A 129,582-nucleotide genomic window follows, 5' to 3' on the forward strand; every position below is an offset into this window, starting at 1 on the left:
TTTCAAGATTCGTTTGGTTGTTCCATCCTCATCAATTATCTCTTCCGTGCTGATTTCACGGGCCTCTTCTTTAAAGTCAAACACAGACATGTCAGTCGTAATAGGTTTACCACTTGCATCTTTTTCTCCATCTGGCTGTGAAACTATCAGCACGTAGCTCACCTCACCATCCTTCCCAACTTCAGAAGGAACAATAGTAACAGTCTGGAATGAGTTACCAGCATTGAAGACAACAGAATTGTCAGTAGCACCTTCAGCTGCACCGATAACTTGTAGAGTCTCATCCACTCCATCACCAGCCTGCACAGCCACAAGCTGCGGCTGAGAGCTGTCAGCAGAGTTCTGGAGGGCCACAAGCTGAGCATTATGCATCTCACTTTGACTTACTGGAACTGCCTGAAGATGATTCACAGCATTGGAGGTATTAGCTGCAATTGAGGCCAACACTGCAACTGGATCTGTTCCATCAATAACATCAGGTTGTTCAATGCCTTCTACACTTTGAGTAGATAGTTCTTTGGGTACCTCCGTGAGTTCAGTACCATGTGGAATCTCTTCACTGACGAACTGCATCTGACCATCAGCTCCCATGGATACAATCCTTATAATATTCCCTGCTGTTGCAGGATTCATCAAATTCTGGACCATGGAAGAACTGATTTCCTGGGTAGAAACTGAGGCATCCAACCCACCAATAATTTGTGTTCCATCTCCTGCTAAATCAGCAATGTATGTCTGGTACTGGGAATTGATGGCATCTGCTTCAGACTTTTCCACACCAACAAGAGCAGAAGTATCATCTGGCACCTGTTCAGCCCCTGTCAATGGGGCAGAAACTATACCCTGAATGAGCTGAACTGCAGCTCCCTCTAGGTTCCCATCAATGATACCCTGTTCCTTGTAGAATCCACCTACAGCCTGTGCTTGAGAAGTTGTTGGGTCACCTCCTGCAAGAGCAACAGCAGCATCTTGTATGACCTCTTGACCCTTGTTATGTTCAGTGGAGATCTGCACAGGACGTATTTGTTGAGACCCTGGTGTCTGTTCTCCTTCGATTTCCTTGTTAAAGGTTACCAAGTAGTTTTGAAGGTCATTTAAATTCTGTCCAGAGGCTGGTGATACCCCAGCCACCTGGTCCATGGCTCCGCTCTCTTATCTGAAAATACAGGATTCATCTCATAAATAGAATCAGATAATTGATAAACAATGAAATGACAACATCAAAGCATATGTAACCTCAAGAAGTACTAATTAAACATTCATTTTTAGATCAAAGTGGGCTGATAAATAATGACACAAGTGTCAATATGGACTGGGCCTTGATTTCATGCTCACAAGACAAATATAATAACAAACTGTGGTGGTGAAATTAACTCCAAAACAAAACTGTTTGGGTGAATGAGTTCAGTATACATATCACTAAAGAATACTGGAAAGGAACACTTGAAGACAGGTTGTCTTAAGATCTAGGAGTCCAAGTACTTTCTTGTTGTAATCTCATGACAAGTGAGACAAGTACAGTGGTAACCTGATAAGTAAAATTTCAATGGACTTGCCAAAATTGTTTACATACTAGGTATTTTACTTACACAAATTTATCAAAACCTGGAAATGACAACCATCTGCATGTACAGGAATACAGCAGAAAAACAGAAAACCGGACTAGTGGCATTTCTTACTTTTATCCAAATTTCAGATCCATTATACAAAGTTTCAGTGGGTATACTGAAATGTCTGTGCAACATCTGACTTTGTCAAACCATCATCAATTTCTATATGTGCAGTGAATTTGTCCTCAACTGACCACAAATTCGTGTTTACCTTTGATTTCAGCCTTTATTACTTCTCATGTGAACTTGATGGCAGCCTGCTTCATGTTATTCATCATGTAAATTGGATAAACTCACTGGCATTCCTAACTGGTCTACAGATTGATATTTGCAAGATACATCAAACAATGACCAACTGATCAGGACTGGCCTCCAGTTGTTGTGTATTGTCACATGGAGACTGGCACGTGCCCCTCATGTTGGATTATGTGGTGACTGCTTGTTTAGTGATCTGGTGTCTTTACTTAAGTAATACACTTCCAGGGACCATCAAAGGACGTTTTCTTAAACAGTATTTTTACTTATCCAAATTTAGTGAACCAGACTCTATTGGTGATAATTAATGATGGGACCAAAGAATACTCAGGGATGAGAAAAGGCAGCTGCCATGGGACTGTTTGCACATTAGAATGAAAAATGGCCCTTTAATATTTTGAGGTTAATTATAAGGGCAGTGGCCCATTCTGAATTCAGGAAATGGCTACTAATCCTGAAAATGGCCCATTGTCAAAGTTCTCTTTCCAAGTCCCTGAATACTGTTTACTTATCTGGCCTGTTTAGCTAAGCAGCTGTAACTGTGTTTTTCACTGTATGGGGATAATCTGTGAGTGAAGTTTCGAAATATGTGTGAATGATATTCAAGAGCCACTAATTAAGAACAAAACAGCAAAGTTCCTTGGATTTAAAAGCAGAAAGCAACAACCACCCGACTTGAGACAACACGCTACTTTACTGTCTGATGAAGAAGTGAATGGCTGTACGCTGCAATAAACAAGCTGGGGATCAAGAAGAATGTGACTTGTCTGTACATCACTTGGCCATGGACAATGTTTAATGTATCATTTCAAACCAGTTGTTTCCATGTACCTGTGAAAATGAAGCTCTTGATTTCATGACCAATACTTAGCACCATGACACAGTTTTGTCACTGAATCTTTGGACATATTTAATAAATGGTCTCCAAAACCCCACACTTTTTGTCTTGCTCCTTACTTCAGACTTTATACGATCAGCTGTCTCTCTGGAAATAGTTGTAGATATTTTTCTCCAATAGTATTGTAGCGCAGCGAATGGGTATTATTACAAGTGAAACTAATTTCCACATCTATTGATTACCTCCCTATCCACTACTCCTTTGGTAAATACAGAAAGAGTAGAATGGTTTATAATACCCAACAAATAAATAACAATGAAAAGTTTCTGTGTATTTGGTTTGGGTTTTTTTCTGGTCAGGCTTGCACATGAATTTGTGATGAACATTTTTCAGAGACACTTATGATGTGATCACATTATTACACAAATATGACTTTGTGAAACAATATACCGGAAATTCCACAAGATCCAATCGTGTTCCACCTGATTATCAATAAATTGTAAGCAGTTCGTCTACATGTTTTATTCAATATTTGATCTCTTCATTCGGTCCATGTTTATAGTCTGTGGTTTGTATGTGTTCTTAGGAATGGTGTCGTTGTCCTGAACATGTTCATGATGTTGGGGAATTTTTCATCATTTTTTAAAACCTTGCATCAATGGAGTGTGTCTCCCTTCCTTCTATCAAGAGTTTAGGGTAGTGAAGTAAGATTTGGCCGCTAGGAGGATACAAGGGTGACACTCAGCGCCCCCACCGCCATGCCAGCGCCCTCTGCGAAAACACCGACCCGGGAGCAGACAGCAGGTCGTGCGCGAATAATAATGGAGTCTAGGGAAACATCGGGGATTTAATCCTCACCACACTGATCATACATTGTTCATAGATGGAATCCGTATCCTTATTTTAAGAATTCTGATCATTCGTCAGAACTTTGGAGCACTAATATTGCCTTGAAAGTGTTTCTCGCCCTTTTCATACAAAATGGCGGACGCATTTACATCCGCAGTGAGATAACTACACCTTTCCACTTCTCCTAAACGTAACCGTTCAGTATGACTACATTTCTTATTTTTGTACATTTATTGCCTACAGTCCGATAACAAATTCACTAGATTTGGTTGTATTTGTGGGTAACCACGTCTGTATGGGCTTACCTTTGGTAACAAAATTTGACACTGGAGGGCGTTGTAAGCTTGTCGACATGAAGCGATATAGCTCCACGCATGCGCAGTCAACACAACATGGCTAGTGCGTGGCTTTTGCCGCTGGCTCTATGGTATGAAATGTATTACTCAAGAGGAAATACTCTTGATTTTTTTTGCTGAGAACCGGGAAGTGTATTCATCGTTAAGCAGATGACAGATTTTCTGAAGCTTTTGTTACATCATCATGATAACTTGTTTAGGAACTTAAAGTGGTAACATAATTAATTACTTTAATGCGAATGAACTCAATGAATATACCGTATAGTGGCGTTTATTACCTACGACAGCGAAAGTATCGGGGTTCATAATTTTCATATGATACCCTAGGGCAAAACATCACTTCGTCATGGTGACGTGACGTCATGCACAATGCTATGACGTGACGCTTCGTCTGTGACGTTGTACATGCTTGCGACGGCGGGTAGTCAGCCCATCTTTGAAAGTTGAATTGGGTATATGTTCATGAATTTGACCACTTCTGTAATAAGCAGAATATTATGTTTGTGCCTATCTCATACCATGTTTACGACGCTCGTGCCTAAATATCAATATATACTTCGCTCTCGCTCGGGAGAAACCCACATCAGGCACTTAGTGTGGCATGGACACTCACATAATATCCCCGATATTTTTTACCGAACTGACAATTTGTATACCAAATCTTACCAAATGTAGCATAATGCCTTTTTCACAAAAACACCAACATTAAATACGTACGTTGTCATGATACCTTTATTTGAGATTACTTCCTGCAAATGCATATTCCCGGATTGCATTTACTGTATTAGTTAACTGCATATAGACACACGTACGTAATGGATCTAGTGATCTAGGCATTCAGCATCCGGCGATACTCGGCTTGGCGTCCAGATGATCAATTTATGAGTCCAATCAGTGTACCAGCTGGCAAAAGTACGTAAGTGTAGGGATGTTCACACAGAATGCATGACGATATTCGTTCGTTCGTTCGTTCGTTCATTCATTCATTCATTCATTCATTCAACACCTTGGTGTTGCATCTGAACGTACTGGTAAGGTTCAACCACGCTCAAGTTCCACAACATGCGTTAAACACCACGTGAATTTATGAGGTAAGGTGTAATGGAAGTCTCACTCATAAATGAACTACACTGAAGTACTTTAAGTGCATGCCTGAAAATGTCCACAAGACTGTGTATCAATGAACAGAGATCATACGTTGATGGATCGTTTCAACAGTATGCAGGATTTCAGGTAAACGCCCGTTCTCACTAAAACCATTTAACCTGGAAAGTGTGGCATATGGTCTTACATATGACCTTTTCAGCAGCACCATTTTACAAATGTGCTTTATTTCAATGTGGCACCGCGAATAATAAAATATTGTATTGCTTTCTGGCTAGATAATAAAATGACAATGTGATGAATTATTTGAGTAACCTAGCAAATATTTGGCAAGGCTCTGGCGATTTAGTAACATACACGTCTGCTCAAATCTTTAACAATGCGTATGCCAACAGACGTCTAATCATTTTTACTTAGATTTGGTTATAAAAATACCAACATATTGCAAAAACAGTCTCAAACCACCCTATAAGAAGACTTGACGACAATCCATGGGCGCAGTAGACCAAAATAGAGTAGCAAAATTATTGATCGGTAGCCAATTGCAAGAACATAACTCATGAAAATGACCAGTCACTTCATGCAGTACAAACAGTAACGTATGTAACCCAACGTTCAATTGTTTCAATTAAGATTTTAATCATGAAGAATGATACGTTTTTCTGACCTAAAACATCAATTAAAACACACCAGTATCCTTTTCTTCGGGATTACAAGATTCTATCTTTTCTTCCTGTACTGTTTTTTGTCTTACATAAAGACAATATCGGGGTAATCAATATTTATCATCATAAATTTGGCAAAAGGAACATAACTGGACTGTCTGTCTCCTCGATCGTTCTTTCTCATGAGGGCAGATCCTTTAGCTCCCTGCCTTTACTGATTTTCTGCCTGAATTTCTGTTCTACTTTACCCACCCAGAATAAGAAACAAATGAGTAACGTATGTATAATACATTTCGATACACGCGTTACCATATAGTTATGCTCTTTCATATAACGAAGACCCATCACTACTCCAAATGTTGTTGCAAATATATTAACTCTGTCTGATAAGCAACTAAAGTACCTTTCATTTGTACATCAATTCTTCCATCCCATTAAACAGTCAGCCATTCATTTCAATATTCATATCATTCAGAGAGGAGGCCACCTCTTTACCAACACATAGCTCATTATGTGAAAATAAAACATCATTAAATAAGATTGATAGCCAGTTTTAAGTGCTTATGCTATAAAAATACCAACTTTTGGCTTCAAGTGATGTGACAATTGCGCTTGAAACCTCCAACAAATGTGGTTACCTTCTCTACCATCCATAATGTACGTATCAGTTACTTTAGCATGCATGATCGAAAAATTGGACACCAATGCCCCAACATGGCTTTCCTGTTTGTTAAGCACGATGGTAGTTAAAACATACAACAATTTGAAAGAATTACACTTTGTAACATGTTTATGACGTTTTAATCATACATACTATCACCCGAATTTTAAACAACGTTAGCTCATAAAATTGATGTAGCATCTCTTTCAGAATTTGTCTGCTGTCTGATGACTGTCGCCATAGTAGGTATAGCCTAAAACCAAGTATATTGTTTGGAACACTTAATTCCGTACTCTCTAGTAACGAATGTATAGGTTACGTATGTACATTTTCAATGGTTTTTATTTTCACTTTTGCAAATCTATCCACGCTACTGATCGTGATATGAGCGTTTTACAATACTGGAAATACGTGTTGCTGGTATGTTTTGCATGAAGTGGTATTAAATGAAGAAATTATTGGTATGGTGTGGGCACAATATTTGGTGGATTTTGAACAAATGGTTGATGACACCACTTGCACCTCATTAGTGAGAACGTGCGAAAACGGACAGTCTACCAACCATGAGGACAAATGTGGGTACAACAGTTGTTTGGCGAATCAAGAGGATAATTCTTTCGTCTGTGGCCCAAGTACCGTCATTAACAGCCATGAGGCCTCGGCGTCTCCTGACAATTATTGCACGGTACAGCCGTAGATTATAATCTACTCCTTTTGTGAATAGAGAATTCCGTAAAGTAACAAGACGGTGAGCTGCAGTGAAGAATATGATCCTGACTGCTTAGCTTTGCTTAAAACTGTATTACCTTAGCATACCATGTCCACACATCAGAGCTGATGTATTGCAACCTTTATAAATACATACCCTGAAGACCCACTTTAACAAGAAACCCTCGCCGTATGAAGAATATACCTTTCTTATTCATGAGATAAATGTTCGACTATCACTGTTAGTGTGTGAAGCCCATTTCTGGCATTCACCATCTTGATATTGCTGGAATATTGCTAAAAGCGTTGTAAACTAAACACCCTCACTCACTTATGCACTCGCTCGCTATCTTTGTATTCAAGGGTCGCGTTTACCGTGTTCCCAGTTGAATTTGATGTTTAGTTTTACAAAGAGGACATCCTCTTGCATCACTTTTCAGGATAAATATACAAAATTCACTTTGAGAAAGACGTGCGTGCACAAGAAACACCCAGTTGAGTTCATGCAATTCTGCAATGTTCCTTTGTAGAAATCGTACTATGTTTCTGCAAAACAGTGATGTATCCAAGTGGTTTAAGCCGAAGACCTGATATTTGTTCCCAAGTGCATATTCAATGCGTTTTGGCCGGATAATTGTTATCGCATTTGTCGTGTAAGATTCCATGGTTAAAAGACAATATAACGTATAAAATAAAGGTAGGGCAAGATAATGTTTACTAACGTATAGTTTGTTCTTCTAAATACGTTCAACCGAAGAGTTTCTTTGAGTAGTGATTACAACACACTGACATGCATGACATACATACTAATATTTGTATAGCGCCAGTATCCAGGTCAGCTGCTCAACGGTGCTTTGTTTTCCTTCATCATTCGATGTCAGTTTTAACGAAGCATCATATTTTTCAATCTCAACTCCAAGGTGACCGTACCACTCCTTCTGCCATTGGTGGCACCAAGTTAAAGTGGCTTTCCCATCCTTCCGAATACCTTGCTATGTAACGGGACTATGATATTCCACGTCCTACAGCCTTGGAGCGATACAGTGTCAATGCACTTGGTCTGTAGTTATAGTTCAACCGGTGTACGGCCTACATTACCGACCGTTTTCTCGCATTAAGAAGGCATTATTTACGAATCGCCGACATATATCGTCTCAACCGAATGAGTAACTTGAAACCCACAATACATGTAGTGTGTGCAGTTTTATGAGCATGCATGTGTATCCTACAGCTATCATCAAGGTAATACTACACAGAGTGAATTTACAGTACGGCATCATCGTATCTGTATGTATGTTATTCATGACAATGCCATAGCGTTATTGTGTCTGTCACAGACCTTGTTGATTGGGTTGTTGTTTAAAGTCGAATAACGCACTATTCCAGGTACATGACGGTGGTCTGTAAATAGCTGAGTCTGGACCAGACACTCCCGTGATCAACAGCATGAACATCAACCTACGCACCTGGGATGCGATGACACGTCAACAAAGCCAATTTGCCTGACCATCCGATGGCCTCTCTTACAACGAGCAGGGACACTTAAGACTGGATCCTCTCGAGCAATAGGACCTTGAATAGTATTCCGAGAAATTATTGAGAATCATGTTGCGTCATGTAACTCATTACGTTTATTAACTTCTGGCGTTTTACTTGCATAAACATGTTAAAACATCATCCTTTTACAGTCCCAGTCTTGTTTTAGTACTTTGTTAGACCTCCTCGCTCAGCAATGCATGCCTGAATACGCCTGGGCACACTACCCATCAAAGTTTGTAGGTAATCGTGTGACATTCTCAATTGGGTTTAGGTCTTGGCTGTAACTGGGCCAGTCTAAAACTTGAACATTTTCGCCCGACAACCACTGTTTTGTGTAGCGCGCAGTGTGTTTTGGGTCATTATCATGCTGGGAAATCCAATCATCTTCATACAATGTTTGTGCTGTCGGAAGAAGGTCACCATTTAGAATGTCAACGTATCTTTCTTTTGTCAAGTTTCCCGTGAAAACACACAATGGCGTCACTCCGCGAGCCGATATGCCACCCCACATGTGAAACTTCGGGCTATGTTTTGGTCGCTGGTAGATAGGTTTGACAGTATCTTTGGTCCAAATTTTCATACAATTAGGGAAAAGCCAAACAGAACTTTCATCCGAAAAGAAAACATTATCCCAATCTTGATTTTCATGAGCCCGACACCAGTTTAACGTTTTTCCTTTTGTGCATCTTTCATCAACGGCGAGGGAATTCCACGTTTTTTCACCCAATTAAGTCTCTGTAATTCCTGCCTAACTGTTTCATTGCATACCTGAGGACTTCCTCTGCTAATCATTTCATTTCTGATGTTCTCAACACTTTTCAAGTTGCCCCTACTCACAATCTGCCCAAGTCTTCGGCGATCCACAACACTGAATTTCCTAGGCCGACCTGCCCCTGCTTTGTGCTCTATCCCGGTTCCTGTTTGAATATTCTTCAAAGTTCTGTATACTGTAGACAGAGGAATACCATGTCTACAAGCTAACACTTTAGCATCAGCCTCACCCCTTTCAAAATCATCTAGAATGAGCTTTCTTTTCTCTCTTGCTGTAAATTCTGCCATGTCAACACAGGAAGCCGTCTGCTCAGACAAGGGAGATAACTCTTGAGGCAATGAGCTGCCTTCTAAGCCTTCAAGAGTTGTCTCCCTTATTTAGTATGCTTAGTGCATAGTGAAAGCCCTTTTTCCAATCTTAGCATCATTAGAAAAAAAACAAAGATTTTCTCAATAATTTCTGGGAACACTGTATATACATTGGGTGAAACTGGTATGGTAGTAATATTTCCTTGGGCGACAATCAGTCGTTTTTTCACAAAATACTTTATCAAAAAATCACGCTACCAGTTCCAAATCGGTCAACCTCACGAACACAACACTGTGCCCGAAATTTCCACTTCCAAAGTCACTTCTGTACCTTACTATCGGCAAACACGCAGTGTGAAGCATAACTCGTCACTCAAAACGACCCCGGTCCAGTGCATGTGGTCATCTGCCTAGTCCACGGGGACATCGACATCGTGCTCGTTGAACACGACAGGGACATACCTACCATTATTAAGAAACAGCCCTCAACTCTACTGAAATACCAAGTTTTGCAGCCTGTCGGGCTTACACAAAACATGGCTTGCTACGGGCTTGCACCACTAAATTGCGCCAGGATAGGTCATGTCTGCGCCAGAAGTCGTGTCTACGGTCGTCTAGATCGGACGCCTACTGCGTGCAGTCGATTCCTCATTGTCTGCGATGGCATCATGTCACTAAACCTTTGAATGGCTCTGGAGGGAGGCTACAGTCTAAAATGTGGTGCGAGGATGACGTGGTCTCATTAGTTTGTCATCTTGTTGTGACATCACGTGCGGCGGGCCAACACTTGGGCGATCTGGCAGAGGTCCTCAGATTGTCGGTAGGACGACTGCAAAGGACTGTGCAGCATTAAACCTACACACGGGTGAGTCGCGGCATACTCGCTTTTTGTTTAAACTTGCAACTGCGATTGCATTCGAATAAACGTGAGATTGCAAAGATACCACGCATTTGATCATATAGTATGAGAAGGGCAAATGATACTATCCTTTCACCATGGAGAAAGAAAGAGGGTGAAGAAAAGGAGTTACGAAGGAAACTCGGCACAAAGAACACATAACTGACAATATTCATTTAGTTTTTAACACTTTTTATTAAGAATAATATCTTAACACATAAGGATATGAATACTTCAACTGGGTCCAGTAGTCATGGCAATTTCTACTGTTACAGTTCACTTCTCGTAATGTGTCACAGGGTCCGACAAAGTCTCTTAAATCAAATATTTCCTTAGGTAAACAAAGATTACATTATTTCAACTGAATTCATCATACACCTGTGAAGAGTCTCTAAAACGATTTTTTGTAAGTAATCCAATGTCAAAAACAGACTACTGGGGACAGAATAGATCAGTAGGACCAAAGTCCCAATAATGACCCAATTTCGTGTGATGCTAAAAATGCACTTGTCTCAGCAGTAGGTCCTTGCGTGAGTGAATGAATGTTGTTTAAAGTCACTATCCACACTTTCCAGCTTGCAATCAAAGCTGAATATGATAAAAAGGATGAGACCCCAACCATCTTGTCAAATATTCACCTCTTACACATAGGTTAATGGGGACAATGGAGTACTGGCTTAGAGAGTGAGATAGGGTTTAAACAATTTAAGCATTATTAGTACCATATCACAGCATAAATGTGACACTATAAATATACTTGACACATTGTACCCATGCGGAGAATAGAACCACAGGGCTATCCCACAAGCTCCATGACACATGGAGGCACAGACCCATGTAATCTACAACAATCATCTGTAATTAACTCTTTTTCAGTGCATGTACCCTAAAATCGAACCCCACTTTCACAAATATAACTGTATAAAAGTCTGCTTTCTTTAAGGCTGGTCATTTGTTATAGTGGAGGGTCTGGGGAGGTGAGTGAGTCAGTGAAACTGATCTATGGATCACATCACATGCTTCAGTGTGTTAATGGAACAATGACACTCAACTCTTGTTAAAATCTGACAAAACAGAATGAGTCAATCACAAGATTATGTAATGAAGACGAATGTATTCTGATAGACATTGTTAACTAAAATGTATGGATGGTATACTGCATTTTGAAAAAGCACAAGACACTGTGTCCTTATGGAATAAGAACATATGCTCAACTTCATTTCTCATTCACCAGCCACAGTCAAACCCCTGAATATAGATGACAGGTTACTCAATACACAATTATTGGCAAAACGTGGTTCACTTTGTGTGATATTAAGGACATAGTAAGACTTGGAATGCAGTAACAGTAATACCATACACAAACCACATGATAGAATGTACATAGAAACACATTGTAATGAAGAGACAACTGATCTGGTGTGACCACACCAGCACCACCACTTCTCCCGTACTTGACAAACCTTATCCCACACTTGACAACCCTACCAAATACTAAACAAGCCTTCTCACATTCTTGACAAGCCTAATCAAATACCTGACAAGCCTTCTCCTATTCTTGGCAAGGTCTCCAGTATTCTGGTGTGTAGCAAATCAGTGAAATGTATAACCAGTATTCAGCTGACATGAAGCTTGTCCCAGCCCAGTAAGTCTCAGTGAGCGAGTCTGATGCATGCTAGCTTGATGAGGGAACAACAGTGACACACAGTGTGAAACACATTGGTAAGAGTTTGGTGTCACGAGGATTCCAACCCATAGCCATCAAATACCAGGGAGGTCACTGGAAGCAACTCTGCACGCTGACATTAAAGACAAACAGACCTACTGGAACACGTTTCATAAAGTAGCCTTAGTGCTTACTTATGACAGTCATAGTGCTAAAATCGCTTTGTGAAACAGGCCCAGGTCTCCATCTTATATCTGATACACTGTGAACATCTTTCACGCTCACTTGGGAATGTTCACATTAATCTGTAACTTTTCAGTAAAACATGATTCAACATGTATGCAGAATCATATCACCTGAAATGTCTTTGTACAAAAGATAAAATATGCAGTAATAACCTTTCAAACACACGGGAAAAAAAAACTACAACTAGTTTTTGAGAAACATGAAACAATGGTAGTGACAAAACTCACACAATTCTTTCTTAGCAAAACCCTCTTACTTTGACGCAAATACTAATCATAATGGTCAAAACTAACATACATTAACCATCAAGCTCCATGATCCCAAAATATGCAGCTGATCCAAGAAATGGTAATAATCTCAACCATTACAGCAATTCCCAGACATTACAAACAGTTCAGGTTGTAAATGAGTTATTCACATTTGCATCAGTTTTAGACAACACTAGGCAGAGCCTGATACATGGAACATTTCAACTGTCACAGAAGTTGTAACACCCATGCCAAAGTGATGGAAACGCTACATTGTCACCTCCACCTTGCACTGCAGAAACATTTACGGACCCCTAGCACAGACAAAACAAATTTAGCTTTCTGTCTCATAACAGAAATATAATATTACAAAACATAGGTATCACCTCCATTGAAAGATAATGTACACAGATGATTTGAAGAGTTTGTTTCAAAAACATAATGGAAGTCCAAACAAAATGGCAGGTGCGCCACATTTAAAAAATAAAGTATAATTTCTAACTAGGTCCTCATGGGTTCAGTAATATATTAACTAAGCAATGTGAAAGTGCATAACCTCCATGGCAATATCAAATAACATACAACTGACATTACCTGGAGTTACAACCACATCTAGACTTTACAAACCTGTAACAGATGTACCAATTAAGCCTTTAACTATAGGAAGTCATGTGGGAAGAAAATGACTCCAAAATACTATCATCTGTAGATATGTCGCATGTTCTCAAGCCAACAGTAGTTAAAATGACTAGTACTACCTGATTGGAGCTTTGGAAAACATATCAGCCTTATGTTTATGATATGTAAGTGGAAATCACTCCTAATATCATTCCATTCTTTTGAAACATTTCTAATAAGGAGCAAAGTTGGTGGACAGAGAGGGTGATTACACCCATTTGATATGAACCACATATTTACAAACTATATCACATGATCTCCTGTCAGACTACAGAAGAATCAGTAAACTGAAGTGGCTGTGAAGTTCCTTTCACAGAATAAGGTGTTATGTGTGTATCACTTCACAGATGAACACAAAGTTTGACAGCACCCATGTTAGGCTTTGACCCAGGTCGTTAGAGCCTCAGGCAACCCAGCCCAGTAGGGCACACTGATCATGTATTACATTGTTAAAAAAAAAACCAGGGATGGAAACAGGAAAATGGCTTTTCGGCTGAAAAACTGATATTGTGTGATCAAATAAGGATTCAGATTCACAAAACTGATCAGTCTGAAATAAAATCAGCGGAAATCCTCGGATCCACAAAAAATCGTCATTCCTGAAAACCAGACACCTAATACAACTGTCCTGGGCTTCCTTTCACAGACCACACTGAAGTGATTGTAATTCACTTACGTAACCTTAGTGCAGTGTTAAAGATTGGGAGTTAAGGTTAACCTTAGTACAGGTTACTTGGTGAAAGGCGCTCCAGGACATTTGATTCTGAAGGTAAAAACATGACTGTTCAGGAGCGGCAGTATATCACATCTGCCTGTCTCCTGCTGTGCTACCCGGTTGAAAACACCTGTACAGTGAGTTGAATTCGTCACTTTTAGATATTTTCCCCACATAGTCATAAGTGCTGGGGATGACAGAAATAGGCTACAAACATTATACCCATGTGTGGAACTAAATCCAGACCCTTGTCCAGACAAGCCTTACCCACTAGCCTACCCTACCACTAGCCCTATTCAGGGGCAACTTCATTTAAAAATAAAAAAAAGCTTTAATACTATCTAAAACACAAAACAATACAGGACTTCAAGCAAGAGTTAATTTAATTCTCTTAATTGGATCTTACAGTTCCCATTCATGAGTCACAGAGTTCTAAAAACAAATGTTATTTAATTACCCATGCAGTATGTGCAACTCAGGTGTGAATGTTTCACTACCACCCCCTGACATTGACGACTACCTGGAAATCCAAACATCATTTGAACATGTTCCCATCCCTACAACTTGTGAGATGACAATCAACATATTTACACAAGACTATGACAAAATGTACACTATGATATGAAAGGAAATGATAACAGCACTAACTACATTCTTTGATTGGTAACAATGCTTAATATCATTATTTGGGCCATACAGAAATAGCCAGTCCTGTTTACTGTGAAACCCCTGAATACTGGACACTGAAAACAATGAAATACAAAGGTTAGATAAGGAAGAAGTTTGAATGTATTGCCTCACTCACTTGAGCTGCTTTAACTATGACCTAATGTGGGCAACCAGTTGGACGTTTTCCTGAATTTGTTTCAGTGACCATCGAAAGTCTGTTTGTTTGACATTAGGATAATTAATTCCTGTACATAACATATTATTTTTGTGGGAGTGTTTGGATGAGATCCAAGCATACTCCTGAAATGTCTTACATCTAAGTCACAACCATCCCCATCTGCCATACATCTTTTGAGGATAAAAATGTGGATCCAGAAATATAATTAATCTGGTCCAGAATTTGGGGAAGAAATACTGGTATTGGTGAGGATGTCCTGCAGGGCACTGCTACATTAACATAACATGAACACACCTGACTTGTGGAAACGTTTGTCATGTAAACTATTGCTCAAATTATAATACTTGTGTTTCAGGTAACTACGGTAACACGCTTAAGTGCTTTGTGCAAGTAAGTAGATAAAGAAAATAAATCATTAAAAAATAAGTTCTTATATGAATGTTGACGATTAATTACATATGTGATAAAAACACCAGGAATGGGAGGAAAATGACAGGTTATCCAAAACACAAGTACCGTTTCTACCAGACATTGAGCAATGTTATAAACATATACACCCTATTTGCCCCATTCTAAATGGGTTTGAAGCAGGTGTGAATGTTATTCAAGTACCAGATCATTCAGTCATGTGCACGATGTGACAACATGGCATGGTCAGCAGCTTAACTCCCCTTGTTCCTCCAAAATGAAGCTGCCATTACGAGTCTTGAATACACACACCTCTGCCAACACACAAGTGTTGACCATCCTCTCAGTGTAGTGTTCTTCAGTAGGTTCCCCTACACAAGGATGACACAGAACTCACGTCTACAAACATGACCAGTGTCAATACCATATGCACATATTACATTCAAGTTCATAAATCAGGTTAAAATCACAAATGACAATCTAGTAACATGACAAGCACAAGATAAAATCATAATTTGGCATTAACTTCTATAGTGAAATAGCCCACTGCTGAAGTTCAGTGTATGTATAGAATAACAAGACTGCTCCATGTGCCTGTATGAGACTACATTCCCCAACACTCCGTCAATACATACAGCTCTGTTCCATGATGTAGTGCACTCTCCTACTTCAGTAAGCTAATGATAAAGTCTTTTACAGCTCATGGATGCAAATTGGACCCTCATTTGTGTCTTGTGAAGACAATGCTTCTGCATGACACTAACGTCAGTAAAGAGCAGAACCATACAAGATATGACACACTGCTATGACAGCACTTAAGAGTTGTCTACGTTGTGGAGTACTGATAAATTCTTTGGTTTATGTAAATATACTGCGCAGGGATTATCAGTATTGAGAGTGATGGAGAGAAGCAGAACATACAAGTCTGAAGTACAGAATCTTATGAGATGTTGGAGACAGAACATGTTCTTCATAGCAAACGGAATCTGTAATGATGTCATATTCAAGACAGGATGAGAGTTGGTGTTTCAGTCCGGGTGACTGCACAAGGGAATGGAACCAAACAGGCATGACCAGAGAACCATCTGTTGTTGACAGGATGGCATCAGTGACAAGGTTGAAATACATGGCATGGCGTTTGAAATTTACATCAAATGATGAATGAAAACAAAACAACAGGATCATTTTTTTGTTGCCCCAGTCTTGTTTTGAAGTGTGCTGTCATCACCATTTTCCTCATTCTTCGCTGACACTTGTTTGGAGTCATCATCCTGGAACACACAGCAAACCAACCTGGTGAAGCCATCACAGCACAATCAGTGATAACACGTGCATTTCTATAGGGCATCTAGTCACACAATAGTATGCTTTGTGCACTGCTCAGAAAGGTGATTGTTGGAAACATATGGTTTGAAAGAGAGGATTCTTTAGATAATATTTGGTTTCCGCATGGTTTCCGCCATCTTGAGGGAAGCAGGCAGCTCATTCCATACTAATGTATGAACAAACGTTATGGGTGTCAACTTCTTTGTTGTTTTCATGTTTCTGGGCTATACTTTGCCCGTTTGTGAAAACAATAAAGAAGTTGACATCCATAACATTTTGTCGTATAATAGAATACCGACTTCTAAATGAATCTCAAGAGCCTCATCACTTCATACTGTTGGGGCAACATTGGTGAAAATTCTTTTACTGTTTTATACTTTGGAACTGTAAAGTGTGCATGTTTTCAGTTGCACACTGATGTTAGCAATACTCCAGCAATATCGAGGCCAGGGACACCACAAACAGGCCTCAGGAAGAGTAAAGCCATACTTGTGCTGATGCTGATATCAAGATGAAGAGTATGTGTGCACCAGTTCTTGCAAGTAAGATGGAGTCAGATAATTGTAGCACTTGTAAGAAGTCAGAAGAATACTGACATCCGTGTGAGGTGCTAGAGGGAGTCAATGGAAGCCTTTCAGTCAAACAATAGGGAACACTGTACAACTCTAAAAATACTGCCTCACATCATAAGATTAAATGTGTCTGTCACACATGATCTAAATGGTACAGATGTTTGAAAGCTACAACAATGTAGCATTAACTTTGGTTTCAATGGTGGTTCCAGGAGCTGACCATACAAACAGATTTTCAGGATGACAAGTGAACATCCAAACAGCTAAGATACCTGATTGGGGCAAGTTTCTTGATTAAATACCATACTCAGCAATACTCCACCCGTGTAATGGTGGCCCATAAAGTGTCAACTAGATGATCCAGTGATTGATAATGTGTGTCATCATCCACACAGTCTCGATGAGATGACATGCAGTGGACCATTCACAAGGCCAGACTGGCCAATCAAACAAACTTGTGAACTGCCCTACTGATGCAGCAAAGTTGACAGCTTACCGCCTTGAAGATCTTGACAGCATGTTCAGTCTGGCAATGTTGTACAAGGGACCAGGCAGTGTTAAACTGGGCGTCACAGGATGCACACAACAACTGAGAGGGCTCGTCTAGAATGAAGATCTTAGGTGTCAGACACAACCATGAATCCTTTATATACAAACAATTACTTTAATGGTCACCTGTTTTCTCTATCAGTATACTTGTAAAGGCTAATTTTCTTGAACTCATATCTATGTTTGAAGATGGACAATCATAATGCAGAAAAACAATTTGGACATTTATTGGAATGGATTCATCCATTAATATGATAGCGATAAATCTAACACTAAATTTACACATGTGCTTGGTTGAAATATTGTTTCTATTTTGGTTATTGCTTGTGTTGAAACATTTCGAGGTATGATGATTGCAATAGTACAGTTGTAAAACATGAATTCACTATTGACTTAAAGTAATCCTGCTGTGATGGCATCATCATGATGCATGAGTGATGAGCAAGGGAGTTTAGTTTTACGCCGCTGTAGCAAAATTCCAGTATTAGCATTATGCCCATGTTGGGAATGAAACCCAGGTCTACAGCGAGATAAGCGAACGTGTCAACCACTAGGCTACCACACCTACAAAAGGATGACATCCCCACCTGACACTGGTGGTGGAGGGTTCTTCTGACACTGACAGCTGAAGCGTAATCTGCAGGGAATCTTCTTGTGTTGTGCCAGACTGTGTAGACTGTTGAACTGGAGCTTGCACCTGCCGCATATCAGAACATCCGTACCTGCTGCAAAACAACACAAACTTTGCTTTCAGCAGAGCAAACAATGATAACCTGTGATGTTCAGATAAACATTTGGAGTGAGTATAGATTAATCACCCTTACAAGGTGGTTATTTACATATATGCTATGAGGGCTTTGCTTTGCCTTGCTTTTAGATAACTACCACAGTGAGGGTGATTAAACGCCTTACACCATGACAGCATACTTGCTTCATATGCATCTAATGTATTAGGCATGAGGATGGTTGTGAAAATTAGCAAAATTTGACAATTTTTTAAACAGAAATAATTGCCCTTCGTCAGTTAATCAGTTGATCTAATAAAACACTCCCAAGAATATAGAACATAACTATCTCTAGTGTGTAATCTAGTGTTTAATGACAGATGTACAGAAGAAGAGTGCTTACAGCTGCCTGTATCTGACTCTGTGGGATCATCTATCACTGTCAGTATTTCTGTGTTATTGTACCATATTCATGGACATTCATTTAGACAAATGTGTTAAGGATTCCCGTCCCTCCAATGTCACTTAATTTGTTGGATCTTCATGCACATATGAATCTCATTTGAGTATGGGCTGTCAGATCTTCAAGCAAAGGGAAATTTTTTGTAAAATGCCAGAGTCCAGTGAGATTGGACACATTCCTTGAATGTTTTACCCACCTGTGTTAATGGAGGAGATTTTCGACTTGGTGGCGCTACTGGACGTGGTGGGGGATGGGGTGGGCTTCTTGGCAGGGGGTTCTGATGTGTCGCCAGATAGTGTCACCAGAGTGCGCTTCATGCTGGAGTTCACTGATGGAGTTGTGGGGGTTGTTGGCTTGGAGTTCAAACTTGGACGCCTGGAAATATGATACATGCTGCATGAAGCATGCTACATACCCCAAGTAGGAAGAGACACTGTAGATACTGACAGTACCATTCAATCTTTCACTGATTTCCTTTACTGTAAAATGTCTTTGACATAATATGTGTGGAGTAATGTAAACACAGTGAACCTTCTATGCAGATTCATCTACACTGATTTACTGAATATATCAGAAACAAAATTTAAAACAGATCTTTCATTATCTAAACATTGTCAGTCCAAATCATAACAACATTAACTGATATTTAAGATTTGCAAAGAGAAACACAAACAACAGGAACACGAACAACAGGAACAATGCTGTTACACGTTTTACAGACTTCGCACAGGACATTACTTGCCAGAATCACAAACTCATCATAATTCTAAAGACTTACAAAAAGGTCTACTGCTGACATGTTGGAATGGTAAAAATGGTAGCACACAAGGACATATTACTTGTCCCAGTTAATTTCACCAGTCCCTGACCATGGCAGGAAGCATGTCCAGGTTGATATTGAAGTGTGTAATACTTGTTCTATGAAATTAGACGAACAAACTGTCCACATTATTAGGCAGGGGTGCTACTCACCTTTCATTGGGAGGTGTTTTCTTGATACCACGACCCCTTGGTTCAGAGGCTATATTTGTTGCTGAAGATGTAACATTATGTTTATTCTGTTAATGTCAACCGGAAGTATACAGATTCACTTGATACAGATTAGTGGACATCTGTTAATGTCAACCAGAAGTATACAGATTCACTTGATACAGATTAGTGGACATCTATTAATGTCAACCAGAAGTATACAGATTCACTTGATACAGTGGACATCTATTAATGTCAACCAGAAGTATACAGATTCACTTGATACAGATTAGTGGACATCTATTAATGTCAACCAGAAGTATACAGATTCACTTGATACAGTGGACATCTGTTAATGTCAACCAGAAGTATACAGATTCACCTGATACAGATAAGTGGACATCTGTTAATGTCAACCAGAAGTATACAGATTCACCTGATACAGATTAGTGGACATCTGTTAATGTCAACCAGAAGTATACAGATTCACCTGATACAGATTAGTGGACATCTGTTAATGTCAACCAGAAGTATACAGATTCACTTGATACAGTGGACATCTGTTAATGCCAACCAGAAGTATACAGATTCACTTGATACAGTGGACATCTGTTAATGTCAACCAGAAGTATACAGATTCACCTGATACAGATTAGTGGACATCTGTTAATGTCAACCAGAAGTATACAGATTCACCTGATACAGATTAGTGGACATCTGTTAATGTCAACCAGAAGTATACAGATTCACCTGATACAGATTAGTGGACATCATGATGGATTATGCATATTAGGTTTAATGACGTTTAGTCATTATGTGAAGGATTCTAAAAACAATGTAGACTCTGTTACACAAGAAACCAATATTGTTACAAACTCTTTACTTTTACATGTTTCACATCATAGAAATGTATCAGTATATTACCTATTCAATAAGTTAGATCATCAGTGAGCATATTCTTATCTGTGTACATAATGATTCTCCCATCAGCTGTTGTCATCTGAAAACATCTATACCTAATGGACGTCATACAAGCCATATTCAATGAAACAAATTTTGTGTGCAGGCTTCTACTGCCTTTGACTGGAGCACTGTGCAGAGTATACCATGCACATGAAACATTGCACACAAAGTCAAGTGAGAAAAGCTATTTGTGCACTGTGGCCCCTGCCAACACCGGCTGACTTGTTGACTTCTCTCTATCTTGGAACAGACTGTTACTTGATAGAGCAGAATCGTAGAAAACCGTATTGTTTTGTTTAATGCCATAATGGGCAATATTCCAGCAATATGATGGCGGGCAACACATAATCATGTCTGGACTGATACTGATAAACATCAAGGGCAACAATATACACAAATTGGGCAAGTAAGGTTTTTATGTCATTTTCAACAATATTCCACGAATGTACTACCCACAGGCAAGTGTTTACTTCCTACACTGACAATCATGATACAGTGTTTGAAATTAAGTTTGTTATGCAGTAGCAAGTACTTGCATACCTGGTATAAAAATATGTCCCTTAACTGGTCGCAGATTTTTTTCCAATTGCATAACATCCATCATATAACCAGTTCATAGTGTGTTAAGTACCTCTACAGAGTGGTATTTAATATCAAGCTGGGCAAAATTAATACCTTTACTTGTGTTAGTAGACAATGTTTTATTGCCCTTGCACTTCAGGAAATGATGACTGTCCATTATCAAACATATGGGGCAGTAATGTTATACTTCTGCACAGGTGCACTGAGCAGACTGGTTCTCTGTTGCAGTTATGCAAGCACTGCGATGTGGAAGTGACCAAGAAAAGCTACGATGAGCATTTTTAAAAAATTAAAACACCAGTATTGGTAACTTTTCGAACGAAAGTGTACAAGTGGTGTTCTTTCCGTTGAAAAGTGATGAACATAAGCAGTTTCACTAAAAAATACCAGGTAGCAAGTTATTGCTACTGTGTGTTTTTTCAGATAGCAAAATAGGATCTTGAATAGCAAATCTGCTACCTCAAAGCCTTCATTTCAAACCTTGTGATATCAAATGTAGAAGTCTACATTAGTCTGCAAACACAACATAAACTAGAAAAACATCCAAATGGAAACTGTAGCTAGTCTGTATAGCTGGATACCCACCAATGACCTGGCCAGCATATGTCTTCCCATCTTCAGCCCCTGCTGCTATTCGGGCCTCCATTTCTCTCCCATACTGTACAAATGCATAACCCTTGTGCATGGATATCCCAGTGACTAAGCCAAACTTCATAAATATTTGCTCTACATCTTCTTTGTTTAGAGCAAAAGTGTTCAAATTTCCAACAAACACTCGAGACTTGGCAGATGCTGGATCATTTGTGTTACTGCTGACAGGTCCAGGGCCTGGAGGGCCTCCTGGGCCGGGTGGTCGAAGTGGACCCTGTGGCCCTGGTGGTCCTGGCCTGAGTGGTCCACGTGGACCAGGAGGTCCCATGGGTCGAGGTGGTCCTTGGGGACCAGGCCCTGGAGGCCTCATTCTGGGTGGTCCCATTCCAGGAGGTCGCATGCCTGGTGGTCTCATCATCATGCAGTTTCAATAATTTGGAGCTCTTATCTGAAAAAATGAAATTAAGACATATTCAAATCCAAAATATAAACAATATTTCCATCTTTAGTACAAATATCCCATGACACAACATAATTCCCAATGGACAGGAACGAATTCAAAATATGACCTTTCTCAATTTCAAGGAATGTGAAAACTCAAAAACAGATACAGAATTGTCCATGTTCTGGCATCCTCTCATTTGACTCAGTTTGTGTGACACATTATTTGGTTCATATATACCATCGGATCTGTAGAAATTAAGGAACATATTAAAAACACAAAAAACATGACAAGATCTGCATTTTTCATTAGTGCTTAAACATTTCAAAATTCTTCTTATATGATAATTGATGCATACACTTGAATCAATCAATACAAAATAATGACACTATTACCCCATAAAAATCAGGCAAGTATGACTGAAACAATCAGTTGACTTTCATTGTGCCCTATACAAACAGCATATGCCATTGTTATCAAGCTGCTATAGTTTGTATCAAACTCAATGCAGTTTTGCTGTAATCTAACAGAACATCACTTTCAAGTTTTACAACAAGGTTAATCACATGAACAGTTAATGACTGATCCTTAGCAAATTTCTTAATATGTGAATCAATAGAGAGAGTGGCTATCAACAAGACACTCCATTTCTCACATGAACATAATTTCCACAATTTATAAACGAAAGTCAAGTGCACCTAAAAACAATGTAACTTCCTCAATCACAAATAAAAATAAACACAATCACAGTCAGACCAGGCTGAAAAAACATCCAAGATTCAGATTTGTTCACAAACATTGAAACAATTCATTTAGCAATCAACAACGAAGGAACTCAGTCCAAATACGACTCGGAATGATTGCAGCCGATCCATGCACCTCCAATAACAACTACCTTTGAAAACCCAATAATGAAATGCTTCAGTTCCACAAAAGATAACCACGTAACAAATAATGTCTGCTAATCTAATAGGTGTGCTTTCCACATGTTTGTAAAAAGTACACTTACTTGGCGCTTCTAGGTGGCGCTGTACTTCCGCTTGGTATGTACAAAAATACGAATTCCTTCTTGAATTCGGGAAAGAAAACGGATTTGATCATTATTAATATTTACATATATACCAATTACCGTTGTGGTACTATACTCAGGTAACCTTTTTGATAATAAATGGGACAGAAATACGTTTTATTACTTCAAAAAGCGCCACTGAAATAGTATATGTGTTATTCGTTTTAGACTTACTAATAGCATTTTGTACCGTACACTGGACATGCTTTCATAAGGATCGCCAGAAAGATCGACCTTGAGGGAGAGAGGCCGGTGTGTCGGCAAGATGGGTGGATGTACGAACTCAGACGGGTGAAGTTTGTTGTAACATCACCACGAGTGCAAGGTATGATCATATTAACAACGCCTATTGCAGCGACGGTTTGCCACTAAACCTGATCGTCTCTAGCAAGTTTCCCCAAAGCGATTTTAACGTTACGCAACTTAAGGTTGTCGTAAGTCTACGTAACTGTGAGTATATACCATGAGTAACGCAACAATCGTTTTGAGGAACGGGACCTAGGGCATTGAGACTTTCAAACCAGTAGTCTAGATAGAGAGTGACATCTTGTGTCTGAAATTAGAGACCACATAATAGACTTATTGAAGTTATTCATGAATTTGATTGTTAGTTTAAAAACCAAAACATCCACTTTCATATCCACAATGTCATTTGTATCGCAAAAATTACTAGTAAATTATTTTAATCATAATCTGTGTTGTGCTGAGAAGGAGATACGGTTCCTGCAGGTATGTACAAGTTAAAAACTGCAAATATGTACAAGCCCAAAACCCAAAAAGTTTTGAACTTCCCTATTCCTTTAACAATTCCAAGGGCCCATTCATCACGAATTGGTCAAAGTGACCTCCTAATCAAGAGTTTCTGGCCTGCAATGGCAAATTGCAGTTATGAAGTAATGAAGTGAAGGTCTTCATTATGTAATTTATATAGTTTTTGTTGTTGTCATTCTGTAGTGATTTTGAAAATATTTTATTCAAAGCGCTAAAGGTCACATGCAACCACAAAATCAAGTATAATTAAAACACAGTTATCACTTATACATAAAAAGCAAAGAAAAAACAAATAAAGAAAATTTTAAGGTTATAATTGCAAAGCAAACATGCAATGTTTTGTACTTGGGTTTACCTCCCTCCAAATGAAGCAGCAGCGATACCGAACCCAGTCAGGGCCAGTGGGTGTGCACTCAAGTGTAGCGACACCTTTCCACTGGTTCATTTCCCAATATGCTTAACGGGCTCTTGTCTATGGTTTATGAACCCAATAGATGTTAATTTCAAATTGCATGTGGTCAGTGATTGAAGTTGTGCATTGCATATTGTCTTTAGCAGACAGGCAGACATAAAAGTGTCAGTAAACCAGACATTGAGTTTTCTATCACAATCAACATGTTTTTTGTTTTGTTTCTATGTAACGAGTAGATGATTTACTTTTTTGTGTATAAAACAAGATTGGGTTACTGCTCGCAACCTCATACTGCGGGCCAACCTCAATATCTCCAGGGTATATGTTTTGATGAATCTCCACTATACCCTGGATGCATCTACAGCTAAGTCTGGTAAATTTATTACCTCCTTTGGCTGGCTTTTCCTCTTATCAAGTGTATAGACTGGAAAGTTGAGCGAACCAAGCACAACTCACTTTCGCTTTTTAAATTATCTCCCCGATTAAACTTAGCAACTCAGATCATGCATAGGTTCTCTGATAGAGGCAGAAGGAGTTCTTGAATGTATTTTTAAAAATGTTCGAACCTATCATTGTCTCTGTCACTGCAAACAAACCTTCACAGCTGCGACCGCTACTAATGTTGACACTGGCAAGTTCAGTTGTAAAGGTGGCATAGCTGGCATAGCTGATTGGCTACTGTGAGGATGTGGATCCAGCAAAGAGAAGATGAAGATGCATCCAAGGTATTGTGGAGACTTATTGGAACGTATATACCCGGGAGATATTGAGGATGACTCCGGGCAGGTGTACTCTTTCACTGAGCTCCGCAAACCTATTCCCTGCGCATGCATTATGAACACAGCACAGCATAGCTGTTGTAACAACTTTTCTCCCCTAGCGCTGTGTGAAAATTAGTGAAGATTTGAACTCTGATTTGGGGGCTTTTTCTCATTGAGCTTTTTTCTTTCAGCTTTATGTGTTGAATTGGCATTCTTTTATGATTTCTTTCAGTACGTGCGTACTGAAAGGTATCAAATCTGCAGAAGTTGTGTATTACATTGCATGTGACCTGTAACATTATCATTAATTACATGTATGTTCAGTGACTGTTTTGTCATGTAATGCGGAAAATCAATGGGAGAACAATTCTGTAGTCATTATCCTTACTTTAGAAGATGACAGGGCTTATAATGCATTATTTTGACAAGGTTAACTAGAACAAAATGTCCGATGATGATGTTAATTGTCGTTCTTGGAATGGAAGGGTGGTATTTCTAACCTTTATTTGTTCATCTACAATACATGCACTTACTTTGTAATTTTTGCTTTGTATTTATAGAGGGAGTAAGGGGCTATTGCTTAAAGAAATTTCAATCAGGTGTGGCGAGCGTTTAATTTACTACATTCTTGAGAAAATTGTATTGTTTCAAAGTCAGCATGTCAGCATTTTCAATTTCATCATGAATCTCATCCTCCAGCAAATGACACATAAATTAGAAAGGTTGGATGTGTTTATGAAACAGTTGTTGTGGGCATGGAGACTCAGTCAGTGAACAAAAGAAAACAGATGTTTCCATTTTTAGCTTGGGTCTGCGCACCTGAATACATTGCTATGCATATATGTACATGGGTTTTAAAATATTATGCATTTCGTGGACACAGCTGACGACAGCAGTTCTACATTGTGAGTTTGCTAGCCATATTTCTGAGGGACAAATACGTCCATATAGAGCTCCACCCAGGACTCACAACTTACACTTATAGTAGTGCTTCCATTATGCTATAGGGAAGACATTTACATCATTCAAGCTTATTTATCAGTCACATTTTCGGTGAATGTGCAGAGGGGGCAGTTTTTCATTGTTTTACTGTTTTGTTTTGGTTCTGGAATATTGAATGTCAAGCATAACTATTTTGCCTTTTCATTTATTTTATGAATGGTGAATAGAAACTGCCTCATTCCCAGTTAGATTGAAAACAGACAGACAGATGGTCAGATTTATTTCTGTAATACAGGACCAAAGGCCCTTAATAATGCAGGCACATTGGTACATGATGCTGTACATACTAAAGTGAATTAGATACTGTATACATTATAGATGAAACATTGTGATATCAGGTTTTGCTTCTTACTTTCTTGACAAAGGGGACGTCCGAGACAGATTAATGTGTTGATGTTGTTGCAAGATACTACAGCTAACAGGTGTGAATTAAGGGAGGCTTTCCTATCTAATACTGTATTGACATATCTCTCACATATTGACATATTGACACAAGAAATGCAGGCACAATGTTAACATCATATTGTAGATGTTTAGTATTAATTTATTACCATGAATGAAATGAATTACACATTTTAATATCAGTTTCATTTCTTACTTTCTCTATATTGCAGTACAAGACACCTAATGTGCATATGCAGGTTATCAAGACTGCGGTTAACAAGTGTACAAGGAGGAAGGCATTCTTGTCATAAAGGCAGGTGAACAACGTGAACTGTCACATATCGTTAGTTTGCAAACCACAGCTCACTGAATATATTATTGCTCAGACTGAAAATTATCATCAGATAATGTTTGATTAAAATGTGTGGTAGTGAAGAAATATGTGCACCCATATAATTCATAGCCCACTTTTCTTGGCTCAGTTGTCACAAAACTAATTGCATTGTTTCATCTCAACAATAACCTGCTTCAAATGGTGGTGTGTTTCTTGGTGACTTAATCCGAGAGTGTGATCACAAATTCTGAGATAAGGAAGTCTGTATAGACTCACCTACAATGTGTACATGAGTTTTGAAAACAGGATAGATGGGTGCGTTATGGTGGGTAAAACATTCATCAATGTTTGTTAACAAAACCCTTAAAATTATCTGCCTCCTGTCTGCTGATCGAGGTCCAGCATGTTTTCTTAGGTCCTGTAAACTGGATATTTTTACAGCTTTTGAGATCAGCAACAGTTAGGCTTTATGCAAAACCAGCCTCTGACACATCTGTGCATGCTAGAGTGGTTATGAAGGCTTGTTTCTGTATTACATTCATTTGTTTTTGTGATTTGTCAATGTATTACACTCTCGATTGTAAAGGTGAAAAGTTCACCTTCTGCAAAGAAATAAATCCTTTGTAGTTAACGTGCATTAACTTTTACGAATCTCTTCACTTGGTAAGCATTGAGCTTGTAGAAGTAGAATGAGGTGACAGTCCTGAGACTGGGTGGTAGATACAAAGAGGACCAGTAACCTTGCCCAAGTTTTGGTCTTTTGGACCACACACATGACATGCTGTTGGTAAATATAGAAAATTACATGTGATTTCTTTTCTGTCAGGTCTTGTCAGGCGTTGATCTTGTAACTGGACGGCCATCAAAGAAGCATGAACAAACTAGGACATAGCATCCTTCAGTTGGCATGGAAACCTGTAGTGAAGTCTGTTCGGACTGGAAGTGAGAAACTATTTTCTAAGAAATACCTGCTGTACACTAACACTGCACTGACGGTCGGCCTCTCCCTCACTGGGGATGTTGTCCAGCAGAACCTCCAGATCTGCCAGAACAAGAACAGGATATGGGACAGGACTCGAACATTTCATGTATCCTGCACAGGGTTTTTCATTGGACCAGTCTGTCACTACTGGTACATATTCCTCGACCGGTGGCTGCCAGGGAGGACTCTTCGAATTGTGTTCAAGAAAATTCTTGTGGATCAGTTGGTTTGTTCACCCATGTTTATCGGAATGTTTCTTCTGAGTTTAAATTACATGGAAAATGACTCCTGGGACAAGGCCAAGCTGGACTTAGCTGAAAAGGGCAAAACATTATATATTGCTGATTGGATAGTTTGGCCCCCAGCACAGCTTATCAACTTCCTGTTTCTGCCTACACGATTTCGTGTTTTATATGACAATACGATTGCATTTGGATTTGACTGTTATTTTTCGTATGTGCGTTATGATAAAATATATCCAGACAATGACCACTCGTGTGAAGCAGAAGGTGAGGACACTAGGGGTGTAGCCACAGTGGATGAGAAGGAAGACTCTCTGCTGCAAGGTGTCAATAATAAAATGCAATTAGAAAACTGTGATCAAGGGGAGACTGTGTCAGGTGATTTATGTGAACTACATATATTTTCATGAGTGGAGTTCTGGTCTTGTCATGTTCAGGGGCTGTTCTCCTTGAATTCAGGATCAAGGGCATCAGTTACATTTCAAATGTTTATTTCTTTTACTTATGTTGTTTATTGAATTTATTTCTTGAAATACTGAGCATGTTAAGTTTCACCGAAGTCAGTTTGATGCACTTTTAGCATATGTTTCTCAGACAAGCTAATCTGCCTCTGCCATATGGTAACAACAACTATCACAGTAACGAGAAATGGATCCCATGAACTGTCAAGTGCCTTGAGATTTTGTATTACACCATCATCATGGAATACATACATGATGTTTCTGTTGACAACAGTTTTCTTCTGGTAGTATTTATCATTAAGCTTTTATTTGTTGCATACAGATTTTTTATTGAAGAAAGTAAATGAAATATATGAGAAATTTGTGTTCTGTGTTGTTTAATCAGCGTTTATGTGTTCCTGATTTCCTTCCTCAACACTGCTGGCCAGGGTTTGCAATACTTTCATTTGCCAGATGGCCATCAGGGCCTGCTGCCGCATGTGTCTACAGGCCCTGAATGAAATCTGCAGCCCAATTTTGTGAAAGTCAAACTGTACACAGTTTCACACAGTATCTACAATATCAGTTGGTGAAGCAAGCCTGTGACACAGAGAGAAATGTTATTTGTTAGGACAGGTGCTGACATTCCTATGGACAAAGCGCTGAAATACCAGTGGAACTGTAAGTTATTTTATGATGACAGAGGATTCCTGAATGATAATAAAACAATTCTGCTAAAGGTTCCAGTTGACAAAAATGGAACTGACAGATAATTTACTGATGGCCACTAGGGCCTGCAAATATTTGAAACTTAAATTCAATATCAGTCAGCGCTGGGCTTTCAGGCCATTGATTATTTTGACACTGGTGCTGACATGGGTGACATTAGAAATCCCAGCCTGACAAGCTATGTGCTGTCCATGCTGTAGTCTTACATCTTACCCCAGCTAGTTCAATAGCTCACTCACAGATTCCCAACGTTCATGTTTGTTTAGGATAAGTCTGAAAAAGGCTGTTACACCTTAGTTAGTAACCATTGATTATCTTGAAGTTTCCAGATGAATATCTCCCATTGCGGAGAGAGACTCAATCTTTGGAAGTTAGGAATGAAATCAAATTTGACCTGATACTGATGGATTCAGATACAGCTTTTGTTTATTTGTAGTTAAACTCTGCTCATGCATTCTAGCTATATGGTGTGTATCAATAAATAATTTATGTTGGACAAGACAATCCAGTGATCAACATCATGCGCATTAACCTACACAACAGGGATGACATGTGTCTACCAAGTCAGTGAGCCTGCCCCCTAATCTTAGTTGTTTCTAACAACAAGCATGGGTTGCTGAAGACCATTGCTAAGTGGGATCTTCAGGGGTCCAGAACAAAACAGGAAAGGTTGTGGAGGCAAGACACTTCAGTTAACATACAAGCCATAGTAACAACCCTTGGGAATGTGTTTGAACCTGTGGAGCCTATTCAGCTGCTGGCCTGTTGTGGTCAGTATCAAAAGTCTACTTCCAAGCCAGCCGCACAGATGTCCCTCAGTGGATGCGCCAGTGGAGAGCCTACAGACCTGGAAGTCTGTCTGTGGCAGAACCTTGCAGTGAGTGAGTGGGGAGTGTGTGTCTGTCTCTCTGTCTCTCTCTCTCTCTCTCTCTCTCTATGTGTGTGTGTGTGTGTGTGCGTGCGTGCGTGCGTGAGTGTACAATTTTAAGAACAGTAGACTAGATCGTTTTCATATCTGGTACCAAGGTTCGTCACAGTGTAAAACACATCCCAGTCAGGTTTGGTGACCTTGACATTCATTTTAAGGTCACAAGGAGACTTCACCACTTTTACGCTTGTCAGCAAGGTATGTCAAGAACCGTTCACTGGATTTTTGTTCATATTTCATAATCAGGCTTTATCCGGGAAGGCACAGGGCCCAATCGATTTTAGTGACCTTCACAACTACAGAGCAATATATGAAGAGGTTGACTGGTCATGTTTTTGTTGACATGTACCTTCATCTTAAACTACGACCCTCGTTGTCATTCCTGTTTAAGTTTGATTTGATAATTTACTGCGGGGGATTATGTCAATGCTAGTGACAATGCTTGTTTTGTTCATATATGGGTACGTAGCGTGTTCCATGAGACGTATTGATGTCCGCTAGTCATTGGTATGAAGGTGTAAACTTAGAGTGACGCTGAGAGATGGTGGAGACAGTGATAACACATATGTGGTACCTCCAGTTATAGAGGTTTTCGTTACTGACATAAATATGAAAACAGATAAAGTTCTTAAACTGTTTCCACAGCTCTGCCTGACGTGATCAACACGAGAGACTGGCCCTGAACTATGTCCGAATTGCATTATCAGTTTAACCCTCAGCATGTTTATGACAAGGAAATGTGCTGGTTCGTAATATAGTGCAGGTTCACTATACACTTTTATTTATTATTTTCTATATACCCACTGTGACAGCCAGCCAGATTTTACTGGTATTGATGTCCCGAGGATCAACAATGCAGTATTTAACTGGCATTATCACTAAGGTGACATAATCCGCCACAAGTTATCAAATTAAACTTTGAAAGTAATGAAAATGAAGGTAGTAGTTTATGATGAAGTTAAATGCGCCTTCCGAAGAGGAAGCTTTGTGAAAAATAAGAAAATCCAGCTACCAGTCCTTGAGATATCGTGTTGACAAGCTTAACATGGTGAAATCATCATGCTGAAATCATCAAAGTGTCTTTGATAGAGTGACCGTGAATATTGAGTGAAGGTCACCAAAATCTACTGCGCCCTGCACCTTCCCTAGATGAAGCTTGATGTCCAATGTGAAGAAAATCCAGAGAACTGTTCCTGAGGTATTTCGCTGACAAGCTTAACATGCTAAAGTGTGGCCATGACCTAAAAAGTTAAATAAAGGTCACAAAAAATCGACTGGGCTCTGCACCTTCCCTAGAATAAGCTTGGTGTTAAATATGAAGAAAATTCTGGAAATGGTTCTTGAGATATGCCGCTGACAAAAGTAAAAGGTTTAAATCCCCTTGTCGCCAAACCTGACTGAGACCTGTCTTTTACTATGATGAACCTAGAAACCAAATATAAAAAGAATCTTAGGAATGGTTCTAAAGATATTCCAATTCGTAATTACGTATGTACGTACGTACGGGCGAAGAAGCCTAATCATAATACTATATCCCAAGCTTCGCGGTAGACTCGGTGGGGGATAATACTTTACACTACAACATCACTGCCATCTAAACAACAATGTTGGGGAACTATACATTTTTTGTCCATTTGATCTCTCATGATTAATGTTTTATAGTAATAAGGATGACTCTGCACGTCATTCGATGTTAAAACAGCGCTGGACCTTTCCTTTGATGGTTGTCTACATAAATAGAAGGGTAATTATTTGTTTCGTAAACATGAATATTGAGGACCTTCTAAGAGTACTTAAATATTCATCTTCTGTGACGTTAGAATGGTCCCGTGTTGTTATTTCTTCATAGGGCGTTGAGAATATCTTGCAGTTTTTATGCTGAAAGCCATTTCATTAAACATGTACATATTGATACAATTCAGCGTAGATGGAAGACGTTACAGACGATAATTACAAGGTCTGATGAAGGATTTAAGCTAAGCATAATAACTGATGCTACAATGTACTTGAAGAAGGAACATCGTGGAACCTTTCCTGTCGGTATATCTTTACAATGTTGTTTGAACAGCTCTAAACACGAATTCTTGTCGCCAGTATCATACATGGCCAATCCACAATGAAACAATAATTCTCGAACAGATGAGACACAGGCAATATCTCCCGTATCATCTGATGTTTAAGGGTTCAAAACTGTTTCTGGATATTCTGCGAAGGAGCTCTCTGATCAGTCTTATTGAGATGACAAGTTACATCGTGCAAGGCAAACAGCAGATGATCGATGTTTGCTTTGTGTAGCCAGAGTGAGTGAGTGAATGGGTTTGGTTTTACGCCGCATTTAGCACTATTCCAGCAACATCACGGCTGGGGACGTTGTATCTGATATTGACAGTAATATTAGTTTCTTTGCTGGCCGTATGTCACTGCATGTCACATCAGCAGATCCAGTGTTAGCTGTCTCCTGCCACAATGGTGATCCTACTAAAATAATGCAACCATTGGTCTCATGAGTCGCAGGTTACAGTTAACCCTAATCCTACCAAATGACCCAAATCTATACAGTTTCCAAGTAATATTTACATAAAGTCCTGTACACTCTTTGAAATTAAAAAGTAGATAAGATCAGAAGAAAAGATGCATTGTGACCTAGATTTTGGATCTCGATTTTATCAATCCAAACACTGCCTTCTTAGTCTCGGTTACAGAGTCCTTAACGCAGACATGTTTAACAGGCATAATATCAACTAGCCGAACTGTTCCTGCCGAACTGCGGTATGTGAATGGAAAATGGATTTCTGTGTACTCTAGAAATATGAACATTTTGGAAACAATCCAGAACTGCATGAAACAAATACAACACTTTCAAATTAACGTGAATTTCTGCAATGAAGGGTTTCACCAATTGATCCACACATCATGCTCCTTTCCATGAAAGCTTCAGAAACTCCTTCCTGTAGCTATAGCTGACCAGATACTGACCTCTGATCACTTAATTGATTAATAAGATCTTACAAATACACACCACGCTTATTCTGTTTGTCTTCATATACGAGGGCTGGTAAAAAAATACTAGGCCTACATAATTTCTTGACTGGTGACACCAACTAATCTTAGGGGTGTTGTTGGACAGTGTTCTTCATCCGAATTTCCAGTTACTTTACTCAAATAGATCAACTAGTTCGAAAGCAACCGGTCCTTGATGTATACTAGGGTATACATACATTCATGATTTCACATTGTAAAATAAATTTTGTTCCTGAGAGCAAATGGCATTGAAATCCTGACAGGACCAAAGCTCCTGTAAACTGACGTTAATATTGGCGTGCTTCAGTGGAGCTTACACTTCAAGCACTGCTTCGCCTTTTCGTCGCTGTACGGAGTCAGTGGAAAGTTATGTGTCCCGGAAGTGATCATGTAAACAAATCAGCTGGAGTATGACGCTCAGTATCTTACAACTGCCGCCTGAGCTAGTGGCTCATGTACTTAGATTCCTGTCATCGTCAGATCTCGCCACTTTCGCTCTTGTCAGTAAACAATGTAGAGATCTGGTTAATTTAGAGTCGTTATGGCAACATCGATGTGTGCAAGGTGAGTGTGACTGTCAGCAGGTTGTATAACTTATAAGTATAACCCTCACCGCGACAACTCTAGCTGTCTGTCATTACTACCTTGAGGCTTGACTGTGTTAGTAGGATAATACAGTTCCCCAGCACTTGTAGTTGTGTGTGTTTTTATATGTGACAGTGTTGCCGAGAATCGCGATGCGGTCCTATACAGTCGGGTTATAGCTAAAACGGCACCACAGCAGAACGGCACCAAAATCGTTTGGTGAAAACGGCACCAAATTGGCGAAAACGGCTACTGATTAACGGGCTAAAACGTCACCATATATCAAACATCGTTATATTGACTTTATTATTATTTTGACTTTATTGTTTAATTGTTTGTAATGTTTAGATGTTTATTTATCAAGTCATCAAGCATCCTTTTGGGTTGTTTGGTGGTCCTGAAAAGGACCGTTGAGATAAGAGTTATTTAAACTCAATGGATGGGCCCATGAATGGCCGCACATCTCGTCAGGAGTTGGGACAAGGAAAGATCGCCATCCTTGAAATGGTTCCACAGGGAGAAAATCTCATCTTGCCTTGCTGATGACGTCTTTCTTACATAGGCCTTCAGACGTCCCTCCTGGATGAGCCTGGTCTGGAGGGGAAGGAGTTTAGCCTCCTGATACAGTTCTGGGACCAGGCGGTAAATTCCTGCTCCCTTACCTTGTTGTTCATCCGCCTGTGCCAGCCTAAACAGAAAAATACATTACTATTAATGTATTATTATTTTATTCAAGAATATCGGTAACTTTTATTATTATGATAATGTCTACATGTATGTATTATGAAATGTATACCTTCAACAAAGTTGTTAGTCCTGACCGTAATGTTGAAGACGGACCAGGTGCGTGGGGTGAACATAGGGTGGGTGATCCATTGACTTTCAAAATAGTCAGTGAGTTGACGCAACATCCCATTTGCTTGAACCCTATCCGATATTCTGTGGAATAGTCTTGTCACGTCAGCCGCAGGAAGAAATGTGAGCGCCATTAGCTTCCTCACAAACTTGTGAATGTTGTCATCCTCCATGTAAGCTACCTGAAATAGTACATAAACATATGTATATGATTATTCATGAAAAATGTGAATATGAAACACATAAAGATTATCAAATGTCAAATGCAACGAATATATTATATATATGAACGTACCTGTAGACCCAGTTCTTGACATTTCCGCCAAACTGCTTGGGTCATGTGGAACAAACACCCACAGATACGGATGTCGGGCAGAGACTTCCGTACAGCTTTCCATGCAGCCAACTCAAAATCCAAGATTATTGTTTTCACTATAGGTTTCTTAGGAAGAGCCTCTAGGATGGTCTTGAAAATCGTGACATAATCAGATGTCCTCCGCCTTGACATGATAACAAACACAAGAGGCACCAGCTTAAAGTCCTTGCCAGCCCGCACAAAAGCATGAATAGTCAGTAGCTGATGGAACGGCCTTTTGACAATCTTAAAAGTACCGTCCATGAACCACTGCCTACTCACACTCAAGTGCTGTAATTGCCGGTCAGTGGCAAACACCAAATGCCTCTCGCCTTTGTTTCTTACGTCACCACGCAAGAAGTAATCAGGTAAGAAGTTGTCGTCCAACTGAAAGTAGAAGAACAGTAATATTACACAAGAGCAGCAAAGTTTTTAAAAAAATATTTATGTTTATGTATTACTATAGTTTTTACACAGCCATATAACAAACATGTACCTGAAAGTCCAAAGACCGAGGTTCTTTAGGACGAAGAAGCTCCCTCGTTCTGTTGGCCATCCTCACTAAAGTGGCTTGGTTCTGACGACCACCAGGCTTGTCCGGATCGACGTGGTTTTGCTGGGCCTCCTCAACAATGCTGGCTCCCAACATATAGATATTGTTGACGGCTTTTTCCTTCACCTGCAGAATATAGCAATTGCACAGTTACACAGCGGTTAATACACTAATCTCAGTTTCACAGTTTCCGATTACACAGGTAACAAGCTCGTACAATCATTAAACAAACACGATAATTACCTCCACTCTCACTCTGATCGCTGTCAACTGACCAGGTTGGGGTGGGTGACAATGACGGTGTTTTCCCTCTTCAAACGAATTGCCGAACTGGATTACCGAGGCAGGACACGTTGTTGTTTTGTTTCTCACACTGCAACGCCAGTACGTTCGGTTGCTCGTTGATTTCTGAATAAAAAAATATCATATTATTTCAAACATATTTTAAATATTAATAATCAACTATTACATTTGCATTTGCATACACATGTATTTAGGAAGATGTGTCTGTACTTACCCGAATGACATATGTGAATCCATACGAATCCACAAGCTTCTTTTTTCCTTTCTGGGAGCCAGTGTCCACGATTGTAAAGACGTTCTCTGGAATATCAGCTGTAGGGGGATCGAGGATGGTGGTTTCAGTCATAGTTTGTTCACGGTCATCATGGTCGTCTGGAGGTGGCAGTGACGCTGATGATATATTAATGTCAGATATATCAGGAGCCCTTACATCAGCGTCCAGATCCATATCTTCTTCTTCTGGGGGATTTGACTCAGCAGTGGATTCCAGACTTAGATGGAAGTTGACGGTGTCCAGCATGTTGTCAAAGGAATTCCCTTCACACCGAACACATACAAAGGGGAAATCTTCTTCATTTGCGCATATCTCACGGTTTATTTATATCAATCCAAAGTTCACAATCCAATAACGTCTACTTACCTAATATATCTGTTTTTATTTCACAAAGTCTATTTACGAAACACTAAATGTTTATCCAAAGTTCACAATACAATAAAGTCATCATATCAATGTTCATCCTTTTTAAAATTGTATATGGTGACGTTTTCGCCATAACATTTGTAGCCGTTTTCGCCAAGGGAAGGTTCCGTTCTGTCCAAACGGTGACGTTTTCGCCAGGTGCCGTTTTGCTGTGGTGACGTTTTAGCCTGCACCCATACAGTCACGGCTCAAGCATGACCCTGCATCGCGGCTCTCGGCTAGTGACAGTGTGACATGCATGTAGGGGTCGGGGCCTTGTCAGTTTAATCATTACTAATGTCACACAACAAAATATAGAACTATGGAATCCTAGAGCTCATTCCATGGTGTAATAAATTCATAATTTATGGCAAGGTTGGGATATCATGTACAAAATCAATGTCCCTCTTCTCCTCCTTGTCATGTCTTTTAAGCATCATTTTCGGATCTTACAACCCCCAAGGCTGCAGGCCCCGGCCGGATCCAAGGGCGGAGACATGGTTGGCGAAGCCCCCATGAAGCTGAAGAAAAGTAGTGTTTTTAAGACCCTAAAAGTGGAATTGATATGTGAAAATGAGTGAAAAAGTGGCTTTGATTAATTTACAGCATAGCTTCTTTGTTTGTGTCCATACTTTAACTAACCAATGTGTTGGTTAAAGAACGGATGGAACTATTTTTTGAAACTACACCAATGAATTTTCACACTCTTTATTCAGAGAATTGAACAGCTGACTGCATTGCTCCTGTGGCCGGTCGTCTTTGCAATTAGCTGCTTGTCAAGTACATACTAAGTACATACATACAACGTAGAATATGTATCCCGTCTTTCACTTTAAACTACACAAACCCAAATATATAATGGCTATGTTCATACTGCGTGGCATTTAGAATCACACAATCCAACTCGCAATCTGTTAACAAACATCAATGGGATTTTTCTCATTTGTACTTAAGGTGTACACTTGGTAAATCATAGCACAACTTACCTTGAAATCCTGCACGTCTGCACATCCTACCAGAGGTCTGCTTGAGTGTACTCTTCCCCGTTGGCTGAATGCTGAACCACTGATCATCTCTTGGTTTCACAAGGGGATGCAAATACAAATCATCCAGAGCGTTCTTTGATCGGAGGGACATGTATTTTTGGAATATTCTCACAACGCACTTGTCTAGCTCAGTCAGATTAGCACATGCTATTACAGATTTAGGCTCAACACTAAAGTCCTTCAATCCTGTCTGAAAGCATTTGCTAACTTTTTCAGAATATCTCAGGTATTCCCCTTGCCCATTCTCACCAATCTCAAGCTGATTAATACTTAACTGATGATGTTCGTCTCCACTCCTTAGTGCAAAATTCAAACCAAGAAGGTACACCATGGTATCAACCAAAGTTGAAGGATCCAATGAACCCAGAATACCTTTGTCCCACAGAATATGTTCTTGCTCGAAAGTGATGACGTTTGCATGTTTTGTATGCAGTGCCCTTACAAGATTCCATTACGTAGTTCAAGGAATATCTTGTCCGATAACAGTTTCACAGGTCTACCTGAATTGCCTAAATGCATCTGGATTAGTAGGACAAGTTGCCTCAGTGTTTTTATCTACTTTGCGAACTTCGGAAACAAATCTACACAAACAGTAGTTTAGCTCATCGTCATTGAGCTCTTCCAGTTTATGGTCAATAACACTTAATTTTTGCCCGTGTGTATTTCCTTGTAGAATATTTCGATTTCTGCTCACCCTCCAATTTTCAAACAAACTACAAACTACGAGCTCTTTGTCCGTTCTGGAATGTTTCCTTCAGACAAATCAAACTATCTCGTCATCTGTCTTCAGAGGCAAAAATTGTTCCCTTGAACTCGGCACACAAATATTCGACGTGCTTGAAGAATCATTCATACAGTCAGTCGCTAATATGACTGTAATGGGGTAGTTCATTTACCATGCCATGTGACAGTCCCGTAGCGTCATAGCTACTAAGCAATTCATCGTCACTAGAATTAAAGTCACTTAAACACTTTGGGAGGAGGGAATCAGTTCGTCTGAGTCCGTCATGACTTCACCGGGGCACATGTGACTGTCTTATGGCGGCGGGAAAGAGTTCATGCACATCATGCTTTATGTCTAAATTGTTCTCATTAAGGGCCCGGCTAGTTGGTCTTCATGCCAATGAATGCGTATAAAGTTTGATAGAGTCTGCATGAAATGCATGGGCTTTTCTTGCTGCTAATATTTATACTTCTCGTCCAGGGCTCTGTTCAGCGGTTAACAAGCCCCAAAATGCCTCTATTTATTGTACACTTTCAGCTGTCATATGATTCAACCAAATAGTCCCTCATGTTTTATCATAATTAATCCATAAATATATGATTATATTGATAAATTGACTATTCATTTGTATATGCTATGCTTTAAATATGTTAGAGCACTTGGACTTTGGTCGCTCATGGTTGAAATTGTTAGTTAGAGCACTTTTGGCTTCGCTCATCGTGCTCTAACTAACAATTTCAACCATTAGAGACCAAGTCCTCATACTCTAACATATACTTATGTTAATTTTTTTTAAAAAGCCTGAGATTATCAATGTCTGCCATGAGAGCATGACAAATGCTTAAAAACCATGAGTCTCAAGCCAAAGGCATGAGAGTAGGCAGGTCTGCATTTTTGAATATGTTTATGTACAAAATTGCTGTACTCCCAGTACTAGTGTGAAAATCATCATCACACACACCCCACCCATCCTTCATCCCCAGCCCATAAATTATGAATGGTCCCTAAGCCATGGGCTTCTTTATGTAATAAAAATTTGGACATGCCCATTAGCCTGAGCACGGCTGTTCCGGTAGTAAACGTTCCCAGAAAACGTGTGCTAAAACTTGTGTAGCACGGAAATTTCTATTGTAAGCCTTACTTAAGCCCCAAGTATTGGGAAACTTGTCAGTCGGAAGGAAATCAGCAGTTGGATATTTTGGCGCACGCAGCCCCTGGTAAAACTACTCTATTTGTTCATGTCAGTCACAGCAATATATTTTGATTAGGATGGGTTGTTTTGTGAATATATGAAATAGTTTGTATTAGCCTAGGTTTTCATTATGGTCAGGTTTGTTGATTAGTGCTTTTTCGCACACTGGTCAGGATATGGGTGTGTCAGTTGGCATGTTATGAATATGAGAAAATTATTTTCTCATAGACTCATGACGGCTCTTGAATAAAATCATGTCTCACGTGACAGAAGTTTGGCAATGTTCATGTGAGCAGATTTACTAATCTATAGTGACTACACCCTGTCATAAAGTGCGAGTGTAAAAACAACACCCTCCCTTCAAAGAACTATCCACCATTGCATTGATTGATTGATTGCTCATTATTGGTTAACACAATAAGTTACCAGGTGTGCTATCTTGGGTGACCAATGAGAGGTTTATCACGTTTTCACCTGTGAAAGACCTGAAACGATGTGTCACTTTTTCACAAATTAGACTGTAGTAAGACCCACGACATAGAGCAGGATTATTTACCAACTGCAGATGAATGGGATATCAGTCTTTTATGTTGATATTGATAGATACATTCCTGAGCAAGGAAGTAGCCTGACATTGTTGCTATAACATTAGTCTATTTTAAATTCATTATTTGCATTTTGTTTTAATTTATTTGTAATAGCATTCAGCAGAATCTGTATGACAGAAAACACACACTAGATCACGCATACGGCATGTGTGAAATAGGATCCATATGGGCAGTCTATAAGATGTTTAAATGTTACAGCCATGTTAGAAATTTACCATAAGTATAAGCAGACTGTGTGTTCTTTTATTAACTTTCAAAATCAAACAAATATGACAATAAACTAATTAGGGGTATGAGAATATATATAAAGATGTAGATTGGGTTCGTTATTCTTCCTTTCTAATAGTTTTTTACCATTTCTACCACTGGCAGATGATTACCCTTCAACATGTTTCATTTGTTTTCATAATACATTTGTAATGAAGTAAAAATGACTTCACCTTTGTTGATCTGTTTATAATTAAACTCTCAGTTGCGCATACGGGATGTGCAGCAGAGGTCACGAACCAATCTTGAATTCTGGGATATCATCCGGGTACTCATGGGAGAAAAACAATAACAAAAGTTTACACCAGTCCACGGAAATTGTTCCGCATCATTGCCCTATTATCTATGGTATTTGACAAGAATAAAAGATAGCAAGAGAAAATTATATTTGGTAAGTAGCGTAAGAGAAAAATTAAAGATAAAGTTTTGAACCCTATAAAAAAATAACTTTGTTGGGGGTGGGGGGGTGGAGAGAGATGGCTTGAATCAATTTAATGACCAATCTGGTCTTGACTGTCCAATCCTTAAATAGCAGCAATCAGCTGTGTTCTGACCACACTGAGAGAGTGAAGTGAGCTGCCTTTGCAATGTTAGTGGAATTAGAAAGGAAGGCTGCTGTGACAATACTGAATAATACACATCCTGAGGACCTGACACAACAAGAATTATGTTGTCTAATATATGCGGTCAGAAAAAAAGCTATATATCCCCGCTACTTAGTGGCGCATAATAAACGTATGGTGTACTATTGATATCACACTGTGTTTTTAATTGGTTTGTTAGCTGCAAGCACACTTGGCGTGAAGTCACTCATGTAAAGCTTAATCCCTTTCCCGGGACTGTCGACAAGTAATTTGGATGGATTGTTCATTGTTGTTGTTGACAGTCCGGGTATATGCCGCTGGCTAACTGGTGTTGAAAAAGTTAATTGAACACAAAATGAAATTATGTCCTCAACTAGAAATAGTATTGTATGAGAATTGTTACTCTCACTTAGCCAGGGCCAAACCATAAAGGTCTTACTAAAACAACATTGCACTATTATGGCTAGGTGAGAGATGTGAGCCAGGTAATTAGGATTAGCCACCAAAGCGTGAGCCTTTGTTCTAGAGCTATAGTCTTTATCTACAATGTGACACATGGATGAAGATTTTCTATGTGCCATGGTGGCATGGCTAAAATCATAAAATTAATGCACAACATGATCCATTTAGTGGAAAATGCAATATATTCAACCCATTCAAATGATTCAGAACCTGCACTCCATTAAACTGTTTTATCTCTGGCACTCTCTGTCCCCAGCTTAAAATGGGCTGGGCCATTTTGAATACCAGAGCGCATGACAAGAATTACCATTTTTGATTAATATGTAACAGTTTCTGTGTCAGTGGCAGGTTCCAGTACTAATGAAACTGTTCTTTCAGTTTCAGTAGGTTCAGAGAATTCAGCTCTTACGTTTACAGGCTTACATGATGTTTGCTAAATTATTGAACAATAAATTGATTGTTGTAATTGAATCATCAAAAGGAAACACTTCCAAGTGCTCTGTCTGGTTTTCTGTACAACCTTAAGTAAAAGTTGCATTTCAGTCTTGAAACTAGTTGCATTGAACAGAACTGAAAACATCAGAATACATAGTCCTAGACTTTTTCATTCTTCTTCAGATTACAAGAATGATCGAGTTGAAGGATGGAATCTCTCATTTAAGGAGTTTTACACAAAGGGTAAGTTGGATAAAAGAATAAGAGTGAGTAATATTGTCAAGTTTTGAGGTAATTAATTTTCCGTTGTGTATATATCGCCTATTCTCTCCCTGTATCATTTACACTTGAAAACGATACAAGAACCTGTAACGAAACGTCGTGTTCCAGTATTAAAGAAGTTGTCATCCATATACACTTATTCTATTTGACTTCCAACTTCTAAAAGTATGCCACTCAAACAACTTTTGAGGTAATGCATAAAACAGTTAAAGATATCTAAGGATTAGTTCACTTCTATCATGGTCACATTCCAGTCTCTATGTGCTGTGTAGCTACTGCTTGCATTTTAGCAAACACCCACAGATATGCTGGTCCTTGTAACTCTTCAGGCCAGACCAATTTTATTTCTTGTTTTACAGATCTGCCAGTTGTATTTCTTCAAAAATAAGACAAAAAAAATATTTTCACCACTCAAAATATAACATCCTTATGTAAAAACAAGAAATAAAATTGGTGTAGTCTAACAAAAATTCAAATATAATTTTCTTAATGATTGAGGGTGCATGTCCTTAGACATGTACGAAACACGTTTTCGCACCCCCTAAATGTTATTAAATGGTTTGTTTCAGTAATGTAATCTTTACAATATATGTATACCATAGTGTAACTTGTTTTCTGGGTAATAGCGCTAAAGATTATCATGAACATTGTTACATATCAGTAGATTATCAAAACTGTAATTCCATAAATATCACATCAACTTCTATAAATTTATTGTTAGAATGTTCTGTCGTCCGCTGTTTTCCAATGAAGCAAACATTTCGTGCCTTGTCCGCAAGCACGAACGCTAGAAGTGACGTACCATGTTTTCGGGTTACTCATTATTGCGCAGGGTCACACCCTTGTATGGAAGCACATGTGATGCATTCTTCTCCACAAAAATCAACAAATACAACATATTATTTTAATTATATAATAAATAAAATTTAATTAAAAGCCAAGCAAAGTGGTAATTTTTTTCTTGATGGTTTGTTTTTTGTGAAACGTGTTAAAAATAAACATATTTACAGGCAAGCTATTCAATCATTTGCACATTCATTCTTGTCTGCATGGCCCACCATGGCAGAGACGATAAAACATGTCATCATCGCAGTAGTATTTTAGATGAACCCAGAGGTCACATGCCTGGTATGAATTCTGCTGCATGAAAAAAATATATGTAAGAGATGACCAATTCGGTGTTCAGTGGATTTTTTTATTACATCAGCAACATTCCATTCGAGTCACGTGATATATATATTTGGCTTTTCACTCGAGCAGACGATGGTCCGCTTGACAACTTGCGAGCATTATTTCAAAAGGTATGCCTTACGTTCCATGGTAGAATTTTAGTACTTTGACAAAAAATTATCCACAACTTCTGTGACAGCTGAACATTTTTAACATTTTGTGTTACGATTGTGACGGAAACTTTTGCACACGAGACGGTGATTACAGATGGCACTGTCATCTCGCTGTATGCAAGAAATTACGGGGAAAAGAAATACCCCGAAAACATGGTATGGCATGGTAATTTTACGTATGCCTTATATCTAAGGACATTAAAAAGGACAATGGGCAAATATATCTAGGTTTGTTATAATTAGGTTCATGTGTTCACATGCCTGTTAGTAGTGATGCATATTTGTTCAGGTTCATAAACCTTAAGCTGTCACACAGTTTGCACAAATTCAGTCCGTGTTTAAGATGTCTCTGGAGGCCAGCAGAGTGCCTGGTTAATGCAGGTATCTATCTACACCTATAGACACCAGTATACACCTGCAGATTAGTCAATGCTGGACCTAAAGTCTGTCAGTTATAATTTCCTAGTCCTAGTTAGTAAAGGTGTTTTCCATTTGTAATCCAGACCATCAAAGAGGGAGATAAATAGTATTATCTAGCCTCATGTAAGAATGTCGAGTTTTGATTGGTCCATGTGACTCTGATAAAATACCATGTACATCCATCTCGGTCCGCCAGCGGGAGTATACGACTTTTATGCTCCCGCTGCGAAAGTCATATCCTCCCGCTACGCCTCGGTGACGACACGAGAAGTGAGAAAACGTGCATCGACAAGCCTTTAGTAACGTACGGTGCATTGAGGTCAAACGATCAGCCAGTGTCAACATGGCAGCAAGTCGATTCGATGCGTGTTATTTTGTTTTGATTTAGTGAAAACATTCAGCTAGATAAATGTATTATCACATCGTGTCGAGGGAAATACAGCGTTTTATCAGTCCCGAGTAAGGTTGTATTCCCCGACTCGGGACTGATAAAACCCTGTATTTCCCTCGACACGATGTGATAACTTATAGTACCATGGAAGTAGTCCGTTTGACACTTTAAGTCACAGATATTCCCTCGTACCACTGTCTGCCCGGCTGGTACATTATGAATACATGACACATTTTATAGACAACAACTTCTTTCTTTTGTTTTTTTACATTGTTTCAGGGCTAATACTTGCTCCTTGATCAGATGAGTGATGAAGGAGCATGAATTAGCCCAGAAAAGTCATGATAAAGAATGAAAAGAAGTTTTCGTCCTTAAAATGTGTCATGTATTTATGTTCATCCAACTTATAAATGTCTGCCATGCACAAGCAGATTATGTTGCAAAACACTCATGTGCCCATTTATTGCTCCATGTTACATTGCTCCCTTGAATGAAAGTTTAAAATACTTCTAAATTAAAGAAAAGTTTTTAACTAAAGAACAGTTGTTTCCCAGTTTCTTGGGCATGTGCAGTGGAAGCCCTCTGAACTGGCATGTGTTGGACCTGCAAAAATGTGCCGGTATAGCGAACTTTTCCCTTTTTAACCCAAGAATGATATTCCGTAAATCACTGTGTAGTCAATACATTTCCGCCAATCTCCAAAACCATGTTGACACAGGAGGTGACTGACAAATTGGGAAATGTCAGTTACTTTAATTTGCCAAATGACAGGTACCATGCACCTAATTTGCCATCGTATATAACTGTAATCCAGTCCAGCCAATCAACAGGAGAGCCAAGATAGCAGATGCTGGTTTTGTAAGCGTTAACTACAGTACAAACCGTCAGTTCGGTGGTCTTTATTGTGCTGAAGTACGGTGTATGCTGAAACTGGATTAGAGGGCGTGCAAATGATCATAAATTAACTAGCTTCCGCCGGGACCAAATTCTAGTGCTGATATTGACAGCATGCCGGATTTGAGGATCCCAGTTTTAAGGGCTTCTACTGTAGTTTGAATTCTTGCCAAGTCTCTATGATGCTAATATCAATGGATGACTTCAGAGAAAATAATGAGCCAAATATCAGCATGATAGATAGGAACCAGTCTTGCTCAGAAATACACGATCTCATTTGCTAAGGGTCAACAACTAGGGCAAATCCTTGCCCAGTAGTCTGTACCTCACTCCTCTGTGTGTACAGGATACACCAGTTACCTCGGAGACATAATGGATGAATGGCATGGTGTCATACACCAATGGAGCAGTGCTCGTCATCTGTAATCTGGTCCAGACTTGAATATCTACAGGCAGCCTTCATGTTGCTGAAGCAGTGCTGAGTGAAGCGCTGAAATAAAACATTAACAAAAGCTTCATTAGCTTCTGGCATACACTGCATCATATTGTTGCTATGGTAACTGTCTTTGTTTCAGTGCTGTGTAAGTTTGGTAACTGCATCGGAAGGTGGCAGCCAGAAATTGGACATTATGGAGGTTTGATTGACATTAAGGTAGGTTGATTAAAATACAGGTAGAGTTGACTAATTGGCATGAAAGATCACATATATTAGGGGGTGCAAATGCATAAGTCACTCACTGACATTGTTATAAATGAAACCTGTCATTAAAAATGCTCATTTCGATCTTTAATTAACTCAAATCGACCTTTTTGACAACAGTGCACAATTCTCAACCACAAACGAAATTTCAACCAATCAGAGGGCACGTCTCCGTAATGTAATAGTAGGTATAGATATGAGGGTCCATGCAGAATTCATCTGCATTTCAGGGGGTAAAGTATTTCATTTGCAGGTTTGTACAAACATGAAATCGCAATAGCTGTTGTGAAAAGTGGAAGCTATATGTTCTCACAATCTACTATCATTTAGTTTTGTCTCCTGTTTTGCCTAGTTTCCGAGTTACATCCCTTGTTTTCATAGATGATTCTGTCAAAATCACATAATTCGTGTTAGGTGGTATATTCTTACACATGATTTGTCATCATTCATTTGATGCTCGGCTAATTAATTTATAACAGGTACAGGTAACGCCACTTAGATTACCCGACAAAGGTCCCTATTTGTCATTTCTTGTGTCTGGATCGATCAAAGGATTAACCGATAACATGCTGATTGATTAATTACTTTTATGCAGATTTAAATGGGGGATTTGTCCAAAGGTAGTGTTTGTGTATGTACATTTACTAACCTATACTGAATAATTTTTGTGGATATTTATAGATACATTCCTTAAACAAGGTAATAGCCTGACATTGCTCCTATAACTTTAATTTTAATATTTGCATTTTGTTTTTATCAAGTTGTCATACTTTCAGCAGAATCATTGTTTTCGTCCTGAAGTGTAATGATGCAGATGACATACACTAGGGCGTGCGTGCGAAGTATGATTCTTATAGGAAAACTATAAAATGTCTACATGTTACATTTCTGTTAAGATCGCCTCTTTTTATTATGTTTCAAAATGCATACAATTATGATTATAAAGTAATTAGGATTATGAGACCAAATATAAAGATATATATTGACATGTGACTACATACTGGTGAGTGAACGTTTACAAACCAAGTAAATTTAGCAAGTGATGAAATTTACAGTGTTCCCAGAAATTATTGAGAAAATCTTTGTTTTTTTTCTAATAATGCTAAGATTGGAAAAAGGGCTTTCACTATGCACTAAGCATACTAAATAAGGGAGACAACTCTTGAAGGCTTAGAAGGCAGCTCATTACGTCAAGAGTTATCTCCCTTGTCTGAGCAGATGGCTTCCTGTGTTGACATGGCAGAATTTACAGCAAGAGAGAAAAGAAAGCTCATTCTAGATGATTTTGAAAGGGGTGAGGCTGATGCTAAAGTGTTAGCTTGTAGACATGGTATTCCTCTGTCTACAGTACACAGAACTTTGAAGAATATTCAAACAGGAACCGGGATAGAGCACAAAGCAGGGGCAGGTCGGCCTAGGAAATTCAGTGTTGTGGATCGCCGAAGACCTGGGCAGATTGTGAGTAGGGGCAAATTGAAAAGTGTTGAGAACATCAGAAATGAAATGATTAGCAGAGGAAGTCCTCAGGTATGCAATGAAACAGTTAGGCAGGAATTACAGAGACTTAATTGGGTGAAAAAACGTGGAATTCCCTCGCCGTTGATGAAAGATGCACAAAAGGAAAAACGTTTAAACTGGTGTCGGGCTCATGAAAATCAAGATTGGGATAATGTTTTCTTTTCGGATGCATCTGCATTTCAGGGGGGAAAGTATTTCGTTTACAGATTTGTACAAACATGAAATCGCAATAGCTGTTGTGAAAAGTGGAAGCTATATGTTCTCACAATCTACTATCATTTAGTTTTGTCTCCTGTTTTGCCTAGTTTCCGAGTTACATCCCTTGTTTTCATAGATGATTCTGTCAAAATCACATAATTCGTGTTAGGTGGTATATTCTTACACGTGATTTGTCATCATTCATTTGATGCTCGGTTAATTAATTTATAACAGGTACAGGTAACGCCACTTAGATTACCCGACAAAGGTCCCTATTTGTCATTTCTTGTGTCTGGATCGATCAAAGGATTAACCGATAACATGCTGATTGATTAATTACTTTTATGCAGATTTAAATGGGGGATTTGTCCAAAGGTAGTGTTTGTGTATGTACATTTACTAACCTATACTGAATAATTTTTGTGGATATTTATAGATACATTCCTTAAACAAGGTAATAGCCTGACATTGCTCCTATAACTTTAATTTTAATGTTTGCATTTTGTTTTTATCAAGTTGTCATACTTTCAGCAGAATCATTGTTTTCGTCCTGAAGTGTAATGATGCAGATGACATACACAAGTATTGTGTCTGAAATGGGTTTCCACAGTTATTTTTCCCCCAGACAACACCCCAACTTCTGAGGTCATGACCTTTTAACATTACCATTAACCAATGCAGACAACTGGCTGATCGGTGATGTCATAAATGAGAACTATTTTTTAGGGTTCATTTCTGTTTTGATGTTTTTGCATTAGTGCAGAGGCATAAAAATATGTTTGCTGGAAAACTTTGGATAAAAAACTCTACTTTCAAGTTTGTGACTTCCGAAAGGTGACAGAAGGAAACCGAAGCTGACTTCTTGTCAGTCTAAGTAAACTTATCCTCAGTACTTTTCTTTACACTCCACTACTGAGTCTAACAAAACCTTATGGGAGGTCGCGTCAGGTAACCTTTGAGATTGACCAATCAGAATACACCTTACCAGATCGCGAAAGTGCACATTCGCACATACCTTTTGAACTATTTATCTCGAAAAGGTGCGTACCCAAACGATTCCGAATGCTATATAGTGTGCGCTCACTTCTGGGTGATGCACACAGCGTACGTACAACCATGACAACAGTGAGTAAACAGTCACTGAAAATGGTGTTTTTGACAATATTCAAGGATGTCATCTCGCGGAAATATTAGCTAATGGTAACCATGTCAACAGAAACCCCAAAGCGTATATACTACAGGTCAAATAACTGTGTTATATGCAGATTTTTGTTTGTGTGGAGATCTGTGTCACTGACCTGAATATTTTGAAAGTCCCTCTGATCCCTAAATAGTAGCCATTGTCTGATTGATGAAATCTATTTAACCATCTCATCTTTGATTGGATGGTCATTGGTCGCACAAAGGTTACCTGACGCGACCTTCTACTAGGTTTTGTTAGACTCAGTGGTGGAGTATAACAAAATACACTGAGACTAAGTTTACTTAGACTGACTTCTTGTTTACAAACACAAAATCTTACATCACTACTTCATCTGTAGTGACTGCGTAAATCCAGATGTAATTTACATTATGCTGGGATAATATTGGTAGAACTAAGAACTGGTAGATTAAGTAACATCATGGTAGGTTGATTTAGGAGATAAACATACTGTGTTGGAAGATCAGAGGTATATAACGAAACTATAATAGCTCTAAATTTGATTTAAAACCGAACGCGTCATCTTTGACATCTATTAAAACAATAAACAGATACATGTTTACCAGTTCATTGACATGTAGGCCAGCTTCAAAATTGCTATACTGTAGATTATTAGTATGAGTGATTATTATGTGAATCTTTGGGTGTAGCAATAGCTAATTTCAGTCATTGTACTGTAAAAATATTGGTTATCACTTTGGTGTGAAGTGTAAAGAAATTAAAGATTGAATTAGAAAATAAACCAACCGGTACTGTGTTTGGAAATTGTAGGTAGTGTTACGGAAATATGATAGAATTTAATTTAGAAACAATTTCTCCGTTAACGGATAAGGATCAGTGGCCATATCGTCAACGAAATCTAAAATAATAAAATGAATAAGTTATGCACTTTATATGGAAATAATGAAATAGACCATAACTCCATCTGTTTTGGCATTACACTGAATTTACGTAATCGTTTTTGCTTGTGAAATGTTTCGTTGGAAAGCAGACGATCTGTTGGCATTGTTCAACTCAATTTGTATAGTAATCTCAATCTGTATAATGTGATTATGTACCTCTGAATGACTTTGATTAACCAATCACAGTCCAGTATTTACCGAAGTCATGGTAGAATGTACAGTGTTTGGGACTTCTTATTAGTTTATTATCAAAGCTGTAGGAGTCATTATATATTCATATTTGAATTCACAATATGCACAATAAATTGTCCCAATAGGCATGATCAGCTGTGTTACATCTTGAATGGAACTGGCAAGAACTATACTTTTGATTTTCTACTTTCAGTTTGACAGGGGCTGTATCAAAGGCAGAGAATGCTTCCCACCGGTGGATCCTCATGTTGACCAGCCCCTGAGGATACGACCCCTGTTCTCCATACACTTGGCCGAGGATCCATCCATCCTGGAGGTGTTCTGCCTCAAGGGTTTTAATGGCCCTCACAAAGGACAGCTGTCTTGGGTAAGAGGTGAACCTGCATCTTTGAAGAGTTACTCTAAATGCTACTGGAAATTGGCAATACTGATGAAAGGTCAGCAGAGATCTGTCAGTTACTAGACGTGAATGTGTACAAAGCAGTTTTTGGCTGTAAGTCATGGTGTCTGGATTAGTATTGAAGAACTTTATTGGTAACAACCTCTTTTATTTGTGAGTGCCCAAGCATCATTCTCCTCTCTACTAATCTTTCCAATTCAACAATAGACTGATCCAGTCCAAGCCGATAAGCCCTGCCCACTTTGTTTTTGACTTTGGTGGAGACAACCTCAGACTAGTAACAATGGCGTCACCACCAGCAAAATTTATGTGATTTGGAATGATTTGGATGAATTCTGCTTGTGGTACTTTGGTATCCATTGTTTTGTGAATGATATTTAAAGAAGAAAGTTGTATGTATTTTATTTTTAATATCTTAGTTGACATACTGTAAATAGTGACTGAAAATGAGTAACATGCCCGATGAAAAATCGTTGTGGCCAGTGCCTGCGTGTTAGGAAGCGAGTTTTCTTTTGAAATAATTAATCGTTCTGTGAATTCACGTCCTTTCAAGATACTAGCAGGGAAGTGAAAATGAAGTATGTTGTTTCTTTTTTTCCCTCTAAATTCCCATTGTAATTTCATAAAAAACACATGAACGCAACCACATTTTTGTAGTTGTAGATCATTTCGGTATCTGTAAATAGATTGTCAACACTGCGTGAGGCACTTTCAGTTCAGTCTTTTGTCTGATGTTCAAATTTAGTTAAGTCATTTATGTGAAATCATAGGTTTCTACCTTTGATGAACAAAGCAGAAAAATATTTCCCGTCAACAGTGAGTACTTCATGCACCTTATTTTTCTGTATCTGTATATGTAACAAGTTTTGCTATTATGGTCGTCCCTAACCAACGTAATTTGGCGTAATTTGATGCACATCGCTTTGACCCCAGAAATCAGTCTGACAAATCCACAATGAGCGCCTGGCCTGCAGATTGCAGATCAATGAATGCGCCAATTTTGATTGACAGACTGGATCGGTCTATTAGCAAACAGTCTGTAAACTATACATAATCCATTGACCATCTTCTCCACTATGAAAACAACGTTTACATGTTGTGGTATATGCAATGTTAGGTTTGTTGTAGGGAGAAGATGGGCAGCTTCTGGTGTTTGAATGTTCTGAAAACAACAACCACCAGCACCCGGAGGGGAAGCAGAAGGTAAAGTGTCTTAATTCCATCCTGAAAGTCTTCAGTTACATATACTACTCAAAATTTGATAAGGATCACTAGGTTATGCGTGTGTAATTTACCACTAAGATAACAAAAGACCTAAATTTGACTCAGAAACGTGTTTACTCAGGTTATGAATGAAAATTCATGAACAGCATGAACTTTTATCAATACGGAATGCTTGAAATCTGATAACAACACCATAAGGTGTTCATTACAAAATGTTAGCAGCAAACCAGAGAAAGAATTACACAGTTTAGGGGGATAGTCCATCATTACTCTTAGTCGATGAAGTGTCAGTACCGGGTATGGCCTCCCCTTGTATCAATGACGCCTGGACAACGTCGAGCCATGCTGTCAATGAGCACCCGGATGTTTCCAATGGAAAGGTTGTTCCACTCTTCCACGATGGTGTTTCCGAGCTCTGCCAAAGTCGTGGGTTGTGCTCTATGGCGTGAAAGGGCAACCTGCAGCATGTTTCAGACATGCCTAATCGGGTTCAAGTCCGGCGAGCACGCTGGCCAGTACATGCGGAAAATTGTCTCCTGCTAAAGGTACTGCTCCACCACCCTGGCGTGATGAGGATAGGCGTTATTATCCATCAAGATGAATTCAGTGCCAACAGCACCAGCGTAGGGTGTGACGTAAACATCGAGGATCTCATCCCGGTACCACACCCCCGTCATTGATCCTCTCTCCAGGATATGAAGATCTGTTCTTCCATCCCTGCTGATTCCACCCCAGACCATGATGGAAGCACCACAATAACGGTCGTGTTCACTGAAGTTGGCATCATGGAAACGTTCACATTGTCGTCACCACACTCGGTGCCTCCTGTCTGTACAGTCCAAACAATACCTGGACTTATCAGTCAACAGAACTGGAACCCAATCATTTTGTGCCCAAGTGACATGATCTTCAGCCCAGTCCAATCCGGTGTCGAACAGTCAGAGGGATTCGTACTCATGCCCTTTTCGAGTTGAGACCTGCATTGTGAAGACGATTCCGTATCATCTGAGTGGACACATTCACCCATGAGTAGGTTCAGGAGGTCGTTACATATTCTGGTTGCTGTCCAGAAGTGATGGCATCGTGCCTGAAGAGCCACAAAATGGTTTTGGCTTTGGGTTGTCGACCTCTGATGACCACCCCCATGTCTGTGTGCTGCTGTAGCAAAAGTTTGCTGTTGGATCCAGGCCCTATTTACAACGCTCTGACTGACGTTTAGTGCATAGTCAGCGTCAAGCGTTCCAATACATCTGGCCAGTTGTTCTGTCGTCAGGAGACGCCTTACACATTGAGGGGGCATTGTGTTGATAAACATTGTGTAAACACTCAAGTGAGTTCGAAATTTTAGAAAGAATAAGACACCAATGCCTGAGTGAAAATCGTCCAATGGTAGCAAAAGCATAAACTGTGATGAAAAACATGGCATGAAATGCACGTGCAAGTTTGTTGAAGATGTTTTGGATTTCACTTGAACACAATATTATAAATAAATATAAATATGTATAAATTATGCATTTATATAGGCCATCTTATCCAGAAAGTACTCCTGCTCAAGAGTGCTCAGTTGTAAGCTCTTTTGAGGAGGATGGTCTTCAGTGTGGACCGGAAGCTGCTGAAATTTTCAGATCGCCTGACATCCAACGGTAGCCCATTCCACAGAGCAGAGCCTGCTCTGCTGAAGGGTCTCCAACCATATGTGTTGATCCGAAATGGTGGAACTGTCAGCATTTTCTGGTCTGCAGATGTCAGTGTACGTCCAGGTTGGTGTGTGGTTGTCAGTTCTTGCAGGTACATCGGAGCATTGTACACAAGTGTTAGAAGTTTAAAGATAATTCTTTGTCTCACAGGGAGCCAGTGTAGCTCTTTCAGGACTGGTGTTGTGTGCTCATGCATACGAGTATGGGTAATAAGTCTGGCAGCCATGTTTTGCACACACTGTAGCTTGTCAAGATGCTGCTGTTGGGAGCCATACAGGAGACTGTTGCAGTAGTCTAAACGTGATGTTACAAATGCATGTACAAGACTTTGTAGCGCATCCTCGTCTACATATTTTCTGATCTGTCCAATGTTTCTGAGTTGGTGGTATGCATTTTTGCAGATGTTGCTGACATGCTTGTCCATGCAGAGGGTTGAATCAAAGATTACCCCCAAGTTTCGAGCGTGTTTCTTTGGCTCAACAGTGGTGCCACCAATTTGTAAATTCGGAACTTCAAGCTTGGACTTGATAATCAGGAGCTCAGTCTTTTCATCATTATGTTTAAGAAAGTTTGTTGACATCCAGCATCTGATGTCAGCAATGCACTTTTCCACCCTTTCAAAGGTATTAGCGACTGACGTTGGTATCAGTGGCCTAAATCCGAGATAGAGTTGTGTGTCATCTGCATAAAGATGAAAACTGAGATTATTATTCCTCGCTATGTCTCCAGTAGGGAGTGTATATATAGTGAAAAGTATTGGGGCACTCCGAACTTAAGTTCACTATATTCAGAGGTAACTCCGTTGATGATGACAGCCTGTTGACATCCCGAAAGGTATGATCTGAACCATCGCAACTCATCTCCTTCTACGCCGATGCGTGATTGCAGTAAGTTCAACAGAATTGCATGGTCAATTGTGTCAAACGCCGCTGAGAGGTCTAGTAGGACAAGAACTGCTGCTCCTTCACTGTCAACTGCCTGTAGAAAGTCATTCTGGACACGCAGCAGACCTGTTTCCGTGCTGTGACCAGCCTTGTAGGCTGACTGTAGGACTTCCCCAAGATTGCTTTCTTGCATATGTTTTTGAAGCCGTAGTGCTACGACTCGTTCAATCAGTTTGGAAATGAAAGGCAGATTCGAAACTGGTCTGTAATTTTTTAGAAGTTCTTGATCGAGCGTTGGCTTCTTCAGCAGTGGCATTATTAAAGCTTCCTTCAACACAAGTGGTACCTCATGCTCTGTAAGCGAAAGATTTACAATAGAGGTGATGACTGGAGAAAGAACATCTTGGCATTGCTTGAGTAGCCATGTTGGACAGGGATCCAGAGAACAGGACTTTGTAGGACTCTTCATGATAATTCTTCGAACTTCATCTTCACATGTGGGTACAAACTGTGTCAGACACGCTACAGCTGGTATAGAGTGTGTTTCATGTTGCAAACATGCTATAACTGGTTCAGCTTGTTTGTCAAAGTCTGAAATTGCAGCCTCGTTTTCCTTAGATGTATCAAGGATGTTACGAATGTTCTGAAACTTTTCCATAAAGAATGTTATGAAGTTGTTTGCCAGTTTCTTGGATGATGTGTGTGAGGGAGGATTACTCTGTGTTTTCATGAAAAGCAGTGTACTGGCCACTTGGAAGACCTCCCTCTGACAATATTGCCAGTTATGCAGTTATTAACTTTTTAAAAAGAAAAACATCTATGATCCTTATCAAATTTTGAGTAGTATATTAGAGAGAGTCAAATGAGCTAATGTGATGACCTGCTTGTTCAGAGTTCAATCCAGCAGTATTATATAGTCATTGCCTTGTTCCCAGACATCCGAATTACTTGCCACCAACAAAAGTTGGATTCATTACAAAGCAAGTTATAAATGGTCTTCAGCATTCACCCTTCTTGTAGCTAACTGTCGTAAGAGGTAACTAACGTGATTTAGCTGATGTATGTCATTGGATCCCATCAGGTCCAGATAAGTGTGCTTCCACTGTATTACAAAATATTTAGCCAATTTGCTAAGAGCATGTTATTGCTTTAACATGACTACTCTACCTGTCTTTGTTATTATTTATGAAGTGAGATGTGGAATGAGGGGCAGTAGTTTAGCCTAGTGGTTAAAGTTCGTTGCACTAAAGTCCTGGGTTTGATTCCCACATGGGTACAATATGTGAAGGCCATTTGTGGTGTCCCCTGCCGTGATATTAATGGAATATTGCTAACAGCAGCACAAAACTATGCTCACACACTATGTGGGAAGGCCTTGTAACCATTTTATTCTCATAAAAATATATGACAGGAAGAAAAAGCAGAATTCTAAATTAAGTGTTCATGTCTTCCTGCCAGCATGTTTTGTTACTAAGTGAGTAGAACCAATAGAAATCATATATACACCGGACACTGGAATATTTAACAATTTGCCTGCAGGATATTCCCTCAGTCATACACCCCTTTGCTCATGTTGGATGTTCTGAATCATGTATTTGTTTGGCATTCCTGGTTTCTCCTTCACTGAATGTTAACTGGCAGCCGATCCATGTCAATGCAGGAGTTTGAAGAATGGTTGACTCAGGAGACGGGTCGACCTCCAAGTGAGTTCTTTGTCCATGGCCAGGAGTTGCTGCTGATGAAGTTTCTCGTCACAACACAGCTTGGGTGAGTCAACACTCTTGTCTTCTTGTCTGTATTGCCCCACAGTGATCAGGCTAGTGGGCTATGATGTAACCTATTGCTTTAAGTGTTGACTGGTCACGCTCTAGACCCAGGTTCGATTCCTCACACGGGTACAATGTGTGAAGCCCATTTCTCGTGTCTCCTGTCGTCATATTGCTGGAATATTGCTGGAATATTGCTAAAAGTGGAAAAAACTCAACTCACTTAGTAGCGGTGCACCAATTGATCAAATAATGAATTTTTTTATCATTTGACAATGAAAATTTGATAACTGATTGAAAAAAATTCCATTCGGAATCATTGTGTACTATCTTCAAAAATAACATAAACCAGTGGTGTTCATGCAAATATGTAAATACCTACAGGTAGGCTCAGGATCACAACCATAATACAGGAAGTCTATCTATACAACATATGTCATCCGCCTAACCCACTGAGCCACCACGACTTCCACAAGCAGGCTAGGCAGCTGACTTTGTGTGCTAATGATTAGGTGCCTGACTCTGAGGGTGAGGGTTTGAATCCTGGATGGGACTCAACCTCCAAAAGTACTAGACTTTGTGCTTTATCAAGAAATTGAAATCCCAAATATGACATGTTGCAATTGACCACTTTCTAAATGGCATTGTGTAAACAAGTCAATCTATACCTTGCCGAGGGAGCAGGTGTTTTCTTCTTGTGCACGTAATAAAAATGTATTTATAGTGCACCTAGTGTCCACCATAGAGATGCTTAGTGGCGCAGTGACAGTATTGGAGAAGGAAATAGTTCATAGTTAAGCTTTTACATAAAGGCAGTAGTGAACAGGTGAGTCTGTAGCAGAGATGTAAAAGTATCTTTTGGAAGAGAGTTTCTCAGTTCAGGGCTGGCAAAACGGAAAGCTCGATCAGACAGTTGGTTTGGAGATTGGCATTGGGTGGGTGGTCATGTTGAGGAGTGTGGGTGATACATCTGGCAGCAGAATCTTGGATTCTTTGTAGTTTCTGGATTGATTTAGTGCGGAGGCTCTCATATGGTGCATTGCAGTAGTCGAGTTTAGAAGTGACAAGACAATGCATCAGAAGTATACAGGTGTCAGTATCGAGATAGTGGCGGACTTTGCTGGTGTTGTAGATGTTGTAGCAGGCTCTACTGATGGAGGTGGTGTGTGCATCCATGGACATGTTGGAATCAAGGATAACACCAAGATTCCTGGCACTCTCTGTTGGTGGGACATCTGTGTCGCCAATACGAAGTGAAAGTGATGGAGAAGAAGTCTTCAACTTTATAAGATGATGTTTGGATCCAGTCAGTAGGATATCCAATAGCTGGATATCCACGATTCCATTTTCTCTGAACGCAGAGATTATGTTTGTTGATATTGATTTAGACATCAATTGATTCAAAAGCAGTGTAGAGCTGCGCATCATCCACATTTATGTGGAAACTGATGAAATGCCTCCTGATAATGTCACCAATGGGGAGAATATAGACTGTGAACAGAAGGGTTCCGAGAACTGATCCCTGCCGAACACCATGTAATAATGGTGACTTTGATGAGGTAGTGGCTTGCTGCGTAATAACACTTTTAGAGTGGATGCATACATCATTGGACCATGCTAAATAAAACATTTATCATCAGCTCAACAATCCGTCACATTGTCTGAACCAGATTATATATTCAGTCCCAGTGTGTGCTGGTTTAGACAGATTCCACTGTATGTTATGAAAATGTGGTTCTATAAATAATGAATACTCCTGTGAATATAATATATATGATCGAAACAAGCAATTTGATTGGCTATTCAGACTGTCCATAAAATGCCCGCTTTCCTGCACTTGTGTTTGCTTTGAGAAAACATTCTTTGTTTGTGAAAGGCTCAGTTCTCGTAGAATTCACAAGGTTGGAAATAGATACCTTCATTGATATTTGTCTACACTTAGATGCATGGCCATTCTATTCTGATTTCTGCATTGAAGTTGACACGTAGATCTTGAGTTCAGTGTTTCTCTATTTTGGCATACATATCATTTAGCTGCAATAATAGTGCCAAACATTGATATTTTTGTCAAATACTCTGTGATTTCCTATATCCTTTTGTCAAAGTGTTTTTTAATCTATTTCTAAGATGTATGGGTAAAGATCTTGTGTCGTATGACATATTTTTATTAAAAGTGATGGTGTAGCAGTCATCTCATCAGCTGTAATTGATCATTTATCAATAACTGATTGGCAGAGGACATCGATAATAGATCATGGTTTTAGATGTTGATTCCCCTAAGTGTCACTTAGGAGTAATATCTGACCTTGACCATCATTTGCTCCAGTCATTCTTCATTTTGCTTAAACTACAATTTAGGCTGTCAGTATCTCTAAGCCTAAAAGTTGCTATTTGATGAGAATTTTAACATTGTAATATGCCTTAAATGTTTTTGGATTGGACATGGAAATTGGTAGAATGAGATTTAAATAAACACCACAAAAATTTGTTTTTATGAACCCTGGGTTCTGCACAGATTTGCATCGGTACGTTCATATAGTTTGTCTCCCCTTGAGCCATTGTACCTTAGTTACTCACAACCAGATTCAGTGTTGATTGTCGCCCCTTCTACAGATGCTCCTACCCTATGACACGGGTGATGGAGCAGCCGGCACGACCTGGGGCTTTAATACAGCCGGGATTGTTCAAGGGCAACTATGGTGGTCATGGCATCGAGATAATACAGCTGTCCTACAGTGATACAGAGAACAAGGCAGAAGGAAGGAAAATAACTGTGAGTATTAGGACTAATCAGCTACTACAAAACCATGACATTCTGCACCTCTCTCACACCAGTTCTACATGATTTTTACACACTCAAAAATACCTGGGTTCATATCTGTTGTACCCACCAATGACACCTTCAGCTTAAATAAGTCTGGAAACAGGGGCAGCATAAGGAGAATCATACGTTTGCAGCATGGACAGGCAGTGAAAACTGGCAGCTGGAACCATCTTGGCAAGTGTCCCATGATTCATTTTAACACAATCTTAAACAACTGAAGTGATCTTTCACTAACCAAGGCCTGATTCTTTCAAAAATATTTCACTGAGGTCAAATTTAACTGATAGGTTGTTATCTAAATCTCCAGGGTGACCCAAATGTGCCAGCCAACAAGATCAGTTTGTACATCGATCTGGACCACCCCATGGTCCTCACCTTGGACCAGCAGAGGACTGTAGAGTTAATGGAAGAGATTGACATCCCAGAACTGCCTCCAGACATTGACCTACAACATCTGCCACCACAGCCATTCCAGGTTCCTGACGACTGCTTTGAGAGATTTAGTCACCCTCCCTCTATGTGTAGAGCAAGGTGAGAATATTGTGCTGTGTGTAGAACAAGGTGAGGATATCTCTAGTGTACAGAACAAAGTCAAATATCTCTGTAATGTGTAAGATAAAGACATCCAGTGACGTAGCTACCTTTTTGAAAAAAAAGTCCCAGCTGACACATGATTATTGCCAGAAAGGTTGGGCAAGCCCTCAACACTAAGTGTGAATCTTTGTAACCTATCAAGTTTACACAAAAAATTGTCTTTCTAGGTGTTTGACAATATAGGGATGTTCCTGTGTGTGTAGAACAATGTAAGGAGTTCCCTGTGTGTGAACAACAATGTAGGGATGTCCCTGTGTGTGTAGAACAATGTAAGGATTTCCCTGATGTCCTGTGTGTGAAGAACAACGTAGGGATGTCCCTGTGTGTGTAGAACAATGTAAGAATTTCCCTATGTGTCTAGAACAATGTAGGGATGTCCCTGATGTCCCTATGTGTGTAGAACAATGTAGGGATGTCCCTGATGTCCCTGTGTGTAGAACAATGTATTCATGCCCCTGATGTCCCTGTGTGTAGAACAATGTAGGGATGTCCCTGATGTCCCTGTGTGTAGAACAATGTAGGGATGTCCCTGATGTCCCTGTGTATGTAGAACAATGTATTGATGCCCCTGATGTCCCTGTGTGTAGAACAATGTAGGGATGTCCCTGATGTCCCTGTGTGTAGAACAATGTAGGGATGTCCCTGATGTCCCTGTGTGTAGAACAATGTATTGATGCCCCTGATGTCCCTGTGTGTAGAACAATGTAGGGATGTCCCTGATGTCCCTGTGTGTAGAACAATGTATTGATGCCCCTGATGTCCCTGTGTGTAGAACAATGTATTGATGCCCCTGATGTCCCTGTGTGTAGAACAATGTAGGGATGTCCCTGATGTCCCTGTGTATGTAGAACAATGTAGGGATGTCCCTGATGTCCCTGTGTGTAGAACAATGTAGGGATGTCCCTGATGTCCCTGTGTGTAGAACAATGTAGGGATGTCCCTGATGTCCCTGTGTATGTAGAACAATGTAGGGATGCCCCTGATGTCCCTGTGTATGTAGAACAATGCATTGATGCCCCTGATGTCCCTGTGTATGAAGAACAATGTAGGGATGTCCCTGATGTCCCTGTGTGTAGAACAATGTATTGATGCCCCTGATGTCCCTGTGTGTAGAACAATGTAGGGATGTCCCTGATGTCCCTATGTGTGTAGAACAATGTAGGGATGCCCCTGATGTCCCTGTGTATGTAGAACAATGTAGGGATGCCCCTGATGTCCCTGTGTATGTAGAACAATGTAGGGATGTCCCTGATGTCCCTGTGTGTAGAACAATGTATTGATGCCCCTGATGTCCCTGTGTGTAGAACAATGTAGGGATGTCCCTGATGTCCCTGTGTATGTAGAACAATGTAGGGATGTCCCTGATGTCCCTGTGTGTAGAACAATGTAGGGATGTCCCTGATGTCCCTATGTGTGTAGAACAATGTAGGGATGTCCCTGATGTCCCTATGTGTGTAGAACAATGTAGGGATGTCCCTGATGTCCCTATGTGTGTAGAACAATGCATTGATGCCCCTGATGTCCCTGTGTGTAGAACAATGTATTGATGTCCCTGATGTCCCTGTGTGTAGAACAATGTAGGGATGCCCCTGATGTCCCTGTGTGTAGAACAATGTAGGGATGTCCCTGATGTCCCTGTGTGTAGAACAATGTAGGGATGTCCCTGATGTCCCTGTGTATGTAGAACAATGTAGGGATGTCCCTGATGTCCCTGTGTATGTAGAACAATGTAGGGATGTCCCTGATGTCCCTGTGTGTGTAGAACAATGTTTTGATGTCCCTGATGTCCCTGTGTATGTAGAACAATGTAGGGATGTCCCTGATGTCCCTGTGTATGTAGAGCAATGTAGGGATGCCCCTGATGTCCCTGTGTGTGTAGAACAATGTATTGATGCCCCTGATGTCCCTGTGTATGTAGAACAATGTAGGGATGTCCCTGATGTCCCTGTGTATGTAGAACAATGTATTGATGTCCCTGATGTCCCTGTGTGTAGAACAATGTAGGGATGTCCCTGATGTCCCTGTGTATGTAGAACAATGTAGGGATGTCCCTAATGTCCCTATGTGTGTAGAACAATGTAGGGATGCCCCTGATGTCCCTGTGTGTAGAACAATGTAGGGATGTCCCTGATGTCCCTGTGTATGTAGAACAATGTAGGGATGTCCCTGATGTCCCTGTGTATGTAGAACAATGTAGGGATGTCCCTGATGTCCCTGTGTATGTAGAACAATGTAGGGATGTCCCTGATGTCCCTATGTGTGTAGAACAATGTAGGGATGTCCCTGATGTCCCTATGTGTGTAGAACAATGTAGGGATGCCCCTGATGTCCCTGTGTGTAGAACAATGTAGGGATGCCCCTGATGTCCCTGTGTATGTAGAACAATGTAGGGATGTCCCTGATGTCCCTGTGTGTAGAACAATGTAGGGATGTCCCTGATGTCCCTGTGTATGTAGAACAATGTATTGATGCCCCTGATGTCCCTGTGTGTAGAACAATGTAGGGATGTCCCTGATGTCCCTGTGTGTAGAACAATGTATTGATGCCCCTGATGTCCCTGTATGTAGAACAATGTAGGGATGTCCCTGATGTCCCTGTGTGTAGAACAATGTAGGGATGTCCCTGATGTCCCTGTGTGTAGAACAATGTATTGATGCCCCTGATGTCCCTGTGTGTAGAACAATGTAGGGATGTCCCTGATGTCCCTGTGTATGTAGAACAATGTATTTGATGCCCCTGATGTCCCTGTGTATGTAGAACAATGTATTGATGTCCCTGATGTCCCTGTGTATGTAGAACAATGTAGGGATGCCCCTGATGTCCCTGTGTATGTAGAACAATATAGGGATGTCCCTGATGTCCCTGTGTATGTAGAACAATGTAGGGATGTCCCTGATGTCCCTGTGTGTAGAACAATGTAGGGATGTCCCTGATGTCCCTATGTGTGTAGAACAATGTAGGGATGTCCCTGATGTCCCTGTGTATGTAGAACAATGTAGGGATGTCCCTGATGTCCCTGTGTGTAGAACAATGTATTGATGCCCCTGATGTCCCTGTGTGTAGAATAATGTAGGGATGTCCCTGATGTCCCTGTGTATGTAGAACAATGTAGGGATATCCCTGATGTCCCTGTGTGTAGAACAATGTAGGGATGTCCCTGATGTCCCTGTGTATGTAGAACAATGTAGGGATGTCCCTGATGTCCCTATGTGTCTAGAACAATGTAGGGATGTCCCTGATGTCCCTATGTGTGTAGAACAATGTAGGGATGCCCCTGATGTCCCTGTGTCTAGAACAATGTAGGGATGCCCCTGATGTCCCTGTGTATGTAGAACAATGTATTGATGTCCCTGATGTCCCTGTGTGTAGAACAATGTAGGGATGTCCCTGATGTCCCTGTGTATGTAGAACAATGTATTGATGCCCCTGATGTCCCTGTGTGTAGAACAATGTAGGGATGTCCCTGATGTCCCTGTGTGTAGAACAATGTATTGGTGCCCCTGATGTCCCTGTATGTAGAAGAATGTAGGGATGTCCCTGATGTCCCTGTGTGTAGAACAATGTAGGGATGTCCCTGATGTCCCTATGTGTAGAACAATGTGTTGAAGCCCCTGATGTCCCTGTGTATGTAGAACAATGTAGGGATGTCCCTGATGTCCCTGTGTATGTAGAACAATGTGGGGATGTCCCTGATGTCCCTGTGTATGTAGAACAATGTAGGGATGTCCCTGATGTCCCTGTGTATGTAGAACAATGTAGGGATGCCCCTGATGTCCCTGTGTATGTAGAACAATGTAGGGATGTCCCTGATGTCCCTGTGTATGTAGAACAATGTATTGATGTCCCTGATGTCCCTGTGTATGTAGAACAATGTAGGGATGTCCCTGATGTCCCTGTGTATGTAGAACAATGTATTGATGCCCCTGATGTCCCTGTGTGTAGAACAATGTATGGATGCCCCTGATGTCCCTGTGTGTAGAACAATGTAGGGATGTCCCTGATGTCCCTGTGTGTAGAACAATGTAGGGATGTCCCTGATGTCCCTATGGGTGTAGAACAATGTAGGGATGCCCCTGATGTCCCTGTGTATGTAGAACAATGTAGGGATGCCCCTGATGTCCCTGTGTGTAGAACAATGTATTGATGCCCCTGATGTCCCTGTGTGTAGAACAATGTATTGATGCCCCTGATGTCCCTGTGTGTAGAACAATGTAGGGATGTCCCTGATGTCCCTGTGTATGTAGAACAATGTAGGGATGCCCCTGTGTGTGTAGAACAATGTATTGATGCCCCTGATGTCCCTGTGTATGTAGAACAATGTAGGGATGTCCCTGATGTCCCTGTGTGTAGAACAATGTAGGGATGTCCCTGATGTCCCTGTGTATGTAGAACAATGTAGGGATGTCCCTGATGTCCCTGTGTGTAGAACAATGTAGGGATGTCCCTGATGTCCCTGTGTATGTAGAACAATGTAGGGATGTCCCTGATGTCCCTATGTGTGTAGAACAATGTAGGGATGCCCCTGATGTCCCTGTGTGTAGAACAATGTAGGGATGCCCCTGATGTCCCTGTGTATGTAGAACAATGTAGGGATGTCCCTGATGTCCCTGTGTGTAGAACAATGTAGGGATGTCCCTGATGTCCCTATGTGTGTAGAACAATGTAGGGATGTCCCTGATGTCCCTATGTGTGTAGAACAATGTAGGGATGCCCCTGATGTCCCTGTGTGTAGAACAATGTAGGGATGCCCCTGATGTCCCTGTGTATGTAGAACAATATAGGGATGTCCCTGATGTCCCTGTGTATGTAGAACAATGTAGGGATGTCCCTGATGTCCCTGTGTGTAGAACAATGTAGGGATGTCCCTGATGTCCCTATGTGTGTAGAACAATGTAGGGATGTCCCTGATGTCCCTGTGTATGTAGAACAATGTAGGGATGTCCCTGATGTCCCTGTGTGTAGAACAATGTATTGATGCCCCTGATGTCCCTGTGTGTAGAATAATGTAGGGATGTCCCTGATGTCCCTGTGTATGTAGAACAATGTAGGGATATCCCTGATGTCCCTGTGTGTAGAACAATGTAGGGATGTCCCTGATGTCCCTGTGTATGTAGAACAATGTAGGGGATGTCCCTGATGTCCCTATGTGTCTAGAACAATGTAGGGATGTCCCTGATGTCCCTATGTGTGTAGAACAATGTAGGGATGCCCCTGATGTCCCTGTGTCTAGAACAATGTAGGGATGCCCCTGATGTCCCTGTGTATGTAGAACAATGTATTGATGTCCCTGATGTCCCTGTGTGTAGAACAATGTAGGGATGTCCCTGATGTCCCTGTGTATGTAGAACAATGTATTGATGCCCCTGATGTCCCTGTGTGTAGAACAATGTAGGGATGTCCCTGATGTCCCTGTGTGTAGAACAATGTATTGGTGCCCCTGATGTCCCTGTATGTAGAAGAATGTAGGGATGTCCCTGATGTCCCTGTGTGTAGAACAATGTAGGGATGTCCCTGATGTCCCTATGTGTAGAACAATGTGTTGAAGCCCCTGATGTCCCTGTGTATGTAGAACAATGTAGGGATGTCCCTGATGTCCCTGTGTATGTAGAACAATGTGGGGATGTCCCTGATGTCCCTGTGTATGTAGAACAATGTAGGGATGTCCCTGATGTCCCTGTGTATGTAGAACAATGTAGGGATGCCCCTGATGTCCCTGTGTATGTAGAACAATGTAGGGATGTCCCTGATGTCCCTGTGTATGTAGAACAATGTATTGATGTCCCTGATGTCCCTGTGTATGTAGAACAATGTAGGGATGTCCCTGATGTCCCTGTGTATGTAGAACAATGTATTGATGCCCCTGATGTCCCTGTGTGTAGAACAATGTATGGATGCCCCTGATGTCCCTGTGTGTAGAACAATGTAGGGATGTCCCTGATGTCCCTGTGTGTAGAACAATGTAGGGATGTCCCTGATGTCCCTATGGGTGTAGAACAATGTAGGGATGCCCCTGATGTCCCTGTGTATGTAGAACAATGTAGGGATGCCCCTGATGTCCCTGTGTGTAGAACAATGTATTGATGCCCCTGATGTCCCTGTGTGTAGAACAATGTATTGATGCCCCTGATGTCCCTGTGTGTAGAACAATGTAGGGATGTCCCTGATGTCCCTGTGTATGTAGAACAATGTAGGGATGCCCCTGTGTGTGTAGAACAATGTATTGATGCCCCTGATGTCCCTGTGTATGTAGAACAATGTAGGGATGTCCCTGATGTCCCTGTGTGTAGAACAATGTAGGGATGTCCCTGATGTCCCTGTGTATGTAGAACAATGTAGGGATGTCCCTGATGTCCCTGTGTGTAGAACAATGTAGGGATGTCCCTGATGTCCCTGTGTATGTAGAACAATGTAGGGATGTCCCTGATGTCCCTATGTGTGTAGAACAATGTAGGGATGCCCCTGATGTCCCTGTGTGTAGAACAATGTAGGGATGCCCCTGATGTCCCTGTGTATGTAGAACAATGTAGGGATGTCCCTGATGTCCCTGTGTGTAGAACAATGTAGGGATGTCCCTGATGTCCCTATGTGTGTAGAACAATGTAGGGATGTCCCTGATGTCCCTATGTGTGTAGAACAATGTAGGGATGCCCCTGATGTCCCTGTGTGTAGAACAATGTAGGGATGCCCCTGATGTCCCTGTGTATGTAGAACAATGTATTGATGTCCCTGATGTCCCTGTGTGTAGAACAATGTTTTGATGTCCCTGATGTCCCTGTGTATGTAGAACAATGTATTGATGCCCCTGATGTCCCTGTGTGTAGAACATTGTATTGGTGCCCCTGATGTCCCTGTATGTAGAAGAATGTAGGGATGTCCCTGATGTCCCTGTGTGTAGAACAATGTAGGGATGTCCCTGATGTCCCTGTGTGTAGAACAATGTATTGAAGCCCCTGATGTCCCTGTGTGTAGAACAATGTAGGGATGTCCCTGATGTCCCTGTGTATGTAGAACAATGTAGGGATGTCCCTGATGTCCCTGTGTATGTAGAACAATGTAGGGATGTCCCTGATGTCCCTGTGTATGTAGAACAATGTAGGGATGCCCCTGATGTCCCTGTGTATGTAGAACAATGTAGGGATGTCCCTGATGTCCCTGTGTATGTAGAACAATGTAGGGATGTCCCTGATGTCCCTGTGTATGTAGAACAATGTAGGGATGTCCCTGATGTCCCTGTGTATGTAGAACAATGTATTGATGCCCCTGATGTCCCTGTGTGTAGAACAATGTATGGATGCCCCTGATGTCCCTGTGTGTAGAACAATGTAGGGATGTCCCTGATGTCCCTGTGTGTAGAACAATGTAGGGATGTCCCTGATGTCCCTATGGGTGTAGAACAATGTAGGGATGCCCCTGATGTCCCTGTGTATGTAGAACAATGTAGGGATGCCCCTGATGTCCCTGTGTGTAGAACAATGTATTGATGCCCCTGATGTCCCTGTGTGTAGAACAATGTATTGATGCCCCTGATGTCCCTGTGTGTAGAACAATGTAGGGATGTCCCTGATGTCCCTGTGTATGTAGAACAATGTAGGGATGCCCCTGTGTGTGTAGAACAATGTATTGATGCCCCTGATGTCCCTGTGTATGTAGAACAATGTAGGGATGTCCCTGATGTCCCTGTGTGTAGAACAATGTAGGGATGTCCCTGATGTCCCTGTGTATGTAGAACAATGTAGGGATGTCCCTGATGTCCCTATGTGTGTAGAACAATGTAGGGATGTCCCTGATGTCCCTGTGTATGTAGAACAATGTAGGGATGTCCCTGATGTCCCTATGTGTGTAGAACAATGTAGGGATGCCCCTGATGTCCCTGTGTGTAGAACAATGTAGGGATGCCCCTGATGTCCCTGTGTATGTAGAACAATGTAGGGATGTCCCAGATGTCCCTGTGTGTAGAACAATGTATTGATGCCCCTGATGTCCCTGTGTGTAGAACAATGTAGGGATACCCCTGATGCCCCTGTGTGTAGAACAATGTAGGGATGCCCCTGATGTCCCTGTGTATGTAGAACAATGTATTGATGTCCCTGATGTCCCTGTGTATGTAGAACAATGTTTTGATGTCCCTGATGTCCCTGTGTGTAGAACAATGTAGGGATGTCCCTGATGTCCCTATGTGTGTAGAACAATGTAGGGATGTCCCTGATGTCCCTATGTGTGTAGAACAATGTAGGGATGCCCCTGATGTCCCTGTGTGTAGAACAATGTAGGGATGCCCCTGATGTCCCTGTGTATGTAGAACAATGTATTGATGTCCCTGATGTCCCTGTGTGTAGAACAATGTAGGGATGTCCCTGATGTCCCTGTGTGTAGAACAATGTATTGATGCCCCTGATGTCCCTGTGTGTAGAACAATGTAGGGATGTCCCTGATGTCCCTGTGTATGTAGAACAATGTAGGGATGTCCCTGATGTCCCTGTGTGTAGAACAATGTATTGATGCCCCTGATGTCCCTGTGTATAGAACAATGTAGGGATGTCCCTGATGTCCCTGTGTATGTAGAACAATGTAGGGATGTCCCTGATGTCCCTGTGTATGTAGAACAATGTAGGGATGTCCCTGATGTCCCTGTGTGTAGAACAATGTAGGGATGTCCCTGATGTCCCTATGGGTGTAGAACAATGTAGGGATGCCCCTGATGTCCCTGTGTATGTAGAACAATGTAGGGATGCCCCTGATGTCCCTGTGTGTAGAACAATGTATTGATGCCCCTGATGTCCCTGTGTGTAGAACAATGTATTGATGCCCCTGATGTCCCTGTGTGTAGAACAATGTAGGGATGTCCCTGATGTCCCTGTGTATGTAGAACAATGTAGGGATGCCCCTGTGTGTGTAGAACAATGTATTGATGCCCCTGATGTCCCTGTGTATGTAGAACAATGTAGGGATGTCCCTGATGTCCCTGTGTGTAGAACAATGTAGGGATGTCCCTGATGTCCCTGTGTATGTAGAACAATGTAGGGATGTCCCTGATGTCCCTATGTGTGTAGAACAATGTAGGGATGTCCCTGATGTCCCTGTGTATGTAGAACAATGTAGGGATGTCCCTGATGTCCCTATGTGTGGAGAACAGTGTAGGGATGCCCCTGATGTCCCTGTGTGTAGAACAATGTAGGGATGCCCCTGATGTCCCTGTGTATGTAGAACAATGTAGGGATGTCCCTGATGTCCCTGTGTGTAGAACAATGTAGGGATGTCCCTGATGTCCCTGTGTATGTAGAACAATGTAGAGATGTCCCTGATGTCCCTATGTGTGTAGAACAATGTAGGGATGTCCCTGATGTCCCTATGTGTGTAGAACAATGTAGGGATGCCCCTGATGTCCCTGTGTGTAGAACAATGTAGGGATGCCCCTGATGCCCCTGTGTATGTAGAACAATGTATTGATGTCCCTGATGTCCCTGTGTGTAGAACGATGTAGGGATGTCCCTGATGTCCCTGTGTATGTAGAACAATGTAGGGATGCCCCTGATGTCCCTGTGTGTAGAACAATGTAGGGATGTCCCTGATGTCCCTGTGTGTAGAACAATGTAGGGATGTCCCTGATGTCCCTATGTGTGTAGAACAATGTAGGGATGCCCCTGATGTCCCTGTGTATGTAGAACAATGTAGGGATGTCCCAGATGTCCCTGTGTGTAGAACAATGTATTGATGCCCCTGATGTCCCTGTGTGTAGAACAATGTAGGGATACCCCTGATGCCCCTGTGTGTAGAACAATGTAGGGATGCCCCTGATGTCCCTGTGTATGTAGAACAATGTATTGATGTCCCTGATGTCCCTGTGTGTAGAACGATGTAGGGATGTCCCTGATGTCCCTGTGTATGTAGAACAATGTATTGATGCCCCTGATGTCCCTGTGTGTAGAGCAATGTAGGGATGTCCCTGATGTCCCTGTGTGTAGAACAATGTATAGATGCCCCTGATGTCCCTGTGTGTAGAACAATGTAGGGATGTCCCTGATGTCCCTGTGTGTAGAACAATGTAGGGATGTCCCTGATGTCCCTGTGTGTAGAACAATGTATTGATGCCCCTGATGTCCCTGTGTGTAGAACAATGTAGGGATGTCCCTGATGTCCCTGTGTGTAGAACAATGTATTGATGCCCCTGATGTCCCTGTGTGTAGAACAATGTAGGGATGTCCCTGATGTCCCTGTGTGTAGAACAATGTAGGGATGTCCCAGATGTCCCTGTGTGTAGAACAATGTATTGATGTCCCTGATGTCCCTATGTGTGTAGAACAATGTAGGGATGTCCCTGATGTCCCTGATGTCCCTGTGTATGTAGAACAATGTAGGGATGTCCCTGATGTCCCTGTGTATGTAGAACAATGTAGGGATGCCCCTGATGTCCCTGTGTGTAGAACAATGTAGGGATGTCCCTGATGTCCCTGTGTGTAGAACAATGTAGGGATGTCCCTGATGTCCCTATGTGTGTAGAACAATGTAGGGATGCCCCTGATGTCCCTGTGTATGTAGAACAATGTAGGGATGTCCCAGATGTCCCTGTGTGTAGAACAATGTATTGATGCCCCTGATGTCCCTGTGTGTAGAACAATGTAGGGATACCCCTGATGCCCCTGTGTGTAGAACAATGTAGGGATGCCCCTGATGTCCCTGTGTATGTAGAACAATGTATTGATGTCCCTGATGTCCCTGTGTGTAGAACGATGTAGGGATGTCCCTGATGTCCCTGTGTATGTAGAACAATGTATTGATGCCCCTGATGTCCCTGTGTGTAGAGCAATGTAGGGATGTCCCTGATGTCCCTGTGTGTAGAACAATGTATAGATGCCCCTGATGTCCCTGTGTGTAGAACAATGTAGGGATGTCCCTGATGTCCCTGTGTGTAGAACAATGTAGGGATGTCCCTGATGTCCCTGTGTGTAGAACAATGTATTGATGCCCCTGATGTCCCTGTGTGTAGAACAATGTAGGGATGTCCCTGATGTCCCTGTGTGTAGAACAATGTATTGATGCCCCTGATGTCCCTGTGTGTAGAACAATGTAGGGATGTCCCTGATGTCCCTGTGTGTAGAACAATGTAGGGATGTCCCAGATGTCCCTGTGTGTAGAACAATGTATTGATGTCCCTGATGTCCCTATGTGTGTAGAACAATGTAGGGATGTCCCTGATGTCCCTGATGTCCCTGTGTATGTAGAACAATGTAGGGATGTCCCTGATGTCCCTGTGTATGTAGAACAATGTAGGGATGTCCCTGATGTCCCTGTGTGTAGAACAATGTATTGATGCCCCTGATGTCCCTGTGTATGTAGAACATTGTATTGATGTCCCTGTGTGTAGAACAATGTAGGGATGCCCCTGATGTCCCTGTGTGTAGAACAATGTAGGGATGTCCCTGATGTCCCTGTGTGTAGAACAATGTAGGGATGTCCCTGATGTCCCTATGTGTGTAGAACAATGTAGGGATGCCCCTGATGTCCCTGTGTATGTAGAACAATGTAGGGATGCCCCTGATGCCCCTGTGTGTAGAACAATGTATTCATGCCCCTGATGTCCCTGTGTGTAGAACAATGTATTGATGCCCCTGATGTCCCTGTGTGTAGAACAATGTAGGGATGTCCCTGATGTCCCTGTGTATGTAGAACAATGTAGGGATGCCCCTGTGTGTGTAGAACAAAATAAGGTCATTAGTTTTGCCTTATAAGTTATGATAAGTTATGATAAGACATATTTTTCTTTATTCTGACTCATGCTTATTATGCTTACCTCCTCCATCTATGCAAAGATGGTGGAGCACTTGAAATCCGTTGAAGTTCCCTTCTGTTTGAAGCAGATGTACAATACACTCACCTACCGGAAGCCTCCCTTTCCCGCCATTACAGTCACATGACCAGCCATGCTTGTCACTCTCTCTTTCATCGTCCAGTGAAGATAGTTTAAGGCACTTTGATTCCTGGAATGACGGATAAATTTTCCTTGTTTTTCGGTCTTAAATTGTGTCATATTCAGTTTTTGGATTGTATTTATCACTGTCACGATATATAATTATTGTGAAGTATATATTTTTAATGTGGTTTTTGGCACATTTTCTTCAACTCAGGTTTAGTTTTAGTTGATGAAATCATGCTCCCAATGTAAGTTATGGCTGTCGGCGGTTTATCCGCATATATTATGTCCATCATGCAAATCTATTTGTTCTTCCACTGTTTGCTGTGAACGTTGCAAGAATTCATCTGATACATATTTTGCTTTATGTTTATATACTGTTCAGAGGCGTGCTAAGGACAAACAACAAGTCACATCTAAGAAATCTGTTGATTCTTTGTCTAGTAACCATGTGTTGACCACTGCTGACATTCACGTTTTTAATGATGCGCCAGACATTCGCTGGGAGCATGGTCATGATACCAACAAGACTCCATATAGATGTCAGAGGAAGTCCTCATCAGAAGCTGGAGTCGTCGTCTAAGACTAAGTCTTCAACTACTAGATCTCAACTGAAACAACATCTTACATGAAGTCCTTCGGTGATGGTATCGTCCCACCTGACGAACGTCACCTCTATAACAGACTGCCAATGCTACTCCCTGAGGTGCAGATTATCAGCGATCAACGTTCAGCGACTACTAGACCTTCTTCAACTATGTCTACAACAATGCTGCAACCATCAGAGACTCTTCTTTTTACGCAGACATCTACAACATCTACACTCAACACCTCAGATGCTTCTGCAAATCAACCGTCGCTGCAACACAGTCTTTGGACACCGGTCTCTTCATGCTACAGTTCACTGCTCACATGATCAGTGTGCATCATCATTTCGAAGAGGAACAGAAACATCAGTCTTTAGCTACAATTAGAGTGGCCCTGTGTGACAGTTCTTTAGCTGCAATAAGTCCGTCAGATGAAAAGGATGCACCATATGCACACTCCTGTTCATGGAAGTCATCACAGTTGACTGTATCATCTCAGTGCAGTCTGGATGAAGCTCCTTCCATCGACTCAGCTGACTCAGCCACTACAGGTGTAAGCATTCATTGTCTGCGTCACCCGTTTATCAGAGACACCATCATTGTTCTTCTTCATCAGATTCGGACACACAACTGTGAATCTACAGTCATCTACTACAGTCGTCCTGCGGTACAGTCAAGCAGCTACTATATTTCCGTCGGATAAAGTGGATGCATTGTGTGAACGCTCTCATTCATGAAGAGCGTTATCATCAGCTGTATCATCTCAATGCAGTTTGCATGCATGCACGCATTCCGCAACAGCCTCCAGGATTCACCGACTTCATTCCCCCGATCATCACAGATGTCATCATCATTTGTCATCTTCATCAAATGTGGATTCCACGCTTTTACTGAATCATCTATAGACATGCTCATTCATGTATCTCCGGGACAAGCTGAACACTGAAGTGCAGACAAGCCTGAATGCTAGCGAGGGAAGCAACGACTGCACAATATTTTAGGATGATCTTTTGACTGCAACTCCGGTGACATCACATCTGCAATCTGATTGGTCCTTGAAAGATAAGGTCCGGTGCAGAATGTGGCTTTTGGTCCTGTGTCAGGAAGTCGTCTGCAGATGTAAACAACCCTTTCAATGTTGGAAAGGCCTCAGCAGCATTTGATTGTCTTCATGAGGAAAAGAGGTCTTCTAACAACAGATTCAACGTTGTTCATCTGGAGGCCTGCAGCAACATGTGACAGTTCTGTCACGAGAGCTAGTCAGCTATAAAGAGAAATCACATGGAGGACAGCTTGCTCACATTTTGCAATGTTGACAGTGTGAAGAGGAAGTGATTCCAGTACCAACATCACTACAGATGATGCATGCACCTGCTTGTACTACCTCACTGACTGGCTTCATGAATATTCAGCTGATTGAAATGTTCCTGCAGCAACGAGCATGGCATGCACAGAAAGGTTTCGCATTACCAGAAGATTTCATGAAGTCAGAATTGAATCTGAAGCATCTTTTGGGAAGGAAAATCACACAAAAGATCAGACATCCTTCAAACTGTTCACACAGACAATGCTGTTTCTACTCGCCATAGCTACAGCAGCATGGATGTCAGAAATAGATGCTCTGGACTTGAGTTGTACACGATTCGAAATCAAACATCATGAGATTGCACACAAAGGACTTCAGATGGAATTTTATTGCCATAAATCAACTGCCTGGACAACTGGTATGACAATTCCACATCTCGGCATTATTGACAGTCCTTGACATACATGACAAACAGGATTTATCATTATTCCCAGACAGAGCACTGAAAACAATCTTCAGTGAACTAAGTCAAGGGGACAAAGTTCAAGCGCCTATTTATCTCAATATCTACTGAGACACCTATGGAAGTATCCCGCAACACCATCTCAGTATGGATGAGAGTCGTTATACTGAGGGCCTTCAGAGAGTCGTTATACTAAGGGCCTTCAGAGAGTCGTTATACTAAGGGCCTTCAGAGAGTCGATATTCTGAGGGCCTACAGAGAGTCGATATACTGAGGGCCTTCAGAGAGTCGTTATACTGAGGGCCTTCAGAGAGTCGATATACTGAGGGCCTACAGAGAGTCGTTATACTGAGGGCCTTCAGAGAGTCGATATACTGAGGGCCTACAGAGAGTCGTTATACTGAGGGCCTTCAGAGAGTCGTTATATTGAGGGCCTTCAGAGAGTCGATATACTGAGGGCCTTCAGAGAGTCATTATACTGAGGGCCTTCAGAGAGTCGTTATACTGAGGGCCTACAGAGAGTCGTTATACTGAGGGCCTTCAGAGAGTCGTTATACTGAGGGCCTACAGAGAGTCGTTATACTGAGGGCCTTCAGAGAGTCGTTATACTGAGGGCCTTCAGAGAGTCGTTATACTGAGGGCCTTCAGAGAGCCGTTATACTGAGGGCCTTCAGAGAGCCGTTATACTGAGGGCCTTCAGAGAGCCGTTATACTGAGGGCCTTCAGAGAGTCGTTATACAGAGGGCCTTCAGAGAGTCGTTATACTGAGTCCCTACAAAGCAGCAGGACTCGAACCTCTGCAAGCTTCTAACCTGAACGAAGTGAGAGCGTTCGCAGCAACACTTCTCTACATGGAAACTGCTTTCTAACTACTATAGTGGAGGGCTGCCTTTGGAAATCAAATATTGTTTGCCAACCATTACCTAAGGGACATTACCATGGAGGATGTCGCTGGGATTCACCAATTTGGGCCATATGTTGTTGCACAACAACTAATGGTTCCACAAAGGTGCTGAGTTTCACTCCCTTTGCATCACATGACTTTTTGAGACCAAGACGTTCTGTGGAGTATAATGGTTGAGAATCCATGCACACATCTTGAACAGACTAGCATGAGTGAGTATGACCCTGTACTCATAATGATGATACTTGTACATGACAGAGGGTCGCGGCTGGTCTTGATAGAAATCTCAACATACAGTTGCATTAGAAACTAGCCGGACGCTAACTGATCTATATATCATCACGTTCCAGTTACCAAACGCTTCTCGAGAAGACAAGTTCAACTGGATGTGATCAACATGTCTCACAGATGAATAAGCATTCTGTAAGCATTATTAGGAAAAATATGTATTTTTCCGTATAAAATTTATATAAACTTATCCTGATTCATGGCCCATGATCAAGCCCTCCCAGCCGCCTTTCTCAGGCACACTGAATTTACAGTAATGCCCATGTCTGGCTTTTGAGGTTTTGGAGAGAGTGACAAGCGTGGCTGGTCATGTGACCGTAATGACGGGAAAGGGAGGCTTCTGGTGGGTAATATTGCACATCCGCTTCAAATAGAAAGGAACTTCAAGGGATTTCAATTGGTCCACTGTCCTCGCATATAGGGAGGACGTAAACATAATAAGCATGAGTCAGGATAAGTATAAAATATCAGTTTTATTCAGAACATTTACATTTCTTGTTATCCAAGTTGGAGCAAGTATTGTTTCACTCATAACTCAGAACAGACTCTCCTTGAATATATGAATATATATGCATCCTGAATATGATATTTGGATGTGTTTTCAGATTTCACGGTCAAGGTCAGATTGCCGGCCATGGCTTCACCAACCCCTCCATGTCTTCAGGTCATTTCATAGTATTTGACAACAATAATTTTGGATTTTTGTGGTTGGAGCTGAAGTCATTTAGTATGTATTCTCGAGTGCAAGAGTTCCCTAATATCTGACAGTTGCAACATGACAGATCACTGGCGCTATAGGTATATGAAGAAACGATCATGTTATACAAGTGTATCTCTCTGTGATAAAGTAATATTCTGTCTTTTATAGTTCAACTGATATTCTTGGGACTGGTGAGGTAGCCTAGTGGTTACAGTGTTTGTCAAACCAGTGACCCAGGTTCGATTCCTCACATGGGTGCAATGTGTACAGCCTGTTGTGATCCCCTCCATGATATTGCTGGAATATTGCAGAACTAAACTTGCTCGCTCGCTCACTCACTCACTCACTCACTCACTCACTCACTCACTCACTCACTCACTCACTCACACTGATATTCGTGGTCAATACGTGATCTGACAAGGAGTCAGCATGACTGCGTGAAGATTAAGTGAGTGTATGAGATTTATGCAAATTTTTGTTAAAAAAGTACTGCTAAAGTATCAGCCATAACAGCAATGTGTAAATGCAGACCTGTATAGCTGAGAAACTCCACCATATGCTTCACTGAAGCGATAATTCCTAAGTTTCTCATTCATTAAAATCTCACTTGCACTCCAGAAGTGGAATCTGTATTGAGAAATGTAATCCCAATTATAGCACGCTACATTTGACCACTTACTGAATGATATTGTGTGCAATTGTAAAATAGTTTTGATTATTACAATGATTGTACAGCCACGGGCAGTATGTGTCTGCTAATTTATCGTGTAAGGTTGGATATTGCACAATGTACCCATATTTTGATGTGTATTTTCCTATTTTACAAATGTAATATGTGCTGCTTGTATATAAAACATACAAGTGAACATTTGATATGTTGTCACAGAGATAGTATTCAATATCGCCTTTGAACTAGATGATATGCAGCCCTACAAAAATCAGAAGCTGATATGGTCACAATGTTATGACGCAGTTTTGAAATGTCTCAATATATCTTGTTGTGTGATCAGTCAGCAGCAATCAAGACATTTAGTATGTTTTACAAATGTGTGAGTGAGAGTATGAGCATGCATGCGTGTGTGTGTGTTTGTGCGCGTGTGTGTGTGTGTGTGTGCTTGCGTGCGTGCGTGCGTGCGTGTGTGAAGTGTGTTTGAAGTTGTACAGCTGTGAGGCCTTCATCAGCTGCAGCTGGGACAATCAGATGAGCTGTAGCTCACTTTGGATATTTCTTACAAAGTTGAAGAACTTGGATACATCAGGCGTTAATATGGAATAATTACTGCACAATACTGCACAATACTGCACAATACTGCACAATACTGCACTGATGAGACCAAGGCCAGGTCCCATAATACTTACAACAGAATCATATATACTACCCATGATCAGTTTAGACTCACTTAAAACAGTATATATTATGTATGTATAAATAGTTACATCGAAGATGAATTCCTTCACAAACTTGGGGGAAACAACTGCAAACCTTATGAAGATGAACTGCACAAGAATCATGTATCAGATTGCTGAAAAGCATGTGCAAATATTGTGCATGTGAAGAGATGTGTTTTGTTGTAAAGTTTATATTAAAATTCATTTTTCACCGACATGACAATAATCTTTTCAACATTATGAATTTGCTTCATAACATCATACTCATTTTCGCCCAAGCCCTATATTCGTTCAGCCATTTTGAATCTTGAAATCTATGAGATTTTACAACACATGACCTCACCTGAAGCTTGTTTGTAAATAAACATCATACAGCTGTTTTGCTCTGGGAGTAAAATGCTGAGTTATGGAAACAATTTGCGAAATGTGTGATATTTTAACAGAGATAACTGTGACATAAAGTATCGCTAAGTGAACGATGTATTAAAACAGTTTTAGACGTGTTCAAGTTTCCAAGTGATAGTTCATCTGCCACCTCAATTCAAGTTTACTAATTTCACTTTGTGATGGGATATTCCCCTGCAGTGTGTAGTGCATGAGATCAATAGTCAACCAATGAGATGAGTGAAAATAGGTGATGTCATTCCAAAGTATCATGGCGGCTTTTAGTCCTCGGAAGCAAATGCAGTCGACTTTTGCCTCATTTTCCATCACAGTAATCAACGATAATGAAAAAAATACATCATATTAACTAGTATGTACAACCATACACTTACTCTTTTATCTGTCTATCTTTTACAAGCACTTGTTTCTTATCTGAGTGAAAACTGTAACCCCGGGATACATCAGTTCATGAGTGAACAGTACCTTTAAACAGAATGGATTATTTTTCCAAAATCTAGTTTAGAGCAGTTGTCTGAAGTGACTGGCTACATTTACACTAGTGAGTCTAAATATTTGATGGGTGGTATACAAGGCATCTGAAGGTTATTTTACAGAAGGCTGTTTTCAGAACAGTACAGGATTGCTACTGATGCAATGCCATTAAAACTGGATCTGTTACAAGATGGTTTGCCAATGCAAGATTGGATCTGTGAAGGAGACAGGTGTGTGATATTATTTTGTTTTCTTGTGTGAAGAACGTATACTGACTGAAATTTGAAAGGTGAATGTTACAGAAAATGCTTGCAATGAAATCTTGAAGACTAAGATATTTTGAGATACTACTTGTCTCTAGCTCAGTGACTGTCAGCTACCAAAGTTTTTATGCAATATCAGTCATTTTTGTGTCAGTATATGTTGACATCTTCACACAGCACAATGATAATTATGGAGATATATACACAACACTATCTTGTGTTTTGTGATATCCTAGAAAAAAATAAAGCTATTTACACAATGGAGAGACTTAATTGTGATGTACTTTTGAAAAGCTTGGAGGAGGAGAGTTTTGAAGCTTCAGATTTAATTAGTCATGACAGGAATACAATACTAGAATCTGTATAAAAATAACAAACATTGCACCACCTGAGTAAAGAAGTTATTCATCCATAAAGTTTATACATATCTGACTTTCAAACTTAAAAAATGCCAAGCAAGGAAGTTATTGTATGTGAAGATTTACAGCACCATCAGGAGCGATCCGTGTTCATTTTATTTCCTTTGTACGGAATGGTATAGTTCACCATTCCTAGCTTTTGCTATGTTATGGTTGCTGATTGCAGTGCATGGTGTTTAAAGACCGGTGTTGTGTACTGGCACAGCATGACCAAGCCCATGCTGAAGTTTGTGAGGTTCTGAACCTAGACATTTGAGCAATTATTGGCGAAAATGAAAATACACATTTGGATTGTCTGAGAACATCATCATTGTTACTGTTACACTAACAGCCTCCCACCCAACACAGGGATCAGAAGAGTTTCTCTCATACATGGTACATGGTACAGTCACACAGGCCAACACTCTCTCTACACAATCATACGAGGGGATGTCAATAAGTTTTGAGCCTTGCATAGAAATACACAAAATATTGCTATGAACCACATTTATTTTTCATCATCTCTGTAGAAGACGCCATTTTGGTCCTCAAACCAAGCCTTAGTAGCAGCAATAAGCTCATTATCATCCTGAAATCTACGACCATGCAAGTGTTTCTTGAGATTTGGGAACAGATGGTAATCACTTGGTGCCAGGTCTGGAGAGCAGGGGGGATGCGGCAAGATTTCGTACCCGCATTCCTGGACAGCAGCGGCTGCAACGCGAGAGGTATGTACTGGAGCATTGTCTTGATGTAGAAGAATACCACGTCTGATCTTGCCCCGGCGCTTCTTCTTGATTGATTGTCGCACTTGCCTCAACAAGTTAGCGTAATATTCCCCATTCATTGTTCTTCCTTTTGGTAAGTAATCTATGTGGATGACGCCGTTGCTATCCCAGAAGACTGTCGCCATTACCTTTTGCACTGATGAGGAGGCATTGAACTTTTTGGTCCTGGGAGAAGTGACATGTTTCCATTCCATGGATTCTTGTTTGCTCTCAGGATCACAATGGTGGATCCAGGTTTCATCACAGGTTACTAGCCTAAAGTGAAAATCTTCTTTATTCTTGTTGTATCTGGTTAGCATGGAGTTCCTTATGGGGACCCTTGTTTGCTTCATTTCATCTGTAAGCATTCTTTGCACCCATCTTGCGCACACCTTAGACATGACAAGATGTTCATGAAGAATTGTCCGGATGGATCCGTGTGAAATGCCTGTGGTCTCTTCTAACTCGTGGTGTGTGATTTGACGATTTTCCAGCACAAGTCTATGCACTCTGTCAGTGTTTTCCTGACTAATGCTTGTTGTTGGGCGACCTGGATGGGGGTCATCTTCAAGACTCTCTCCACCATGCTTAAATTCATTGACCCATCGTTTGATGGTAGCAGATGAAGGGGAAGACTTCCCATAAACTGCTGAAAGCCTTTCTTCAATGTTCTTCACCGAGTTTCTTTCAAGAACTAAAAACTTAATTACTGCTCTATACTCAATTTTATTCATTTTCACTGCCGTGAGGGGGTCTCTTTCTGTCAATATGAGCTGTTCAATAACGTCTTAGAGTAGGATACCAAAACTTATATATAACATCAGCTACACCCCAAGGTTCAGTGTCGTACCATAGGCTGTGACACCTGAGTATGAAAAATGCTCAAGGCTCAAAACTTAATGACATCCCCTCGTAGTCACACAATCACTTTTTTGCAGGAGGTTCTTGATAGCAGTCAGATCAAAGTGTTGCTTCACTAATTCCTCTGAGAACATCATGTTAATGCCAGCATGTGGCTCCTCCTTACATTCACAACATGACCATTGTTTTATGGAATGATTTATTACATTTTGCATAAAATAACAGTTTTAACAATCAAATTAATAAAAAAATACGTTTGACTTATCTAACATAACTTATTGTCATCCCCAATGAGGACATCACATTAGCACATGGTGTCAAAACATCACATCCATTTCCTATTTACACACAGCTTGTACATATAATAAAGCATAGAGAATGATACAGAGAAGTCAGTTTCATCCTGAAAGTCCAGAAAAGTAAGGTTTATGGATGTCAACTTCTTTTTGTGAATGACACGTTTCGGAGCGTATGCTTGCTCATGACCTGTGTTTTATGGACCCAAACCTGAAGAAGATGTAGACATACCCTCTGAAACCTTGTGTCATTCACAATAAAGAAGTTCACGTCCACAAATCTTGCTTCTCTTATACATTCCACTTCTAAATACCCTGCAAAGACCAGTAAGTCCATACAACACACAACATTAACTTGCTTTGAAATCTGATTGATCATCTTTCTCTTGTTGCTCGGCACATGATGCGACATCAAAACAAGCTTTCTGTTTTTTTCGTTACATCAGGTTCAAAACATATTCAAACAATTGTGACAAACCTGAACAACTTTTGAGTCTAAATGTAATTAGTATGGAAGGACACACGGACAACTTTGCAAGATTTGGGTTTAACAATACGTGATTCTGTGGACTTTGTGAATTACCATTGTTGGTGCCTTCATCAACTGGTTCATCAACTATCCTAATTATGGGTAACATCCTCCTCATCAACATGACATCCACATCTACAACATCATCGTTTCTGTTTGTATGGAGATTGTTATCACCATGGCCTACCACAGAGATTGTGCAGTCTAGCACCACACCAGACAGTTCCCCCATGGCATAAACCAAGAAATAAACCTGTGTATAGATTACTCGAAGTAGTCACATAAGCCAGATATACACCATGACAGTTGCTCCTTGTACCAAACCAATCTTTGCTCAACTGGTGAAGATGAAAGAATTGTTGATTTCATCGATTCTCTTGAAGCCTTGACATGACGTGTCAACCAAGTTGGTGAGACTGAAAACCTGATCCCGTGGGTTACTGAAGATCAGTTGTAACGCAGATCTTCATGGACCAGATGAGGAAGTGTGCCCAACAGATGCAGAACTGTGGAAGTGTGAACAGACAAGCATGTAGATCCACTATGTGAAGTAACTGGGATCCATTGGACGTAATAAACTGGATCTATCCGTGATCTCCGGACAGAAGCAACTGGGATCACCATTGTACAATAGCTCATACATACAAGTATTAACACACAGCGATATGTCTCATATCAAATTAAATCCCTTCCCTGAAACAACATAAAATATTGTCGGTGATATAAACAGACAAACTCCACTTAACATACAGCGCTGTTCAAGTTCAGCTTAAAGCAGAAATATATATGGCAGCAGAGGTTCCAAGATAAGTGTTCATAGCTTGCACCCACATGGGCAGTCAAACATCTGTGAGACACCTCAAACACTATCCCCTTGTGTAGAAAGGTTTATAGCTGGGCATCAGCCGTATGTTCACCTCATCTAAAAATTGTAACTAAATTCTATTGCATCTTTACGGACACATCATCCAAGTTTAAACGAATATCATGTTTGGCATACAAGGAAGAGAGGACGATGGAGAACTGCTCTTCCACCTTTGTAACAACCATTAACCCAGTAATGTTTTGTGACTAGGTTTGAACTATTCTTTCCCTCTTCGAGGCTGCTGTTTGAGCAGAAAGACAATCTACAAACACTAAGGTGATAACTTCTCAGCTGGAATTTTGGAAAGCACATCAAGACGTCTAATTATTTTAACAAACTCACGGGGCATGTTGCACCCCAACCACTATGCTCCACACATTCTGTCCCTATTGCCATGCTCATAAGGTTACCCATGTCCACGTCCTGAGCTACATGAGGTAATATATCAAGAATCATGTCTACCCAGATGCATCTTGTCTACACAAAAGCATCACATCATCATAACTGCAACAAGTCTACCCAGATGCATCTTGTCTACACAAAAGCATCACATCATCATAACTGCAACAAGTCTACCCAGATGCATCTTGTCTACACAAAAGCATCACATCATCATAACTGCAACAAGTCTACCCAGATGCATCTTGTCTACACAAAAGCATCACATCATCATAACTGCAACAAGTCTACCCAGATGCATCTTGTCTACACAAAAGCATCACATCATCATAACTGCAACATGTCTACCCAGATGCATCTTGTCTACACAAAAGCATCACATCATCATAACTGCAACAAGTCTACCCAGATGCATCTTGTCTACACAAAAGCATCACATCATCATAACTGCAACAAGTCTACCCAGATGCATCTTGTCTACACAAAAGCATCACATCATCATAACTGCAACAAGTCTACCCAGATGCATCTTGTCTACACAAAAGCATCACATCATCATAACTGCAACAAGTCTACCCAGATGCATCTTGTCTACACAAAAGCATCACATCATCATAACTGCAACATGTCTACCCAGATGCATCTTGTCTACACAAAAGCATCACATCATCATAACTGCAACAAGTCTACCCAGATGCATAAAGTCTGAAAAGCTGTGTCACATCTACATCACGATTATAACAGATGCATCACACAGACACAGCTGCATCATGTCTATGCAAATGTATAAAGAAATCAGTCTATTATATTATGAAGAGCCATAAAACTCCATGATCATCAGGTGCCCCCAGTATTAACACAAGCACCAGATCAGCAAAGGATATTATCTACCTATAACCACTCAGAATCAGGGCCACATGATATTCAGTTAGCCAGACATAGTTACAGGTCTGGATATACGAGGTCCAGTGTGTCGCAAGTCTGTGATTGCATCCTACATGTGTCATTATGGCTTCTAATGAGATACATAATCTCATCCTATTGTTATTATGGTTACATATGCGTATCCATTACATGTTTTGCAGTCACAAGTACTGCAGTTTAGGTCCTGGAATCCTAGATAAGCCTGTTCTGCACAGAAGCTTAGATCATACTGTAAATATACTACAATGTCCACAGTGATAAACATAAATTGTCCACTGACTTACACAGCACAAACATTAAAACATCTGCTGTGTGTACGAGCTGCACTCTCAAAAGAGCAGATCAGAGAGCCAAGCAAATAGTCCGCAAACTTCAGATTATTGAAAAGATGAAAAATGATTCTGAACACATTTTTCTGAACATAGCGTTAATGCTAACTACATCGCTTGTTCTCATTAGGATCAGAACCATGCACTCTCATCCATATGGTGACATTGTGCCCTCATCCCCACATATATAGTATCCAGGATTCTATAACTTTCCTACGGAAATACTACAAAGTATAACAGTAACTTAATCGACTAATTAAAAGTAAAAAATAATACCCAAAACAAAACGCTCCTAACTTACATTTTGATAAATCTTGATGAAAATATAATAATTCAATAACTACAGCCTTTTACAAGTACACACGGATTCATAGTAAGTGATTGTGTTATTCATTATGCTGCATCCAGCCACATCATGGCAGGGGACACTAGAAATGGGCTTCACACGCTCTACCCATATGGAGGGGGAATACAACCTGGGTCCTCAGTGTGACAAGTGAACACTGCAACTTCCTCATACTTGTATGGACAGCGTCACTGGTTACTTTCCTCACATGGACAGCAATCAGCAGAACATCTGTGTCTCACGGACACCAAACAAGATCAGCCATTTTGGTAAGTCACCATTATTGGATTTGTGCTTATCTACAGCACATCTAAAACTACTGGGCTAGAAGACTATCCTGACAACCCCCCAAACCTCTAGGTTTCCTGGATGCTACAGATGCTGTCACTAGGTCAACAACACTGTAAATATGCTTATATAATGATGAACATGATGAATGAGGGCACAGTTGCTGAATTGAGACACTGTCTTGTATCAGTTTTTGTTGCATATGTATTTGAATACACTCGACACATACTCTGTATATATCTGCCAGCCACCATGAAATCACTGACCTATGAGTATTTTCAGTATGTACAATGTTGCCAGATAGCAAGCACTGGCTTGTCACGCAATCCCTAAGATAACACGCACATATGGTTGATATTTTAAACTAAACTGATTTTAATCATATTTTAATCACAATGAGACGCAATTTCTGTTGTTTGTATATCACTGACATTGTTCACGACATAGCCAGTCAACTTTGTAGGAAATCTCTAGTATTCTCAGCTAGCTTGTGTGTCCTCTGTAGATTGATCATGGTCGGCAATATTACTGGAAGGTTCTGACTGTTTATTGGACTTTTCTGCACCACTTTCTTCTTTGCTCTCTTCAGTAGGACTCTTTTCTGCTGGAGGGATGTGTGGTACAGCACTCTCTTCCTTGTTCTCTTCTCCAACCACCTTCTCTGTAGGAGGGATGTGTGGTACAGCACTCTCTTCCTTGTTCTCTTCTCCAACCACCTTCTCTGTAGGAGGGATGTGTGGTACAGCACTCTCTTCCTTCTTCTCTGTAGGAGGGATGTTTGCATCATCAGAGTCTGTATTCACACTGCCAGATTCGACAAGTTCCTCTCTCTCTGCAGGTTCATGTGACATTTCTTCGATATCATCCTCCAAAAGGTCTTCATCATCCTGCACGTTATAGTCAGCCGTGTAATCATCTTCGAAGAATGCGCCTTCAGAATCATCACCTAGGTCACCTGCAAAACAAGCATCACAAACAGACTTTTATTCAACGAGAGCTCCCTAACAGTCTTCACCTAGGTTTTCTGATGACAAGCATCACAAATAGACTTTTACTCAACAAGTGCTCCCTAACAGTGTTCACCTAGGTTTTCTGATGACAAGCATCACAATCAGACTTTTACTACATGACTGCTCTTTCACAATCATTCATGATATTTTCAATCGAACATATATCATCCAATGTGATATAGCTTGTGCAACTTCTTAATGTACAAATTCTAACTGCACTAAGTTTATTAAAAGAAGTATGTTCAATTACAACTTCCAGCCTCTGGATCCACAGTTCAAACTGTGGCTGAATCAGTGTTCCACCCTGAATACATTGAATTTTAAGAGACTGAACCGATATGGTGCTAGTGTTACCGGCTGCTCTCTCCTTGGACGGAGTTGTTTCTGTGGAAGCAAGGAAGCTATTGATCACCATCTGATCGTCATCTATCGTGATGTCACTCAGACTGCTGACCTTGGGCATCGGAATGTCAGACACCTTCAGCTCTGGAACAAAAGGACGCTGAATTTAGCCAGATTTGAAAGGATGTTGGTACAGTTGACTTAGTTCCCTCAAGTTTTGATACTGAACAAGTTCTGACACCACCATCTCTCCTGGACAGTGACATATAATGAGGTAATATTCAACAGTCTTGTAGTATAATGAGGTAATATTCAACAGTCTTGTAGTATAAAGAGGTAATATTCAACAGTCTTGTAGTGTAATGAGGTAATATTCAACAGTCTTGTAGTATAATGAGGTAATATTCTCAACAGTCTTGTAGTTACTGATGAGACTGCACATCACCTGGTACAGTTTTGACCCAGGGAATACAACATCCAATGACTGCAAATGGCAATATTTTACGAAGCTGGTATTTGCGTGACATTTTGTGGAGACACAGCATTTATAGTCTAAGATTCCTCTGGAAAAGTATTAACTGGTGAATTACAAGTACTGTATTGAGATAGGGATCATAATGCACTCCTGGGTATCAGAACGTACTTCGTATCTCCATTCAACCATATTGTACTAATGCATACGCCTCCATCTATCTACACCATTACATTTCCAGAGTTAATATGAATCTCTGATCTTTGTTTTATCTCAGTGAAAAAAGAAGGAAAAGTGGTTCCTGAAAGTTGTGTTGTTGTTACGAATACATGTAAGCCAGAGTTTGAACTCTTTTGTCTGTTCTTATAGTCTGATATCATTCACATATAAATCGACATGTTGTAGCGCCAGCATTGTGAGGGAAACAGGAGTGTATAACTCTTTCGGTACAATACACATGTACTAGATGGAGGACATTGTATGTGTCTCATACAGCCTTGACTAGCACTCCACTGGCATCTGTGTGACATCTGACTTTTGTTCTGTGTGATACCTTACTTATGTTCTGTACGATGTCTGACTTATTTTCTGTGTGATATCTGACTTACGTTCTGTGTGGCCATGTGTCTTGTAGAAGTCCATGTCTTCAGTGAAGGCATCATTGAAGGCTTCCTGTCTCTCCTTCAGGTTCGCCTGGCGCCGCCGATCACACTCCTGCATGGCTCTTGCATGACTCTTAGCCATATGAACTGCAGAAGTAAAATCATGTGACACTCAACCATTTGTACTGCACAAGTAAAGTCACATGACTCTCAACCATTTGTACTGCTGAAGTATACCATAGTAGTAATATGCATTAGTCATTCTTGGAAAATACTGTAACATTACATGAAACTAAATTCACAAACCAAACACCCATAATTATGACCAATGTGAGAACCACAATATGAGGCTATGCATCCCTGCCTTCCTCCACAAGTGTATGTTTGTTTTGTCTACAGGATTTCAGATGGGCCAGCAACACTAACTGATACATTTCCTGAAGAATGGTAAATTGTGAGTGAGTGAGTTTAGTTCTACATCACTTTTTGCAAAATTCCAGCAATATCATGGCAGGGAATGTGAAATTAGGTACGGACGAGTATTTTGTAAAACTCTTTGATTTGCTTTTACCCTTGCAGAAAACTTCACAAAAACATCTCACAACAATATTCAATATTTGCAATAAAATTTATCAGCTATAATCAACAGATGGAGATTCCAGTTAGAACTGATCTCAGTAACACATGCTTGTCAGAGGTGACTAACAGGATCAGTTGGTCGGGTTCGGTGACTTGGTTGAAGCATGTCATCGTATCCCAGTTGCGTAGATCGATGCACATGCTGTTGATCACTGGATTGTCTATTCCAGATCCGATTATTTACAGACTACCGCCATACAGCTGGAACATTGTGATGTGCAGCATAAAACTAAACTCACTCACCCACTCATCAGACATGAACTAATCTCACACAAACTCTTATAAACAATAACACTGATTAATGTTTCCAACTGACCTTTGACCTTCTGCACCTCTTCCATCTTTTTCTTTTTGTAGGATGCAAGTTGAGCCAGATGACCTTTCTTACTCTTCTGCTGCTCCAGCTCCTCAACAACATTCTCCAACCTCTCCAGGGCCCCCTCAACGACCTCACAGTCTCGCTTGATGTACCCTGGAGACAGAGTCAAACATGGCTGGCTATCATCCCATATAAATCCCTGATTATCAATGTATCATATTCAGTTCTATATCAGGACAAGATGTGGACTATAGCATCATTTTCAGTAGAATTTAGGGTTATTATGTGGCTTAATATCAAGCAGAATTCTTGACAACTGTTGACATGTCCAGGCCAGCTGTTCTCAAAACATTTGTAGTCCTAAGAACTTCTTAAGCCCATTTTTACACATCAAAAATAAGAATTCTTAGGGCTAAGAATGATTCGAGAAGAAGGATCCAGGGTATTTATACTAGCACGTAGATATAACACTAGACAACAGAGGATGGCTACACCTTGGGATGGTGGCATCAGCCTCGGTGTGTCACATAACACTTACACAGTGTTGGTGCTAGCTCATTTATCAACCTTAGTTCTGAGTAGAAAGACTAGTTATTACAACCCTGTCAATATTGCTCACTTTGGATTATAAGAATGCTGTCTCCACTCTTCAGAGCATGCGCTATACTTAAGCTTGAAGAGGAAATGATAACAGGTTCGAAGAACTTGTATCCCTTTTCAGGTATGCTCCAGTTTTTAGCACAGTCAACATTGTGGGCACTCACAGTTTGTGGGACACCTACCCAGATCAATGGTCAGTTTCTGGACAAGAGTGACGACATCTGGCAGTTCAGCCACCTCTTCTTCCATCTGACTGACAAAGTCCACCTGTTTGTTCCATCTGTTGTACAGCTGACTGATCTCACTGTCCACCTCCTGCATCATGGTCAGAAGTCATAACAAAATACTCAACAAATTTGTGTAATTTTATATCAAAAGACACATTTGGCTGTATATGTTTTCCTCACAGTCATTATGGTGTCCCTTTGGTAGTAACATTTCAATTATCTTCTCAGTAATTCAATAATTTTTACTTTCATTTTTCTCACATTACTTTGAATAATGACATAAACATATCATCCATCAGATGTCTAGTTTTTCACCAATTCAGAATGAATTTCTTTTCAAAAATGGAAACTTAACATGTCTTGGGGGGTAGGGGGGGGTGGAGTTGGTGTTACTTACTCAGTGGCTATCACTGAGCCTAACATGGCACCATCATCCAATTACAGTTAAACCATCACTGCACAAATTATCAAGAAAGTGTTTGGTGTAATCACAGAGGGCTAGTAATGCTGCTTGGTCACACAAAAATGTCAGTGTTTGGTGTGACCAACATAAGACCTTGGCAGCGGTGACCATGGTGACCCACAGAAATATAGGAGATGACGAATGCCGTGTGCAGTTCTTGTAGCGTCTGTGGTGGTGGATTATGCTGGCACAAGCATTGATCAAGAGTATCCCAAAGATGTTTAATGGGGACATACTGTGTGATCAGGAAAGCCAAGGTAATACCTAAACATTGCTTTGCTGAAGGAAGTCCTGTCAAACATGTGAGGTCAGGCATTGTCATGCTCAAATGATCAACCACTGACGATGATATCACTAACGACAAACGATCTGACGTTGAACTGGTCTTTCTGAAAATGTCTGGTTTCTAATAGCCCATTGCATACTGTCTGATCAGAGATTCGGAACAGTCTAGGGATTTGGATTGTTGTGGATGATGCGGCTGTGATGTTTGAATCAAGATGTCTCAACCTGATGTAGAGATCATGGGCGGCGGCTGTTTCACCTGTCCTGTGTCTGTCATTAACACTCCCAATATCATTGTATCAGGTCACTGGATGTGTGGAGACGCTGAAGTGCTTTGCCACCAATTGCTATGATGCGTGTAGTTGTAAACGGCCAATGGCGCTGTGTCGTTGAACTTCTGTCAGTCTTTTCATTCTTTTGTTGTCTACAGTGGCTTAAAGCATTGCATGCAGAGAACCACTGATGTGGCTTTTCCATAGGGATGAATCAGTATATTGCAGTATTAGTAGAACCACGTTATTTGACATTTGGTTTGGTATCCCGAAATAGAATACAAAAATTCAGTATTTTCGGTTTATTTGTAAAACACCTGTCTAGAAAACGAATCATGTTGTCCAAATCTATTAATCCCATTTTTGAATGTCATCTTTTTAGGTCTACAGTCAGCAAGACATGAGTACCTCCCTTCCTTTCTCAGTTATTTCAAATAAACATTTTTGTCCAATCATGTTATACCTTCTGTAACTGTGTACATAATGTAAACATATCATCTGCATTAATGATGAGTTGTTACATATCGTAGGTATAAAATTCTCACTGGGTTTATCCCCTGCTAGAATATCTTAGACTTTAGAATAAATCCTAAAAAATCTGATACATAAAAAAATAATTTTAAAATGTCTTCCACATGCATGCACTAGTGTGCTGTGCTTGGTCATTTGACTCCAGCTACTGTGTTTCAGCACCCTTGTTTTTCGCTGCATTTGACACTGTTTCATTTCACTTGAATACTGAATCAGTTACATCACTGCAAGTTCTGACATGTCGTTCGAAGAGTGAGTGAGTGAGTGAGTGAGTTCAGTTTTACGCCGCACTCAGCAATATTCCAGCTATATGGCGGCGGTCTGTAAATAATCGAGTCTGGACCAGACAATCCAGTGATCAGCAACATGAGCATCAATCTGCGCAATTGGGAACCGATGACATGTGTCAACCAAGTCAGCGAGCCTGACCACCCGATCCCGTTAGTCGCCTCTTACGACAAGCTGAGTCGCCCTTTATGGCAATCATGGGTTGCTGAAGGCCTATTCTACCCCGGGACCTTCACGGGTCTGTCGTTCGAAGAGCCTATTATGCATACAAAAAGTTTCATTTGCCTAAGAGTATAAATGACCTCACTACATTTCAACATCTATGTGTGTATTACATTTTAGCGTGTTCTCATACTTTTAATTTGTAGTGTATATGCATATACTGTTAGCCATCAATGTAACCATGAACAAAAAATTTGAAAAAATGATGACCATCCCTGGTGATTTGCCAAACCTGCAGTAATTTGTTACATACCATTTGAAATCCAGCTGTTATGTGTTGCGTTAATTTATTTAATCTAATTCCCATAATTTGTTAAAATCTAAATATTTTATATATTTAAATACTTACTTTACCATAGGTCTATAGAATATTACCTCAAACTTCGCTTAATAGGAGATCCGACAGAGTTGATTGTGAGGTAGCCATTCAAGATTGAATGCAATTCAACTCCGTCGGATTTCCTATTAAGCGAAGCTTGAGGTAATATGCTATAGACCTATGGTAAGGTAAGTAAAAAATTTATATAATGACAGTTTCATTCATTCAAAATAACAAAAATTATGATTAAGTTTCAACATATTATTAAACAATGTAAGGTTTGGCTCTTGTCAGTTTTCTTCATTATCATCATATCTCATATACTGAACCAAAATAAATTGAACTGATGGATTTCTACTGGATTTCTATACATACTGTGCTGTGTTGAGAGTGTACCGTTTCACTCTTGCTTTTTTAACAGTCATACACTTCATCTCAAGGTGATACAATTTCTTTGTGCACATGCATTTCATGTAGGGTGTGTTTGAGCGATTCCTTACAGACATGAGCGTAATGTTGAGTTTTCTTTTGTTTCTTTTTTAAAATGTTTTGTCGTCAGCAACCATTCCCCACATGTTGGGATTGAGCATGGGTTGGTTTGTGTTAGATATGTACATCAAATTCAAATTTTCCTACGGCAAGTTTCTTTTTTTGAAGAGTATACAATTTTGTTGTCAAAATTTAAAAAACAAACACAAAAAATATGTTTATGCTACCAAAGACACACCATTAGGCTTTCATATGAGTCTACTGGTCCCATTAAATAACACTTTATTCTTAAATATCAACTGACTTGGTGTGATAAATACTCACCTCAGCTTTCTTGGCTGAGCGAGAGGTGTACATCTGAAGTTCCTTCCATGTCCTCTGATATCTGCAACATCAGGAACTCAAGTTAAACACATCAACTCTGTAATCATCTATTTTTAAGTAATTCTAGACAGGCAAATATACTCAGTCATACAGAGATTTAGGCATACTTGTACCTGGTAGGTTTGGGTGTTGTTGAGATTTTAATTCAGTTTTACTGAAATTCAGTAGGAAATGTATACAGCGTATCCATAGCAGTCTCAGTGGCAGTTTCACACACTTGAACATCCTGCCATACATGTACCTTTGGTATATTATGAACACTTGGTACAAGCATAGCTTATCTACATTTTCTTAGTCTGCAGCCATAGTGCTGGAATACTGCCGACAGCAGTGGAAAACTCATTAATGATAGTAATGCACCGGTGTCAGTGTCTACATATTGTCAGTATTCAGCAACAGTCTGGATGCATTGGCTGTTTATGTCAAGTACACGACATAATTGGATAGTTTCTAACTTTAAGCATATTTTCATGATAAAGGTGAAGGATTTGTGTTATTAGCAATTCACTGTTGATTTCAGAAGGCACAAGGCATTCAGCTGTTAACTATTCTTTTGCTGCAAGCAAGTGGGTGATGGGAATACAGTTAGAAGATTACTCCCAAATTGTTAAGTCCTCTTTGCCTTAAGCACCAGGTACTGCTAAAATTTTGGTTGGTATTGCAATATATTGTGAATGTGTAACATATGGTTTACGTAGGTGAAATTTGTGTTTCCTTCCATATGAAACAATGTCACTGGCATGACTCAGGTGTGATTGTACACGGAGATCAGCTGAAAATGTTTCCAAACGGAAAACTTCACTCTAAAGTTTTGAACTCGAGAAGAGGCGTCTGCAGTGGCATCCTCCATTTTAGTTTGTTTATAGCTACAACAAGTGTCGGTACCAATGTAATTTTTTTAAATATGTGGTTTAAAACTCAAGTATATGCGATTATGTGACCAATGACCATTCTCAAAACTATAGATGTAGATTAATATAAAGGGAATCAGGGTTAATAAGGGAAATTAAGGTTTTTCCAAGTGTGCCTCATGGGCACTGTCATGATAATTTAAGTGTGCCATTTCAATTTCAGGTGCGCCATAAATTCATGGTCTATTAAACTGAACTTCAAAACATTACATGACTTGAAGTGAATGTAAAAGTTGTAATCGTATTGTAACATTCACTTATAAATCATGAGTAATTAAACACTGCTAGGGTTGTATTTCTGTCTATTTACTGACCTCAGACTGTGAAAAGACATTGCTGAGTACCTGTCTGTCTGACCTGTACACTTTATCATTGTCCATAATGTCACTTTAAATAAGGGAAGATAATAACGGTTAAAACATACTTGAATGCACTTTCGCAAATGAATCAAGTGTGCCATAAGGACAGGCAGGTCAGAATTTAACGTGCCATTTCAATCTTAGTCGAGCCATCAGTAAAATGGCACTAATAATTTTGATCCCTATAATTGTGTGAATAATCTACTTCTAGAGAAATGTTTGAAATTAAATTCTAGCAGAACTACGTCATTTTAGCAACAGCTCTCATTAGATTACATACAATGTCAGATCTGATAATAGCAGGGATCGAAATTAAGTTTTCTTTGAGTGTACCTCATGGGCACTGTCATGATAATTTAAGTGTGCCATTTCAATTTCAGGTGCGCCATAAATTCATGGTCTATTAAACTGAACTTCAAAACATTACATGACTTGAAGTGAATGTAAAAGTTGTAATCGTATTGTAACATTCACTAGTAAATAATGAGTAATAAAACAATGCTATGTATGTGTTGTGTCACTTTAAATCAGGAAAGATAATAAAAGTGAAAACATATTTTAATGCACTTTCGGAAATAAATCAAGTGTGCCAGCCATAAGGGCACACAGGTGAATTTGCTAATCGTATCATGTGAACCAGTTCGCAAAAAGTGTACCGCAATATGTCGTATTGTGATATTCGAATTGCAATATACCAGTTAATCAGTATTATCATGCACATCTAATACCTGCTCAGAGGACAGTGTACCACACTTCATGTACCATGTACCATGTACCATGTACTACATGCATCAACATATCATCTATAACTGCAAAATGTATCAGAATGCCCTGCGTCAGTGTACCATGTTTCTCTGGACCTTTCTGGTTTAGTGTCACATTCTGCAAATAAGCAATTGCAAGTCTGGACCAGACAACCCAGTTACTGACCAAGTCAGCAAGCCAGACTACCATCCCTTATGACAAGCCAGAATTCCAAAGGCCAATTCTGTAAGTGATCATAACACTAAAATCACAGTCTACCGTGCACCAGTATAGAATGTACTATGTGTGTGATTTAGCCTTTCATCAAAACATTCAAGTATGACAGTCTCTCATTATAGACGTTATAGACTTACTTGTTGAGCAAATCTGCCCCTGCATCTAGACTGACTCCATCTGATCGCAATCGTCTGAGGACATCCTGTCGAGGCTGGGCATCCAACGATGTCAGAGCCTTCAGACTTAAATAGGCAGAGAACAGAACGGTGTTGAACATTATCAAACATTTAGCCCAGGTTCAAGTTATCAGTTTAATGGGAACCTGAGTAGTTAATCCTGCATTCACAAACCCCATTTCCCCCCACCTCCAACCACCACCATGATCTCACTGTCTCCCATGGTTACAAAAGTGGTAAAATCGATTATTTCTTATCAGATTCTTTGTGAGAATACACCGCCTTTCACCTCTCTGTTTTGACATATATGAAACAATAAACATGATAAAATTACAAGTATACGGTTATGACAGTTTATGTTAATTTCTTATGTTTTGTATAAATTAAATTGCCGCTGAGTACTGTTTTCATGAATGTTAATTATTACACACCCCATTAATAGCGCCAACCAAATATTTGTGATGAACATCATGAAAGCATATGGCAATATTGCTGCTTTTGGTATAATCACTCAATATTGTCCTCACAATGCAGGTGGTGCTGGAAAGGCATCTGGGTTTATACTTGGTTGCAATACAATAATGAAAACTTTCATATCTGCCATGTCTGTTACAAATTCACTTGTGTCTGAAAATATATGTATTTTCAGAAGATTTGTCTTGTGATATATGTACAGCTTAGCAAAGGCCTGTGAAATGAGAAAATTCTGTAATCAAACTGGACTCTGATTTGTGAACATGACCAAATGTTTGTTTTAATAACCAAATTGTTCACTAGTCAGTAATAAGGACAACATGACAGATATTCCCAAGTGTGACATCACACCTCTACGTTGTTCAGTAACAATACAACTCAGCAGTGTAAACCTGACAACACAAGCACTGCACAGAATAAACTAGCTTAAGTCATATTTTTGATGCAAACTAAGGGAAAGTCTATACAATTTACTTAAAATGTTGTACGGACATCCTAATTGTTTCTTCCTGGTTTGTCACCCCATTGAAGGAGCCTTAAACTAGTCCTATTTTCACAGGTAGAGGGGGCATGTCATCACATGAACTCTAATTAAAGGTGTTACCCAAGCCAGTAGAGGGGACCTCAGCTCAGATTTGTTCAGGGTGTATAGTGAATAAAGGTTCACTGCATGTAATTACTGTTGCTCATTTTGATCTTCAAGATGGGGTATAAATTGTCATCAGTCAGTTATACCACCAGTATGAAACTTAACACCTTAGACTCAAGACTTACACTGCCAACAATGCATCTGTGAATCTAGTTAAGACATGCATCAGCCTTGGCCCTGATTGATGATGTCTGATTACATGCTCTTCAAGATGCTGACTTAACCAATCCAGCAGTGTTAAAGTTTAACGCTTAAGCTATGGAAGTGTTGATTGCCAGTAAAGGTGGATCAGTATGAAACCTTTTGCCCTCTACCGGCTCTTGTACCAACAACCATGTTGAAGGCTGGCATGCTCATATGAAGAAGGTTGGATACACGCACCCCAACATATTCCACTTCATTGACATCCTTAAGCAACAATAGTGCCACAGATGTAGTATGTCATAATGAAAGCATACTGTCTCTGTATGTTAAGGCATGGTTGAGGCGTGTAAAATATTTGTGAAAGGATTGATAAATATTTTGAAAAGCCACTTGCCTTGGCCTGACTAATATTCCACTTGCCCTTATTTTATGACACAATGCTTGATGTTAACGTTTACTGGACTATTTATCGAAGAGTGACAATTTCACTCTCTAATAGCTCTATTTTATCATTAGTGCTAACTTTATTAGCTTCATTATGAGTAGATATGAAATGAAATCCAAGATTATTTGCAGTTTGAAACCAGAAGTGGAAATTATCTAGTAGTCCACGGACAAGTAAGATATCATTATTTGATTGCCCGAAAAGAAAACTGACTTGTCCCAGGCATCGGGCAATGGGATTTTTTAACCCCTGAGTTGAGATGACCCCTACCAAATATCACACCTGACTGCACAACCTACTAGTAATTTAAACAATAGAAGGTGGCAAATCAGGAAGAACCAAGAACGACTGGATTAGAAGTGAGAGTTTTACAAAGTGTAGATTACACCATATACAGACCCCAGTTACAGTGGAAGCTGTCAAAACCAGCATCTGTCCAATCCAGCAAGTTGTCAACACCAGCATACAATCTCAGCCCCATCCATGGCTTGTACATTTACCATCAGCTCTACAAACCAGCACCTTTTCTTAACCGAATTATTCCTTCAGTTCCAGTGAGTGCCGGTTTAGACAGCTTCCACTGTATTGCCACTCATACTCAGACTTCTTTGTAGCCAGTACCTCTCTCAGTGACACCTACTCATGTAATCAGTTCCATTGCGGTAACTCTACACATTTAGATAAACATAAGAAATGTTCTACAATCAATGAGAGTATATCCTAATATGTGAAAACTATTTCCTTTTGTATATATACTTTGTATTCTGTCATCAATGCAGAACAGAGAGCTATCATCTCAGTCACACTGAATTGTGCAATCTTGTTATGAACCCGACTGTCACTGATCAACAAGTCTGTAAATATTGTTATGCAGAACAGTTTGTAAAACACTCTGAAAGGCTTGAATTAGGCCCATCTAATTCATTTCTGTACTGTGTTTGCTTCATTCGGTGATGCTAAATGCCTACATCAAGTTTAGCTGCTATTGCTACTGTTTGCAAACAGTGCCTCAGAGTGTTTGATGTATTGTCCCTTGTACTAAGGATTAAGATTATATGTGTAGCAGGGCCTGGAGTCAACCCAAAGATGACATCCTTACCTTGTCAGCATGCTGAAGGAGTTAACCTCTTTGGTCATGTGGACAAGGCGTCTGACTTCAGATCAGAAGGTCCGTCATTCGAATCTCAGCACGGGACTCGGAAATTTTGTGGCTGCTACATTGGCGCCCAAGGTGGGGCTGAGCACGTTCATATCAATTTTGAACAAAATAAGCCTCAGTAACCAACTATGCAGCCAGGGACGTGCCTTCTGTTGACAGGGGAGTATGTAGCAGGGCGTGGAGTCATCTCAAAGATGACATCCTTACCTTGTCAGCTTGTTGAAGAGGTTAACCTCTTTGGTCATGTGGACAAGGAGTCCAACTTCGGATCAGAAGATCCGTCGTTCGAATCAAAGCACGGGACTCAGAAATTTTGTGGCCGCTACATACGCCACCATAATTTCATAGATTTATGAGAAATATCAAGTTAGATGGTACATAACAGCACAGTCTACAACTGACAGTATCTGGCAGTTGGTTCAATACTGCCAAATCTCAGATGTTTTGACAAGCTATATATTTCTACTCAACTGACAACTGAAAATGGGTATGACCACTAATCCTTCACACCTGTAATAATTATGTCACATTGCATAATTCAACCTTCCTTTCTGTACATACAAATCATTTTACACGTTGAAAATCTGCACCTGTGACCATAAAGTCACACAGAGATAACATTTTGCACATTCAATAGTTTTGATTTCCTTTCATGGTGTTGACAGCTGGTGCTAATATGGGTTAGACCATCCGATCCATACAGTTCTATACAGATCAAATATTGCAAATGTAGTCTAAATATATCATGCAAAGATACCCCTGTACAAAATGTACCACTGAAATATCTTGCAGAAGCGTCTGCAGTTGTGGTCAGGGTAATAACAAAACTACAGAAGCTGTCACTCCTTCACATACGGAAATCGGAAATAATGCGGTATTGATTATGTGCCGATTAATCAGTACATGTAAGAATGTTTCTATGTTATTCCCAAATCCATGATATGATATCCAAGATTAGGTGACTCAACGACAATATCATCTAAAGTGTCTGCGTCAACGTCTTCAGCAACGTCTTCGGAACTAAAAACAATACATGGCAGAAACGTTACCCGTCAAATATATCTTGCTGTACACTGTGGAAAGTACCCTTGATGCTCTCTAACACACTCATTGTTATGCCGGGAGATCATTCAAATCACCCACAAATGTGCACCTATTCCTGCCCTTGTCACAATTCTGTATCACACGGGCGGAACAGTTTATCGTCCACTGGAAGTCGCTATACTTAACAAGTCACATGATAACAACGTGACCCGTTCTGTCACACTTCCGGATTCTACTGGGCTCCGTCTAGTAGGCAAATTTTGAGGATGTATGAATAGGAAAAGGGCTACATGAGTGTAATGGGGTCTTTGTGTGATGAAATATTGAAAGTACAGGGTCATAGGAACAAGGGTCGCCTTGTGTCATCAAGCAGATAAAATCATTACATATGATGCATATGGTTGTAAAAGTGCTGGTGTATATATAGTGAGAGTTACTCTACGTGTCTTGTTCATTTTTTTATATCAATGTATTTAAGTTCTTTTTAAAAAGAGTCTGTAAAATGATAATTAACGACACAGTGAAACACAGTTTGCTGTTGCGGCACTTGCGGGTACGAGGATATTTTACAGGCGCTTCTTTAAACATATAGCTTTTATTAACGCCCTTTGACCAGTTCCTGAAATGTGAAATCCTGGCGAATCAATCACTGGTATTTTATTTCTTTACCTACTGAACACAGCCAATAACAACGGATTATGCGAAACATTTAATTGATTCATGTAACGTACACATGATCATCTCTATATTCTCTAGGTTCTGTATTACTTTCTAGTAAAAACGATCTAAAGAAATCAATGAGTGAGTGAATGAGTTTAGTTTTACGCCGCACTCAGCGATATTCTAGCTACAAGGTGTAAATAATCGAGTCTGGACCAGACAATCCAGTGATCAACGGCGTGAACATCGATCTGCGCGACTGGGTACCGATGACAAGTGCCAACCGAGCCCCCATCCCCACCCCATCCCGTTAGTCGCCTCTTACGAGAAGCTGAGTGGCCATTTACAGCAAGCATGGGTTGTTGAAGACCTTTTCTATCGCGGGCCTTCACGGGTGAGATGAAATCAGAGTGATCAGTACATCAAGATATTCAAACTGGATATACTGCGATATGGCCACATTTCCATACTGTGCGTTTGGATTAATGTTATAATAACTACAATCCAAATGAAGTCCCATGATATGACACAGGTATACAGTTTTCCTAACTACTAATTAACACAATGTGGTCAACATTAAATACAGGCAACAAAACGGGGTAAAAAAGCCGCCAGACAAGCCAAAAGTACCCGTGGTAATTATCAGCGTTCATGACATTTTATGGATTTGAGAAAAAACTTGGTCAACACTGAAAACAATACCGATATGGAAATAATATATAGTATTTTACCCCGTTTTGTTGCCTGTATATGTATATATATATATATATATATATATATATATATATGTATGTATGTGTGTGTATGTGTGTGAGAGAGAGAGAGAGAGACAGAGAGAGACAGAGAGAGAGGGGTGGGGTGGGGTGGGGGCGGGATAAGGGCAAATGGAATGGAATGTGTCGTAAAACACCACACCCACTTTAGAACCCCTAACACTTCCCCACCATGTCACACTTACTCTACTGATACTGTCATTTTATGGAATGCGTTGCTATGTTACGCTGTGAAGACTACAGGAATTCACCAATGCACACAATATTTCCTTGGCTGCGGTTACAGTGTCAACGTTTCCGCATCGGTGACGTACACCAGGAAGCTCTTAGCATGCAATCGCAGACACAAATACATTGTCAGTAGCAGACAATTGGAAGGTGAGCTCATATATCTATTGCCCCACGGTCTCAGAACACATTCCGGGTGTTTCATCCATCTGTATACGTGTCTGAGGAAACATCAAGGAATCACTTCCCGTTATCTCCTCACCTGTAACACCTTGCAGCTCTGTTTCAGACTGGAGGAAGGTCCCATACTGTAAGGAACAAGTGCCATTTATAGGATTATCAGTTCAACGTAAAGGAGCCCACTTTCTGGGTATGAGTAAGGAATACAATGATTCGAAAACTTTATGATGGTGCTATTCAGATATTATTGTCTTTCATTAAAAGTGACTTTTACTGGGTTTTGTCTGGTCATCATCTGAACTTACTGTCTACAAAGAGTAAACTTGTGAAATTTCATCGATAAATGCAGGCTTTCAAAACTCGCTTGTATTGTGCCTCATTCAAAAAGTGAAAAGTGGGCTTTTATGTTATATGTATATTCTATCACTGAGCGCGCGCTATCTACGAACCGCTACACACCTCGCTGAAAAGACACAAACGTACTCCCCTGTATAAACGCATTCTCCCTATATACACACATAGTGAGATGTTAGATGTCCGTGTAGACGGAATGCATGCAGGCAACTGGATCGTGAGGCAGTAGACGCGAAAGAAGACAGTGGACGAAAGAGCATATACAGGGGCGATATAGACATGGACGGTTATATGATTACTGAACACAGGCACCAATATATACATGGGCCGTTATATCATTACAGAACGCATGAAACTATATATACACTTCGACTGCCATAAATTTTGAGTTGACAAACGTCAACATCGTCACCCATGTCTTCTCGTGAAGATCGGGGAGGTGGTGCTGCCACGTGGTTAGTGTTTTGCAAGTACAGGATTCGAGTCCCTGAAGCCCTTGCGCCCACCTTCCCCGCTGTTGTCTGTGGCAAAACCTTCTTTACACTTCCTACCACTGAGTCTACGTGTGATGGCATTTAAGGAAGTACAACTTCATGACTTGGGTCGGCATAAACTGATGTGAGAACAGGATATACATATGCATCAGTCGAATCACGTCGTTTTCCCCATAAACAACTCAAACAAATAAACACCATGCAGTTTTGTTGCTCATCTCGTGTATCTAACGATCAGTTACCTGCTATTGTACACTGCCTTCCACCACAGATTGAAACTCTATAAAGCAAATGACTTATTTCGTGTTTTTAAATCTGGTGCTATGGCATTTTCTGTTTGTAAATAATAAATGTAATGAATAAATGTGTATTTTAAAAAACTCAGATCATGTAAGCTTTGTACTTAGATTGTTTATGTATGCCTAAAATAATGCCGATGCTACGTAAAAACTCAACTCAGTTCAAATCAACTCAAACATCACAAAGAGCACTGCATCCAACATACATGTTGTGTCTCGCATACTGGAGGCAACTAACCACATGGCGAGATTGGATCATATTTGATCCACATGCAGTCGTCGAATGAGCATCTCGTGGAACCTGTTAGAACCACCGCGTGTTGTTTCCCGCTGGGCACGTGCCGCGCTTGAGAGACTTATTTTACATAGCCGGGAATAGCAGGAAAAACATACATACACTTTGGGCAGATCACCCAGACACCTCATAGAAACTAGAGACATTTATGTATTTACTGATTTAAGTTATATGCAGCAGACAGAGGTTGGGTGGCCCTGGCATAGTCAGGCAGGTAGAACTCATCATCAACTGTTACCCTTTCTGACTCTATGCATAGCCAGACAGCGAATGGGACTTCTCTCAACAGCCACTGCCTAGTCGAACCCACTGAGAACCTTCCGAAGAATGTGGATACTCCCCAATGCTGCAGAATTCCCCATTGCCCAACATGACAGAAGGGGCGTGCTCCCAGTGGAGTATCCGGTCACTATCCATCAGGAGGTACCAAACCTAGTCCACTGTGAATAATGGTTAGTCGGACAACTTGGTAAAGACTATACTTGGGATGCATCGTATTTCCTCTAATAAGCGACAGGTCCGTTAACAAAATCATTGTAAGAAATACCGTATTTGCCATGTTTTTCCTGAATTATGACAATCCCGTTGCTGTCAAAATTCACTGAGGTCCGGTTTGGACCACTCAAACAGTGATACTTGAACCTGTTGTGCACTATAGGACGCCTGTGGCAAGAACATCCCCGCAACCTCATCCTGACCGAGTTCAGGAATGGGTTCACTGTGTGGCTGGTGGCAGACGAGGGTTTCACTACCTAACTTGCCCGTCTGTCGTGGGTAGTCATACCCTTCGCCTGGCTCCTCTTGCATGTACACCATGGGGGCAGGCAGCAACAGCCTGCTGGCTGATTTGATGCTATTGTGGCCAGACTGGGTTGCTGTTCTGCAGGACGAACCTCTGATCATCATGCACGTGTCTTTTGGAGCGGGAGCATAAAAGTTGATATGCGTTTTGCCACCCATTTCAAACTGGGGTTGATATATATCGGCTGTATGTTTTTAAAATAGGCGTGCACAGGTTTGTTGATGCAGTATGTTCAGTTTCTGGACGAGTTCTCTATTGGAATACATTTCTTCTGGAATAATGACCTTTTCACTGAGTGTTTTAATGATGCCTGGATTCTCTTCTATCACAGTCGTGTCCTGTGCTCCGGCACAGTTCACCTGAAGGACAAACCAGTTGAATGGGAACAACATATTGTACCACGTCATGGAAAAATGACGTTCACTGATACCAAGTTTTCGCTGGGTAAGATGACACAAAAGTTCCTCTTGGAAAACAAAGACACTGACACTTTCTCTCTCCTAAGGAACCAGACTCAACACGGAGGTGGTCAGGGATGCAGCAGAGGAAGAGGGCAACGTGGATGATGACAACAGCAAAGATGGCTGTGGGAGCATGTGCCCCAAGCTGTTGGCCAACAAGGCACAGCTGTTTCTCACCACGATCCCACGCCAAGTAAACCATGTTCATGATGACAAAGCCACATGTCAGAAACACTTGGGGGAAAAACACCACCTCACTTCGTGGCAAGTCCATGACAAAGCAAAACCAGAATGGGGCAGCAGGCGATGACTTGACCTGCGCCTAGGGATAGGTTCAATTTGCATGATGTCGTTGCCCAACTGAGGGAGGGAGGGAGAGTGGAGGCATCGCCATTTAAAGACCAAATTAACAGCAGGGATCCATGAATGAAATCTTGCGGGGTATCCTGATCAGCTCACTGACATTTCCTCTTTCTTTTGAATACGTCATCGTTTCAGGGCCTAATCCACTCTGAATCCGTTTTCTGAACAGGTTGCAGTTCTTCTGGGTAAAATGTGCTTTGGAACACTTCACAGTGATCATCTTTCATTCGGTTAACCAGAGGGACACGGTCTGTCACGTCTCGATCCATAGTGAACAGTTCTATGGTCCAGTTGGGAGGATAACCTTTGTCAAAAGTCCCTTTGGTCTTTTTGAAATGGACATGAGTGGGTGACAGGAAATCCTGTTACTTCACCTGCTTCAGCTGGCGCTTCTCCTGCTGCAGTCGGGTCGTTCTCCAGTTGTATGATGGACACGATAATTGTACTAATGAACCAGTTGGCGCAATGTCTGGAGGTAGTGTCGTGTTATACGGAGTGGGTGAAGTAATGTCATGTGCTGTTTTTCAACGTCCTTTGAAAACCTTCCTTCTGCGTTTGCCCTGTTGCAAAAATGATCAATATCTGAAAAGATATTCACAAAGTCGGTCCCTTTGTCTGTAGTGAGTGAGTGAGTGAGTGAGTTTAGTTTTACGTCGCACTTAGCAATATTCCAGCTATATGGCGACGGTCTGTAAATAATCGAGTCTGGACCAGACAATCCAGTGATCAACAACATGAGCATCGATCTGCGCAATTGGGAACCGATGACATGTGTCAACCAAGTCAGCTAGTCTGACCACCCGATCCCGTTAGTCGCCTCTTACGACAAGCATAGTCACCTGTTATGGCAAGCATGGGTTGCTGAAGGCCTATTCTACCCCGGGACCTTCACGGGTCCCTTTGTCTGTAATGTGGATGGCACACGTCCTTTGGCTTGTTTCAGGATGCGTTGAAAAGGTCACTGTCAAAGTGACACTGGTCTTGGACTTCATGGATTGCACCAAGAAATTGCAGAGAAGACATCCATGACACAGCAAACACCGATATCCTCCCCTGTTTCTCTTTCTGCTACGCTAGGAGGTTGCTCAAATCAAATCATCCACGCTACCTACAAGGTAATGATCCCGATCAGAAGAGATCGTCGGTTTATGCAAGGTGTACGCCCCACTGTGGCAAATACAATTAACGCAGTATAAACTGCCCAGCAAGGTTCAGAAGCGTTTAACTCCCGTCAACCTCCCAAGAAAGTCTAAACTTGCTCAGTCGATTACTCACACGGTTGGGTGACAAGGTAACCTTTGTACAAGAACGTTTAGAGAATACCAACACTCAGCTTTTGCGTGACTTGTACAACCTATGGACGATTCCAGCAGTAGCATCGCCATCATAACAACTACAGTAGTAGGCATGCTTCGATGATGCTGCAACACTCCAACGTTCTTTTTCACACGGTCACAAAAGAAGGCTTGAAACGGACTTGAAAACGTCCCATCCCTCTCGTTGTTGACAACGTTTTATCCCACACTGGCACACATAGGCAACCACGCCACAAAAACGCGAAGGTCCCGGGGTAGAATAGGCCTACAGCAACCCATGTTTGCCACAAAGGCGACTATGCCTGTCGTAAGAGGCGACTAACGGGATCCAGTGGTCAGGCTCGCTAACTTGGTTGACAAATGTCATCGGTTCCCAGTTGCGCAGATCGATGCCCATGTTGTTGATCACTGGGTTGTCCGGTCCAGACTCGATTATTTACAGACCGCTTGCCAGCTTGCCAGTCAAGTCGCCCGCTTGTCCGCCGTCTTGCCCGTCGTCCGGTCGGACTGGCCACCTTGCCTTCTCAAGCAAGATTCCTTGAACATGTCCGCGCATCTGGTCCCCTGATCCCTCACACTGGATGTGCCTCCATCTTAGAACATGACTAACAGGAAGTACCGCCATCTTGGAAAAGGTACCAGGGTAACGTTGTACACTACTCAATTGTTCGAGATTTACAACTGTGTGTAGGCTATTAGGCTACCCCACCGCCCCCGTGCATGTGACCATAAGCGCCACCTAACCCATATATAAGGTGAATAGTACCCATACGCAATGTGAACACGTACAATAATACAACGCCGTAACAGACAGCACCGTATTCACAAGGAACAGGCAGGAAACAGAACACGGTTTAGCAGGTCGCCTTTCAGTATAATCATGTATTACACCAATTCTCACGAAATGTGCACCAATGGTGTAATGTCGTGTCGATGACATTTAAGTTAATTATATGTGCTTTCTTGGGCTTTACTATGACTTTCATCACAAAGTTACACGTAGAGCCACTTATTCATACTCATAGGGTACGTACATTTAGTGTTTCGCACAATACTTATCATTATAAACACCTCATTTCACTCATTTTACCCATGTCGCACAATGGGGGTAGTCTCATAAGTCCTTATCGCTTGATCACTATATGCACTGTATTTCAGGGGAGACTGTATCATGGAGACCTTCGGTGCATGTAATATTGACAGACATATACCTCTTTCAAACACCTCACCACAAGAACAAAAATGCGTGCGTTGACATGTTGTCCCCAATTTTCTGTAATCTTCGATACATTTTTTTGTTTTGAATTTAAACATGTAAAAAGTACAAAGTAAAAGATACATAATGGTCAAAGAATTTGCAAAATGCTCAACAAATTCATATGTAGGCTGTAATTTCATCCCTTAAAGATGCTTTTCTTTGCCGCTGTGCCTATAGTTACTGGAAGAGGGGTTTGTTTTAAGCCTGTAATCTACGATACTGGCCTGCTGTCAGTATCGCACAGTCTGCAGGTGTCTCCACCCCATGTATGGAATTGATGACCAATATACACATACCTTATGCCCTGATTGGAGTCAAATGACACATTATTTGAAAATGACAAGTTAAATAAATTACAAGTGTAATTTTCGTGATGTAATTTTCGTTACCACATTTCAGACCTTGTATCCAAGATCCTGGTTTATGATGGTATGCATGACGGGAATGTTTCCTTGTGCAAATGGGAGTTACATCCCTTTGTGAAAATCGCGGTTTAGAGCGGCCATTACACTTTTACGTGAAGAATACGATTTTGAAAAAGTTGAATGACTGAAGGTGTTCTCTGATTGACTATCGACCAACGAAAAGGTATGTAAAGTTGTCAATGTATATCTGTATACCATCATAGGTTTTTTGTTCATACATAAAGTCCTTTCCTATTTGTAGTTTTTGGAAATATTAGACAGTGCAGCAAGCACACTGATGGTAACGTGATTACGGATGACTGGACTTTTGAAACACACTTACATCTACACTGTTGAAGGATTATTGTTGAAAGTCCCTTGGTTGTGGTTTCGTATAGCCCTTTATGCAATGAACTTAATGTTTTTATATATATGCGGCACAAAGAAGGCGTTTATTTATACTACACAGTGTAGTAAGGATGAGTAACGAAGATTACAAATATTTCAGAATAAGGTATTCCCGTCCAATTCAAAAGCTGCAGAGACATGTAAGTCCATATTTCTAAGCTGGAACACGTCCTCCAGGCTATTGTCTGTTTTCATTGACGATATTTAGCCTTATATGTACGAAACCTATCAGGTTTTGTTTTGCGTTTTCTAAACAACGAACATTACATGCATTGTAACGAAGCTTACACTTTCGATTGTTTATTCCTTTTGAGTACACAATGACACAAAGTTCACTTAATGCTTACATCTTTGCAGAGGGAACATGGGAAAGACAAGGGCCGAGATTCAGAGAGACTACAGAAGGAGAAAGATAGAGAAAGAAGGGGAGAATTATCACAGAAAGGAGAGAGAACGAATGAGAAAATATTATGTTCCAATATCGGAAAGATCACAGAAAGATGTAAAAAAGAGACGTCAAGATGTCCTGAGGTGGGTTCAGAAGCACAGACAGAAGAAAAGAGAAGTAAAGGAAGGAGATACTGCGGGTCATAATTCTACTGTGAGATCAGAGTTAGAAGAGGATGAAAATCAAGTGAGCAGCACGGTTCCCACTCCAAATCCACTAGTGGTACGGTTACCCTTTGTCTCTCCAGACAGGACCAGGACAAGAACAAGGATTAGCAGGATATCTGCCAGACAGAGGAAACAAATCAACAAGCTCACAGCCATGAATAGAGATTTGATGAGAAAGTATAAAAGGGTCAGCAAGAGGTACGAGAGGACGATGAAGAATATGACAGCTGTCCAAATCGATCCAGTTGCAAGCAAGTCATCTGAATCTTCATCTAATGTTACACCTAGGAAGAGAACTGATGGAGAATTAAGGAACAGCGGCATTAGTCCATCAAAACTGCCTAAAGTTATTGTGAAAAAACTACTCCTGGCCAACGTTGTAAGTGATGAGCTGAAATGTGCCAGGCAGGAGACTGGCATAAAGGGAAAACAAGTGATTAACCAGATTGTCTCAGGCGAAATTGTGAAGAAATACCGAATGAAACGTGCTCTTAGTCGGAATGTAGGCATGAACAGAAGAACTCTTCGTATTAGCTCCAAAACATGCTTTGTTCAAAAGAAACGGCGCTTGCAGGTCCTGCATGAAAAGGCAAAGATGTCAGTTGAACACTTTTTGTCTAGAGACGACAACAGTCGACAGATGCCAGGGAAGGCAGACAAAAAGAAAATTGATGATGAAACTAGACAACGTAAAGTATTGACAGACAATCTGAAGAACTTGTTCTTGAAGTACACATCAGAATCACAGGAATGGAAAATGTCCTTTGCTACATTCTGCCGCCTGCGTCCCAGACATTTTTCACTCACAAAGTACACATCAAAAAACAGATGCCTGTGCCAAAAACATCAAAACATGGCTCTGCTTCTGAAAGCTGCTAGAACTGCAGGGGTTGATGTTCCACCTAATCCAGAAGATTATGCCAGAAAGGTTGAGGAGATTGATCTGAATTCTCTCTTGTCCTGTATCCAAGAGAGAGATGTTGCCTTCGAGCAGTGGCAAAAAGTTGATTGTGGTGATGGCAAGAAGAGGATGAAAGTGATTGAAAGGCATCTTAGCAAGACAGACTTTTGTTCCTTTGTCCACAAAAACACTGCTGAGTTTCTCGAACATTCAGTCAGAATAAAGGAGCAGTACAAAGCACTAAATGATCTGAAACAAGAACTTCGTTCGGGACATGTTATTGTCCAGATGGATTTTGCAGAGAATTATACCTGTTATAACGCTGATGAAATCCAGAGTGCTTACTGGAATGCCTGCTCTATCACTCTGCACCCAACTGTGGTATATTACAGATCAGCATCAGGGGAACTGAAACACACGAGCTACATGTTTGTTTCAGATGACATCGGACACAATGCAGGAACTGTCTTCTCATTTCTGAAACGTTTAATTCCAAAACTCAAGAAGGATATTGGCGATCTTCAGTGGATCCATTATTGGACAGACAGCCCGTCCTCCCAGTATCGCAACAAAACTGTCTTCTTAATATCTGACCACCAAAACTTACTTGGGATACCTGCAACCTGGAACTACTTTGAAACAGGGCATGGGAAGGGTCCATGTGGCGGAGTGGGGGGAACTGCAAAGAGGATGGCAGAGTTGTCTGTTCGACAGAAGAAGTCTGTCATCCAGGATGCCGAGGACTTCTTTAAATGGGGATCTGAGAACCACAAAAGCTGCTCCTATGTCTTCGTTAATAGTGACGAGATCGGTGCTGTCAGGGAGGAACTTAAGGAACTGATTAATGATACAGTCCCGTTGAAAGGTACCATGAAGATTCATGCAGTCATTGGAACATCAAACGGAAACATTATGGCTAGACCCACATCTTGCTACTGTTCTATGTGTCTGGATGGTAATTACCACACTGACTGGTTACCTTTCTCCATCTTGAAGACCACAGCTCCACGACCAGGTGTTATTACACCAGAACCTTTAGTGATACCACCGGTAGAACATACAGCAGAGCCTTCATCAGAACATCCAACATATCTGGAACACACTGATCCTGAGCAGAAGGAAGCTACTGCTACACATCACCCTCGCACAGTCGTACCTAACAGTGGTGACTTCATTGCTGTTGTGTATCAAGGAAATTGGTATCTTGGAGAGGTTAAAGAGGTGGACCCGGACGACAGTGATTGTCTTGTATCATTCATGCAGAAAACTGGAGGATCAAATCATTTCAAGTGGCCACAACGTTTGGATGAAATCTGGGTGTCCTTTAAGGATATTCTTTGCACAGTCCATCCCCCTCAAGCCATTGGTCGTTATCGACGCACGTATAAACTAACATCTCATGATGAAGCAGACATTACCAAGAGTTTCAGAAATGTGTTGTAATTTACGATACCATACCAAAAAACAGTTAATTTGACTTTTTCGGGATATTTGACAGAACTGATTAGATGTCCTTTACAGCATGATTCATTAGTTACTTGATTACATTTCCTCTTGTTGTCTCGTTGTATTTCAGAAACCTGAAATTTTCGTTACTAACAGTGGTAATCTACAAGACATTTTCAGAATTGTCGACAAATTGTTATTTTCATTATTCCGCAAATGATTTTTAAACAATGTTTTTGTTGATGCGTTGAGATTTACCATTATATAAACGTTTGTTTGGTAGATATATGTAGGCTCGGGCTAACTGAAGTGAAAGTGATGCTATCCATGCACACAACTTCTTGAGAACACAAGTTGTTGTTTTGAATGAAGCTGTGTCCTATCTCCGATGACAGAACACATATTCACATGTCCTGTTCATATATCCTGACTCCAGGTAGTAAGGAACACAGTAATGTGACCTGTGTAATTGCTTTATACAGAAATTACCGGCATGTGAATGCATTCGATGTGCGAAACGTAAATTACACTAAGAAAAATTAGGGGTCAGCTATAACCAACAGCACAGAATTTACTTTCAGAGTTTGAGTCCTGAATATTCATATGTTTACTTTTAGAATGGTGTACTTACACCATGTTAATTTACAAAATAAAATATTGTAGTTGACTTTTCACAAGTTTGTTATGTTTAATGGTGCACATTTCGTGAGAATTGGTGATTAACGTCGCTTGGAATATGACGTCATGGGTATATGCTAATCTGAAATCTCTCACAAAGGTGTAATGTGAACGAGGAGTTGAGCCATTAGAGTCTGACTCGACGATGCCACAGTAGCGAAATATTTTTTGGTAGCTATATTGTTCCAGATATTCGAGAATAGGGCTGCGTCTGAGAGAGGTCTGTTTTCAACACTATATTGCAACAATATGACTCATAATATATAATGATGTATGCACATGGTAAAACCCTCTGGGTCATCGGCGTAACTCTGGCTAGTTTTCTTTTAGCTTAGAGCATATGTGCAAGAAAACAAATGAGCCCATTCCATTCTCGTGACCCGTGGAGTTCCAGGTTGGAATCGATCTTCGGCAGCCCATGCTTGTCGTAAGAGGTGACTAACGGGATCGGGTGGTCAGTCTCGCTGACTCGGTTGACACATGTCCTCGGTTCCCATTTGCATAATCGATGCTTATGCTCTTTATAACTGAACTGTTTGGTTCAGACTCGATTATTTACTGACCACCGTCATATAGCTAGAATATTGCTGAGTGCGGTGTAAACCTAAACACGCTCACTCACCATTCTCGGTTAATGGGGCTGAATTTACTGGAATAATAGGAAAAGCACCGTATAATCCCACTCACTCACGCACTTACTTGAAAATCCCCCTTTTACTGCAGCCTCTACCTATAATGTACAGCAGCTTATACCATGCCCCCTTTCCGCTCCAGGACCTAAACTTACCTGACTTTGTATTGCCTTAATGATTGAGGGTGTTCCTTGAAATATATTTTCAAGATTATATATGGCTTTATTTCAGGGTGCGTAAACACTATAACCTTCAATACTCAGGTCGTAGAGAGGCATAGGGTGGCATGAAAGTGGCATCGAGGGGCATGATACGGGCACGACGGAGGCATGGTATTCAGAATACATCAGTTCTGTCAACAAAGGCAATGGAACAAGATTCGTCCTCATAATAATTATGAAAGCGCGTTAACCAATGCACTACCCTGTAGCGGCTCCCCACCGCGTACGTGACAAAACGATAGCGGCGTGAGATGTGACGATGATTCATGCATGTGGAAAGTGGACCCACAACCAGGACATAACTGGAAGTTGGTTTCCTAACTCCCGCAAACCTCCGCAACAACCTGCTTCGCTTGGCTAATTTTTCATTTGCTTCAGTGGGTCTGGGTGTCATATTCGCTTCCTCCTGTTAACTAACGGTACAACGTGTCATCCTTTCAACGTTTGATCAACACGCGAACCTGGGAAGATGGTAGCCTCAGAGGGCGGACTTTTGACATGTCGGTGGAAAACTGATTGTCAATTAAATCTTCAAGAAAACACTCTGAGATGTGATTATATATGTTTTATTTCACATTTAATCATGGAATAATGGGGACACCTGGTCGTCACATATATGCGATGTGAAGTGTCTGTATTTTGTGTTTAATATTTATGGACGTAGCCATTGTTTTCATTATAGGCATACAATGACTATTCCGTGTTATTCTTCTCACATTTCATCATATTCTCGCACGTTGTAACAGTTATTTTGTGGTTGGTGTTGGGAGGGGTGTGAAGTTTCTTGCTTCACACGTTGTCCCATTGTCGTTAATATAGTATCACAAGATGTGGCTATAAAAATATAATGTTTTCAATTTTATGAAATTTCTCAAAGCAATCTACTCCCTGACAAAGGCACACGCAGTATTTCCCTTTCAAAACTATGAAACGCCTGGATTATTAACATATTTGTATTTTCCCAATAACAATTTTGCAAGGACGATGGCTGCCGTGTATGAACCTACCCCTTTATGTAATCTCAGGTATCCGATTTGCACATGAAAATAAACTCACTTTCACTTCTTTCAACAGCGACAATTCATTTCAGAATTATACAGAGATAAGGCTATTGTACCCAAAGCGCATCGATATCAGTTTCAAAACTTTCTATCGCGCGTCAGTGTTTGTGAGCGTTGTTGCCCCGGCAACAAACAACACAGGTAAGTACCAGCATCAAGCGAGTCACCTTAATTACCCTCGGCACCCAATACACTGTTAGGCTTCCCGTTTTATCCATCAGCATTCCAAACAAATTCCACAAAGCGTTTTGTTCTATTCTTGAATAAACCTACAGGCAACCATATTGGGGTACCCCATTCCCTTTGTCGCACCATCACCGGTTGGAGCGCGTGTTGCGACGCGCAGACCTCAGCGCGCTGCATGGGACAGAGCTGGTTGACACCGATAGCAGTCTGGGTACAGATCACTTGTCGATAATTATGTTCAGTCACATAGGTGAGGGAAGAGCTATGTTACCTGGCTGACTCTGCTCAGTTCGCCCAGCAGCTGAATACTTGTAAACACAAATATGTAAAACGTTCACAGGAATGACCCCAAACCAGCAAAACTTTACAACCCTATGATCCCACACCCTGAACCCTGTGCTTTTCGTGAATATTGTGAAACCATTACGTCTCTCATCGTCTAATCGCATATCAGTTTCGCTTCCTGGAGATAAATTTAGTAGTGGCAGAAGTAGTGGGAGAAGTGGTACTTTTAGTGGTAGAAGTTGCAGCAGCAGCAATAGCAGCAGCAGCAGCAGTAGTAGTAGCTGAAACTACAAACAACCACCCCGTATCAACATCCTCATCCGCACCGCCCCGGCACATCAGTGTTGTGAATTAAGTTAGTGCACCAAATCTGATATCCCCGTCAGTAAATAATGTGCTCTTCCTTCTGGCTAAAGGACATGTAAGTAAAGTCGTTATGTCAGCGCCAAGAGTTTAGGGATGGTTTCCTTCACGGTTAATACAAATCGGTTCGTAGAAAGGTATAATTAAATGCAGCCTTTGTTTCTGAGCTAGTAATCGATTTGATGATTGAATTAGAAAATTAATAATTAAGATGCCATCCTTACTTTACATTTTAATCATCCCTGCGTGGCAGGTGAAGTCTTGGATTACAGCTATTCTGTTCGAGTACATTTTCAGGACGGCTGCTTATGCCATTGATGATAAACCTGCAGGTTGACACTTGTTTTCTCGAATTATATATAGATCTACATAGTCTTTTCCAACTTTTGTTGTGATGAGTGTACCAAAATTTACCTGTTAACCTGAAATTACATTCCTTACAAATTTACGTTTAAAACTTTCAGCATCAAAAGTTTTGGTATGTGTTTCTTATACTTGAAATATAAGTCACTGTTTTCAAGGGCGTCAAGCACCCCGAATCTACTTCTCGGCTTATCCCCTTACCTGTCGGCTGCTATAGGTAAGGAAATTGCATGCTGGGAGATGTTGCGCATGCCCAGAGGTAACGAGGAATGAAACTGATAGACAGTCAAAGCTAGCATTTGCCGACAGCATCATGTCGAGGCGCAAGCAGGCTAACCCGAGGCCTGTCAAGTCAGGTAATGTATTTTATTCAGATGTGTCATATTTTTACGGCTGTTGTTGAATTTATCCGAGATGATGTTTTTGTTGATGATGTGGGTAGACAGGTCGTTCGATTCGTTGATTCATTTCATAGGGAAGTTGATGTGTGAACATCTTCGGGTATACAGGCCAGAACTGGCCTCCGAAGGTAGACGGACCTAACTTGTCACAAAGTTTCGTGAAAGTGATTTATGAATGGATTTGTTTATGGATTGGTTGATTGATGCAGGCTATGGGTGTTATTTGCGATGAAAATGATGATCATGTCAACATCGAAGCATCCCGAGCATGGATGTGTGAACGAAGGTGAGCGGTGTCGCGTTGCCAAGGTGATATCAACTCTCAGTCGGCCGGGTTGGGTATGCACCCCGCCCACCCCGTCAGTTCTCAGGGATGTGATGTACGGGTTTGGCCTTTGCGGTCAGTACCATTTATCACTTTTCACGTAAAGCACAAAGTCAATATTCACATCGCCATATTACAATACCTAGATCGGGGCTACCCACTTTTACGATGTTTGCATCCTCCTTAATTTCCTGTGCTTTGAGTGACGGGCCCTTTCATCGCGCCATGCACTGCGCTGATTCATATTTCAGTGCAATATACGCTATCCATCTTCTGGCTCCATCTTATCAGACTGAGTCAAACAAAATTAAGATTTGCTAAGATGCTTTTTTAAATAAAACTTTTAATAAAAGTCGACATACCTAATATTGAGTGGGGAACGTGATTAGTTTTTTATTTGGGGGCCACCCTGATATGGGCTGGGTAATGATGTTAGCTTCTATCTCACAGACAAGTTATTTCAGGAAGCAATGACAATCTTGGCATGTGTCCAGATTTTACCTTTTGTATAATGGTGTCTACCAGGCGTGGATGGCTATAGATGCATTTCGTGAGCCATTGACTGACTCCGCACTGAGCCTTTTCTCTAGGGCTCTTTATCATGTCATCATGATCTTCAAGACTGCCATGAATATGTTCCTCGGTCTTCTCAAATGTGGGGCTTCACATAGCTGTTATTGTTCATTTTCTTTTCTTTTGTAACTTTTGCATTTTTAGTTTAAATTAATGAAATATTTGATTGCTTTATATTCATAAAATGAATTGTATGGTAGAAAAATGAAATTTTTGAACATTTTCATGCAGAAAACAAATTGTTGAACTTTATCGAACATGAGGTTAAATTATGTTTGATAACCTGTAAGAAGTAGATCTTCTTAAATCTTTGTAATGGATGTGTTTTTTTGTAATTTTAGTATCATTAGTTTTATTATTTTTTAATCTGGTGACCATGAAGAATTGTGAAAATAAACTCTTTACAGAAATTATCAGCCCAGATAAATGATTTAATCAGGGCAGAAATAAATTTGAGATTAAGATGCTGTGGTGATATGATATGATCTCCCGGTCTCTCCAAACACACCCCTCGACCCCGGATGCTGACACATCTCTGTGTTGTTTACACATGTATATGCATAGTGTGCAAGCATTTAGGTTTTGCAAATCCACTCTGAGTATGTACAGAAATGGTTCAGATGTAACCTGATATGTAGTTTGACCCTCATCCTTTTAAATCATTTCAAGTACCAGTTTCTGGGTTGCAATAAAAACTACCTGAGATTTATGTGACCTGTCTCAGCTGATAGAGGCGAGAGAAGCGCAGCCCACAATGGGTGAACATCACACCTCTGCTCTCCAACCTCCATCTTGAAATTCACCATTAGAAATATTATTTATGTGGCAAACACTAAAGTTGTGCACAGTGGCCAAAGCTTGTATATGCCTGGAAATACTGAGAAAAACTTCTACACATATTATGAACATTATTTTAGATCACGTTCTTTTATGCAGTGGAATTTAGTTAAATAATTTTTTTCAGTACATTTTTCTTAAGTCAGAACGTATTTGACCCAATTGATGTTTGTGTTTTGAACATTTATTTGACTTTAAGTATTCCATTACCTTCTCTTGAGAAAAAAAGACCTATGTTCTAGTGATTCAAACTTTGCTTTATTGATCTTGCAATGGAGTAATGAAGTGTTTTTTTAAAATTTCTCCCCTATAAACCCTTTATTCATCTACTTTCACATGTCATCAAGGAAGCAGAGAATGCCCTGTTTGTTGGTATCCTAGCAACAGCCAATCAGAATCAATAATGAAGCAGTTTATTATCAGAAGGAGGTTTGCATTTGATTTGGCTAAGTCAAGCCTCCACCATAAGCTGGGATATGCCTTGGGATGAGAAGGGACGGGGTTCAGGACAGTGGGGGGGGGGGAGGGGGGGTTGCACTGGGAGGGGTAAGCTGTGAGTCAGGGCATGGTACTTGTGGGTTATGGTGGTAGTGGGTTTGTATACTGGTGAGATTGAATTTAATTAGGGGTAGGGTGGGTATGAGGTCAGGAGGTGGGAAGATGAGGCTGAAGTAATAGATGGCATGCAGGTAGAATATGAAAGTTGGTTGAGAGGGTGGGTTGATTTGGTGCAATATGAATTTGAAGGGGTGAGTGAGAGGGTGGGATATGAATAGGAACTGTGGGGTAGGTTTGGAGGGTAGGATATGGATAGTAGGAGGGGTGGAGTAGGATGAGGTAGGTTGAGAGAAAGGGATATGGATAGAAGGGAGGGGGTAGGTTAAGAGGGTGGAATATGGAATGGAAGGGGTGGGAAAGATGGTGGGATGTGAATAGGAGGGAGGAGTATGTTGAGGGGGTGAAATATAGATTGGAAGGGGTGGGTAAGAGGGTGTGATGTGAATAGGAGGGGTGAATGAGATTTTGGGATGTAAATAAGAAGGAGGGTTGAGAGGGTGGTATGCAGATTGGAAGGGGCGGGTGAGAGGGTGTGATGTGAATAGGAGGGAATGTTGAGAGTGTGGGATGTGAATAGGAAGGTTGGATGAGGGGATGGGTTATTAATAGGAGGGGATGGAGTAAGCTGAGAGGGTAGGAGGTTGTGTGTAGGGTAGGAGGTTTGGTGGATGATGGAGGTGAGCAGAAAGGGAAGAGGGAAGTAAGTTAAGTAAGGGGGTGGGGTAAGGGAATATCAGGTAGTATATTGGATGGCAGTAGGGCTGTGAAGCTGTGATAGAGTGGGTAGGTAGACTTTGGAAAGGGTAGGGTTTTGGTTGGAAGTAGTGATGACAAGGTGTGGTGGAAGGGTGAGTTGAGGAATGTGTCTGTCATTTAGTTAAGGGAAGTGTCAAACAAGGGTGAGTACACTGACTGGGTAGGAAGTAGTTGAGGGAGGCAGCTGTATATAGTTGAGCATTGTGCACTGAGTGTGCTGATCGATAAACCTTTGAATAAACATCTTTGATGTGTTTGAAGTAGATTATGTAATCTGGTAGTTTGGAATAGTGGCTGGCCAGACTGGAAGGCACATATGGCTGGACTTAATGTTGTAAATTAGTGATTTCATTTGAGCTCTAATATGTCAGGTATGTTTCCCTGCAATCTTTTAATGCAAGTCTAGTGGAGTAGCCTTGGCCTAGTGCGGCACATAAAACTTACAGATAGGATCCAGTACTGGAAAGTATCCAGTATCAGCCATAGGCTGTATCAGCCAGTATCCTATGTCATCCAGTATGCAGTATCATCAGCTAGTATCCTATGTCAGCCGGTATGTTGTATCATCATCCAGTATCCAATGTCAGCCATTAGGCTGTATCATCCAGTATCCAAGGTCAGCCGCTAGGCTGTATCAGCCAGTATCCAAGGTCAGCCATTAGGCTGTATCATCCAGTACCCTATGTCATCCAGTATGCAGTATCATCAGCCAGTATCCAATGTCAGCCATTAGGCTGTATCATCCAGTATCCAAGGTCAGCCATTAGGCTGTATCATCCAGTATCCAAGGTCAGCCATTAGGCTGTATCAGCCAGTATCCAAGGTCAGCCACTAGGCTGTATCAGCCAGTATCCAAGGTCAGCCATTAGGCTGTATCAGCCAGTATCCAAGGTCAGCCATTAGGCTGTATCAGCCAGTATCCAAGGTCAGCCATTAGGCTGTATCAGCCAGTATCCAAGGTCAGCCATTAGGCTGTATCAGCCAGTATCCAAGGTCAGCCATTATGCCATATTAGTCAATATGTATTATCAAAATGTCAGTGAGTCAGGTTGAAGGATGCTTTGAACCAGGTGGCTGAATTTCTGCAGAACAGCGAAGTTACCATGAAGGCTTATTAATTCTTCCACTTAACACCCTGACACTTGAAGCCAAAGTTTCCGGCCATACTGACCCCACCCATACCCTTCGGAAAATACCCAGGCAATAAACCAAAATAGAACAACCCGAACACACACAAACTATGACCAGTATTGTGTTTGGATAGTGTGCCCACTATTCTTGGCCCGTGTGCCAAATGGAAGCTGTGTGGAGCTAATTCCTGGTTTCCCATACTTAATATTGCCTGTATTTATTTTACAACTCAACTCACTCACTCATTCATCCATTACAACAAAAGATTGATCAGTTTGTGAAAATTAGGCATGACCTTTTGATGGAATGAAGTTTTGCACTACATGAAATAATCAACCTGACATGTGTATGATCATATTGAGATATAAAATTTAACATTTTCTTAATTAGCATCACATGACTACTGTCCTCATTCTCCAGAGAATCCTTAACTATAATAGTAAATATTTGAGCACTGTCTTCAGCACATGTACGCATGTAGAAGTTACTGTATGTAGTGGCCATATTGTGGTCGCTACGATTGGTCTGTGAAATTCCTAGCACTTTGCTGCTTCCCAGTGTTGGCCATCTAAGTAAGGCAAGATAGGCAGCAGTAGGATGTTGTCCTACATAGATGCAGATGGCCTGGGAGAGATGGGATTGTGTGGAACACAGCACCTGGCCATGGGTGTGCTTATCATGCTTGGTGGTAGGACTGATAATACAGCATACATCTGTGACTCTACACACTGCAGCCGTCTATCTACTCTATCTTGTCCTTCGTCAGACAGCTAGGAGGCAGACCCATGTTGGTGGTTCTCAGACTACTGGATATAATAAACCTTGTCCTTGTGTAAGCATAGATGGAAGGAAGGAATTTTGGGAGATGTTTTGTAGAATGACTTTTGTCTGTTTAAAAGACTGTGTGCAGATCTGTGCATGTACAGCTCAATGAACTGATGCACAATTATGGATTGACAAGTAGCCCAAAGTTCTTAAGAAGTCATCATCTTGAATTTGTCAACTTCTAGTAATTCATTTATATCAGATCAAACTCACTATTGGATAGAAAAAAAGAACACAATACAATAACTTTTAAAATTTACAGCAGATTTCTCAAAAAGATGTTGGTTTGTTTGATTATGAAACATACAAACTGTTTATAGTAGTTTTAAATTGAATCTTATCAGAACATTTCTGTTCGGCTTCATAAATTAGTTTTGTGATGATTTTTCCCATCATTGACTTCATATATGGACAAATAAACGCTATGAGTTTAATTTTTTCACCAGCTGTTGTTCTCAGAAACGGCTGCTGATCAGTCAGCTTGTTTAATTGTTGTTTAACACCACATTCAGCAATATTCCAGCTTTGTGATGGTGGTCTGTAAATAATTGAATCTGGACCAGACAATCCAGTGGTTAACAGCACCAGCATCAATCTAAGCAACTTGGATATGATGGCAAGTGTCAACCCAGTATATGAGCCAGAACATCCGACCCCATTAGTCACCTTTAAAGACAAGCATGGTATACTGAAAACAAATTAAAACCTGGATCATCCTTCGTTGCTCAAAACTGCAACCTGTGAAGATCTGGATTAGACCAGGACTTCAGTAACCCATGCTTGTTGTAAGACGTGATGTTCATATTGTGAGACTGTCTGTTCTAGACTCAGTTATTCACAGACTGCAACTGTATAGTTGGAATATTGCTGAGTGTGTGTAAAACATCACTCACTCTCTCACTCACTCATTGATACAAATGATACAATTGTAACCAACAACATCTGCTACATAGTTCTTTTATCCACTAGTTAACATATAAATTATCAACAGGCTGAGTGTCACATGGATTAAATGCAAGCACTGAAACACTGTGTCACAAATATGATATTTGGCAGGGATTTATACCATGCCTTTGGATGTATATACCCTACAGGGGTAAAACATCAGGTTGTAGGACATTATATCCTTTTCTCCATCTATAAAGAAAAACCAAAACTTTATTTTGTAACTCTTGGGCATATTTTGTTTTGATAAAACTGTGTTTTCACAACCAACATTTTATTTTCTTCATATGTTGTATTCAGTATTCCTGTCAAAATGTTTTTTTAGGGATAGCAACTTAATTTCAAAGTTTCTGAAAGTTTTAGGGTGATGAGGTAGCATAGTGGTCAAAGTGGTCACTGGTTGTGCTGAAGACTGGGTTCAATTCCCCACATGGGTACAATGTTAAAAATCCATTTCTGGTGTCCCTCGGTCATATCGTTCGAATGTTGCTGAAAGGATCGTAAAGGTGAACTCATTAACTCACTCACTGAAAGAAGTTTTGTGAAAACCACATTTTCTGCGAGTTACTGGCGATGACTTCATGGGCTTGTGTTTGGGGGGAAAATTTGGGAAAATTTATGAGTATGAAACACGGAAATATGTACCGAGGATGCATATTAGTTTCTGAAAGATACAACAGTGTTCTGCACTGGTCACCCCTTTATCATAGCACATTATTAAGAGTCAAACACCATCCTGATCCATCATTGTCCTATTGTTTGAGTAACAGTATTAACTCTCTATGCAAATAAGGCGTACAATGTCCTTTGTTGAACTAGAAATTCATACTGTTACACCACCCCTTTTGAAAAAGAAGCTATACAAAAGATTACCGTTATCAATTAAAGGTGATTTGCAAGCCGGGCTGCCATATTCAGCATATTATTCCTTCTCCCACTTCCTATTATTCTTTTGTGATGCATGGTGGAATAATCTGTATTGAGACATCAGGAGTGGGGAAAATACCTGTTGGGTGTTATTGTTATGGTTGCTTGGCGTGAGGCATCTGATGTTAATATATGAATACCATCCCTTAACTTGATGGTAACAAAGCAGCTTTGAAGCGTATACCACACTCTGGGAAGAGATGAAAACCCTTTTTCAGCAGTTTTCCTCCTCTTTATATGGCTTTGAGTGATGTGTTTGCGTGATTTCATGGGTCGTATTTCACGTCATTGTTCTCCCAGCTAACCCATCAGTATTTAGAAATATTGACTTTGTAATAAGGAAGTTTTTAGTCTGGCAACTGCTATACCTTTCCTAATCGATACCGTCATCCAATCTTGGGTGGATGAATTGATCTTGAATACCTTAGCCTGGACTGGTTGTTAACGGCGTTTGATGAAACTTTGACCTCCTGTCCCCCATCTATTACTGCGACGCACAGAATGTAAATATCAGCCAACACGTATATATACATCAGTAGGTTTCATCCTTTCACAGTGTGGAGCTATATATGCAGTTGTTTACTATGTAAATGGAATTGGTACATCATGGTCTGTGAGTGTTCTGACTTCTGACTGCCATCACAGTAAGGGCAACATGTAAGGAGTAGAGTAAAATCTCACTCACACATCATATTTAGGCCTAAACAATAAACAAATAAACAGTAATATCAAGATAATTAAATGATTTTACAGTAAATACAATTAGATATCATTTTATGTTGTTCGATTTTTGTTGAGAGTTTGAACAAATCAACTTTCAACTTGTACGTCATAACAACATTAGGTGCATGTGATACCAGCAGTATGGTTTAAATCATACTTACTCGAGTGTCATACAGGGTTTATTCAATAGAAAAATATTAGAAATCACACATTTAGGTGTGTAGTATGTATAAAGTATAATACATATTTATCCTTCAGATGTCCAGAAATCTTGAATGCCGGACTTCCAGATCCAGATACAGATTTCAGTTACTATTTCAGTTATAGTTATCGTGTTATCTGGACTTAAGCTTGTAATCTATTTTGGAAATTTATTCCAAATTTCATTCAGTATTGCTTGCATTAATTTTGGTGAAATCATGATTAATCGAACCAACCCTTTACACCAATAACTAGCATACTGGCTATATTTAGCCTTGAAAGAAACATTAGTTGATGGTGGATAAATATAACGTAAGGGTCATGCTTGGACTCATTAAGATTCAAATTATTAGGTAAGTCACACTGATGACTGATACATCTGTCCTGTGCATCTAAATACAGCCAGCAATAGCTATCAGTCCTACTATGGTACATATAGTGGTACACTTTGAGGTATTAATATTTTATATAGACAGAGCAAACAGCTAAAATAACATGAAACTGGAGTATAATGTTCCTGACATATAATTGTTTCTGATACAATATAATACCAGCTATTGTGACAAACATCTTCTTTGTGTTATAGTATTGATTGTTCAGTTTGGCTTACTTTTCTCTCACATTTCACATTTACATCAAATAATTTTGCTATCCCTTGTTTGCTCTCATATACTTGAACGGATGTGGTGTAGTTTTTGACTTAGCATGATATATGATAAATATGCATTTTACAATAGATAGTGGATGTTTCCTGCATCTAGAATTTGCAAACATTTGGTTCACTGGTTTGTTGTTTAACAATTCAGAAATAATCCTCCTATGAGACAGCCAGCAGTAATTATTCAAGTCTGAAGCAGATAATCCAGTGACTTGCATCATGAACATTGAGCTCCATCATTGGCATATGAGTGAGCGAGTCTGACCACCTGATCCCTACAACATGCCATGGGAGCATGCTTGAGGTCAGTTGTAATCCAGACCTTCATGGGTCTAAGTTTGCTACTAAGGAAACTGACCAGTGATTCAGACATGCAGAAATTTGTGTATCCAGACAATATTTGACAAAATACTCTGGTGGCAGCATCAGCGAGGCACTCCATACCAGCTTCTTGGACAAGTGCAAATTTCTGTCACATCAAAATTTTACATTTTCATATTTTCCTGACAACTCAGGCACATTATGCATCATTATATACAGCCTGAAATAGATTGTAATTGTGCTGATTATTGCCTTTCTTAATTAAGTGATTTCTCATTGATTTACTGTTTATCTGTATCGATATGGTTTCAGCAATTGTGCTGTCAGTTTAACACACGATAGAATAGCTGTTCTTCTATACAACAAGGTAATGTCAATACTGATACTATATTATCAAATACATCGATATGATAATTTACAGTGACAGCAGGGTTGGTGATACATTGTCCTCCATGGCCTTTCATTCCCCTAATGTTCTGTGGTATAATAGTTGAGAGTGAAAAACTACAGTGATAAGTTACATTGTCAAGAGGAGAAATAACATGGTCAATACCTCATATATCATGCTTCTATACAGTTATCTTTCTTCGTGATTTTTTTCTATGAAGTTGATCACAGGGATCCAGTCCTTTTTCATCTTGGCAGAATTATCATGTTCAGCTGAAAATATTATTATGATCCTTTAGCAGTTATTATGAAATATTCTAGTTACCTGAAAAATAATTTTCCATGCACTGTCATAGTCTTATAAGATTACTTTTCAGAAAGGATAAGTCAGATTGAATGTGAATATATGCCAGGTTCATTTGCAGGTGTGCTGGAGGAGATTACAGGTAATTACTACTATATTCGTACCTTGTATAGTGTGACTTCAGCATGCTCTTACCTAACTGATGGCTTAGATACTTGGCATCTGAGAGTTTGTACTGCTAGGTGATCATGTCCATGCATGTCAGAAATGGTAGTCTGGTAGGAATGTTTTCTCATTTTCTTTTACATCCTAGAAGGTGCGTCTCTGTTCAGATTGCATATATTTTTCTGACAGAAGGGAGAAATGGTAGTTGAAGAAGCCAAAGGTTAGTATTTTAAGATGCTGTAAAGTACAAGTGATTTATATTATGAAAGTCCTAAATTTGCTATAATGATTTTTCTTTTTTCCTAACTTGTGAAGAAATGCCTCCTATTTAGGGTTATGGTTATAATGTATCCAGGTAATATGGGTAATATTTTGTTGTTACCTGTTACCTGTAGTTAACTCTGGTTCTTCCCTGTAAACCAGACATCTAAGAGTGATAAAGAACATCCAGCTATTGATTCTATAATATTTAATCTAATGTTTTGGGCAGAATTGGTTTTTTCAAACATCTAAAAACAGTGGTATTTTTGTTACATGTATTTGTATGATATGACAGACTCCAGAGACAACCAGTTGTTTCATCTGTGGTCTGCAAGGGTCAGCTGATTGGAACACATTATTTGGAGAGCTGTGACAGTGTTTATGACCCCATGTCCAATACTCTGGCCCTGTTTTATAGAGAATGAGTACACCCACCCTCTCTGTCTAGTATTTCATGGACCATACTACTTAAAGCACACCAAATCAAAATCCACAGCTTAACTTTTAATGTTTTTTTTTAAGACCATATGTACATGTTATAAGTGTTGATTGCTTTGTTAATTTAAAAAAGAAAACAACAACAAGAAAGAAAACACCAAAAACATGTAACATTACCATACAAGTCAATGGGAAAATATTTGATTATGTGTTTACACACACTATAGCGCTGAAGAAATATATACTTTCTGGGAAAGAAGAATGTTGCTCCGAATGGGGATGTGGTTGCTATAAGGGATGTGAACAATCGACTATGAGGGATCTACAACTGTGGTTTTCAGAAACCTAGTCAACAACTTCTATACGGAAAATAGTTTTTTGACAAGTGAACTTTGACACGGTATAGAGGCCATGGGCTAGCTTTCAGAAAACCCTGGTTGTACTGTTCCATGAACCGGTACCTGTTAAAGCTGGTCCTGAAATCCATGTTTCTAGCCCCAGTTTAATGGGGTGGGTTGGGGTACATGAGGCGTTGTCACTGTTTGTGCAGAGAACGTGTGAAAAAGTTGTTGGTTTCTGGGTTACCAAGTTTTGCAAACCTAAACGTTTTATTGATGCACATAAAATAAATCCTCCTTGACTATCCCAGCACTTCAAACTTAATCCTGTGTGAACCACAGTTCAGATAGCAGTCAGTCTGTGGAGCACTGAACCAGGTTGTTTAGATGTTTGTTGGTTGATGGCACCACAGTCAGAAGTATTACAGCTAAATGGCAAAGGTCGGTAGGCAATGGTGTCTCAACCCAGAATGTCCTGGGAATTATTTCACAAGACTAGGATACCAAGATGTGCAATTACTGAGTCAGGGAGCTTGACCATCTGACCCCAGTTGCCCATCTTATGGGAAGCATAGGTTGGTGAATTCTGTTTCTGGTTTGGATCTTAAAGGGAGAATTGATAAGAAATTTTATGGATGGTGAATGAAATTTCTTCTGTATGGTGTTATCAGTTGTTCAGATGAGCAGGGGCTGATGTTGGACCAAGGAGTTCCATCTGTACCAGACTGTCATATTGTCCAAAGGAACATAACATCATCTTCAGACCCATAGGTGATTCTGGGTTAGAATTTCTCCCCAGTTATGTGATTGTCCAGAGGAGGACACATTGATTGGATTGTCAGGATCCACTGCTTACAATTTAGTTCACAGAATTTCCTGGTTCTGTCTTGAACCAACACACACATACATACAGACATACACACACATACATACAGACATACACACACATACATACAGACATACACACATTGTCTTATAGAGATATTTTGATTTCAAGTATTTCATATGTCATAATTGCTGAGTAGGTCAGTCGGCTGACATAGTGTGCTGGCAATTAGGTGCCTGACTCTGAGGATGTGAGTTCAAATCCCAGATGGGACTCAACTCAAAACAGTACTTGAATTTGCGTTTCAGTGAGAAAGTTTAAACCCTATGTATAACAATATGTTACAAGTATTTCAGTGTTCACAAGCTTCTTATGATACTATAGTTTAGATAGAATATTTTTCCAGAAATTCTGGATGTAACAAGGATGAGGTATTTTTGTTTTCAAGTTTATTTATCAAAGTTTCATATTTAAGGATAGGTGCTTTTCAGCAGTGACAATATCATCAGCAAAGCTTTGTTTAACAAAATACCTCCTTCCTCATGAAATAGCTCTGTTGTCTAAATACCATCTCATATCAAATTTATATTCACCCAAAATGAACATTTGCCCATCATACTGATGTTCTGATTTCCCGCTTTGATCGACTGGGTGACACCCAGGCCTTGTTTCCACCTGATGACATCACTGTTATATAATGTCAGAGGTCTAAAACCCAACACACTCATTTAACGACTCATCAGGATCTTGAGTAGAATCTTCAGCAGCCCATGCTTATCATAAGAGGCAACACACAGGATAGATTTACACATGTCACTGTCTCACAATTAGGCTGATGCTCATGTTATTGATCACTGGATTGCAGTGAACAATATGGACCCAGTGTCATTCTGACTTGTTGGCATTAAGTAGATTCAGTGTACAATCGATTCAGGTAGATTCACTGTACAATCGATTCAGGGACTTTGATAGTATTGATTAATACGATCTGACACCATTTTGAGTGTCAATATTACCTCATTGTATCACTCTTGATGCCATCCGGAATGTCTTCTGAGCCTGCTTAGGCAGTACAGTATGGAATGTTTCATTATAACTAATATGTTGTCGGAAGTATCACAAGAATCTCCTCAACATCCTCTCCTTTAATCCAGGACATTTCATTTTAAATGGTGTTTGTGCAGTGGAATAGCCTAGTGGTTGAAGTGTTCAGTATTCACACTGAAGAAACGTGTTTGATTCCCACATGGGTACAATGTGTGCAGGTCATTTGTGGTGTGTAAAACTCACTTTCAACAAAATGATGTCTCTGTATCATCTGTGTGTATTCCCCACTGTCATCTCTTGTTGAACTCCACATGTTATCTATATGTCTTCTGTAAGTTCTCGAACATCAAAACAGGTTTCACTCTTGTATTCAACATTACTCTTTTTTGCATCCCAAATGATAAATTTGAACTTTTCATTAAGTATATCATCTGTGTAGTATATTAGTTTATGTATTTTTTATATTTTTTTGTAAAGTGTTTTCGACACAAATGTATATGTGCTATAAGCTTGCTCTGCAACTGCTGTGAAAGCCGTATGTGTTTGTCAGTTATTAGAGTAAACTATGTTGTGTTATCAGCTGAGAGCCCATGAAGTGGTTCGTGCATGTAGTACCCTACAACTGAACCCTCTCTCACTCCGGTCCTCTTCCCACAATGCCTCTGATGTACATGAAGTGACTTGCTGTACCATTGGGAGGGGAGACCCACCCACCCGCCAAACTGCTTGTCACCGCGTGCTGTGTGATGTGACTGGGTTGCACACTTTGTTGGTTGCTAAGGACTTTAGTGTTTCAGTTGGTTGCTAGGGACTATAGTGTGGCAGTTGGTTGCCAGGGACTATAGTGTTGTAGATTGATGGAAGGTGATTATGGATTCAGGCATGTAGCTCCATGCACACCCAGCCCAGGTAGAGACAGTATGCATGGTGCACCCGTACAAGTCATGCTGGGTACATACCTGGACTTTGGTCACAGCGTACTGAAGTGCATCTGCCCGAGAGCATTGGGTTGAATGTTGTACATATCCACTCCCCATCCTCTACACAACAGTTTTCATCAGTAACTGGGTGGAGTTTATATTCTTAACCTCAATCACTGGGTCATATTTAATTGTTTAGTCAATTTAGTTTAATTTTGTGTCAACACAGACTTTTGCGATAACTACAACAAGGTGAATAGAAAAAGGACAGGGACAATAAATATTGTGAACTTTAAGAAATGTTAATGTCCCTAATTAATCTTGTAAAATTTCACAATTGCAGTTGTTTTTTTTTGCATAAATGCATTTTTGGTCAGTTATTAGAATTGTGTTGTATTATATCCATTATGCAAAAGACCCAGGTTCACTTCTTTGAATGGGCATTATTTGTGGTGTCCCGTTCACAGTATGACTCTACCATTGCTGAAAGAGATGTGCCTCACTGACTCACTCACTCGCTCCATAGGTTATTTTATAATGCAAAACTGGCTTCTAGAGAATTTGTCATACAGTGATATCACATGATATTTCCATTGTGATGCTACGCAGACCAGTATGACATCATCCAGGCCATTGTGACATCATCTGTTCCTTTTGATGTCACAATAAAATGCTATTGTTTGTCCCACAGCCACGAGACAAGTCAGCTGTTTCTTACACTCAAGTCATGAGTTATTTTTGTTAGTGAACCACCAAAGTTGGAAGAAATATATGTTTAAAACAGAAACACACCATCACATCTTTTGAGATCCAAACATATCAGAACTATTTGATTGAAGTTTTATGCTTCTTCGTGTTTGAAACTTTATATGACTTTGATATAGTTATTATTTTATATCAAAAGACTCAGGGGTAAAATTCTCTTTGTAGCATCTTTTAGAATGGAGCAACCTCCTTGTAAATCTAATATATCTGTAATAGCTGTGGACTTCTCGAGGAATTCTTTCAGTCTGTTCCCTGTACCCTGACACTTTTATTCTGAGTCTTTATGGATAAAGTTGAATATGGGGTCATTGATACTTCTCAATGGAAAATGCTTACAGATAATTACATGTGATGGTATATATGGCTAATTCTGTCTTCTTGAATATCAATACCTGCTTAGCATGTTTAAACTAATCAGAACTAACAGAACATGTCAAAAGCCATTAAATAATGAAAAAATAGTGTCTCTCGTAAAGTCATCATTGTTTGGACACCTCCTTGTAGGGAAGTACAAAGAAATGTTGGTGGCAACTGATACTCCATACAATGAGATAGCTGCACTCCAATATTCAATGGATGATATATGTTTATTTTCCATTTATCATGTTTATTCATGCTATACTCTACACAACTGTCTGTGTTATTCCATGGCAAGTTTTGTCAATGCAGTTACGCATTGCCTCAAGAGTCACAAATGACTAACGTATCCTCTTGTGTTCTGAATAGAAAGCGAGTGGGTCGGGGTGAGGCTTCTTTCATCAGATATTTGGCAGTGACAAGCTTGTAGCTGATAAGTCCTCCTCTGTCCTCTTGTGTCCTCTGTCCGTCCTCAAACATCATGTGATTTGTCAGATCATCCAGCAAGAACTGCACCACGGCAAAACGTGGGTCACAAGTTCAATCCAGAATCAATGCTGACTACCCGTTAGATACCCCTCAGCTGAAAAAAAATCAATCGATTTTGAGTAATGATGTCTGCGATTTTTAAGCGTCGGGGTCACGGTTATCCAGCAAGGAACAGGCTTGACGATTTATGATGGCTTTTCTGCGTGCGTATGAAGCAAGAAAGGGTTGTGAGAAAATTGTCTTGTGTTTGTCGAGTATCCTAACAACAGCTATGCAGGATGTAGTTTCAAGTTTAACTTACTGTCAGCTCTGATTTTATTAGAGTGGGGTGTTTGATCAGGTTTTATTTACCGGTGCTTGTGTTGACTGCAAGCTTGGTGGGCGATGGGAGAATGTATTTATTGCAGGACCTAGCTGGGTAAATATTGCCAGTTCAATACATCTTTAGCTATAGCCTCACATAACTAGGTAGTTTAGGCTGGGATGGGGACCAGGGACCAACGTGCCTAGACATCACTCACGGCTGAGCCTTATAATCAGTCAGCTGACATTTGGTAACCCATAGCTAAGACCATTCGAGGATGCAAGGGTACAATGCTCACCTGTGATAAATGTAATCCGTCCATGAGCCATACAGTACACTTGATCCTCTGTCTCAGGCTTGTTCTTAATGGCTGCCATCTTTATCCAAAGGTTTTGCTGACAGAAAAGGGTGGAAGAAGGGTGGATGTTGGGAGGTGTGGGAGTGGGGGTGGGGATGAAATCCTGTGGGTGGGGATGAATGGGGTGGGGCTTGAATCATGTGGGGTGGGAATGAAATCCTGTGGGGTGGGGATGGAATCAGATGGGGTGTGGATGGA

General features: G+C 40.5%; 4 protein-coding genes and 2 pseudogenes across 7 annotated transcripts in view; 2 read left to right on the top strand and 4 right to left on the bottom strand.

Annotated features, from left to right (window-relative positions):
• Positions 1–3,922, bottom strand: part of LOC137257953 (uncharacterized) — a 12,809-nt gene extending 8,887 nt beyond the window's left edge. Inside the window, exons 1-2 of the mRNA XM_067795467.1 lie at positions 3,858–3,922; positions 1–1,156 (exon numbers count right to left, since the gene is read on the bottom strand). The exon at positions 1–1,156 is cut by the window's left edge and continues 1,308 nt beyond it. Coding sequence (XP_067651568.1) covers positions 1–1,140 — 1,140 coding nt within the window. The 5' untranslated portion in view covers positions 1,141–1,156; positions 3,858–3,922. The remainder of the gene's footprint in view (positions 1,157–3,857) is intronic.
• A 10,559-nt stretch (positions 3,923–14,481) lies between these two features.
• LOC137257872 (heterogeneous nuclear ribonucleoprotein C-like) lies at positions 14,482–23,621 on the bottom strand. Of its 2 annotated transcripts, none has more exons than XM_067795359.1 (7): positions 23,563–23,621; positions 22,106–22,559; positions 19,979–20,039; positions 19,203–19,381; positions 18,406–18,543; positions 17,766–17,872; positions 14,482–16,642 (listed from the first exon to the last, which is right to left on the bottom strand). In XM_067795359.1, exons 2-7 carry the CDS (start codon positions 22,530–22,532, stop codon positions 16,553–16,555), a joined length of 1,002 nt encoding a protein of 333 aa, XP_067651460.1. In that variant the 5' UTR covers positions 22,533–22,559; positions 23,563–23,621; the 3' UTR covers positions 14,482–16,552. The 2 variants fall into 2 exon arrangements, with proteins under 2 accessions (XP_067651460.1, XP_067651461.1); XM_067795360.1 differs by having other exon boundaries at positions 23,449–23,573.
• A 37-nt stretch (positions 23,622–23,658) lies between these two features.
• LOC137258713 (mpv17-like protein 2 pseudogene) lies at positions 23,659–29,331 on the top strand (annotated as a pseudogene).
• A 4,643-nt stretch (positions 29,332–33,974) lies between these two features.
• Positions 33,975–78,650, top strand: LOC137258424 (F-box only protein 31-like). Of its 2 annotated transcripts, XM_067796102.1 has the most exons (10): positions 34,027–34,192; positions 42,460–42,519; positions 46,182–46,258; positions 50,511–50,684; positions 51,846–51,920; positions 56,183–56,289; positions 58,902–59,061; positions 59,420–59,643; positions 75,225–75,297; positions 75,768–78,650. In XM_067796102.1, the coding sequence occupies exons 1-10, from the start codon at positions 34,039–34,041 to the stop codon at positions 75,843–75,845; spliced, it is 1,182 nt and encodes a 393-aa protein (XP_067652203.1). In that variant the 5' UTR covers positions 34,027–34,038; the 3' UTR covers positions 75,846–78,650. The 2 variants fall into 2 exon arrangements, with proteins under 2 accessions (XP_067652202.1, XP_067652203.1); XM_067796101.1 differs by lacking the exon at positions 75,225–75,297 and having other exon boundaries at positions 33,975–34,192.
• On the bottom strand, positions 34,646–38,095 carry LOC137258621 (uncharacterized; annotated as a pseudogene).
• Positions 78,651–84,790: 6,140 nt separating the features above from the next.
• On the bottom strand, positions 84,791–98,393 carry LOC137257995 (dysbindin-like). 2 transcript variants are annotated; one of them, XM_067795523.1, is made up of 8 exons: positions 97,095–98,393; positions 94,245–94,349; positions 91,797–91,857; positions 88,559–88,691; positions 87,774–87,929; positions 86,825–86,965; positions 85,757–85,888; positions 84,791–85,347 (listed from the first exon to the last, which is right to left on the bottom strand). In XM_067795523.1, exons 1-8 carry the CDS (start codon positions 97,130–97,132, stop codon positions 84,872–84,874), a joined length of 1,242 nt encoding a protein of 413 aa, XP_067651624.1. In that variant the 5' UTR covers positions 97,133–98,393; the 3' UTR covers positions 84,791–84,871. The 2 variants fall into 2 exon arrangements, with proteins under 2 accessions (XP_067651624.1, XP_067651623.1); XM_067795522.1 differs by having other exon boundaries at positions 98,204–98,389.
• Positions 98,394–129,582: the final 31,189 nt, after the last annotated feature.

Source organism: Haliotis asinina, chromosome 12 (assembly GCF_037392515.1).
Source record: "Haliotis asinina isolate JCU_RB_2024 chromosome 12, JCU_Hal_asi_v2, whole genome shotgun sequence".
Lineage (NCBI taxonomy): Eukaryota > Metazoa > Mollusca > Gastropoda > Lepetellida > Haliotidae > Haliotis > Haliotis asinina.

Bases quoted from the DNA above. Each gene is read 5' to 3' on its own strand.
- LOC137257872 (XM_067795359.1), bottom strand. From the start codon at position 22,532: ATGATGATGAGACCACCAGGCATGCGACCTCCTGGAATGGGACCACCC. The intron at 17,873-18,405 runs GTGGGGATGTCA...TCTTCATTCTAG, and splicing joins CCCTCCACCACCAGTGTCAG to ACGAGCCCTCTCAGTTGTTG. The intron at 16,643-17,765 runs GTAAGCTGTCAA...TGTGTGTTCCAG, and splicing joins CTGTCAAGATCTTCAAGGCG to GATGATGACTCCAAACAAGT.
- LOC137258424 (XM_067796101.1), top strand. From the start codon at position 34,039: ATGACGCTCAGTATCTTACAACTGCCGCCTGAGCTAGTGGCTCATGTA. The intron at 51,921-56,182 runs GTAAAGTGTCTT...ATGTCAATGCAG, and splicing joins ACCCGGAGGGGAAGCAGAAG to GAGTTTGAAGAATGGTTGAC. The intron at 59,062-59,419 runs GTGAGTATTAGG...CTAAATCTCCAG, and splicing joins CAGAAGGAAGGAAAATAACT to GGTGACCCAAATGTGCCAGC.
- LOC137257995 (XM_067795522.1), bottom strand. From the start codon at position 98,265: ATGAGTGTGTTAGAGAGCATCAAGGGTACTTTCCACAGTGTACAGCAA. The intron at 94,350-98,203 runs GTAACGTTTCTG...TGCCTATTTAAG, and splicing joins CAGCAAGATATATTTGACGG to TCTGAAGGCTCTGACATCGT. The intron at 85,889-86,824 runs GTAAGTCAGATA...CTTTTGTTCCAG, and splicing joins GACACATGGCCACACAGAAC to AGCTGAAGGTGTCTGACATT.